We start from the raw sequence: 144,179 nt of genomic DNA, 5'->3' as shown, positions 1-144,179 counted from the left end.
ACTGAGGCAGTTGCACCCACGCCGCCTCAACCAGCACCACGGCCTTCCAAGGCCAATGCGGGCAGAAAACCCAAGCCTCAGCAGGCACCTAAGGCAGACAAGCCCAAAAAAAGGTCCTAAGGTGCCAGCATCGCCCAAGGCAACCAGAGCCAAGGGGGTGTCAGTGGGAAAGCCGCTCCATACTAAATGTGCCCACCTCTTACATCAGAGGTTAGGCCATGCGAGCTTCCCAGTGGTTAAAAAGATGGGGGAATTCGCTGAGGGGATTCATCTCCAGGATTGTGAGGTGTTTCTGGACTGTGCCATCTGTAAGAGGGCAAAGAGGAAGGCTGCCCCAATACCTAAGGTGTCACAGCGTAAAGCCCAATACCCATATCAATTAATACATGTTGATTTGGTTGGGCCATTTACACCATCCCTAGGAAAAAGGCAGTATTTCCTCACTGCCATTGATGATTTCTCGAGGTACGGCCATGTGTATACCCTCACAGAAAAGTCTGAAGCCTTTGATGCCATAAAATCATTGTACAACTACGTGGAAACTCAGTACAAGACAAAGATCGTGCAGCTGCAGAGCAACCGTGGGGCCGAGTTCATGTCCCGAAAATTCCAGGACTGGATAAGGCACAAGGGCATACACCATTTTCGTACAGCACCTTTTTCTCCTGCTCAGAACAGTGTTTCAAAAAAACAAAATGGCATTCTACAGACTATGGTGCGCAGCCTGATTGCGGATGCTGGGGTTGCAGAATCGTACTGGGCGGAGGCGGTACACTACGCCAACTATACCCTGAACCACACCTGGAGCAGCGTTGTGAACCAGACCCCATATTTTCTGGTCCACGGTAGGAAGCCAAGTTTGGGACACTTGCGTGTGTTTGGCTCCTACGCTTGGGTGCACATCCCCAAGCAGCTGCGGAAGAAGGGGAGATCTGTCTCCCAGAGACTGAGGTTCTTGGGCTATGCCCCTGGATCCAAGGCCTATCGATTTCTGGGAGAAGGGGGCAGGACTGTGACCTCCCGATCTGCCTCCTTCGAAGAGGACTCCAATTGGACCCAGATCCACTCAAATGATCTGGGCCCATACATCAACCGGCCCAGCAAAGCCGCACCAACCATGACACCGCCTGAGACAACCACAGACCCTGCCACCGACGAGAGCGAGGAACAGGACGAAGAGGTCAGCCTACCTGGTCCAGATGAGGAGGATGAGCCGTCCAGTCCTGAGGGGGAAGACATGCCATCTTCACCTGACTCTTCGCCTCCAGCGACGCTCCAGAGGCCCATGATGCCCAACGCCTGGGACCGAGGGCCTCCACATCCCGGTCGTGAACAGCCAGTCGGCGAAGAACCCTCAGAGGAAAAGGGTGGTGAGTGGCAGGAGGTCAGAAGGTCAAAGAGGTCCAACAAGGGGGTCACACCAAAGAGAATTGACATTGGGCACATCGCATCCGTCAACAGCATCGTGGTCACCCCAAAGACTTTCTCTGAAATCCAGGAGCTGCCCATTAAAGAACAGGAGAGGTGGCAGTACACCTGCTAGCCCTCTCACACACATTCACCGTCACCTGTCATTGGCTGGCAAGAAGGGGAATTGTTAGGTGTTTTGTGCCAGCCATGGCAGTTTCCTCAAAGGCCACCAGATGGGAGCAAAGAGGCACCTTTGATCCCACTGGTGGGTCAAGGGGCTCCGGCCCCTGCAGCCCCACTGGGAGAGTTAATGGCCCTCCGGCCCCCTCACACACATGGGTAAGGGAGGGGCCAAGGGCCCCTATAAGAACCCCTGCACAGGGGCTGCTCCCGGCTTCTTCTGCTTTTTCCCCCCGTTCTTTCACTGCTCTTGTTCTACTTTCCTATGGGACTGATCCATGGGCTCAATCCAGGCATGGAGGCCTCCATGCCTGGGAACTTATTTTACTCTACTTTTACTTCTAAATAAAGACTCAATTTGATTGCATCCTTGCGTGCTGACCTTTTCTTGGAAGCGCCCTCAACGAACCATCGTTCTTCGTGAGATCCCTCACACATGATATTATATGCGCCATTGACAAGCCTAGTATTAAATACAAATCTTACCATTCAGCTGATCTCATCATTGGTGGCATTATTTCTCTGATTTACATGATGTCTAACCTAATCACTTTCAAAAGAATTCCATCAGAAGAACTTCTTGATGATCCCATGTATGTAGTTGTCATTCTTAGCTGTCATATCTGGCTGGATAAATGTAACTTTCACCTCCTTTTATTTATCCTTCCTTTGCTCAGAGATTCTATTCTATTCTTTTTTTTTTTTTAATTTTTATTAATAATAAAAAGAAAAAACAAAACCAACATAAATACATAAAATGACATACAAAACTAACAAACATCAATTCAGTCCAATGACTGACTCTTAGAAGTTACTATAACGGTGGGGTATTTTCCATTTTTCTATTTGTATCAATGTCTATAATCATCTGTTTACATGGTTATATATATATATATATATATAATTGATTCCTTATTTACAACTATACATTTCTATTGATTAGTCATAAGTTATCTTTGTGTTCCTATTTTTGCCTCCAGCCAGCCGTACCATCTTTGCCATACTAAATAGTAATCAGTATCATCTTTCTCTTGTATTTCTTTTGTAAGCTTATCTAATTCTGCACATTCTGTAATTTTAGCTATTATTTTGTCTTCTGTAGGTAACTGTTCGGATTTCCAATGTTGGGCAAAGAGTATACGTGTTGCTGTGAGGATATGAATGATTAGATATTTTATTTCTTTGGTATAATTTACTGTAATGATTCCCAATAAAAAGATTTCCGGTCTCATTTCAAGTTTTTGTTTCGTAATTTCTTCAATCATTGTTTTGATTTGTTGCCAGTATTGTTTTGCCCTTCGGCATAGCCACCAGAGATGGTAATATGTCCCTTTCTGTGATTTACATTTCCAGCACATCGGAGATGTATTTGGGAACATCTTGGCTAGACGCGCCGGTGGGAGGTGCCATCGGTAGAACATTTTATAAAGGTTTTCTTTGTAGGGTATGGACAATGTCATCTTGTAATTTATCTTCCACAAATTCTCCCACTTATCCAATTCAATAGTACAGGTGAAACTCAAAAAATTAGAATATCGTGCAAAAGTTCACTTATTTCAGTAATGCAACTTAAAAGGTGAAACTAATATATGAGATAGACTCATTACATGCAAAGTGAGATAGTTCAAGCCTTGATTTGTCATACTTTTGATGATTATGGCTTACAGCTCATGAAAACCCCAAATTCACAATCTCAGAAAATTAGAATATTACATGAAATCAATAAAACAGGGATTGTACATAGAACAGTATCGGACCTCTGAAAAGTATAAGCATGCATATGTACTCAGTACTTGGTTTGGGCCCCTTTTGCATCAATTACTGCCTCAATGCGGCGTGGCATGGATGCTATCAGCCTGTGGCACTGCTGAGGTGTTATGGAAGACCAGGATGCTTCAATAGCGGCCTTCAGCTCTTCTGCATTGTTCGGTCTCATGTCTCTCATCTTTCTCTTGGCAATGCCCCATAGATTCTCTATGGGGTTCAGGTCAAGTGAGTTTGCTGGCCAATCAAGCACAGTAATCCCATGGTCATTGAACCAGGTTTAGGTAGTTTTGGCAGTGTGGGCAGGTGCCAAGTTCTGCTGGAAAATGAAGTCAGCATCCCCATAAAGCTTGTCTGCGGAAGGAAGCATAAAGTGCTCCAAAATCTCCTGGTAGACGGTTGCGTTGACCCTGGACTTAATGAAGCACAGTGGACCAACATCAGCAGATGACATGGCTCCCCAAATCAACACAGACTGTGGAAATTTCACACTGGACTTCAAGCATCTTGCAGTGTGTGCCTCTCCATTCTTCCTCCAGACTCTGGGTCCTTGGTTTCCAAATGAGATGCAAAAGTTGCTCTCATCAGAAAAGAGGACTTTGGACTACTAAGCAACAAACCAGTTCTTTTTTTCTTTAGCCCAGGTAAGATGCTTCTGACGTTGTTTGTTGTTCAGGAGTGGCTTGTCAAGAGGAATACAACATTTGAAGCCCATGTCCAGGATCCGTCTGTGTGTGGTGGCTCTTGATGCACTGACTCCAGCCTCTGTCCACTCCTTGTGAAAGTCCCCAACACTTTTAAATGGCCTTTTTCTGACAATCCTCTCTAGGCTGCGGTCATCCCTGCTGCTTGAGCACCTTTTTCTTCCACTTTTCCCTTCCACATAACTTTAATGTGCTTTGATACAGCACTTTGGGAACATCCAACTTCTTTTGCAATTACCTTTTGAGGTTTTCCCTCCTTATGGAGGGTGTCAATGATGGTTTTCTGCACAACTGTCAGCTCAGCAGTCTTTCCCATGATTGTGATTCCTACTGAACCAGACTGAGAGACCATTTAAAGGCTCAGGAACTTTTTGCAGGTGTTATGGTTTAATTAGCTGATTAGAGTGGGACACTTTGAGCCTAGAATATGGAACCTTTTGACAATATTCTAATTTTCTGAGATTGTGAATTTGGGGTTTTCATGAGCTGTAAGCCATAATCATCAAAAGTATGACAAATCAAGGCTTGAAATATCTCGCTTTGCATGTAATGAGTCTATCTCATATATTAGTTTCACCTTTTAAGTTGCATTACTGAAATAAGTGAACTTTTGCACGATATTCTAATTTTTCGAGTTTCACCTGTATATCCTATGTTTTTGGCCCATGTTATCATGCTTTCTTTGACAACCTCCTCTTCCAATTTGTATTGTAATAGGTACTTATAAATTTTGGTAATCATTTTCTCATCTGCACTTTGTAATATTTTATCCAATTCATTTGGTTCATTTTGGAATCCGAATTGTGCCCGATCAGTTTTGTATCTTGATTCTATTTGCATGTATGGCCACCAATCAATGTCTATACCCTGATTTTGTAATTCTTGTCTTGTTTGTAATTCTCCTTCACTGTTCAGTAGTTCTTTATAAGTCCTCATTTTCGCTATGTCCATAGCATTGGGGTATATTTGTGCTTCCATTGTCGATAACCATCGTGGGATCTTGGTGTAATGTTTCCTAACCTCTTGCCATGATTTGTACAATGCTTGTCTAATGATATGTTGCTGAAAATACCCATGGTGCTTATCCTTTCCCTCCCAGAGAAAGGCATGCCATCCGCGTTGTAAATCAAAGCCTTCTAGTGTTAACATTCTTTTATTCTTAAGATCTATCCAGTCCCTTATCCAGTTTAGCGACGCTGCTTTATAATATAGCTCCCAGTCCGGTAGGCCTAGGCCTCCTTTTTCCCGGGTATCTTGCATACATTTTATTTTAATTCTGGCCCTTTTCCCATTCCAAATAAATTTTGTTGTTATTTTAGTAAGGTCCTTAAAGAAATTCTTTCCTGGCCAGATTGGGGCTACTTGAAAAAGGTAGAGTAATCTAGGGAGTATATTCATTTTTATGGATGCAATTTTCCCTAGGAATGACAGTTGTAATTTATTCCACGTTTCCAGGTCTTTTCTAATTTGTTTCATTAATTTATTGTAATTATCTTCTCTGATTGTTATTGCTTTGGCAGTAAGCCAGATTCCTAAATACTTTATTCTCTTTACAATTTGTATTCCTAATTTGTCTTCTAGTTGTATCTCTTGTACCTTTGTCAAGTTCTTTGTTAACACTTTAGTTTTTTGTTTGTTAATTTTAAGCCCTGCGACTCTTCCATATTCCTCTATCCTCGCTAAAAGTTTGGCTCCTGTTGTTTCCGGTTGCTCCATTATAAACACCACGTCATCAGCAAAGGCTTGCAATTTGTACTCCTCTTTCCGTGCTCTCAAACCTTTTATTTCGGGGTCTTTCCTGACTTCATTTAATAATATTTCCAAAGAGATTATAAACAATAGTGGGGATAAGGGGCAGCCTTGTCTCACTCCTTTTTGTATATCTAAGTTTCCAGTCATATCTCCATTAATCATAATTTTGGCCGTTTGGAGGGAATATACTCTTCTAATCATTTGTAAAAATTTAGCACCAAAGTCCATAATTTCTAATTGCAATATGAGGAAGTTCCAGTTTAAATTATCAAAGGCCTTTTGTGCGTCTAAGAAGAGTAAGGCTGCTTGTTTATCGTTTCTTTTCTCGTAATATTCCAGGACATTAATAATTGTTCTTATGTTATTTTTGATCTGTCTTCTTGGAACAAAACCGTTCTGATCCGTATGTATGTATTTTTGAATAATTGTTTTCAGTCTTTGCGTTATGACCAGCATGAAGAGTTTATAATCTACATTAAGCAGTGAAATCGGCCTATAATTTTTAATTTGTGTGGGGTCTGTGTCTTCTTTAGGGATAAGTGTAATGATGGTTTCAGTCCAGGATTTAGGAATTTCTGCCTCTAATAATGCATCGTTAAGAACCAGGAGTAACAGTTCATCCATTGCATTTTGACAGTTCTTATAAAACTCCGTTGGTATACCATCCGGGCCTGGAACTTTATTGTTTTTTTGCTTTTTCCTTGCTTCCACCAGCTCAGACATCGTAATTGGTCTATTTAATGCTTCTCTGTGGGACTTCTCTAATTTTGTAATGTTTGTTTTACATAGGTATTCCTTAATGTCTTCCTCCCGAATCTCTTCTCCCTTGTAGAGACTTTGAAAGAAATCTTTAACTATACGTTTTTTGTCTAGGTTGGTATGGTATATTTGTCCTGTTTCGTCTTGCAATTGAAATATTGTTCTCCTTTCTTTTTCTTTTTTCAATTTATACGCTAACCAGCGCCCCGTTTTGTTTGCATGCTCAAAGTGTTTCTGCTTTGCTAATTTAATTTTCTGTGCGATTTCTGTCTGGGTAGTCAGATTGATTCTGTGTTTAGTAAGATTTAATTTTGCTTTTATTGTTTTGTTTTGGGGGGCCTTCTGCAATTCTAATTCATATATTCTGAGCTCTTCTAACAACTTATTCCTTGACTGTTGTTTCTCTTTATTTTTTCTTGCCATATACGCAATTGTAAGACCTCTTATATATGCTTTAATTGTGTCCCAAAGATTTTGAAGTGATGTCTGTTCTTTAGTGTTTATTTGTAGGAACATTTTAACCTCTTTCTCGATCATCTGTATATATTCCTTATCCTTTATTATTCCCGTATCCATCATCCACCTCCTTTGCTTTCGATGTCCCTTCCATATTATTCTAATGGGGTTATGATCTGCCCAGGTGTTCACTGCTATTTCGATATCTTTTACCTCCTCTCTGAGGTCTGAAGTCATCCAGGCCATGTCAATCCTTGACCATGACTGATGTGGATTTGAATAATATGTATATTGTTTCGTTTGCATGTTTGCCTCTCTCCATACGTCATGTAGATGTAGTTCATTGATCATATCCTTAAAGGGTTCCGGTAGAGTTTTCTTTCTGGTTTTACTTTGTTTGGTACTCCGGTAGTCTTTTTCTATGTCCGTGATTGCGTTAAAGTCTCCTACCATACAGATAGCTTCATACTCCAGGTCTTTAATTATATTGTGGAGCTTTTTGAAAAAATCATTTTGGTTTGCGTTGGGTGCATATATAGATATTAATAGTATTGTTTTAGATTCTGTTTGTATTTCTATTATTAAGAAACGTCCTTCTGTATCTGCATATATTTGTTTTGTTTTTAGGTATTTCTTCACATATATTACGACTCCTCTCTTTTTTTGGTCTCCAAGCGCTGCATATAGTCTTCCTAATCTTTGATTATCCAATAGTTTTTGATGCTGTCTTTTAATATGTACCTCTTGGAGTGTTATAATATCCATTTCTAGTTTTTGAAGTTTTGTAAATGTGTGTTTTCTTTTTGCTGGTGAATTAAGTCCGTTTATGTTGATTGAAATAAGTTTTAGCTCTTTTTCCATCTCTCTTTATTTATTTATCCGTTGATTGCAGTCTTTTGTTGTTTCTGAGTATCATTTGCGTCTTTTCCCTCGCTCCCTCTCTCTCCATTTTTTCTCTTTCCAATCTTCTCCCCTCTTCTTGGTCTCTTCCTTCTTTCTCTGTCCGCCGTTCCTCTTGCCTCTTAGGACCCTCTTCTTTTCTACTCTCTTGCTCCTCCTCCAACACGAAGTGTTGATCAAAGAAGTCCTGTGCTTTTCCTACGTTATCAATTCTGTATTTTTTGTCCTCCCATGAAATTAGTAGACCCTCCGGTATTAGCCAGCGGAACTTTATTTTAAATTTATTTAATTGTGCCGTTAGGAAGTTGTAGTTCCTTCTTTGGTCCCTCGTCCTTTTTGGTATCTGTTTAAGGGTTAAAATTTCTCTTCCCTTATACATAGCTGTATCCTCTCTCATCTTCCTATAGATCTCTTCTTTTAAGGATTTTTTTGTAAATCTGATATGTATTTCCTTTGGCAATTTATTTCTCCGGGCGTAGTTCGTGTGGACTCTATAGATTTCGTCTATTCCACTTCGAATCTCTTCCTTATTCCTCTGGGTCACTTCAGAGAGTATCTCAGTCATGATTTCTCCTAAGTCCTCCTCCTTTTGCTCTTCTACATTCTGGAACCTTAAGTAGAAGGATGCCTTCTCCATCTCAAGATATGATACCGTGTCCTCTAGATCCTTATTTGTAGCTGCTTGGTCATATTCCATCCTCTCCATTTTCTTATTTGTATATTCTATTCTCTCCTCCACCTTACAAATCCTCTGTTCATTTTCCTCCATTTTATGTTGTATCTTTCCTATCTTCTCATCCATGTTCCTAATATTATCCTTTATCTCTCCCACATCCATCCTTAGTTCCTCGTGGTTTTTCCTTGTCTCCTCATGGTTATAGGCCATAGTCTCTTGCATTTTATTCATTCCTTCCTGGATCGTCGTTAATATGGAATGAATGTTTTGCATACTAAGAGTGGGAACTGCTTTATCCTTTTCCGTGGTTTCGGTTGTTTTTTGTTGTACTGGGGAGGCCGTGAGTATCATCTGGCTTGATGGTATTTTCTTACTTAACTTAGAGATTGTTGTTGAGCTTGTAGTTGCCATTTGTATTTCTTTTAATATCTTCTCCCAGAATCTCATATACTGATTTCTATTTAGGTTATTCTATTTCTTTTGGGATTTTTGTATGGTTAGTGGCTTTCAATAGTCCCGGTAATCCCAAGAAAATAAGCAACTAGGATAGGTTCTCTTGTCACACTATCACTATCTATATGTAAATTTATCTATAAGTTCTATTTTCCCTTTTTTGATATTTTACAGAGATCCTCAATTCATAATAACTGTCTGGTCTGTATTACTCTCTAAACATAGGGGTAGAATATAAGGGGGGGGAAGCGAGGGAAAAGTCTAATACTTCAGCAATTCATCAGTTAACTATCCTTATATTTGGTTATTTACTATCTTATTTAAATTAATTGTTAAATACTATTAATTAGTATTTATCAAATCAATTACCTTAATTTCAATCCTAAAATCAATTAATCTGTCTAATATAGTTTTCAAAGCTAGACATGCAAAAAGATATAATATTTAACTACCAAGATAAAATATAGCACTAAGATAAATATAGTTATATATTTAGAGTAAATATGAAATTAAATTAACAGTTATATATATGGTATATATAGTATATAGTATATAGTATATAGGATTATATAGATTTCACAAACAATACATTTAATATTAATGCCTTCTATGATTCTTAATCACTAATTTGTTATCAGCTTTTAATACAATTAATTATACTTTACAGTTGATTTTTCTTCTTCTTCTTCTTCTGGATCACTCTCTTCTCTCTCTCTTTTTTTTCTTTTCCTTCTCTTCTTCCCAAATTTGTATCTTTCTTATTTATTGTTCAAAATCCAAAGTTCTAAGTCCAATGTCCAATGTCCAAATATTTGTCCAATGTCCAATGTCCAAATATTTTTAGGTTGAGTGTCCAATGTCCACCAAAGCTTCAAAACTCCCAAGTGTCCACCTTTCAACAGAGAGAGAAAAGGAGTAGGGGGTAGAATAATCCAAATCCCGAAATTTAGGTCGAGACCTCCAAATCTCCAAAGTCCAAAAGTCCAGGAGTCCCAAGAAAAATATTCCGCTTAAATTAATTTAATTTAGCTCCAAAAGTCACTGGTCTCCACTTTAAACGAAGTTTTCCTGGCGCTCTCTCTTCCGGTATCAAATGTTTGTTAAATGTCTCGTTATCGCCTCCACAAAGTTTGTCAAGTTAACCCCCTTTCTCTCCTTAAATTCCGTCTCTCCTCTGTGGCTGTATATTCAAAATCCAAGCTTGTCTGGGTTCGCTTTCTCCTCCTGGGTTTCCTCCGCTTCCGCCGGCTGCTAAATTGTGCGCTGTCACTGTCAAAATGGAAGCTGTCTCCGCTTATTTCTCAGTCGCCGCTATCTGGCTTCTTAGTTGGAGTTTTAACTTCTTCCGCCTTCGATTTTCACGTTATGGGTTGTTAATATACCTTTTGAGCTTTTTTCTTTTTCTTTCCCGATCTTTCCACCGAAGTCTTCTTTATTTGATTTTCGCTTCCCTCTTAGTCAGCTGTCAACGTTTCTGGCCAGCCGGGTGGCTGGTTTTTCCCCGATCAGGATTAAGGGGGGTTTCCTGAACCTTCGGGGGGATTGCTGTCCTCCCCGAGGTCCTCGGAGCTTCCCCTTTTTTCTATTGACCTATCCAGGGTCAATAGTGCCTAAATTGGCTCCTAAATCAGCGATATTAGGGACTTGGAGAACGGAGAACCGTTCCTTTCGTCCCTAACACGATGACGTCACCGCCGGAAGTCAGAGATTCTATTCTATTCTATTCTATTCTATTCTATTCTATTCTATTCTATTCTATTCCTTCAGTACTTTATAATAATTGGGTTAGCCACAAGACATGCTTTTGCTACACAAATTTATAGCAATGCACTTGGTCTTGTTCAACAGATATCTGAGTTTTGCCCTAGTCTCTGCTTTCTAGCTTTCAAATGTTTCTGTTCCAAACTTTTCTGGCACACCAATTCCAACATAGTACTGTATATATGTAATTGATCAGATCATATTTGGCATACAATATTTCAGGTCACATTTCTATGAGGTGAAACATCTCATTTTGCCAACTAAATACACATTTCACACAGAAGAATTTCTACTTATGTGGCTATAGTTAACAGATTTTGGTTCCATGTTACTTTTTTCTTAATTGATTGAGTCTGGCTAGAATTCAAAAGTAAAGAATAGAAATAGATACAATAGTTCAAGATTTCAGTTCAGAAGAACAGATTCTAGTGTATTTTATAAAGCCTTTTATAAATATAAAGTCTCAGCATACTTTTCTGCCATAAACATTTCTAGTCAGCATTCCATTTCTTACATATATGAAGTAAGATCCTGAGAGAGAATTTGGGGGGAGGCAGGACAAGAAGCAATGGATGGAAATTTATCAAGGAGAGAACCAACCTTGAACTAAGGAGAAATTTCCTGACAGTTAGAGCAATTAATTAATGGAACAATTTGCTTTCAGAAGTTGTGAATGCTCCAATACTAGAAGTTTTTAAGAATGGATTAGACAACCATTTACCTGAAATTTATTTATTTTGTTTATTTATTTTGTCAAGCATATATAAGATTACAGATAAGAGTATAAACATGATTGTGAATACATGAGATGGTTATGAATAAAAGGGGACATTAGGACAGGGAGGGTAGGCACGTTGGTGCGCTTATGCACGTCCCTTACAGTCCTCTTAGGAATGGGATGAGGTAAATCAGGCACAGGGCACCTTCTTCCACGTCTGGTGGCTCTGCCCAAAAATTAGGAAATATTGGGAAAAAATAAGAATTTGGTTAATAGAAATAACATCGGAAAAAATAGAACTCAAACCAGAGATTTTACTACTAGGGATGATTAAAGAAAACTATAGGAAAGAAATAAAGTACTTAATATTACACATAGTCACTGCAGCCAGATTGGCACTTGCCCAATATTGGAAAACTGATCAACTGCCAACAGACCAATTGATAATCCAAAAGATCTGTAATTGTGCGGAAATGGACAAACTAACATTTGAAATGAAGGATAAGGTAGACTCAAAAGGTTATATAGCATGGAATAGGTGGTATAATTGGGTAACTCGTAGAAATGAGAGTAAATGTAAAATTCTGTATGATAATAATTAACAAATATGCACCGTTAATAAGATAATGGACATGAGACGAAAGTCACTTTTTCTTTTTATGGATTGTTGTTTGTATTAGTATATGTATCTTGTATATATATGGTATAACATTTTACTTTTTATATGTTTAATAAAGTTTTGTTTTTAAAATAAAAGAAAGGAATGGGGTGAGGTCGACAGTAGACAGACTAAGGGTAAAGTTTTTGGGGTTTGGGGAAGAGACCACAGAGTCAGGTAGTGCACTTCAGGCGTTGACCACTCTATTGCTGAAGTTGTATTTTCTGCAATCTAGTTTGGAGTGGTTTACCTTAAGTTTGTATCTATTGTGTGCTCGTGTATTGTTGTGGTTGAAGCTGAAGTCATTGACAGGTAGGACATTGTAGCAGATAAAAAAAAGAGCTTTGGTGGCTCAGCAGACTAATTAACATCCACTTACATCTGCTGCCTGCAATTACTGCAAGTTCAAATCTCACCAGGCTCAAGGTTGACTCAGCCTTCCATCCTTTCTAAGGTAGGTAAAATGAGGACCCAGATTATGAGGGCAATAAGATGACTTTGTATAAATATACAAAAGTATGAAGGCTATTGCTTAACACATTGTAAGCTGCCCTGAGTCTCCGGAGAAGGGCGGTAAATCAAATTTAAAAAAAAATTATGTACTACGCTTAGATCAGACCGAAGGTGGCATAGTTCTAAGTGGCTAAGCCCAAAATTTCAAGTCTGGTGGCATAAGGTATTCTGTTGTGAGCACAGGAGAGGAGGACTCTTCTCGTGGAATATCTCTGGACTCTCTCAATTGTATTAATGTCCGATAAGCAGTGCGGGTTCCAGACAGATGAGCTGTATTTGGGAATTGGTCTAGCAAATGTTTTGTATGCTCTAGTTAGTAGTACATGGTATAGAGTTTCCTGTTTGAGCAGTGGGTCGGACAAGAAGACTTCCAAGGTCCCTTCCAACTCTGTTATTCTGAGTGTGAGATAGAACTAGAAAATGGTTAAGAAGAATTCTTTAAGGTGCAATCAGGAAAAAGAGGTGAGAGATCTGTAGGATTATTTTACATAATGACTGTAACCAAACTAGTAGTACAAATGGCCAACATTTTGTTTCCAGAGGAACACTTGAGCCAATCCTTTGTAACCAAAACTACAATCCTAGATAGCTCAAATACAAATTTATTATCTTGAAAGGGGGTTTAATTACAATGGTGTAGAGATATGAAGAAAGTGAAGAAATTATGAAAAGTTGAAGGGGAGAGGCAGAATTCTTTTGAATGTCAATACATAGACAATATAAACATGAAAGCACAACACTTTTACTTAATATTTTGAAAGAATGTTGCATTCTTCCATTGACTTTCATTTTGGCAGTTTTGCAGTCTAACCCATCTGTGTAATTCTTCCTCACTAGTCAAACATATTTGACATCTTAGAGAGGATTTCTTAGGAGCTGAAGAAGTTTTAGATATTACCATTACCATATTGCAATTTCTAATGTGGCTCAATATACGATATTTGTAACTTTCAAAATGAGATAGAAATATCCCAATGCTATGAAAACATTGCAAAAAAGATAATTTAGGCTATTAAAAGAAATGGAGAAGAAAAGAAAGTTTGTTTTCCAAACAGCTGTATTCAATTTTATGGATCAGTAAGGGCAAAGTATACAGTCTATTTTGGCAACTTCTCTGTTTGGAAACAAAAGGCATTACCCTCTCTTGAAGTATATTTCTACAGATCTACCAGCATACAGGTGAAACTCGAAAAATTAGAATATCGTGCAAAAGTTTATTTATTTCAGTAATGCAACTTAAAAGGTGAAACTAATATATGAGATAGACTCATTACATGCAAAGTGAGATAGTTCAAGCCTTGATTTGTCATAATTTTGATGATTATGGCTAACAGCTCATGAAAACCCCAAATTCACAATCTCAGAAAATTAGAATATTACATGAAATCAATAAAACAAGGATTGTACATAGAACAATATCGGACCTCTGAAAAGTATAAGCATGCATATGTACTCAGTACTTGGTTTGGGCCCCTTTTGCATCAATTACTGCCTCAATGCGGCGTGGCATGGATGCTATCAGACTGTGGCACTGCTGAGGTGTTATGGAAGACCAGGATGCTTCAATAGCGGCCTTCAGCTCTTCTGCATTGTTCGGTCTCATGTCTCTCATCTTTCTCCTGGCAATGCCCCATAGATTCTCTATGGGGTTCAGGTCAGGCGAGTTTGCTGGCCAATCAAGCACAGTAATCCCATGGTCATTGAACCAGGTTTTGGTACTTTTGGCAGTGTGGGCAGGTGCCAAGTCCTGCTGGAAAATGAAGTCAGCATCCCCATAAAGCTCGTCTGCGGAAGGAAGCATGAAGTGCTCCAAAATCTCCTGGTAGACAGCTGCGTTGACCCTGGACTTAATGAAGCACAGTGGACCAACACCAGCAGATGACATGGCTCCCCAAATCAACACAGACTGTGGAAACTTCACACTGGACTTCAAGCATCTTGCAGTGTGTGCCTCTCCATTCTTCCTCCAGACTCTGGGTCCTTGGTTTCCAAATGAGATGCAAAAGTTGCTCTCATCAGAAAAGATGACTTTTTTTCTTTAGCCCAGGTAAGACGCTTCTGACGTTGTTTGTTGTTCAGGAGCGGCTTGACAAGAGGAATACGACATTTGAAGCCCATGTCCAGGATCTGTCTCTGTGTGGTGGCTCTTGATGCACTGACTCCAGCCTCTGTCCACTCCTTGTGAAAGTCCCCAACACTTTTGAATGGCCTTTTCCTGGCAATCCTCTCCATCCCTGCTGCTTGTGCACCTTTTTCTCCCACACTTTTCCCTTCCACATAACTTTCTATTAATGTGCTTTGATACAGCACTTTGGGAACATCCAACTTCTTTTGCAATTACCTTTTGAGGCTTTCCCTCCTTATGGAGGGTGTCAATGATGGTTTTCTGCACAACTGTCAGATCAGCAGTCTTTCCCATGATTGTGATTCCAACTGAACCAGACTGAGAGACCATTTAAAGGCTCAGGAACCCTTTGCAGGTGTTATGGCTTAATTAGCTGATTAGAGTGGGACACTTTGAGCCTAGAATATGGAACCTTTTGACAATATTCTAATTTTCTGAGATTGTGAATTTGGGGTTTTCATGAGCTGTAAGCCATAATCATCAAAAGTATGACAAATCAAGGCTTGAACTATCTTGCTTTGCATGTAATGAGTCTATCTCATATATTAGTTTTACCTTTTAAGTTGCATTACTGAAATAAATGAACTTTTGCACGATATTCTAATTTTTCGAGTTTCACCTGTATCTTATCCTTGATCTTCGCTGTAAAGGAAATCAATGAAAATCCTCAGATCTTGCCAAACATCACTTTGGGCTTTGATATATATAACAGTTATTTCATGGCAACGTGGACCTACCTTGCTTCTATGGAGCTTCTTTCTTCACATGACAGATTTATTCCCAACTATAAATGCAGCATCGACCAAAATTTAGTTTGTGTTATTGCGGGACACAATTCTCATATCTCTCAAGTTATGGCAGACATTTTGAGCATTTACAAGATTCCGCAGGTAAGACTTGCAGAACAAAAAACAAAAAAAAATCTTATCAATAATATGACTTCCTCTTTAATGACATTTTCTTTTTTGGTTTTAATTAATGACAACCAATTTTTAAATAAAATCTGGCCACATAACACATTTTTTCAGGTGTGATTATCAGATAATCACAGTAAGAAGAGTTTCTTTTATGAAAAGATATGACTGCTTCAAGCAATGCATACATATGAAACATCTGCCCTAACATTTCTATATCCAAGAATATAGAAGGAAAGGGAAGGAAAGAGGGAAAAACAGAAGGAAGGAAGGAAGGAAGGAAGGAAGGAAGGAAGGAAGGAAGGAAGGAAGGAAGGAAGAAAGAAAGAAAGAAAGAAAGAAAGAAAGAAAGAAAGAAAGAAAGAAAGAAAGAAGTGAGTAGAATAGTGTTCATACCTACGGTTAGACAAATTTAAAGGAAAAAATAAAAGATTTAAAACCTTATGAAGTTATCTTCTTAATAAAATTAATTTCTGTGAATAAACAAAAGGTCTCCCTACCACATTCCCATATCTGCCATTGTCTGAAAGCATTCATAACAAGCTTTGAATATTCTAAGTACAGTATGTCCCTCAGCCTCAAAGAACAGGGAAACTCCTTCACTAGAACATTTCCTAGAGAGCAGCTAAACAGTGAAACAGTCTTGAGTCATGGATTTATGGGGTTTTGATCCCTGATGCTCTTCAAGAAAACCTTGTAAAACCATCCCTCAGGGATGGTATGAGGATTCTTGCTTTGTGTAATATTTCCAAGCTTTCTTCCAACACTATGCCTAAGGTTCCACAACCAAAATGTGATGTGTGTCTAGTGGCATTCATCTATCATAACAATAATACTTCGATTGTTCTGTACACACACTCACTCACACACACACACAAACATACACAGTAAAATTACAGTAACAGAACCTTGCAAGATTTAAAGTATTTATAAGGATCTCTTCTGAAAGTCTTCCTATGCCTCCACTATGTCTGTGGACCGAGATACCTTTTGCGTGAGAGTTGTCTAGTCTACATCTCCTCCTCCTGTCTCCCAAGTTTGTTCTCACATTTATTTACAAATACCTATTCAATTTATTTATTTATTTATTTATTTATTTATTTATTTATTTATTTATTTATTTATTTATTATTTTGTTTGTTTGTCATGTATAGGTATAAACATAAACAAAGGAAGTAAGTACAGATAAATGGGGACAATAAGACAGGGATGGTAGACACACTGGTCCTTCACCATGGGGTGAGGTCGACAGTAGACAGTTTAAGGTTGAAGCTATGAGGGTTTGAGGCTGTAACAATGGAGTTGGGTAGAGCATTCCAGGTGTTGACCACTCTGTTGCTGAAGTCGTATTTTCTGCAATCAGGTTTGGAGCGGTTTACCTTGAATTTGTATCAATTGTTTGCCCATGTATTATTGTGGTTGAAGCTGAAGAAGTCGTTGAATTTCAAGCCTGGTGGCATAAGGGATTCTATTGTGAATAGAGGAGTGGAGTACTCTTCTCATAAAATACCTCTGGACCCGCTCAATTGTGTTAATGTCTGATATACAGTGTGGATTCCAGGCGGATGAGCTGTATTCAAGAATTGGTCTGGCAAAGGTTTTGTATGCCCTAGTTAGCAATACAATGTTACCAGAGAAGAAGCTTCGCAAGATTAGGTTAACAATTCTTAATGTCTTTTTGGCAATGCTGTTACAGTGAACTCTATATTCTCCCCCCCCCCTTAGTTAACATATGGCTCTGCTCCAATGACGGATAACATGATCCATACAGATTTTTACCATCAGATGTTTCCAAATGAACATCTTCAAATTATGTGGATCCTCCAGTTTCTGCTGCATTTTAAGTGGACCTGGATTGGATTGATTTGTCAAGAAAATGAGATTGGTGAACGATTTCTGAGGGAAGTGCTTACCATGTTTTCAGAAAAAGGAATCTGTTTTGATTATTTTGCAGAACTTCCCCCAGAAGCTTTTTCAAATGAGCTGGGAGAAAAAGTAGATAATTTTCTTAAAGTATACAAAATCATTATGACAAGTACCTCCAGTGTTGCAATCATATATTCTGAAAACCAGGTCATGGCAATTTTCAGAATAATACTGTAAGGTCCCAAAATACACTTGAGTCACCAGAATGCCAAAGAGAGAGACTCAAGACGAGGCTTGCAAAAAAAACAGATTTTATTTATGGCCAAAAACAAAATACTGGGTGGAACTATATCCAGAACATACAAATACAATGCATGCGAGGAGATAGCCACACCTTGGGGAAGGTATGGCGTCCTTTTATACCCTCAGAGACGTCAGCTTAGTACCCAACTCTGGCCTTCCAATCCAGGCCCGTGCATTCCTTGTTGCCCTGCAAGGGGGAATAGAAACTTCCCAATTAGTCATCTTGAGCATTTCTTTGTTTACTCAATTGGCCACTTAGGCCCCCTGGCCCTGGAAAGTAGGAGTCTATCCAGATCAACATAAATTAAGACTGAGATAGTACCATGCTCTTAGATGGCACAAGAAAGAAACAGGGAGAAGATTAATATGGGTTCAGGTCAAATGGCAGGGACATATGTTTGACAAATACCAGATACATTACAGGCCTAATAACAGAATATGTTTGTTACAGGAGATACAAATATAAAGGCATAATATATGTGATACAAATACAAAGGCATATGTGTATTACAAGAACCTAATGGTTACAGAATCTAGTGTACCAGTATATCATATCCTAGCATTATTTATTATATCCTTATTATTGTTTCCCTTCATTCCACACTTTTTATTTAAATGATGGAATGCTTTCCATCGTGGGAATCATGTGACTATTCTTTGGATTAAAGGAATGAGACAAGGGAGAAGAAGGAAACCTCCAAGGGTTAACAATCATCAATTTTGCAAACAAAATTTGTGGAAATAATTTTTCCATACACACCTACTTTTGCTAAGAAATAGTGTACAGCAAGTCTATTCTGGGATATTGCTGTTTTCAACAGAGAGTGCTGTTTAACTAAGAAATTTAGAGCACTAACAGTTGTATTAGGTATCATTGCAATCATTGGCTGTAACCTTACAATTCTATTCAGCATATAAAGGGAGTTCTGTACCATCTTTTGCCCAGGTGGCTGGTCCGTATACCTGAACTATTATTTCTGGAGGCCACTCATCTTTCCGTGGCCTACTTCCACATAAATAGGTATACCCAGTTTTTCACCTTGTTGTATGGGCAGTAGAAAAAGGAAGAAAAATAGATTTCACAGTTCCTAATACACATGCTTCCTACCATTGGCTAGGCAATTGCACATAGGCAAATTTTCCATTTATCCAATATAAGCCATCTGGAGCATGCCAATTAAGAGTTACCACATCCGTCCATAACCCACTCAGTCTAGGTATATTTTCAAATGGGTTACTAGGTTGTGTCAGGTTAATTCCAGACTAAAAAGTAACAATAAGCAAAGAAAACACCCTTACGTGTAAAATGATTTTTCACACTGATCATTGCATTATATTCTCCTCATATTAGTCCTATGCATAAGAAAATTAGTCCCAAATATTGAACCATTGCATTAAATCAAATATAGAATTGATATCTATATCTTCAGGGATCATGATATCACTATCTCCTAGGACTACTGTGTTCAAGTCAGATTGACCTGATTCAATGTCTCAATTCTCCAGTGTAGGATAGATATATACATAGGAATAGAGTTTCTATGGGGAGCAATCCCTTGCACATTTACACAAGCACAGTGTCCCATTATTCCCCACAGGTGTGTATAAATTCACAATTACAACAAGAGTAACAATAACATTCAGTGATACAGTTACAATCACGGGACCAACACAATCTGGAGAGTGTGAAGTTGCACAGCTGCTGTTGGGATCTTCAGACGGAATAAGAGAGGCCACCACTCAGGCTGGAAAGTCCAAAAAGTTGCTACTCCTGCAACAAGAAAAATCACAAACAAAACCCATTCATACCACAATGACCACACCAGTTTTTGGAAAAGTTTATTCTCAGCAGGTCTTCTTCAGGAATCACTTGCCACTCTTTAAGTTCTTCCACTGGTCCTTTTACACGGTCCACCCTTTGTCTTTAGGTTGGACTGCTGTTTCAGTAGTCAGCAGGACTTGGTAGGACCTGTCCCAGGCTTGGCTAAGTTTGTCCTCACATCAGGTTTTATCAGGACCCAATCACCAGGCTGGAACTTATGAACAGCAAAATCAAGAGGTAGGGTTTGAGCTAGGAGTCCTTTGATTCTGAGGTAAGATAAAGAAGAATAGAGGCCAAGTATACAGTTCTTTACAAACATGTCTTTAGTTTCATATTGTGGAATTTCCCCCATTCTGTCCAAACGTGGTAATCCAAACATCATTTGGCAAGGCAAGGCAAGGGTAAAGATTTGGTTCACAGCAGAGATGATTTTGCATTCCATGGAACATGACATTCCCACTGCCTCCATTATTAATTGAAGCACTTTTGCAATAAAATGAGTCTCTTGGTTGCTGTCTATAGCTTCTACTTCTACTATATAGGGATATATAGGTATAGGTATAATATAGGTATTATCTGTTAATTTTGGTGACTACTGCTGAGTGGCTCTCATGGCTGGATAAGCCTCAACCCATCCAGTCAAGTGACCCACTATCACCAATAAATATCTAAGTCTCCCCACTTAAGTTAGTCTAATGAAATCAACTCAAATGCATTGAAATGGTCTCACACTAAAGTAGCCCTACCTTCTCTTTCTACTGCTCACATTTTCTTTAACTAGTACTTCTCACCTAACACTTAAACATTCTGTTGCAATATTTTCAGGATCAGACTCAATAAGATTAGTGAGAGTTAGAGGTTTGAATATATTTTCTTTTATTTACAGCAGGCATTCTATATTCACTGAATATTCACAGATAGAAGCAAGGAAAAAGATGCAGACAGCTCCTTATATATACAATGGGAGGAGCTAGATGTGGGAGTGGTGAATTATGAATACATTAAGGAGTGAAGAATAAATTAACCCCTGATACCCCGTTCATATACTATTTACACATTGGAGAATAAGGCATTTACATCTGACAAATCCCCCTCTAAATGCCGATTCGTTATGCAACACCAATGACATTCAGATTCAGGACAATACAAAACATACAATTTAGAAGTTAAATATTTGTGCTGCTTAGAAGGTAAAGGCTTTGTCAATATGTCAGCTAATTGTTCTGAAGTATCACAATGCACTGCTTTAATAAATCCATCCTGAGATAATTGTCTCACATGTTTAAATTTTATATCTATGTGTCTGGACCTTTGTCCAATGGCGTCAGATCTAGATATTTCAATGGCTGCTTTGTTGTCTTCATGCATAACAAAAGGCAAAGCAGGTTTTTTCCAAACATCTGAAATTAAATCATTAAACCATACAAGGTTATTTGCAGCTTTGGATAAACAAACATATTCTGCTTCTGTCGTTGAAGTGGCCACTAGTTCTTGTTTACCAGTGTACCAGTAAACTGGACAGTCATTTAAGAGGAATATATAGCCAGATGTGCTTTTTCTACATGAGGTGTCTCCAGCCCAGTCCGCATCTGCGTAACATGTAAGCTTTGGTTCTTTATTATCGTTAGGTTCTAACATTAAACAAAAGTCTAGTGTACTTTTCAGATATCTTAAAATTCTTTTAACAGCTTCCCAGTGATACATTGTTGGCTTGCTGACATGTCTGGATAATAAATTGAGTGGTAAAGCGATATCTGGTCTTGTCCAATTAGATATATAAAGAAGTGAACCTATGATTGATCTATAAAATGTGTTATCTTTGAATTCGGGAGAAGATTCATCAGTATTTCTTAGAAAGTCAGTTTGCATAGGAGTATCACAAGGTTTGGCATTATTTAGATTGCATTTATTTAAAAGTTCTATGATCTTATCTCTCTGAGTAAGTTTGAATCCTCTTTTAGTCTTATTAATTTGAACACCAAGATATTTGTTTACTTTGCCTAGAGATTTTAACGAGAAATGTTCATTTAGCTTAGTTACAAAAGTTTCTCTTCTCTCTTTATGTTTTCCTATGTATAAAATGTCATCCACATAAATCAATACAAATTCTATGTAATCATCACCCTTTTTGACAAAGAAACAGTTATCAGCAGTGGTAGCATTGAAGTCCATGGTTTTAAGTACTTTTACTAAACAATCATACCATTGTTTACCAGATTGTTTTAACCCGTATAAACTCTTGTTTAACAACCAAATCTCATTTTTGTTTGTGTATTGACTGTGAGGTGCTCTTACATATATTTCCTTATCTAGTTTTGCGTGTAGATACGCAGTCTGTATGTCATATTGGAATACATCAAGATTGAGTGCTGATGCTACCACTAGAGCTGTTTTGACACTCTCTGTTCTTACTGTGGGGGAATACGTGTCAGTATAGTCCTCCGGATATTTCTGTGCATAACCTTGTGCAACTAGTCTAGCTTTGTATAGGGTATTGCCTCCCTCTAAGTTCTTAATTTTATATATCCACCTGGTACCAATAATTGTTTTATCTTTAGGTGCAATTGCAGGTGTAAATACATTTAGTCCTTGTAAACTTTCCATCTCTTTTTTCATCGCTAATTCCCATTTTTCTTTTTCTTTACTAGGGAGTTTTAACACTTCCTCATATGTATTAGGTGTTGTTGGCTCACCATCCATATGCATTATATAATCCTTGTATTTATTTGGTATTTGATTTCTGGTGTTTCTAATAGTTTTTTTTAGGTTTACTATCGTTATCATGCAAATATCTTGCTTCCTTTTTTGTTAGTGTATCTGTTTTTATTTTGTGTTGGCTATTTGTCCATGTTTTGGTTTTGTTTTTATATTTGCTGATATCTTGCTTTTCTATAGTCTCTTCCTCATGAGATTTTGTATCTTTGTTGTTATTTGGAAATATTTCGTTAAGATGTATTTTAGACCAGTTGGCCTGTTCATGGAACACAGCTGTTCTGGAGACTATAAATTTGTTATTATTATCAATGAATCTGTATCCTTTAGTGCCTGTCTCGTAACCCATAAATCTGAGTCTTCTGGATACGTTTTCTCCCTTTCTCCTTAATTGCTTAGGTATGTGTACGTCTGCAGTGACTCCAAATATGTGCATGTGTGCTAATTTTGGTTTCCTATTATACATCACTTCATATGGTGTCTTATTTACAATGCTGGACCAGGTTCTATTCTGTGTGTAATTTGAATAATGTAAGGCTTCTGACCAGAATTGTTTGCTTAAGCCAGCATCTTCCAATGTGCATCTAATCATGGTTTGTAATGTTGAGTTCTTCCTCTCCGCAATCCCGTTCTGGAACGCAGAAAATGGGCTAGATGTGTAATGTAACATTCCTTTGTCTTTTAACCATTGGGAGAATTCTTTAGACATGAATTCACATCCCCTATCTGTCATAATTTGTTTTATTTTGATATTGTGTTGTGTTTCTATGCGTTTGTAAAATTCTTTAAATTTTTGAAAGGTTTCATCTTTGTGTTTTAATGTATAAACAAATCCATAGCGGCTATAATCGTCTACTATTGTCAAGAAGTAACGTTTTCTATAAGTGATTGATGGAGTTAATGGACCAACTAAGTCCATGTGTACTAAATCAAAAATTTTGTTGGTTGATCTAGTAGATTTTCTTGGTCTGGGACTAGTTTTTAGTTTTGTAGATTTACATACTGAGCATTCCAAATAGTTTTCACAATTTTTTATTTTAACACCTTCTGCGTGTTCAGTCATTTTTTGTACTACAGGAAAACTGGCATGTCCTAACTTTCTATGTAAGATGTGAGCACACTCATCATGAATTGGCTTACCTATTTTTGGTTTTTTTTTTATTGTGTGTATCTATGTGATCATGAGATATTTTACATTCATCATTGTCACTGTTGCTAATATTTTCATTATCTACTTCAATACAATCTTCCATATTTGAATCAATGTTATGCAACCATTTTTCCTTTGTTATCAGATAAGGTAGGCCTCCTTTAATCATCACAGTGCCTATATTTATTTTATTCTTCTCCAAAGTCGCTTTTCCTTTAGAAAAAACAATGTTAATGTCAGAATCTCTACTTAGTTTTATGGCACTTAGTATGTTATGAGGTATTTCAGGTATTAACAATACCCCCTCTATTTTTCCTAGACCAGGCAGGGTTACATTCCCTCTACCTAATACTTGGACCTTTTCTTGGTTAGCTACCTTTATTACAAATTTATCTTCTATAAATGAAGACAATATATTTTTGTTATTAGTGGTGTGATTAGTTGCTCCAGAATCAATAAGCCAATTATTGTTCTCATTTTGCTGTATGTTAGTGTTGTCTTGTTTATTTAATCCATTTAGTGAACCAGATTTTCTATCCTTTGAATTATCTCTGCCCCCTCTATTCTCTTTGTAATTTGGTGGGCTTCTATATCTATGTCTATCTATGGAAGACTGTCTATAATTGTATTTGTTTCTATATTCTGACCTATGTCTTTCTTTTGAAATCTTGGGGCAATCTCTCCTATTGTGTTCCCTGGATCCACAGTTATGACATTTAAATGTTTCATTATATTTTTCTTGGAAAGCTACTTTCCTATATGGTTTGTGTTCTATGTGATTGTTAGAACGATTCCTTCTTGAATTGTCTTCTGCTATTAATTTATTGGATAGACTTTCTATGGATAAGTATCCTAGATTGATTGTGTCTAAATGTGTTATATAATTGTCCCATGATGGATCAAGTGAGTTGATAATAACACTTTTCATTGTTTGGTCTGAAATCACCTCCCCCCTCAAATGCAGCTCAGCTCTTATTTTGTTTAAAGATATTAAGTGCTCACTTATGGAAACCCCTGGTTTAATCCTAGATGAAAAGAAATCTTTAGACATCCTTGTGGTGGTAGCTACACTGTCACTGTGAAACAAATTAAACATGCATTGAATAATTTCTGAAACAGTCAGATTTGGCTTAATGCTGTGATACATTGCAGGAGACACACTAGATATTAATAAGAAAAATGCTCTATGGTGTAAACAATCTATTTTTAGAGTCCAAGGTCTTTTTGGGGGACTAGTGATAAAAAACAGTAAGTTTTCCTTCATAAAGACAACCTGGAGCTGTTGATACCATTCTTGCAAATTAATGCCATCTACCCTTAGCTTTGGGAAGTCACTGGGTAAATTTCCGACATTATTAGGTCCATTACTTACAACCTGAGGTAGTCCGTGGTCTCGTAAATGCAGAAAGTTACAAAACGGCATGGGGATGCTCGCAACGAGCCTGCACGGTCTCCTCGCCAGTTCATGTCTTCCCGGGCCGTCTGCGTAGTCTTGCGCATGCGCGTTGTCCATTTCTTCCTTGGAGTCGTCGTGAAAGGTTCTCCTCACTGCGGCTCGCTCGTTCCACTCCTCCTCAGATGAATCGGTCTCTGGTTCGATTTTGGGAGTCCTGACGACGGCGGCTGTTCTTCCTTTTCTTCTGAGGGCGTTGGTGCTTGCTTCGGTCTGTGGCGTGAGGCGGTATCGGCAGGGCTCTCTGGGTTCGGGCGTCGGCGCTCTCGTAGTCAGGATGGGAGCGGGCAGGTCTTGAGGCATTGGCTTGCTCGCTCGCTTCTTCGTTAGCTTTTTAGTAATTTTTAGTTTTGGCCCAAATGCAGCAAAAAGCGTTTTCATTGCTGATTTTATTTGGTAGTTTGTTGAATCACCTTCACTTTCTGATTCTGATTCTTCTGAGGAGTTTGAATCTTCTTTTTCATTTTCGTTGTCTGATAACGTTTTTCGCGCCAGAAATTTTGAATTGAGCTTTTTGATTGGCTCTGCTTCGCTCACCTTGGAGGTCTGTTGAAACCAAGATGGCTGCCATTCAAAATTTCGCGCTGGATCACCGTTTTTCTTCTTCACAATATTTTTTTCTGCAGTCATATCACTCACTGTTTTTGGGTCTTTAGACTTTTCATTAGTGATGTTTTTCTCTCTCGCTGCTCCGCTGTTCTTCAGCATATCTTGGAGGTTCGCGATGAGGCTTTCATCGTTCTTCTGGCTCTTTAATAGTTTTAATATTTCTGACCTGAGTTCGTTATTCTCTATTTCGATTTCCTCCTGGTCATCATTTTCATCTATAATTTCTTCGTCTTCAGTGGTGTATTCTTCGGATTCTCTCGAAATTGCGTTTGTGGATTCGTTGATTATTTCTTGTTCTGTTTCCATTTCTTTGCTGTATGCCCTGGTGTTGGGCCTATCTTTCTTAGACATTTTTAAGTTTTTATTGAGTCAATTAACCATCCTCTGCTACCAGCTTGTTGCAATATTTTCAGGATCAGACTCAATAAGATTAGTGAGAGTTAGAGGTTTGAATATATTTTCTTTTATTTACAGCAGGCATTCTATATTCACTGAATATTCACAGATAGAAGCAAGGAAAAAGATGCAGACAGCTCCTTATATATACAATGGGAGGAGCTAGATGTGGGAGTGGTGAATTATGAATACATTAAGGAGTGAAGAATAAATTAACCCCTGATACCCCGTTCATATACTATTTACACATTGGAGAATAAGGCATTTACATCTGACACATTCAGTTCTTTCTGCCGCTGCCATCCTGGCTTCCAAGTAGCACCTCAAGCTTCAAAGAAATTCAAAGCTTGATTTCACAAGCCTGTGCAAACCAACTTACCTAAATGTCTTCTCTTACCTGCTACCACTTTCTCTTCCCATCTATAAACAAATTAACCCCTTCTCAGCACCAATATCTGATCGTCCTTCTAAATCTCCTTGTAAACTGAGCTGGATTCAAACAAAAACAAGCATACTCTCAATCAAGATCATCCTCACTTGAGGAGGGGCACTAGGGCTCCTCCAAAAGTCAACTTTCTGCTTTCCTTCATTAACACTGCCATAGCTGCCACTGCTTGAACACAAACTGGAAATCCTTAACAGGCAGGATCTAACATTTTAGACAAAAATGCCACTGACTCTCTCTTACTACATATTGTAATTTCTAACTCATCTCTGTAACAATTCCTAAAAAGGCAGCAACTTGTGCTGCTAACAAACAAACAAGCAAGCAAACAAACAAACAAACAAATAGGATAGAGCACCTTGTCAAAATTGCATTCCGAGCCAAAAACAGTGAAACTGCAAAGGCAGGTATCAGATATCACCCTTTATCCTGCCTTTTTCAGGCTGGTTCAGCAGAGAACCAGCCCGCAGCCCCCCTTTTTCCTGCTTCTCTCCTCCTTTCATCTCTCAGCATCCTTTCAACAAAACAACCCTCTGCATTTCTCTGTAACCTCAACACACAGGCATTCACAGGTCTCAGGATCACTTTACTTTATGAGCTTCGGGACATCTCTCTCACACACACACACACACACATTCACATTTGTACTGCAATCAGACTTTTTGTATACATCAATTTCACATACAAAAATTTCATTTAATGCTTCCTCCATGCAAACCAAATTATTTCAGGGAGCTTTTCACAAGCCAATGTGCTCCATTTTCTAAATAGCTTTTTGTGTACTGTTGTTAGAGGGTCTCCTGCAGGTTTGGAAATGATTACATACATACACATACATACCATCAAACATTTCCAGACCTGTGGAGGTTGTTTTTTGTTTTTTGTTTTAATTTTATTTCCTTGGGCAACCTATAGCTTATTCTTTTTTTTTTTTTTATTGAAAAAGTTTTAAAACAAACACATTTTCCCCACAACCCCCCCTCCCAACCCCCCCCTCCCCCTCCCCGACTTCCCAGAGCAGAACACAAGGTATTTCTATTAATCTTTAACAATAATCTAAATTGCATAACCAATCATTAAACTAACATCCCTATAAAAAAAATTCTTAACCCCCCATATATAAAATCCTATTTCTTAAACATAATACTTCTAATATCACTTATATAACGCTTATACAAATAAAAGAAATCATTCATAAGCTATTTGATATTTTTTGGTCTGATACTTATTTTGTATATAATCAATCCATCTTCTCCAGTCCTGTATGTACCTTTCTTGTGTGTGATCCTTCAGATATGCTGAAATTTTAGCCATTTCAGCTAAATTAGTTACTTTCAATATCCAGTCATCAATAGTAGGCAAAAAGTCCTTCTTCCAGTATTGTGCTACCAACAATCTTGCTGCTGTTATCAAGTTCAAAATCAATTTAGTCTCTGCAACTGTACAGTCCGTAGTTATACCCAGTAAGAACAACTGTGGAGTAAATTTCAGTCTCTTTTTAAGAATATTCTGCATCACCCACCAAATCTTTATCCAAAATGCTTTGATTTTTCTACAAGTCCACCATATATGATAATAAGTTGCATCATCACAGTCACATCTCCAACATTTAGCTTGCACATTAGAATACATACATGATAATTTTTTAGGATCTAAATGCCATCTATAAAACATTTTATAAAAATTTTCTCTTAAATTTTGTGCTTGTGTAAATTTCACATTTCTAATCCAAATCTTTTCCCAAGTTTCCATCATTACTGGCTCTTGAAAGTTTTGTGCCCATTTAATCATACAGTCTTTAACCAATTCCGTCTCAGAATCTATTTCCAATAAAGCATTATACAACCTTTTAATATGCATTTGTTTTTGATCTCTAATTTGTTTTACCAAATTCTCCTCATTTTGCACAAAGCCAGTTTTTTGATCTTCCTTCCATCTAGCTTGAAGTTGACCATACTGAAACCATGTATAAATTATACCTTCTTCTCTCAGTATATCTAAAGATTTCAAATACATTACCCCCCTTTCCATAATAAGAAGCTCTTTATAGGTAATCACCTCCTGTTTTTGTTCTATACTTATATTTTCTATTGCATGTCTAGGATTTGCCCATAAAGGTATCTTATAATTTAACTTATATTGATATTTTTTCCAAACCCTTAACAAAGCATTTCTTAATATATGAACCTTAAATACTTTATCCACTTTTTTGTCATATAACAAATAGGCATGCCATCCATATAACAAATCATAACCTTCTAAATTCAAAATTCTCCCCTCAGTTAAATTAAACCAATCACTGATTTGTGATAAAACTGCTGCTTCATAATATAATCTTAAATTAGGCATTTTAAGACCCCCTCTTTCACGTGTATCTTGTATAATTTTCATTTTTATTCTGGGTTTTTTCCCAGCCCAAATAAAAGTATTAACACCTTTCTGCCATTCTCTCAGATTTTCATCTTTCTGAAGCACAGGTATCATTTGGAACAGAAATAAAAATCTAGGTAAAACATTCATTTTAATTGCTGCAATTCTTCCCAATAAAGACAACTGTAATTTTTTCCAATTTTCCATATCCTTCTGTACCTTCTGCCAAAGTACCTCATAATTGTTTTTGTATAATTTTGTATTTGAAGCTGCTATGTATACCCCTAGATATTTAACCTTTTTAACTATTTCAAAATCTGTTAATCTTGCTAGTTTATCTCTTTCAAGTATAGTCATATTTTTAACTATCATCTTTGTCTTATGTGAATTAACTTTAAATCCTGATACTTTCCCATATTGATCAATTATATCCAATATGTATGGAGCCGATTCTATAGGTTGGGATAAAGTAATAACCAAGTCATCTGCAAATGCTCTTAATCTATAATCTTGTTGTCTAATTACAATACCCTTCAATTTTTCTGAATCACGTATCTTATTCAATAGTACCTCCAAAGTCAAAATAAATAATAATGGGGACAGAGGACACCCCTGCCTTGTTCCTTTCTCTATTTTAAAAGCCTCTGTTAAACCTCCATTAACTATAATTTGTGCTGTTTGCTGCTGGTATATCGCTGAAATTGATTGTGTAAAATATTCCCCAAAGTGCATTTTCTCCATTATTTTAAACAAAAATTGCCAGTTCAAACGATCAAATGCCTTCTCTGCATCCAAAAATATAAACGCTGCAGGGACTTGATTATTTTTTCCCAAATATTCCAGTAAGTTTACAATTTGTCTAACATTATATCTCATTTGTCTCCCTTTTATAAACCCTGCTTGATCACTGTGAATTATTTGTTGCATGACTGGCATTAATCTATTAGCTAATATTTTAGCAAAAATCTTATAATCAGTATTCAAAAGTGAAATTGGCCTGAAATTCTCAGGTTTAATGGAATTATGATCCTCCTTTGGAATTAGTGAAACAAAGGCTGTTTTCCAAGAGGGTGGTACCCCTCCTCCTACTTGTATTTTGTTAAATAAAATTTTGAGTGGTTCTAGCATTTCAGATTGTAAATGTTTATAATAAACAGCTGTTAGTCCATCTGTTCCCGGAGCCTTACCTATTTTTAATTGTTTAATTGCCCCAACTATTTCCTCGGAAGTTATTGGTTGATTCAATCTCTCTCTCTGTTCCAGCGTTAATTCAGGAATCTCCATCTTTAAATATCTATCAATATCAACATCTTGGATTGCATCTTTAGCATATAACTTTGTATAAAACTCCAAAAAAGCCTTTTTTATTAAGTTCTGCTGATAAATCTCTTTACCCCTAAATTCTATCTTGTCTATAGCACGTGATTTCTGTTTTTTCCTCATCATGTAAGCTAACCATCTCCCCGGTTTATTAGCATTACAAAATGTATTATGTCTGGCATATTGTATGCTGGTTGCTACTTGCCCAGCCATTAACATATTGAATTGCTCTCTTAAAATATTAATCATATCTTTTGCCTTTTTATCTCCCGGGTTAATTATAAGCAATTGTTCTTTCTTTTTAATTTCCTCCTCTATCTCTTTCCGTCTATTTTGTTGTTTTAATCTATATTTATTATTCAAAAAAATTAATGTTCCTCTCATATATGCCTTACACGCATCCCATACCATCTCCATCGAAGTTCCTTTATTCATATTGTTAATAAAAAATTCTTTCGTTTGTTTTTTAAGCTCACACAAGTTATCTTCATATCTAAATAAATTCTCATTTAACCTCCAAGACCTCCTTTCCCCTCTTTCCTGCTCTAGTTCCACCCAAACCGGGCTATGATCAGTTAAAGTTCTTGGACATATCTTCGTACTCTTCACCCTAGAAAAAAGATCATTTGTAGTTAATATAAAATCAATCCTAGAAAAAGATTGATGCCTATCCGAAAAAAAGGTAAAATCACTCTCCAATACATTCCTTTCTCTCCAGATGTCTCTGAGCTCCATATCCTCCAAGATATCAAAAAAAGATTTAGGCAACTTGGCACGCGTGGAAATCTTGGAAAGACTTTTTTTATCTTTCTGGGTATTTAATACCCCATTCCAATCACCCATTAGAAGTAAAGATCTATAATCCCATTGTAATATTTTAGTATGTAAAAGTTTGTAAAATTTATCTTGTTGTTGATTAGGTGCGTATACTCCAATTACAAGCAGCTTCCCATTCTGTGTTGTTAATTCAATTGCAATATATCTACCTTGAGTGTCAGCCTCAATTAAATTGGCCACTAAGCCTCTTTTAACATATATAACTAGGCCATTTTTCTTTTCTGGTGCTGATGCCACAAAATGTGTACCTAATTTCGAATTTATCAAGTACTTTTGATCTGAAGATTTAATATGCGTTTCTTGCAAACAAATAACATCGTTCTGAAATTGCTTCAAGTAGTGAAATATTTTCTTTCTTTTTTGTGGAGAATTTAAACCGTTAACATTCCAAGATAAAAATTTATTTGCCATCTCTAGGCGTTCCAAGCTTTGAGAGCATCAGCTGAACCTCCTCTGCCATTTTAGACTTCGGCCTAGCTCCTCCCACTGCTTGTGTTTTTTGGGCTTGTTGGGTTGAATCTTGAGGCTGTTGTGCCAGATGTTGTTTGTAAGTAGCTCTTGTCAATCGTTGATCTTTTGGCAGCTGTACCATCGTTAATGACTCAAGAGTTGGTGGTGGACCTCCACTCAATAGTGGATCTTCATCCAACTTGGCTCCTCCAGTTAGTGCTTGGGCATAAGTTTGTGGTTGGCCTCCATCTTTCTCTTGTTGTATAATTTCCAATTGCTTACTAGCACCCCCTGGTGAGGGTGGCCTTCCAGCCTTTAAAACATTAGCATAAAAATCTTTTGCCTTTCCAACTGTGTTTAGACGATATCTTTGCCCAGCGTATGTCACTATTATCCCAAATGGGACATCCCATCTGTACTGGAGCTGCTGGTTTCTTAATTCATTCACCAAAAAGCCAAACTGCTTTCTGTCTCTTAACATTTTAGAAGGAAGCTCTTTCAGAACCACCAGCTCTTGTCCCTCCACTTTAATCTTGTTTCTGTAAGAAGCTTGCAAAATATCATTTCTGATTCTCCTTGTTGTAAAGTAAATCACCACATCTCTTGGTAGCTGCTTTTGTTTTGCCAGCCAGGAATTAACCCTGTAAATTTTGTCCATTTGAATTGCCACATCTTCTGGCCTTTCTGAGATCAGCTCTGCTAAAGCATTGGAGCAAACATCTTTTAAATTTTCACCACTCTTTTCTTTCAAACCTCTCAGCCTCAGGGCAAATTCCATTGTTCTGTATTGTAACATAACCATTTCATCATCCACTTTCTCTGTTTGTATCATAACCTCTCCTAATTTAGTTGCAATCTCCAAGTTAGCATCATCAATTTCCCGTACTCTCTCCTCAATCTTTAACATATGAGTAGCCAGTCCTGAAACTGCAAAAACAATATCATCTCTTATTTCATTATGTTTTTCCTCCACCACACTTGTAAGTTTCTTTAACTCCTCTGAAAATTCTTTCATCATTTCTGTCTGATTATTCAGGGCACCCATTATAAATTCTTTAAGGTCTTGTGACTGTGTATCAGCCGGAAGTTGTTTTTGAGTCACTACAGGGGAACCTCCTCCCCCTTTAGAAGTTGGTGGCTTTAGTTGTTTAGCAGCCATTTTATTTTAAAAATAGTTTTTTCCCTTTTGCAGCCACAGAATCTTATAAACAGTCTTAGAAAGTATATTTCAAAGTTTTTCCAAAAAAAAACAATCCACTCTTCAAGCTATGCTCAATCCCCAGCAGTTTACTCTTCAGACAGAGGGCTCTTAACAAACAATTTCACTTTAACTTTCACTTTCCCTTCCGCCCATCACAAAGGCTTCCTCTCCAGCCTCCAGCTCAGGAGAGCTCCGTTTGCAACAATGTAATCACGGAGTTAAGTTCTGTTTCTTTTAAAAAGCTTGCACTCTTGCTTCCGCTCTGTCTGCCTTGATAGAAATCATTAGAACTCACTGTTTGCCGGCAGAATTGGACGCAGACGACTTGCTCTGATAAACAGAGGCACCAGCGATCCGGAGCACTGGGAGGGGTGAACTGGGGAGCTCTCACCCTCCGAGTCCCTGGAATTAATCCAGTGACTTACGGGGAGCTCTACCCACCCCCTCCGACTCTCCTCTCCTTCTTTGCCCGAAGGAGAGTTTTTTCAAACCGCCGGACAGCTGTTTAGCGCTGTCAGGGCGGTTTTAACAGATCGGGTGGCTGGCGGTCTATAAAGACCGTCCTCGTCGGTCCGCGGAGCCACCGGAAGTCTCTATAGCTTATTCTTAAAGCAGTGGGAAAACTCAGAGAGCAGTTTAAATCATAAATATGATTGTGGGCCCTAACTACTTTCCGTTTCCCACAGCTCCAAGCCGAGATGTTTACTTAATTTGCAGGCTGGCCAGACATATCACAATCAATTCTACATACTATTATTATAGATGCATATCCAAGAATTTTGTAACAGAAATCACACCAGATTGATCAAGTCAAATTATATGAGTCTCCCCATTTAGGCAGGTTTTACATTTTTATTACCTGCTAAAACCCAGGTGGGAAGAACAATAAACAATTTCTTCTTTATTCTTAGTACTTTCAGACTTCTCTGGCTCTTTTGAGAATGGTAAATTATCAAGATCTTTATAACATTGCAATATTTCTTTGCCACCCATAGATCTCTCTTTAGACACTAGATTGTTACTACGTGCCTCTGCCCTGGGGGTGTTCTATGTGTTCTCATTCTAACTTGGACCTCTCAGCAATCGCTGGCCCATTTTAAAGATCAAGATGTATAAGAGGTATACACATCGTTTGCATTTAGCCAGGGCTCTCATGAGCAAGTTTGAACTCCATTTTTCTTTTTTACAGACAACTTTTACTGCCACAACATTTTTCATTCATTTTTTTTTATACTCTTTTTTTTTGTTTTGTTTTTTCACAACTTGTTTGTAACGTGTTCCAGTGGGCTAACATAGCCAAATGGAGAACATGGCCCAATTCTTGTTACTAGTTATTTGTTCCAAACAGGCTACCAGCATGGTTGCCCATTTTTCCCAGGGGATTCCTTTCTGTCAGCTCGAAGCCTGACTAGACTCTCTTTCTTCCTGAGGAGATTTCCCACACCTTTCCGTCGGTGCGAAGCCTAACCAAACCCTCTCTTTTTCCCTAAGAGATTTCCCAGACCTCCCCTGCGGGTCCGAAGTTTGGTCAGAGCCCTCTCCTGCACTACAGATTCTTATTCCAACAGTCACACTCCTTTCAAAGCGATCGTCTCTGGCTGATCTCCTCTCGGATAATCAGAAACGCAGATTGGATCTCCGCACATCGCTTCGAGGGCAAACCTCTGAGGAATTTCCCTCGTCTCATTCACACACTCACAAAGCAACACTCCCCTTCCCAAGGAAAATATATATATATATATATATATACTCACCCAGAAGAGCTCAGTTCCATACCTCCCCACAGTGCAAGCCTCTTTGTTAGGCATTCAGGACAGGCAGGATCGGAGCCTGCCAGCAAATGACCAGATCAAAGTCACTGGATAAATTTTTCCAGGAGCGCTCTTGACTTCGGTACTGGTCCAAGCTGGTTTCTTCCATCTGCCTTTAATGAAGGCCACCAAGCCTCAAAGCGGCTCAGTTTGTGGGAAGCTGAATGCAGCCACCTTGAAGAAACTTTGCCTTCAAGTCCCACTTCGGGCGCCAGAAATGTAAGGTCCCAAAATACACTTGAGTCACCAGAATGCCAAAGAGAGAGACTCAAGACGAGGCTTGCAAAAAAAACAGATTTTATTTATGGCCAAAAACAAAATACTGGGTGGAACTATATCCAGAACATACAAATACAATGCATGCGAGGAGATAGCCACACCTTGGGGAAGGTATGGTGTCCTTTTATACCCTCAGAGATGTCAGCTTAGTACCCAACTCTGGCCTCCCAATCCAGGCCCGTGCATTCCTTGTTGCCCTGCAAGGGGGAATAGAAACTTCCCAATTAGTCATCTTGAGCATTTCTTTGTTTACTCAATTGGCCACTTAGGCCCCCTGGCCCTGGAAAGTAGGAGTCTATCCAGATCAACATAAATTAAGACTGAGATAGTACCATGCTCTTAAATGGCACAAGAAAGAAACAGGGAGAAGATTAATATGGGTTCAGGTCAAATGGCAGGGACATATGTTTGACAAATACCAGATACATTACAGGCCTAATAACAGAATATGTTTGTTACAGGAGATACAAATATAAAGGCATAATATATGTGATACAAATACAAAGGCATATGTGTATTACAAGAACCTAATGGTTACAGAATCTAGTGTACCAGTATATCATATCCTAGCATTATTTATTATATCCTTATTATTGTTTCCCTTCAATACCATCTGTTTCAGAATATTCGGACACAACAGTTGAGATGAAAGATAAAGTTTGGATTTTCCCAGCCCAGATGGAATTCACTTCAGTTTCATTTCAAAGAAACAGCAATATTGAGTTCATCTGTGGGGCTCTTTCTTTTGCAGTTTCATCAAAAGAATTATTAGGTTTTGATACATTTCTTCAGACTAGAAATATCTTCATTCTAGAAAATGAAAATAGTTTTTCAAAGGCCTTTTGGGAGCAAGCCTTTGAATGTTCTTTCTCAAATTTCACTTTAGACCCCAAGTCACAGAAAAGGTGCACTGGGGAAGAGAAGCTGGAGACACTTCCAAGCTCTGCTTTTGAATTGAGCATGACTGGGCAAAGCTATAGTATCTACAATGCAGTCTACACTGTGGACCATGCTCTCCAAGCCATGCTTACACCCCACTCCAAACATAGAGCAATGGCTGGTAGTGGGAAACAGAAGCTTCTCAATCATCAAGTATGGCAGGTAATCTCTTATATTTTCTAATCTAGCAGATAATAATTGTTTCCATAACTACAACAGTTCACATAATATGTAGAAACTAATTTAAATTTAAGCTGGAGAAATGATTTAGATGGATCAGAACGTCCACATCTCTCCATCCCATATCAAATTATTTTTTTATGACACAAAGTTCCAGATATTTTGATAGCTTATATTCATATTTGATATGGACCTTATATATCTATATATAAAAAATAGCGCTCTGTGTGTGTGTTTAGTTTAATTAGTTTAGTTTATTTGATTTGTATACCGCCCTACTCCTGAAGGACTCAGGGCGGTGAACAGCCAAACAATAAAATACATAGATACAAAAAAATTAAAAACCAGATAAAATCAAATTAAATCATTTTGGCCCAGACAGATTAAAACACCCCAATAATTTAAAAACAGATTAAAATTTACATATTTAAAAAAGGGAAGAGATTAGGCCAAGCCCGCCTGATGGAATAAAAAGGTCTTCACAGCGCAGCGGAAGGTGCGCAGATCCGGGATCCTCCGTATCTCCGGGGGGAGCTCATTCCAGATGGTAGGTGCCCCCACAGAGAAGGCTCTCCCCCTAGGGGCCGCCAGTCGACACTGTTTGGCTGACGGCACCCGGAGGAGTCCCTCTCTATGAGAGCGTACTGGCCGGTGGAAGGCTATTGGTGGTAGCAGGCGGTCCCGTAGATAACCAGGTCCTAAGCCATGGAGCGCTTTAAAGGTGGTAACCAAAACCTTGAAGCGCACCCGGAAGACCACCGGGAGCCAGTGCAGCTCGCGCAGGAGAGGTGTTACATGGGAGCGCCATGTCGCTCCCATTACCACCCGCACGGCCGCACTCTGCGCCAGTTGGAGCCTCCGGGTGCTCCTCAAGGGGAGCCCCATGTAGAGAGCATTGCAATAGTCCAGGTGGGAGGTGACGAGGGCATGAGTGACCGTGCGTAACGAGTCCCGATCCAGAAAGGGACGCAACTGGCGAATCAGGCGAACCTGATGAAAAATCCTCCCGGTCACGGCTGTCAAGTGCTCTTCTAAAGACAGCCGTGAATCCAGGAGGACGCCCAAGTTGCGAGCCCTCTCCGTGGGGGCCAATGATTCGCCCCCAATAGTCAGTGATGGCATCAACTGACTATATCGGGACGTCGGAAACCACAGCCACTCGGTCTTGGATGGGTTGAGCCTGAGCCTGTTCCTCCCCATCCAGATCCATACGGCCTCCAGGCACCGGGACATCACTTCAAGGGCATCGTTGGGGTGATCCGGGGTGGAGATGTACAGCTGGGTGTCGTCAGCGTACTGATGGTACTCCACCCCGAAACCACGGATGATCTCGCCCAGCGGCTTCACATAAATGTTGAACAGGAGAGGCGAGAGGACCGACCCTTGCGGCACCCCACATATGAGGGGCCTCAGGGTCGACCTCTGTCCCCCTGTCAACACAGACTGCGACCGGTCAGAGAGAAAGGAGGAGAACCACCGCAACACAGTGCCTCCCACCCCTAACTCTTCCAACCGGTGCAGCATGATACCATGGTCGATGGTATCAAAAGCCGCTGAGAGATCTAACAGGACCAGGACAGAGGAGCACCCCCTGTCCCGAGCCCTCCAGAGATCATCAACCAACGCGACCAATGCCGTTTCCGTGCTGTACCCAGGCCTGAAGCCCAACTGGAACGGATCCAGATACATCGTTTCATCCAGGTGCTGGGGGAGCTGTTGCGCAACCACATTCTCAACAACCTTCGCCACAAAACGAAGGTTGGAGACCGGACGATAATTTACCAACATTGCTGGGTCCAGGGAAGGCTTCTTGAGGAGAGGCCTCACCACCGCCTCTTTCAAGGCGGCAGGAAAGACACCCTCACCCAACGAAGCATTTATAATCCCCTGGAACCAGCCTCGTGTCACCTCCCGAGAAGCCAGCACTAACCAGGAGGGACACGGGTCCAATAAACAAGTGGTCGCGTTCAGTCTACCCAGAATCCTGTCCACGTCCTCAGGGGTCACAGGATCAAACTCATCCCAGATAACATTCTCAAGACCTGCCCCAGTCCCTCCCCCTGAGACTACCCAGTCGGAGTCCAGATCTTCCCGAATCTGAGTGATTTTGTCATACAGATATTGAACAAAATCCTCAGCTCTACCCTCCAAGGGGTCCTCCCGCGCTTCCTGGTGGAGCAGGGAGCGGGTCACCCTAAACAGGGCGGCCGGGCGATTATCTGATGACGCAATAAGAGCAGCAAAATAACTACATTTCGCTGCTTTTATCGCCACTAGGTAATTCCTAATATGAGATCTTACCAGTGTCCGGTCAGATTCAGAAAGACTGGCCCTCCAACTACTCTCTAGGCGTCTTTTCCGGTGCTTCAACTCCCTCAGCTCCTCAGTGAACCAAGGAGCTAAATGAGATCGGTGCTGGGTCAGAGGCCGCAAAGGCACGACCCGGTCCAGAGCTCCAGCGGCCGCCCTATCCCAGGCGGCCACTAGGTCTCCAGTCGAGGTGTGTGCCAGAGCCTCAGGGAATGGTCCAAACCATCTTACCGGCTCCGCCTCCCTGCGGCGGGGTGTAGCGGTTCGAAGGTCAAGATGAAGGAGAGAGTGACCAGACCATGACAAGGGCTCCGTGACTATATCCCCTATCTCAAGATCACTCAACCACTGTCCAGAGACAAAAACCAGATCCAGCGTGTTTCCCCCCGTGTGGGTAGGGCCATGAATTAACTGGGTCAGGTCCATGGCTGTCATGGAAGCCATGAACTCCTGAGCCACCTCCGACGCCTCACCCACGGACGGCAGGTTGAAATCCCCCATGACCATAAGCCTAGGGGTATCAACCGCCACCGTGGCGATGACGTTGAGTAGCTCAGGCAGGGCTGCTGCAACATGGCAGGGAGCCAGGTACGTGATCAGCAAACCCCTCTGAACCCCGTGACCCCATTTCACAAGGAGGGATTCACAGCCGGCCGTCTGAGGAACAGTGGCCTCCCTTGGTCTCAGACCATCTTTAATGATAACCGCTACCCCCCCCCGCCCCTCCCCTGTGACCTTGGCTGATGGAATGCATGGAAACCTGGTGGACACATTTCAATGAGGGGAACCCCCCCTCCTGGCCCAACCAGGTCTCCGTAATACCTGCCAGGTCCGCACCCCCCTCCTGAATAAGATCACAAATGAGGGGGGCTTTATTTACTATGGACCTGGCATTGCATAGCATCAGCCGAAGGCCTGGGCCCTGAGGGTCTATGCAACCTGGAGAACGGGTGGAGCCTTGGGGGCCGGAGCACGCCATCGCTCGTAAACAGCGGGTGCGCGCTCCCCTAACACGATATGGCCCCCTGCTCCCGCCATATCTACCCCTCCCACCCACAGTATTGATGTTTGAAACACTATCCGGATGAGCTCTGACACCCCCCTCGACCCCAGGTCCCCCACCCCCCTCGCCGCACTTCGAGGCCAGACCCAAACCTCCCCCTTGTGGGTTTTCCCCCAAACCCACAACCCGAGTTCTAATTCGACCCTCCCCCTCCCTGGGACCCCTTAAAAGTTTAATTAAAAAATTTGATAAAAAACCCCTCAACCCCCTGGTTTTCACATGCCACCTCTCTGGGTCCCAAAACCCGTCCTTGAGGTAGGCCCTCGATAATGTGGAGGGCCAGATCTGCGAGAGGGGGGAATCTCACAGCGCAAGAAGATCACAGGTAGTATACATCTTAGGTTACAATGAGGGAGGCGGAGATCGTAATCAGGGGACCATTTGGTAATCCCAAAATCAGATGTAACACACAGCCATGAGGCTCCACTGGTAAATACACTGTCCTCTCACGACAGTTTGAGGGGTCTTTCACAGTTTCAGCCAAACGGAGAATGACATCCAGCCCACCCTCTCACGGCGGGAGACCCTTAAATAGCCCTAAAGATAGAAATGCTCCATCCATCCGGTGGTGAATTCATGATGTAAGAGAAACGACCCCCTCAGTGGATGCCACAATGGTTGTCCCAAGGTTGGAGAGAGTGATTTATAGTTCAGTCAGTCAGTTCATCCGGGGGTTAAAGATGACAGTGTTGTGTGTGCGTGTTCCAGCATAACTCTGGAATGCCTCGAGCAATTTCAACCAAACTTGGTATACAGATGACTTACTCTCTGGAAACAAATACTGTGGGAGTAAGACACCCCTAACACCCCTCAGGGTATGTGTTCTATTAAGATCCAGCCTGTTGTGCCTTAAAATGGCTTCCACTGTACTGCCCTAAAATGGCTTCTACTGTGCAGCACAGTGGAGTTGCCATGATAACGGCTTCACAGTACTCCACAAGGGGGGTCCCTCTAGTAAGGGGGAAAATCCAACATTAGAAATTACATTTGGGCCGGACATTTTCAACAAGGCTTTGATTATTCTTGAGGACAAATGTCTGGCCATGATCAATAAAATATTACTGCAACTTGGCCTGCCTGCACCACTATGAGACCGACACGACATACTTCACACAGATTACATATGAGAAAAGAACTACAACATCAAACAGCTTAATGCATATATCATGGACAAGAAGCCACTTCTAAATCAAGATCAGAAAAAAGCATATCAAATGATTGTGGATCAGCTAGCAAAACAATAAGGTGGTATCATTTTACTTGACACTTCTGGGGGCACAGGGAAAACATTTTTAACTAATTTAATTCTCGCTGAAATCAGGGCTCAGGGTGAAGTTGCTCTTCTTGTCTAATACAAGATTGGGATAAATAAATACCCAGGTAATGCTGGGTTATCAGCTAGTTATTAATAAATGATACCAGTTCTTGTTTGCAACAATGCAACACTTTATGGTAATCAAAGTGGAACTGCAACTATTGTATCTCCTCATCCATATTTATAATTTAATTAAATTGTAGATGAAGACCCCAAATGAAGAACAACTCCTTATGGAGCTTTCTCATTAGTAGTATTCTAAGATGGAGTACTGATCTTTAAGGATGGTGAGAGTAACTTTTCTTCACATGGAGAAATTCATGAATTTTTGTCTCAGCGCATACAACAGTAAATTTTTAAAAGACATTTCTGCTTTAAAGATAGTTGTATAACTATGGGAGAGAAAAACAGGACAAAATCTGGTGTCTTCAGTCACTGAAAATGAAAATTACAAAAAAGAGAGGAGTGAGACCAGGGTGAGGAGAAAGATTGAAGTGGATGCCAAATGATAATAAGGAAAAAAACATGGTAGTGTCATGTACACGTGAATAATAGACATGAAAGGAGAGATGTTATACTCTTAATTAATAGAACGGAACGGAACGGAACGGAACGGAACGGAACGGAACGGAACGGAACGGAACGGAACGGAACGGAACGGAACAGAACAGAACAGAACAGAACAGAACAGAACAGAACAGAACAGAACAGAACAACAAAGTTGGAAAGGACCTTGGAGTCCCTTCCAACCCCCTGCCTAGGCAGGAAACCCTCTACCGTTTCAGACAAATGGTTATCCAACATCTTCTTAAAAACTTCCAATGTTGGAGCATTCACAACTTCTGGAGGCAAGTTGTTCCACTGATTAATTGTTCTAACTGTCAGGAAATTTCTCATTGGTTCTAAGTTGCTTCTCTCCTTATTAGTTTCCACCCATTGCTTCTTGTCCTACCCTCAGGTGAGAATAGCTTGACTCCCTCTTCTCTGTGGCAGCCCCTGAGATATTGGAACACTGCTATCATGTCTCCCCTAGTCCTTCTTTTCATTAAACTAGACATACCCAATTCCTGCAACCATTCTTCATGTTTTAGCCTCCAATCATTAATGCTTCTCTGTTTCTCTTGGTGATTCTTCTCCTATTCTGATGGAACTGATGAATTAGTGCTATTATGATCTTTCTTCAGAAACACATCAATATCTTTTGAAATAATATTATTGTATATTTTGTCATTCTTCATACCTTTTATTAATTACTGTCATGTTCTTCACTTAAGTTTCACCACCACCTAAGAAAAATCTCATTTAACAACAGTGCTGGAGAAAATATTTTCTTTGACCAGAATGGGAAGGTTATAACTGGTTTTGACATTATGAATTGGGTCACCTTCCCAAATCAAACCTTTCTTAAGGTCAAAGTTGGAAAAGTACATCCATCAGCTCAACTAGAAAGCCCTCTCTCTCTATCGGAGGATGACATTGTCTGGCCAAACACATTTAATCAGGTATATTTTATTTATTTTTCTTCAAGAGGTGTTACAGCACTCATGCTACAGTTGATCTCTGAGGTGCACCATTTAATGAATTAAGTACAAAAACTGAAGAAGCTTCTTGGATGAAAAGTGAGACATTTTCAAGGAAAAAAAATCCTGTTGCCTTTTGGAAGAATCACCTTTGGTACAAGAAAAAAAATATTCCTGATGCACAAGATTTTGAAGATGATTTTGCATAAGAAAAAGCAACTCAGTGTATTTGTGCCTCTGAGTTAATTAATCCTAACCTTTGGGGTCTATCAAGAGAGAATTCTCCATTACATGGTCCATACCAGAAGGGTATTTTAAAGGATAATACAAGCCTTGTACACTAGCTTAGAATTTTTCATAATTGTAATTAAAAAAAAGGAAGGATATGATTCCTCGAAAATAATGTTTTCTAGATTGCCAATCTTTAAATTCTAAATGTATTGCACTTTTATTTATTCAATTCATTCACAGTCACAACCTCTTTCTTTGTGCAATGAACCTTGCTCCTTGGGACACAGCAAGATCAAAATTGAAGGGAAGCCATTTTGCTGTTACAATTGCCTTCGTTGCCCAGAAGGCAAAATTGCCAACCAGACAGGTGAGAGATGTCTTGCAAGAAGTGTTGTAATAGGATATCAGTATGACTTTGGGGGAAGAGGGGCGGGGTGCTGCCTTTTGTATTTTTGGACCTGCAATGTTCTTTTAATATAGTCTTAAAACAATGTAGAATTACTTCATCTATTTGTGTTTCCTGTCCTGTTTTGCTGTGATGATTGACAAATGTTTATACTTATTAGCTCTGAAGGTTAGTAAGTTTGGAATGTGTCAGAGTTTCTTGCAAAAATCAAATCCAGAAGCACACACAGATAAACTGATTCAGCAGGATTCATTTAAATAAGAAACTTCTTTATATACAAGAATACATATATACAATACCAACAGTTGAGAACAGTTTCAGTTCAGCTCAGATCAGCAGACAAGTTCACACACAGAGCTTCACAGCTCAGAGCTTAACACACACTGGTTTCAGTTTCTCTTTCTCTGCATAGAATCAGAAGCTGCAGACTAAGACATGCCCTGGCTCCAGTCTGTCTCAGCTCCCAATTGGCTGACTTACTTCCTATGCTTATTCATTGGCAGACCTTGTTACCATGTTTTCCCAATCATGAATATTCTGACACTCCTCCCTTCATGACTGGAATAGACATAATCAAATTACCTTAATATTCTTCAGATACCTGTATTTGAATACCCACATTCACAGTTCCCTTCAAATACCTGAGAATCCTTTTACTGTGATACATCCTTTGCAATGAAACAAAGATCACCCACAAACGTTAATATTTGACAATCCCCTCCTAGTAACTTTCCAGTGTATATACAACCATCAGCCTTGCAACTCTTGAACCCAAGACTCTTCAATGCAGCATCTAAACATATATTCCAATTCCTGGCTGACTGCTTCAGCCCATAAATGGTCTTGTTCAATTTGTACACCGTGTTAGGCTTTTTTTTTACTTTCATATCCTGGTGCCTGAACCATGTAAATGTCTTCCTCTAATTCTGCATTGAGGAATGCAGTGGTTATGTCAAAATGCCAAATTTGATGACCATGTGCCACTGCCAACGCTAGTGCCAGTCTGATGCTTTCACTCTTTACAAAAGGAGACTTGGGAAGGTAAGTAGCACAGTGCAGGGGAGGGGGTAATAAGCTGTGGCGCGTGTGGGAACCTTTTAAAAAACTTTAAAAGCACTTTTTACTACCGGCTCGGGCGAATAGGTAGTAAAAAGGTTCCAACGATCGTGCGGCACAGCTGTGATCGTCAGTGCCTCTTTTTTTTTTACTTTTTTAAAGCATTTTTTTGCTACCTATTCGCCCGAGCTGGTAATAAAAAAATGCTTTTAAAAGGTTAAAAAAAAGGCTCTGACAGTCACAACTTTGCTGCACGATCATTGGAACTTTTCTTTTACTTTTTTAAAGCATTTTTTACTACCTATTTGCCGGAACCATTAATAAAAAAATGCTTTTAAAAGTTTAAAAAAAGGCTCTGAAGATCACAGTTGTGCCGTGCGATCATAGGAACCTTTCTTTTTATCTTTTAATAGCATTTTTTTACTACCTATTTGCCCGAACTGGTAGTAAAAATATGCTAAAAAAGTAAAAAAAAAAAAAAAAAGATAAGTTCCGATGATCGTGCATTGCTCAGCTGATCATCAGAATTTTTTTTTTAAACTTTTTTACATTTTACATTTTTTACTACTGGTTCGGTGAACCAGTAGCATTTTTTATTATCAGTTTGGGAGAACCAGCCCGAACTGGTAGCATTTCACCTCTGGTTATGTTGGTCAAAAATAACTATACAAGATTAGCACTGTCTAAGTAGTATACATGTTATTTGTCTTTCACTTTGGTTTTTTGGCGGATAAAATGCCAGGATGGCCACACTGGGTTCGATATACTTATATGTAAATAATAAAAATTGTGTGTGTGTGTGTGTGTGTGTTACGAAAACAAACAAACATATATATATATATATATATGTAGGTCTTTGGTTATTCGGGTTTTCTCCCGCGTAAAATTGGAAGTGTCTTGGCGACGTTTCGACGGAGTCTCATTTGTCATCTTCAGGCTGGTGTTTTTGGCTTCGTGCTTCTAGGAGCAATGTGTGATCACAGCTGTTTCTTCCTTTTAACTGCCAGTGGGGGTGTGAGCTGATTGGGTGGGAGCTTGGCTGTGTTCTTTTTTTTTTTTTAATTTTTTTTTTCTGTTTCTTTTTTTTTTTTATTGAAAAAGTTTTTCAAATACAAATTTTTCCCCCCTTTTTCCCCCCTCCTCCCTAACCCCCCCTCCCCCTCCCCTCCCCCTGTGGCTTCTTCAAAATAAAACCCAAATTCATAACAGATTATATAATACTTTACCATCCCCTTACTCCATCCCCCATATGGTGACCCTTTCTTTCTAATAATATTATTATATCCCCCTTATACTATACATTTCAAAATAACATTCTACTATAACATTATATAATAACTCCTAATTTAGCATAATAATATTATTATATCTCCCAGTTTAGCAATTTCTGCTCATAATCTACCCTTTTTCTGCCCCCCCATACATATATCTCTTAAATCAAATCTTTTATGTATATTAATATAACATTTCAAAGCAACCTTCCACTATAAGACTATATAATACATCCTAATTTAACATTTATTCAATTCATAGTCTACCCATTTCCTTCACCCCCATCGATATATCTCTTAACTCAAATCTTTTACATATATTCATATCTAAACATAATATCCCCTTTCTTAAACTAAACAATCAATAAGCTAACCTGTCTCCACCCACTTTCCTACAAGACTACCATACTTAATAATTCTTAATATCTTTATTCTTCTGCCCACACCACTAAAAAATGTTCCCTTATGTAAATAAAATCCTCTTAAAAAAAGACTTTAAGCTTGTAATCCATATGGTATCTTCTGTAATGTCTTTCAGCTGGATTGTTAACTCCATCACCCATGTTAGGGTAACATCACATCCTAATTCCAACAGTATGTTCGGTATCTTCAATTACCATCTGCCCCCATCAATAACAAATATCTTCTAAAAAAAAAAAAAAAAAAAACACCACCCGAGTGACCTTATATTTGTATTCCATATAGTGTCTATAGTGGTGTCTTTCATCCAAATTATTAATTCCAACCACCGTAATAGGGTAACAGCCAGATCATCTGCGTGCCCCAATTCCATAGCTCTCTCACCTTGTAGCTCAGCATAAACGTAGTACATTTATCAAAGAATCCAAAAAAAAAGATAGTTCCAATCCAATCAGTTTAAGGCCCTTTTCACCTCCCAAAAGTACAGCACTGCAGAGGTCTGTCACTCTCCTCAGGATAATATAAACCAATACTTTGCCTCAACTATCTTTTCATATATTCAATCATCTCTTAAATAACTGGCATTACGCTGTTGTTTAGTTTAAAAGTTTTTGTTTTTGTGAGACCTGCTTCTTCTTTTCTTGACTTTTTGTGGGTTAGATCTCCATCCTGATTTCCTTTCTATAAATTGTATATCAACTGTTTGGTTTTCATGCTGATCTATAACTTGATCTTGTTGGTTTTGCTTTTGTGGCTTAAATCTCCATTCTGGTTCTATGAGTTTTATATCAACTGATTGATTTCCATGCTGGTCTGTAACTTGATAAGTCATCACATTAGAATCCAGAGCCGCCTCTCTTGTATTTATAAATAGTCCAGCTGAGACCTCTGAAGGAGAATCCAGAAGCGGCTCATCTACAAAGACCTCTGTAACTTGTTGTTTTTCCATTACTTCCACCTCCTTCTGCTTATCTTGAATTTCTATCTCTTGTTGATTTTGCTTTTTGAGAACCTTGTAGTAAAATTCTTCCGCTTTTTCAACAGTATTTAGCTGATATCTTTCTCCTTGATATCTCAATATTATACCAACTGGAACGTCCCACCTGAATGAGATATTTTGTTTCTTTAGCTCAGTCACCAAAAATCCAAATTTCTTTCTATCTTTTAGCATCTTAGGCGGCAACTCTTTATATATCCAGATCTTTCTTCCATACAATTGTAGAGTAGAATTAAAGGATTTTTGCACAATATCATTTCTTATTTCTTTATCTGTGAAGTAAATCACCACATCTCTAGGCAATTGCCTTTGCTTTGCAATCCAAGAATTTACTCTATAGGCCTTGTCAATCTTACAAGATACCTCCTCAGGATGAACCTTTAAAATCCCGGCCAGAACTTGAGCAGATATTTTTCTTAAATCATCTCTATTATTTTCCTGTAACCCTCTCATTCTAATCGCAAATTCCGTGAGCCTGTATTGCATCATTGTAACTTCTTTTTCAATCCCTTGCTTTATATCTTCTGCATTGTAAGTCTCGTGACCAGCTTCCTTTTTAGACTTTACTTCTAAACTATTGTCTTGAATATTTATCAAATCATTTTCAATTCTTTGTATTTTATTGTCCAAATTATAAATCTTATCATCAACTTCCTCCATTTTAGACTCTAATAACTTGATATTTGTATCCATCTTTATAACAATTTCTGAAAAAGCATTAGTCACTGTTACAATCTTTCGTTGCAGATTATCATACTTTAGTTGTATCATTTCTTTAATTTCCTGCCTAAATTTTTCAAGTTTCTGGTTCACAGTCTCGTGATATCTTGCCATTTCCTCCAGGACAAATTCTTTTAAATTAAAGCCATTCTGCTGAGTCTGTAAGCTCAGAATTTGTTCACATAATTGTAAATGGGGGAACACCCCCCCCCCGCTGCTTGTTTGTCAGGCTTTATTAGTTTTAACGCCATCCTGCCACACAAACAAACTCTTTTTAAAGAGTTTCCCAAGCAAGATCAAGTACAAATCTCCAAGAAAAAAGAAACTTAAAATAGATATTTTTCTTCTAGATTCTAGCCAGCACTGTTTATTCCGCTACTTTGTAGCTTGTTACGGAAGGACTTTCGCTTTCGGCTTTCTTCTTCTTCTCAAGCCTCAGCAGTCGCCATTTTAAACTTTTTTTCCTTCACTTAAAAACGCTTGTAAAATCATTAAAAATACTTGTGATTTAGGGTCCCAAGTCCAAATCTCGTCCTCTTTAATTAAACCATCTGTTATTTTCGTTGATTGGTCCGGTCCCAGTGCCTGGCTCTGCAAAAAGGCAGAGTTCTCCCAAAGCCCGGAGCAGCGGTGAGCGGAAATAGGGAGCCACAACCTGCTCGTCCCCAAGAGTAAAAAAAGAACTCTGGGGACTTCGCAGAGGGCTCTACCTGTCCTCACCTGCTCTGTCTCACATTTCCTTCAGGAAATGGAGTTTTTCGAGCCGCCTTTCAGATGTAAAGGCGGCTCTTTACAGGCAACGGGGCTGGTGGTCTCAGAGGACCGTCAGGCGGCGACGGAAGCCAGCGGAGCTTGGCTGTGTTCTGATTGGGTGGAGGTGTGTTCTGACCTCTACCCAATCAGAACACACCTCCACCCAATCAGAACACAGCCAAGCTCCCACCCAATCAGCTCACACCCCACTGGCAGTTAAAAAGAAGAAACAGCTGCGATCACACATTGCTCCTAGAAGCACGAAGCCAAAAACACCAGCCTGAAGATGACGAATAAGACTTCGTCGAAACGTCGCCAAGACACTTCCAATTTTACACAGGAGAAAACTGAATAACCAAAGACCTACATACAAACACCCGCGAAAACCTCAGAAATCATATATATATATATCGTATATGTATGTGTGTGTGTGTGTGTGTGTGTGTGTGTATGCAAAAAATTAAAATCTCCGGTGTTTTCCCGTGTCATTGTAAATAAGTTGGTTAAAATATTTAAAATTCTGGTTAAAATCCCAGCTTAAAATCTTCTAAAAATCCTTACAGACAACTCTGCAAGGTCTTTAAAACATCAGCTAAAATCCTACCAGTGACTTTAAAAGTTTTTCTTATAGCAACGTTTCGACAGGCTCACAACCCTGTCATCTTCAGGCTCTTGTTTCATTTAGAAGCGATGGGTTCTCTGTTGTGAGGTCAGAGCTGTCGCTTATCTATATTTGCTGCTGCTGGTAAGCCTGTAACTCTGTGTTGTGATTGGAGGACAGCAGTTTTTCTTCTTGCTTCCTCATCCTGGCTGTTTGGCTATGTGTTACAGGCCCACGTAGCCAAAGTGTTACAGAGTTACAGGCTAACCAGCATACGTCAGCAGCAGCAAATATAGATAAGCGACAGCTCCGACCTCGCAACAGAGAACCCATCACTTCTAAATGAAACAAGAGCCTGAAGATGACAGGGTTGTGAGCCTGTCGAAATGTTGCTATAAGAAAAACTTTTAAAGTCACTGGTAGGATTTTAGCTGAGGTTTTAAAGACCTTGCAGAGTGCTCTGTAAGGATTTTTAGAAGATTTTAAGCTGGGATTTTAACCAGAATTTTAAATATTTTAACCAACTTATTTACAATGACGCGGGAAAACACCCGAGATTTTAATTTTTTGCATATGCACACCTGCAAAAACTTAAGAAGACATATATATATATATATATATATATATATATATATATATATATATATATATATATATATATATGTCAAGTATTTGCAAGCCATTGGCACATATATCATACAGACACTAGTGGAGGCAGGAAGTGCCCCCACCCCTATGTGGAGAGGAGGGGCTTACACTGAGTATAAAACCCCCTCTAACCTTTCCACCAAGCTCTCTTTTACGTTTGTTCTCCATGAGACATGATCTTTGATAGGGGTAGTCACACACGCTGTGTGCCCCCTATCCTAATGGATATTAAGACAGCCTTTGTATATAGTTAATATGTTTTGTTATATGAATAAATACATTTATCACATTTATTCATGCATATGCCTTTGGACTCTTCTATGCTCCTGGGTGTTTCTACGATCCCAATTTCCACAATATATACATACATATATATATATATATATATATATATATATATATATATATATATATATATATATATATATATATATATATATATATATATATATATATATCAATTAGCTTTCATCAGTAGGCCACACCCATCTCCTCCCTGTAAAGGCATAGTATCAATTTTCTTACTTCTTCGTAGGGTCTATGTGTGTTTTTCTTCTAGCCAGGTTTTCCCTACGTAGCCAAGGTTTTTTTGTAGCTCCAGCTCAGTAGAATCTCATCTACTCGGTTCTGGGCTTTTTTCTTTTCTAACACCTAGCAAGCTCTCACTGCTAGGTGGGAGACCTAAATAGATCCATTTCTAGCTCGTTAGCTTTCATCAGTAGGCCACACCCATCTCCTCCCTGTAAAGGCATAGTATCAATTTTCTTACTTCTTCGTAGGGTCTATGTGTGTTTTTCTTCTAATATATATTCATATATATATATATATATATATATATATATATATATATATATATATATATATATATATATATGGAATGATATCTGACTAAGTAATCTCAAAGTAATTTCAAAGGATTGTGTTCTACAGACAGTTTTAAATATTTCTAGCCTTCCAAATAAGTTGGATTTCAAATACTTGCATTCCCAGATTCTATGAGGAATGTCTGGATATTCCAGGCACTGAAATATTATACTCTTAAAAGTTTGGGAATTCCTATCTGCTTAATGACTCTGTTTCCTCTTCCAGGGTTAGATGACTGTTTTCCATGCCCTGAAGAAACCTATCCTAATAAGGACCACACTCTTTGCATTAAAAAACACACAAACTTCTTGTCTTACAAAGAACCCTTGGGAATCACTTTGACCATTCTTGCTTTCCTCTTTTCTTTCATCTCGGCTGTGGTGCTGGGGATCTTCATTAAACACCAGAACATTCCCATTGTCAAAGCCAACAACAGGGGGCTCACCTATACTCTGCTCATTGCTCTCCTTTTATCCTTCCTTTGCACTTTGCTTTTTATTGGACAACCAGACCAAGTAAAATGTCTTATGCAACCACCGGCTTTTAGCATCATCTTTACTGTAGCCCTTTCTTGTATATTGGCGAAAACAACCATAGTGATTCTTGCTTTCATGGCCACCAAGCCAGGCTCTAAAATCAGGAAATGGGTGGGGAAAAAACTAGCCAACACTGTTGTCCTGTCTTGCTCACTGGTACAAGTCACTATTTGTAGTGTATGGCTGGAAACCTCTCCCCCATTCCCAGATTCAGACATGCATTCCATGGTTGAAGAAATTGTCCTGAGATGTAATGAAGGTTCAGCCATTATGTTTTACATTGTCCTTGGCTTTATGGGGTTTTTGGCTGCTATCAGCTCCACAGTGGCCTTCCTAGCCAGGAAGCTACCTGACAGCTTTAATGAAGCCAGATTTATTACCTTCAGCATGTTGGTTTTTTGTAGTGTCTGGGTGTTGTTTGTTCCTACCTATCTGAGCAGCAAGGGAAAGTACATGGTAGCTGTGGAGATTTTCTCCATTTTGGCTTCTACAGCCGGATTACTGAGCTGCATCTTTTTCCCCAAATGCTACATTATTGTGCTGAGACCTAACCTGAACAGAAAGAAACAGTTGATAAAGAAACAAAATTGAATTCCAGATTTATTTATTTACATAATTATTTAAGTGTTTCTATCAAGATTCTTTCTCTAGCTCAAGTTTCACTCTGCTGAACAGCTTTCAATTTGGCAAGATAGTTCAAAATAATCCAAAATAATCAAGAGCAATCTATACACTGCATGAGAAAGGCAACCCCATTCTTTGTTTAAGGATCAGTTATATTTTCTTTTAATAGCAATCTTTTAAAAATGCAGGGTTAGTTATATACTTTTCTTAAACTATTTCTATCTGATATCAAAAATTCAATACAGGAAAACAATTGAAACCCATCTATTAAGTTTTATAAGAACTGTATAAATCCAATAAAAATAAAAGTGAAGTAGCATACTCTTGCTGGTGGATCTGTTCTTTTTATTTTCAAATAAATAACAATAGGGATATATTTTCCCAAAGGCATTCAGTAGACTGGTAGCCTCCAATCTTTTGGGCACCAGGGACCAGTTCCATGTAAAGATGTCAGAGTACGCACAGTGTTTATTTTATTACCTTCAGCATGTTTGTCTTTTGTAGTGTCTGGGTGTTGTTTGTTCCTACCTATCTGAGCACCAAGGGGAAATACGTGGTGGCTGTGGAGATCTTCTCTATTTTGGCTTCTGCAGCTGGATTACTAGGCTGCATCTTTTTGCTCAAATGCTATATCATTATTCTGAGGCCACAGCTGAACAGAAAAGAACAGTTGATAAAGAAGTAAACATAAACATCCATTTTTGTTGTTATTTATTTAGTAAGCATATTATTCTGTTTCCAGTTACATTCTAATGAGCTGCTTTTAATCTACTAAATTTGTTCAGAAACAATTCTTCCCTCCCCCCCAAGATAATGAAGTGCAACATATGCACTGTATAGGATAAACAACCCCAATTTTTATCTGAGCAGTGACTACCTTTTTTAAAACATAAGAACAGCCATATATTTGTATTTGAACTAATATTTGATCTCAAATAATCAATCCAGAAAAATAGCATATTTTCCAGAAAATATTTTGTAGAAAAAATTGATTTCTAGTCTGAATTGCTCAGATTTTTTTTTTCAGAGGAAAATGCATGGGAAATTGGGTTCCCAAATTGTTTTCTACTTTGCAAAAAAAAATTGTCCCTAGTTTTTATATTCTTAGTGGCATACTTATTAAAATATTCAGTGAATCCAATACTTGACAAAATATGTAAAACTGGGAACAGTAAAAAAAAATGCACTACAATGTCCTAGCATGATTCATCTGGATTGCTGCAAAGATATTGTTCTCGTCTGTTTTTGTTTTTGTTTTTTTGCGGGTGAGGGGGAACAACACACTTGTATTACAATTGTTTTTTTAAAAAACAAATATTCCACCACAAAATTCATTTTCATGTTTTTGCATTTACATCAGTGGTGAAATCTAAAATTTGTTACTACCGGTTCTGTGGGCGTGGCTTGGTGGGGGCAGGTAATGTGACTGGGTGGGCATGGCCAATTTTTTTTTTAACTTTTAAAACCATTTTTTCTACAACCTCTTCGGCGAAGATGTTGTAAAAAAAATGCTTTCAAAAGGCTCTGACAATCCAAGCTGAGTTGCCTGATCTGCAGAGGCTTTTTTAAAAAAGCCTCTGCCGATCAGGCAACTCAGCTTGGATCGTCAGAGGCATTTAAAAGAAAAAAAGGTTTTTTTTCTTTTAAAAGCCTTTGACGATCCCAGCTGAGCTGCACAATCATCAGAGGCTTTTTTTTTTTTTTACTTTTAAAAGCATTTTTTGGCCGAAGAGGTTGTAGAAAAAATGCTTTTAAAAGTAAAAAATAGAGCCTCTGATGATTATGCAGCTCAGCTGGGCATGGGGGGGCCAGGGATTTTTGTTACCAGTTCTCTGAACCACCTGCCTCCATCGCTACCGGATCGGGCGATCCGGTCTGAACCGGGAGCATTTAACCCCTGATTTACATGTTTATTATACAATACAACATATAATAATGACAAATCTTAATTGTTTACTATTTCAGAACAATTAAGTTAAGACATGGAATGAAATTAATAATGACATGTTTAGATAAGAGAAACTACAATTGTCATTATAGGAAAGAATTTCTTTGAGAAAAATGAATGCCTAGAATGATGTGTTTGTTTCAAATAATAGCAATAGCAATAGACGTATATACCGCTTCATAGTGCTTTTACAGCCCTCTCTAAATGGTTTACAGAGTCAGCATATTTCCCCCAACAATCTGGGTCCTCCTTTTACCGACCTTGGAAGGATGGAAGGCTGAGTCAAGCTTGAGCCAGTGAGATTTGAACTGCTGAACTGCAGCTAGCAGTCAGCTGAAGTAGCCTGAAGTGCTGCACTGTAACCACTGTGCCACCTTGGCTAATACCTATTTGACAACCACTGCACCTTTTAATCAGTAGCAGAAAGCTATAAATAGGTTCATATGGCAAGGGCAAAATCCAAGAACAAATATAAACTCCAAGATGCAAAGGAATGAAGAGGATTGGGACTGACTCATTTGAAGTTGTATGTTGCATCCTGCTGTTTTGTTGGGATGAAAGAGTGAGTTCTGCTCAGAAATAAAGGAAACTTAAAACTGGAATTGCACAATGTCTGAGGTTTGGGTGGTACTGTACCATGGTTTTCTATGGTACAGTAAAATTTAGCTTAATCTAGGTTTTAAAATTCACAACATTAGATGTATGTTAAAAATATGGAATAGCTTGTCCACTCCAAGGATAAAGCATTCAGACACAAACTGAGCAATGTGATATATGCAGTAAAATGCAGTGAGACATGTACAGATCTATACATTGGAGAAACAAAACAACCACTGTATAAATGCATGGCACAACATAGGATAACAAACCCATCAGAACAAGATTCAGCAGAGTTGGGCTCCGAAATGGGCCCAGCCTGAAACAGCGCAGGTGGGGGCTTATGTCCTCCATCCGTGTCGGTCTCCTCTGTTCACAGGGTTATACCCGGTGGGTCACCAGAGGGGACCCAGTACCCAGCATAGACCACTATTAATTAAAATTTCTTTTTTTAAAAAGAAAAGAACAAGATTAGGCAGTTCATCTGCAGTTGAAAGATCACTCTTTTGAATACAGCGAAGTCCACATTCTACAGAGAGAGGACCGCTGGTTTGAAAAAGGGATCAAAGAAGCCATCTATATTAAGATTGAACAGCCCTTTCTCAACAGAGGGGGAAGGATATGATACCACCTATCTCCTGTTTACAACACAGTCATTTCAGCAGTTCCAAGAAGTTCCACACCCATTTGCACTATTCAGGTGATTCTGAAGACACAGATAAACCTCCAAGTGACCTCAATGACTCTCAGAAAGAGTGCTAATGACCACATGACTGCATATATATGACTTATATAAGGCATATAAATCCTTCCATCCTCCACCATTCAGTCAGAACTGAAGAATAGATGAGAAGTGAAATGTCTTCAAGGAAAAACAAAGTCCAGTTGCCTTTTGAAAAAAGCACCTTTGGGACAATCATGACCTGGATTACTGAGAATCTCCACAGATGTATAAATGCAGACTGTGCCTGAAAATGCACATTATAAACATTAGCACAAGAAGCATTTTACAGGAAAGAAAAATCAGGTAAAGAGACATGGCTAATCTACTGAGTGCATTTGGATCAATAGTATGGAGAATATGGCAGCATAAGGATTTAAAATTTTTAGGTAGATATTTTAGGTAGATAGTAGAACATTTGGAAATTAACAGCAGAAGACATAGTTTGAAATTGATAGAACAAGGGGAAAACATCAGGGGTGAAATCCAGCAGGTTCTGACAGGTTCTGGAGAACCGGTAGCGGAAATTTTGAGTAGTTCAGAGAATTGGCAAATACCACCTCTGGCTGGCCCCAGAGTGGGGTGGGAATGAAGATTTTGCAATATCCTTCCTCCAGGAGTGGGGAGGGAATGGGGATTTTGCAGTATTCTTCTCCTGCCCACCAAGCCACACCCACCAAGCCACACCATGCCCACCAAGCCACACCCACAGAACCGGTAGTAAAAAAAAAATGAATTTCACCACTGGGCCATAGGTAACAGAAATATTTTTAGGTAGATAGTAAAACATTTGGAAATTAACAGCAGAAGACATTGATAGAAAAGTGGGAAAACATGTTTAAAAGGATTGAAAATCACACTATGATATTTAAAAGAGAATGTTTATAAAATGATGTACTACTGATACATAACATCAGAAAAAGTATCTAGAATATATAAAGATACTTTCAATTTATGATGGAAATGTGGACAATATGAGGGGTCATGCTAATATGCCTACAAAACATGCAAAAAATCCAGAAAATTTTGGGTTCAAATAGATGCATATGTACATGTCTGAACAGAGAAGGAACACTAATTAAATTTATGAGTGACTCAAAAAGCTGACATTTTATGGAAAAAAAATGCGATTTGTGGATTTGATTAATCCAAAAACCATATTATGGTAAGAAAGAAGTTGTGATGTAACTTGCTGCAATTTCAGAAAGCATTGATCAAGAGACGTTGTGCTCCATAATTGACCATGTTTAATTCTACTCCTATGGACTCCAGGGAGTTCCAAAGAGCAGAGCAAAACGGGGACCTAACCCAGACTGACTGATGTTATTAATATTCCTTCTTCCTAAACATGTTCAAATATGAGGCTAGAAGACCAAGCTGCATGAGTCTGACTGCTTTTTTCCTTATACTTTTCGGCATTCAGATCAACAAAGAGAAAAAGCCAAAATGTTAGGTTGTCCTACAAACATATTAAGGATCATTTTAACAAATCACTGATGTGATTTGCTATGTTACTCTTCAGGCTGTGGGTGATAATATTACTCCCTCAGATCATATGCCATGATGCCAAATGCACCATCAACAATCCTAGTATTAAATACAAATCTTACCATTCAGGTGATCTCATCATTGGTGGCATTATTTCTCTGATCTACATGATGTCTAACCTGGTTACCTTCAAAAGAATTCCATCGGAAGAACTTCTTGATGATCCTATGTATGTAGCTATTTATCTTAACCATATTAGCTTTGAAATCATGGTGGTCGGCATATTATTGAAATATAACTTTCATCTATTATCATTTAACTGTTCTGTGCTCAGAGATTCTACTCTATCGCTTACATCAGTGGTTCTCAACCTTTCTAATGCCGCGACCCTTTAATACAGTTCCTCATGTTGTGGTGACCCCAAACCAGGGGTGGGTTCTAATTTTTTTTACTACCAGTTCTGTGGGCGTGGCTTAGTTTGTGGGCGTGGCTTGGAGGTCATGTGACTGGGTGGGCGTGGCTAGCTGGTCATGTGACCAGATGGCCATGGCTATGTGTATAGGGACTACTCAGAGGGCTGAAAAAAGTCATTTCTGACAGGTCCTCGCACTTTTGACTGGTCCTCACACTTATGACCATCCTCACATTTATGCCTGTGCAGCATTCTTAACAACCATGTCACTCATTTCACAACTGCTTCTCTTCAACATGGTATAAGATAGGGCAAAAAACGTAAAATGTGAGGACAGTCGTAAATTTGAGGACTGGTCAAAAGTGCGAGGACCAGTCAAAAATAACTTTTTCAGCCCTCTGAGTAGTCCCTGTGCACAAAAGGACTACCCAGAGGGCTGAAAAAAGTGATTTCTGACAGGTCCTCGCACTTTTGACCGGTCTTCGCAGTTATGACTGGTCATCATTTATGCCCATTGTATCATTCTTAACAACTGTGTCACTCATTTCACAACTGCTTCTCTTCACCATGGTGACAAGATAGGGCAAAAACATAAATTGTGAGGACAGTCGTAAGTTCGAGGACTGGTCAAAAGTGCGAGGACCAGTCAAAAATAACTTTTTCAGCCCTCTGAGTAGTCCATATGCATAAAAGGATACAGCAATAGAGAGGGATGAAGGAAGGGAAGGGAAATTAGAGGAGGAGTGAAGGTAAGAGAGGGAGGAAGAGAGGAGGAGAAGGAGAAAGAAAGAGGAAGTAGGGAGAAGAAGAAGAGGGGGGGAAGAGAAAGTAAGAAAGAAAGAAAAAACAGAGGTGGTAGGTTTGAGGAGAAAGATTGCTGTACAATAAAAAAGATGAAAGGGAAGAAAGCCAACCCCAAACAAATATTAAGATATTAAGATAAAGAATGAATTGTTAAACTTTAAAGAATAAAAGAGAACAAATATGAATAAATAGCAATAATTAGAAACACACATACAGGTGAAACCCGAAAAATTAGAATATCGTGCAAAAGTTCATTTATTTCAGTAATGCAACTTAAAAGGTGAAACTAATATATGAGATAGACTCATTACATGCAAAGCGAGATAGTTCAAGCCTTGATTTGTCATACTTTTGATGATTATGGCTTACAGCTCATGAAAACCCCAAATTCACAATCTCAGAAAATTAGAATATTACATGAAATCAATAAAACAAGGATTGTACATAGAACAATATCGGACCTCTGAAAAGTATAAGCATGCATATGTACTCAGTACTTGGTTTGGGCCCCTTTTGCATCAATTACTGCCTCAATGCGGCGTGGCATGGATGCTATCAGCCTGTGGCACTGCTGAGGTGTTATGGAAGACCAGGATGCTTCAATAGCAGCCTTCAGCTCTTCTGCATTGTTCGGTCTCATGTCTCTCATCTTTCTCTTGGCAATGCCCCATAGATTCTCTATGGGGTTCAGGTCAGGCGAGTTTGCTGGCCAATCAAGCACAGTAATCCCATGGTCATTGAACCAGATTTTGGTACTTTTGGCAGTGTGGGCAGGTGCCAAGTCCTGCTGGAAAATGAAGTCAGCATCCCCATTAAGCTCGTCTGCAGAAAGAAGCATGGAGTGCTCCAAAATCTCCTGGTAGACGGCTGCGTTGACCCTGGACTTAATGAAGCACAATGGACCAACACCAGCAGATGACATGGCTCCCCAAATCAACACAGACTGTGGAAACTTCACACTGGACTTCAAGCATCTTGCAGTGTGTGCCTCTCCATTCTTCCTCCAGACTCTGGGTCCTTGGTTTCCAAATGAGATGCAAAAGTTGCTCTCATCAGAAAAGAGGACTTTGGACCACTGAGCAACAGACCAGTTCTTTTTTTCTTTAGCCCAGGTAAGACGCTTCTGACGTTGTTTGTTGTTCAGGAGTGGCTTGATGAAGAATACGACATTTGAAGCCCATGTCCAGGATCCGTCTGTGTGTGGTGGCTCTTGATGCACTGACTCCAGTCTCTGTCCACTTTTTGTGAAAGCCCCCAACACTTTTGAATGGCCTTTTCCTGACAATCCTCTCCAGGCTGCGGTCATCCCTGCTGCTTGTGCACCTTTTTCTTCCACACTTTTCCCTTCCACATAACTTTCTATTAATGTGCTTTGATACAGCACTTTGGGAACATCCAACTTCTTTTGCAATTACCTTTTGAGGCTTTCCCTCCTTATGGAGGGTGTCAATGATGGTTTTCTGCACAACTGTCAGGTCAGCAGTCTTTCCCATGATTGTGATTCCTACTGAACCAGACTGAGAGACCATTTAAAGGCTCAGGAACCCTTTGCAGGTGTTATGGCTTAATTAGCTGATTAGAGTGGGACACTTTGAGCCTAGAATATTGAACCTTTTCACAATATTCTAATTTTCTGAGATTGTGAATTTGGGGTTTTCATGAGCTGTAAGCCATAATCATCAAAAGTATGACAAATCAAGGCTTGAACTATCTCGCTTTGCATGTAATGAGTCTATCTCATATATTAGTTTCACCTTTTAAGTTGCATTACTGAAATAAATGAACTTTTGCACGATATTCTAATTTTTCGGGTTTCACCTGTACAACGTATTTTCTTTGAACAGAGTATTTGGCCGGTTCACAAATTTAAACAAGTTGTAGGAGGTTAGCACCCACCCCTTTCCTAGAAGAATGAAATATTTTGGGAAATATTAAAAAGGCAGAATATTATATTTCCCTGGATGAGAAATGGAGAAGCATATTTTACAGACAAAGCAGCTCCCACCTTCCTGCCCCCCCACCCTTTGTTAATGGGCCAGAGGCAGAAAGTCAATCCTTTGTCAAAGGACATTTGCAACACAATAGCAACAGAAACTAACACAATGGGCCCCATCAAGCCATGTGATCCTGTCCAGCATTAAACCATCTTTCCAAGCAGTCTCCATGTTTCCAGTGTCTTTTTCCCCACTTGGAGCAGAACCCAGAAGGATATTTCTTCCAACACAGTATTTAGTCATTTCAATTAAATTTACAATTTCTATATTTCCTTTTTACCATATTTATTCCTCATCTATTTTTTTAAAAAACCAATATTACCCTTCATCCTCATCTCTAATCTTAATCAAATTCAATTTTTCCCTTCTATTCTATATTATACCCCTTCCCATTGTCATCTATTTTTATATCCATCCTCACATTGGTTAATTATGTAATACAGTTGTTTAATACAAATTCAACATTTTAATATAAATCAATTAGTTATATAACTATCTTTTTTGTATATTAATCAATATGAACATGAATATTCCAATTATTTCCATGCAATCCAATTTCTTACAAATCAATTAATTATATTTACCAATACTAATAAACCAAATAATTTCCCCCATATATTCCTCCAAACCACAACCATTTCTGCTTTCAACACAATATACAATTAATAGTATCTCAATTATTACAATTCCCTAAATAGAGCTTTTTTTCTTTTGTGTTTTAAAATCTTGCCCTAAAATCTTGCCCTAAATTTCCCATTGTTTGCAGTTTTGTACCTACCTTTTTTGGTGAGGAAAAAGAAAAAGAAATCTCTCTGCCTCATTTTGTCACGTTGCAGAAAAGACCCTTCTTTAGTTTCAATTTTGCTTTTCAGCATAGGTAGGGGGAAAAAAATTTGCTCCAGGAATTTACCTCTTTGCAGCTAGCTCTTTGAAGCCCCGCGGCAAGAATTTAAAGTTTTTTTTCCCTCTAGCCACCAGCTTGGACTCCGGAGGCAGCAATAGATTGGGAGTGGGCGGGGTAAGCGACCGGGCGATCCAACAGAGGCAGAGGGTGAGGGTGAGTGAAGGCGTGGGGGGGGCGAGAGAGGGCTTTGGCGACCCCTGTGAAATGGCCGTTTGACCCCCAAAGGGGTCACGACCCCCAGGTTGAGAACCGCTGGCTTACATAGAATAGAATAACTTTATTGTTACTTTGAAAGTACATTAATTAGGTAAAGGTAAAGGTTCCCCTCGCACATATGTGCTAATTGTTCCCAACTCTAGGGGGCGGTGCTCATCTCTGTTTTAAAGCCGAAGAGCCAGCGCTGTCTGAAGACATCTCCGTGCTCATGTGGCTGGCATGACTAAATGCCAAAGGCGCACGGAACGCTGTTACCTTCCCACCAAAGGTGGTCCCTATTTTTCTACTTGCATTTTTTACGTGCTTTCAAACTGCTAGGTTGTCAGAAGCCAGGACAAGTAATGTGAGCCTGTTACGCAGCACTAGGGATTCAAACCGCTGAACTGCCGACCATTCAATCGACAAGCTCAGTGTCTTAGCCACTGAGCCACCGCATCCCGTACACTATTTGGCATACATTAAAAATGAAATTTCATTGCATACACCTCTTAAAGGGTCAACACCTCCAATTTTACACTATATAAACATGACAAGATAAATAGATAAATAAATAAATAAATAAATACAAAATTATGTATATACCAAAGCTATTATATGACACAGAGAAATAAGATTACAAGAAACAACACAGTCTAGTTATACATGTTTATAGTGAGAAAAACAAATCTTGTGAGTTTACCAGACGGATGGCATAGGGAAGAAAGCTGTTACAGAATCTGGTAGTCCTGCTAGAAATACTTTGAAATCTGTTCCCAGAGGAACAGATCCTTAGAAAGGATGGAAGGCTGAGTCAACCTTGAGCCTGGTGAGATTCGAACTTACAATAATTGCAGACAGCTGGTGTTAATCACAATGCTTTTTAGTCTGCTGAGCCACCAGTGGTTCAGCAGTGGCTCTGCGGTGATCTTGGAACCCAGGAAAATAAAATCTGTCACTACCTTCATTTCTTCCCCATCTATTTGCCAGGAATTGAGAGAGCCAGATGCCATGATCTTAGTTTTCTTAATGTTCAGTTTCAAGCCAACTTTTACACTCTCCTCCTTCACCCACATCAAGAGAATCATTAGTTCCTCTTCACTTTTTGCCATAACAAAGAAGTTATCTGCCAAATATCTGTATTTTACTCATGGAACTTATTTTCTACACACTGTTTTTCTTTGGGCCCATAGACTTTAGTTTTGGATTATTAAAATGAAATGCAATAGGTTCTCTGGATGGAAGTGTGAGTGTTGTGACAGAGGCATTACTCTCCCTTGAAGTTTGTTTCTACAGAACTACTTGCATATCTTGACCTTGATCTGTGCTGTAAAGGAGATCAATGAAAATCCACAGATTTTGCCAAACATCACTTTGGGCTTCGGTATATCTAACAGCTATTTCATGGAAACGTGGACCTACCTTGCTTCTATGGAGCTTATTTCTTCACATGATAGTTGGGTTCCCAACTACAAATGTAGTATCCACCAAAACTCAGTATGTGTTATTGGAGGACCTAATTCTCATATCTCTCGAGTGTTGGCAGACATTCTTAGCATTTACAAGATTCCACTGGTAAGACCTATTTTTTAAAAAAATCCCACATTTGTGTATTATCTGATATCTGTGTTCCTGTTTAATGAAATTTTCTCTGTAGGTTGTAATTAATGGCAAACAGAACATCAGTAAAATCTGGCTGCACAATGCTTTCAAATTTCAAGTCCTAATTTACTGTATATTTGTTAATGAGTTTCAGGAAAAGAGACCTAACTTTCTCTTTACAATAAAGACAAGAGATAAATCCTCCTGATCTCTTGACATAATTTTAAGATTTAATTTATTAAGATCAAATATTTTTCTGTTGCTTTCAATGAAAGTTCCCTGTGAATAGAAGCAGCCTATCTCTTGGAGTTATAAAGTAGTGGCCAAAATTGTGGAAACCTTTTGGGGAAAGTGTATTTTTGATGTTTGATGGCTAATAACACCACTTTTTTTTTTTTTTTGGGAGTTTCAAGATAATCATATTCCACTGCTGGAATGACCTGGGAATATTTATTTTTATTTTTATTTTATTTTAAATTTATATACCGCCCTTCTCCCTGAGGACTCAGGGCGGTGTACAGCCAGAATTAAAAAAAACATGGAATACAAATATTAAAAACAATTAAAATATATATAAATTTGGCCCAAAATTAAAAATACAAACCAATTAAAACATTTAAAATTTCTTCTTAAGCCAGCCCGGCTTGCTGGAAAAAGTGGGTTTTAAGGGCACGGCGGAAGGCGCTAAGGTCTTGGATTCTCCTTATCTCTGGGGGCAACTGATTCCAGAGGGTAGGTGCCCCCACAGAGAAGGCCCTCCCCCTGGGGGTCACCAGCCTGCATTGATTGGCTGATGGCACCCTGAGGAGGCCCTCTCTGTGGGAGTGCACGGGACGATGGGAGGTCGTTGGTAGCCCAGACCTTAACCCAATTGAAAATCTATGGAGCCGACTAAAAAAACTTCTTAGTCAGAAGCGACCCAGCAATAAAACCCAGTTAATAGAAGCAATCCTTCAATCTTGGTTTCACATTAGAACAGCTGCACAACTAAAAGACTTGGTTCAATCCATGGGAAGACTAAGGCTAATTAGTTGTAAGGCAATTAGTTTGTCAGCAGGCCTAGAAATTCAAGAGAGATGCAGAGTTCATTAAGTGGGTTGTCCAGATATAGAGTCCTACTTTTATAACTTACCCAGCAACACTGTGAATTGGACAGCCATATAATTTTTCTAGTAAATAAACAAGTGAATAAGTAAAGTAAAGTAATAGTAATTTTAAGAGTCTATTCTCAAGCAGTTTAGTTTTAGAGCTTTCCTGACCTACAGCCTTTAATATAAATTAGATTTTAAATTTCCAAATATCCAATCTTGAAATCCCAGTCGTGGAAATATGTTATTTCTGAAAGTTGGGAAAGGCTGAACTAACCCATCTGCTTAACAACTTTCTTTCCTCTTCCAGATTTAGATGACTGTTCATCCTGTCCTGAAGAAGACTATCCTAACAAGGACCAGGTGCTTTGCATTAAAAAAACCACAAACTTCTTGTCTTACAAAGAACCCTTGGGAATCATCTTGACCAGTGTTGCTTTCCTCTTTTCTTTCGTCTCAGTTGTGCTGCTGGGGATCTTCATTAAATACCAGGATACTCCCATAGTCAAAGCTAACAACAGGAGTCTCAGTTATACTCTTCTCCTTGCTCTCCTGCTTTCCTTCCTTTGCACTTTGCTTTTCATTGGGCAACCTGACCAGATAAAATGTCTCATGCGACAAACTACCTTTAGCATCATCTTCTCTGTAGCTCTTTCTTGTATATTGGGTAAAACAACCATAGTGGTCCTTGCTTTCATGGCCACCAAGCCAGGTTCCAAAATCAGGAAATGGGTGGGGAAAAAGGTGACCAACACTATTGTCCTGTCTTGCTCCCTGGTTCAAGCCACCATCTGTAGTGTGTGGCTAGCAATTTCTCCCCCATTTCCAGAATCAGACATGCATTCCATTGTTGAAGCAATTGTCCTGGAATGTAATGAAGGTTCACCCATCATGTTTTACACTGTACTTGGCTTTATGGGCTTCTTGGCTGCTGTCAGCTTCACAGTGGCCTTCCTAGCCAGGAAATTACCTGATAGCTTTAATGAAGCCAAATTTATCACCTTCAGCATGTTTGTCTTTTGTAGTGTCTGGGTGTTGTTTATTCCCACCTATAGGAGCACCAAAGGAAAATACATGGTGGCTGTGGAGATCTTCTCCATTTTGGCTTCTGCAGCAGGATTACTGAGCTGCATCTTTTCCCCCAAATGCTACATTATTGTGCTGAGACCTGACCTGAACAGAAAGAAACAGTTGATAAAGAAACAAAATTGAATTCCAGATTTATTTATTTACATATTTATTTAAGTGTTTCTATCAAGATTCTTTCTCTAGCTCAAGTTTTACTCTGCTGAACAGCTTTCAATTTGGCAAGATAGTTCAAAATAATCCAAAATAATCAAGAGCAATCTATGCACTGCATGAGAAAGGCAACCCCATTCTTTGTTTAAGGATCAGTTATATTTTCTTTTAATAGCAATCTTTTAAAAATGCAGGATTAGTTATATACTTTTCTTAAACTATTTCTATCTGATATCAAAAATTCAATACAGGAAAACAATTGAAACCCATCTATTAAGTTTTATAAGAACTGTATAAATCCAATAAAAATAAAAGTGAAGTAGCGTACTCTTGCTGGTGGATCTGTTTTTTTTATTTTCAAATAAATAACAATAGGGATATATTTTCCCAAAGGCATTCAGTAGACTGGTGGCCTCCAACCTTTTGGGCACCAGGGACCAGTTCCATGTAGAGATGTCAGAGTGCGCACAGTGATTATGAGACAACCCAGGACCTATAACATCAAACAGAGGTTTGTAATAATAAATAGTGGTTTATCTCTACAAAAGAAGATGCATACATGTACTAGGCAAAAGTCAAACAATCAATCAGCAGCTACATCAGGGAAGAACACATGGAGAGAGAGAGATATGCCCCAACTGGGCCTCTCTTACAATACAGACTCTTAAAGTGGTAACAGTCAAATAACCCTGCTGACTCAGTCCTACCATTGCATCATCATTACAGCATTACAGTGTTACAGCATTACAGCAGCTGGTCAGCTATTAAATCATCATTACCCTGACAAAAGAGTTTTTTCTGTGGACCAGAGGGGGTGTGGTTTCACGTGCTGCCTGCATCCTATGGATGGGGCTTTGCTTGTTGGCATGGCTTGGTTTCTGGCACGCCACGGCCTGATGCAGGTTCACGGACCAGGGGTTGGGGCCCCTGCAGTAGACAATATGATAATAGGTTCCTGTCAACCCAGATTAAAAATAAAAAGAACAAAAAAAAAAAACCCACACATCATTGGTCCCCTACTACAAGAGATAAGGACAAGAAAAAGTCTGTTTCAATTCTGTACCCTTCTGCTTGTATCTTTTCGGCAATTTGTTTAAAACCATCTTTTTCTCAATCCCATCCCACAAATATTTTTTCCTACATCCTACTTGCTGTCTTTTGTTGTATGTCAACAAACTTTAACCTGGTTTGCATTTCCAACATTTCTACCTACAATTCCTGTTCTCATTCCAAAGTTAAAAACTTCCAGCTTCTAACCAATCAAGCCCTCCTAATTTTTCTTCCGATTACTCAGTGGCATTCCATCCATAATTCTCTCTTGATCCTAAGAAGAAGAAGAAAAGTGGCAAACCACTTTTGAAAGTGTTAAGAAAAATCCATGGCCTTGTCGTTGTAAGGACCACAAGTCAACATAACAATACTGGCATACATTTTGTAAAATTAACCCATTTTATTATATTCCAAGCACTACTGGCCAGAGAAGAGTAATGAACTCTATGTCAACTCTGAAGCTGGCCTGACTGAGGCCATTTTGAGACTTCGGTGCTGACACACTAGTGAAGAGGGACAGGGAGGGGGGAATAGAGATAGTTGGGATGTTGTAACCAAAAAAAAAACTTTCTCTTGGGAACCAAGGACATTCCTGCAGGTGTTTGGAAGGAGGGGGCTGGAGTCATCTAGCAACTGGACAGCATCCTGATTGGACTATGTGACTGATTGTTTTGAGAAAGTCGAAAACTTTTACTTTTAATTAGATGAAAACTGTGAGAATATTCAGAGTCGGTTTTTACCAGCCTGTGCCAATATGACATATACAATTAACTTATTCTTTGAGGAAATTGCCTGCCTTAGAGTTTTGTTTGCTCTGGGATGTTACTTGGAACCCTGACACTCTAGGTCAGTGATGGCTAACCTTTTCCGGACTGAGTGCCCAAAGCAAACCCCCCAAATGCAATGTGCGTGCTCCCCCCGCATGTGCCCCACCCCACACATATGTGTGCCCCCCACCCCGCCCCCAGTGCATGCGTGGCAGAGCTGAACTGGGACAATGGCTCGCATGCCCACAGAGAGGGTGCTGTGTGCACCCTGTGGCATGCGTGCCATAGGTTCACCATCACAACTATAGGTGAACTAAAGGCATTAATGTTTGCTGACAAATAATGACTTCTTAATTTAATAATGTACATCACTTCAGAGAAATGGTTATCCAATATCTTCTTAAAAACGTCCAGTGTTGGAGCATTTGCAACTTCTGGAGGCAAGTTGTTCCACTGGTTAATTGTTCTAACTGTCAGGAAATTTCTCATTAGTTCTAAGCTGCTTCTCTCTTTGATTAGTTTCCACCCTTTGCTTCTTGTCCTGCCCACAGGTGCTTTGGAGAATAGCTTGACTCCCTCTTCTTTGTGGCAGCCCCTGAGATATTGGAAGACTGCTATCATGTCTCCCCTTAGCCCTTCTTTTCATCAAATTAGGCATACCCAATTCCAGCAACCGTTCTTTATATGTTTTGGCCTCCAGTCCCCTACTCATCTTCGTTGCTCTTCTCTGCACTCTTTCTAATTCTTTTTCTCTAATTCAACTTCTTTGACATCACAGAAAGGATTTCTTAGGAAATGTTGCTTTCCAGATTTTAAGATATTGCAATTTCTAATGTGTCACAATATACATCACTTCATCTTTCAAAATGAGATAGAAACATCACAATGCTATAAAAACATTTTAAAAGAGATATGTAATTTAGATAACTGAAAGATATGGATACCAAAGAGTCTATCTGCGAAATAGTTGATTTTATACTATTTTTATGGTAAAGAGAGGACAAGTATTTTCTACATGCAGTCTGGTCTTTTTTTTTTTTTTTTTTGGAATTGTTAACAAAGATTAAAAAATTGAAATGCAACAAATTATTTGTGTGGTAATTCCATTGTTGTGACCTAGGCACTGCCCTCCCTTAAAGTTTGTTTTTACAGACATACCAGCATATCTTGTCCTTGATCTTTGCTGTAAAGGAAATCAATGAAAATCCCCAGATCTTGCCAAACATCACTTTGGGCTTTGGTATATATAACAGTTATTTCATGGCAACGTGGACCTACCTTGCTTCTATGGAGCTTCTTTCTTCACATGACAGATTTGTTCCCAACTATAAATGCAGCATCGACCAAAACTCAGTTTGTGTTATTGTGGGACCCAATTCTCATATCTCTCAGGTTATGGCCGACATTCTGAGCATTTACAAGATTCCTCAGGTATTTATTTATTTATTTATTTATTATTTGTTTGTTTGTTTGTTTTTTATTTGTCAAACATGTACAAGATAGCAGGTATAAGTATAAACATAAACAAAGGAAGTAAGTACAGATAAATGGGGACAGTAAAACAGGGACGGCAGGCATGTTGGTGCGCTTATGCATGCCCCCTTTACAGACCTTTTAGGAATGGGGTGATTCCACGGTAGACAGTTTGAGGTTGAAGCTGTGAGGGTTTGAGGCTGTAACAATGGAGTCAGGTAGAGCATTCCAGGCATTGACCACTTTGTTGCTGAAGTTGTATTTTCTGCAATCAAGTTTGGAGTGGTTTACCTTGAGTTTGTATCAATTGTTTGCCCGCGTATTATTGTGGTTGAAGCTGAAGAAGTCGTTGACAGGTAAGACATTGTAGCAGACAATTTTGTATACTATGCTTACATTGGACCACAGGCAGTGCAGTTCCCGATTGTCCAAGGCCAGAATTTCAAGTCTGGTGGTATAAGGGATTCTAAAGTAAGACCTACTCAAATAAAAATCAATAGAACTATTGATATGTGAGTTCTTCTTTCATAAAATTCTCTCTCTTTTTTGGTTGTAATAAATCACAACCAACAAATAAATAAAGTCTGGCTAGACATTACTTTCATATTTTCCAATTCTGATTTACTGAAAATTGTGCTAAATTAGAGGATCTTGTCTCCAATTCGAAATAAAAAGAAAGGAGATGCTCTCTCTTGCTCTTAAAAGATTTTTTTTTTTCATTTTGAAATATTTTCTGCTACTTTCCATTGAAGTTCCATAGCCATTAAAGTGATAACAAGAAAATAATAAGAAAAGTAAAACATATTATATGTCTGGACAATCAAAGTAGTGAATTTATAACAAAGAAACAAGATATGATTGAACAATGATTTATCCTACAAATACTTCAAAATAGTCTTTTGGTTCGTATGCAGACAAGTATGGAAGCAGCTCTTCTATTCAGGCTAGAAAGCTTTCCCTTGTTCATTGGTCTTCCTTACTTTCAGCAGCATCTGGAGCAGGAGCTTAATTGAGAAGGTGGTTCGAAATTTCACTTAGAAGGCAATTATAATTATTCCAAAAATACAAAAGTTACATAAACCAGTTATAATAATGGAGTATATTAATGGATGGAAGCTTAACAAAGAGAGATTCAACCTTGAACTAAGGAGAAATTTCCTGACAGTGAGAACAATTAATTCAGTGGAATGGCTTGCCTTCAGTGGAATGACTTGCCTTCCAAACTGCAGTTGAGCAGTTCAAATCTCACCAGGTTCAAGGTTGACTCAGCCTTCCATCCTTCCAAGGTGGGTAAAATGAGGACCCAAATTGTTGGGGGCAATATGATGACTCTGTAAACTGCTTAGAGGGGGTGATAAAGCACTGTAAAGCAGTATAGTAGTCTAAGTGCTATTGCTATTGCCTTCAGAAGTTGTGAGTACTCTATCACTGGAGGTTTTTGAAAAGAGATTGGACAACCATAAGGTCTACTACTTGAGCAGGGAGATGGACTAGAAGACCTCTAGTATTCCTTCTAACTCTATTATTCTGTATTCAGTATTACTGCCATGCCAAATCTCTTTGGCAGATAACTAGTAATAATCTAATACATATAATTGTAGCTCACATAATCTCAGTCACAATAGTTTCTTCATATACACACACACACACACACACACACATTAACAGACATTCTGCAAACTCCAGAACTAAAATAATTAAAATTTTATTCTACTAAGCTTTTGTCAGCCACCTGCTGACATCGTCAGAGTATTAAACTACCATTACAGAGATCTCTGCCTTTATATGCCATTAATCAATTTGGCCATTATGCATGTAATAGGCCCTTCCAGTCATCTCCCACTTGTAATTAGCTGTGTTGTTTTTGCTGTCATCATGCTGTTTGATGGAGGCTTAATTCTTACTGTTTCTTCCCTCCTAGCCTGCTTATTTGTAAGGGATGATGTTAGTTTGTCAACCCCAAATGACCTCCTCCACCTGTTGAATTTCTGTCTTAGGACCTAGAACAGGGGTGAAATCTAAATATTTTCACTACCAGTTCTGTGGGCATGGCTTAATTAGTGGATGGGGCTTGGTGGTCAGGTGACTGGGTGGGCATGGCTTGTTGGTCAGGTGGGCGTGGCCAAGTCGACATCACTTCGTTGCCCTTTTTTAACCTACAAAACACAACACAATACAACTGGCTCACCCACAATGTAAAAACAGCTGTGCTAGACCCAAAATGGCCCCTGCAACAAGCAGGAACCTCATACAGCCACAAAAAGCCCCCAAAACCAACATTTTACACACACACAACACAACACAACACAACACAACACAACACAACACAACACAACACAACACAACACAACTGGCTCACCCACAATGTAAAAGCAGCTGTGCTAGACCCAAAATGGCCCCTGCAACAAGCCGGAACCTCACACAGCCACAAAAAGCCCAAAAAACCAACTTTCACACTTTACACACACAAAATTCCACATACAGCTTTGTATGTGGATTTGTGAGATTTTGTGTGTTTGTGTAGTTAGAGTGAAACATTACAGAAACACACAAAATCTCAGAAAGCTGCACAAATATTATTTTATTTTATTTTATTTTCATTTTTATATAAAAGCAGCTAAATTTAAAACTTCCTAAACTTTAAATGGCTAGGTCTAAAAAAAGAACAACTAAAAAACCCCCAATTAACTATTTTTTTAAAGCTCCCAAAGGGGGAAAAAACTTACAGGCAGGCAGGCAGGCAGATAGAGCTGCTCACTGATGAGCTTGATTGCAGACAGGGAGATTCAGTTGCTTGCTGATGCAATGGATTGCAGGGATTACAGCAAGTGAAGCAAGACTGGTGTTGCGACCAGCAGCTAAAGTAAGCAAGCTGGAGGCTTGGGGGGGGGGAGGGATTTTTGCTACGGGTTCTCTGAACTGCCCACTGCACTCGCTACCTACTCACCCGAGCCGGTCTGAACCGGAAGCATTTCACCCCTGACCTACAACAATCTGGGTCCTCAATTTACTCACTTTGGAAGGATGGAAGGCTGAGTCAACCTTGAGCCAGTGAGATTTGAACTGCCAAACGGCAGCTAGCAGTCAGCAGAAGTATCCTGCAGTGCTGCACTCTAACCACTGCACCACCTTGGCTCTCTAATGCTTTTCCCCACCTATACTCTAGACTTAGCTACGTTTTGTCATACCACTTTCTAAACTGTGGGGTTTCCTCGTGTCTTCTCATATACCATACCAAGTCCTCGATTTAGAATTATTCTGTAATCTGCCTCTAGAGGAAAAAATGTCAGAGCTAAAAAAGTATGTATCTTCAAAGTTGTTAAGGAGTTGAAAGAGCCTGCCTCTTGGACTTGGACACTCCATAATTGGAGGTTTTCAAGGAAAGGTTGGAAAACTATCTGTCAGGGAAGGTATGACATTTCCTATCTTGGGCTATGATCCATAATTTTATAAGGAAAATAAATCTAAGCAGGTTGGCACCAGTCACTATAATAATGTTTATTTGATCTTTTTTTTTTTTTTGTTCTTCAACTTGAACATTTAGTTCAAAGTTATCTTATAAATATGTTTGTGTTCTTTAGGAATCTTTAAAAAATTGTGTTAGTGAAATCTTACAATTTTTTTTTTCAAATCATAAGAGAATAATAAAACAGTGCACTAAGATATTGTTACATTCTTAAATAATGGAAATTCTATCACAAAAACCTCAATAAGAAGTTACATAGATCATCAAATTCTACCAATGGAATAGTTTGCTATCCATTTATATTTCAATTTCTTCTGGATAAATATGTACCCATATGTACCCATTGTTATACCCATCAGAACCAGCTACGCTGTGGGAAACTTCACAGAAAACTAGTTACTAATTGGTTCAATTAATATTTTTTCTCTATACCCAAATTAGATGGAAACTAGTTTTTTAATGGTCCCAAGTACATTGATGGTAGAAAAGTAGTAAAAACATTACATCAATCCTGAAAGTCAATGGTCTCACTAGATTAAACTTCTCTGATGCACCATATAAAGAGGTTTTCTATATTTTTACTCTTTTCCCAAACCTCATGCATTCCATCTGCACTGAAGGTGATCAAATCGTATCATATCATTTTTAGAAACAATAGATTTCCAATCAGTTTAGTGCCATTAACTTCATAGAAATTAAAGTAAGATCTTCAAGGAGTTAGGAATAAGCCTTGAAAATCAAACCAACAATATGGATCAGTGATATTAACCATTTTTCAATTATGCAGAAAAATGCAGAAAAAACAATTACTACCAACCTGCCTTCCATTGAGGACCTATATACTGCACAATTTAAAAAGAGGGCTGTGTAAATATTTACAGACCCCTCACACCCTGGACATAAATTGTTTCAACTCCTACCCTCAAAATGATGCTATAGAGCAGTGGTCACCAACCGGTGGCCCGTGGACCACTGGTGGTCTGCAAGAAAAGTTTGGTGGTCCGCAGAGAAATTTTCGTATTTTTGCATTTTTGCAGGTGGTGCAATACGGAAAAAGGAGTGCAGCCCTCACTGTCTGGAATGAATGGTGCTGTTGTGGCAGTGGGGGAGGGGGGCGGCACAAGTGGGAAGAAGATGCATTTGTGATGGCTGGAAGCTGTGAGAGCGAAGCACTACTTTCATTTGCACAGCAACAGCATTCAGCCTTGGTATATTTGCGCCAGCCAGTGGTGCAAAGCAGCCCTCGTCTCCTGCTGCTTGGGTCTCAGAGTGGTAAATGGCATCTGGTCTGTAGAGCAGCCGGATTTTGCTCTCCATTGCGGATGCCAGATCGGCCCCTGCAAGCTCTCATCTCGAGGAGCACTCCCTGAAGCGGAGCTGGAAACTTTGATAAGGCTCCTTGAGAGACAAGAGCTTGCAGGGGCTGATCTGGCATCCGCAATGAAGAGCAAAATCCGGTTGCTCCCCGAACCAGGTGCTGTTTATCACTCCGAGTCCCAAGCGGCAGGAAACGAGGGCTGCCTTGTGCCACAAATATACCAAGGTGAATGCTCATGCCGTGTAAATTCAACTAATGCTTTGCTCCCACACTTCTTCCGGCCCTTGTTGGTGTTCCGCGCACCTCGGTCTCTCAGGGAGATGCTTGACTTCCTCTCAGCCCCAAGACACTGGCCCATGAGGTGAGAGAGAGAGAGAGAGAGAGAGAGAATCAGAATGAGACAGAGAGAGAAAGAGACAAAGAATGAAAGATAGAATGAGAGAGAGAGAAAGAGAGGTAATCAGAATGAGACAGAGAGAGAAAGAGACAAAGAATGAAAGAGAGGGAAAGACAGAATGAAAGAGAGAGAATGAGAGGGAAAATGAGAGAGAGAGAGAAAGAGACAGAGAGAATCAGAGAGAGAGTGAGAGAGAGAGAATCAGAGACAGAGAGAGAATGAAAGAGAGAGAATCAGAGAATCAGAGAGAGAATCAGAGAGAGAGAGACAAAATGAAAGAGAATCAGAGAGAGAAAGAATCAGAATGAGAGAATCAGAATGAGAGAGAGTGGGGGAGAGAGAGGGGGGAGAGAGAAAGAGAGAGTGGGGGAGAGAGAGAAAGAGGGGGGAGAATGAGAGAGAGAGTGGGGGAGAGAGAGGAAAAGAGGGGGGAGAGAATGAGAGAGAGAATGGGGGAGAGAGAGAGAAAGGGGAGAGAGAAAGAAAGAATGAGAGAGAAAGAGTGGGGGAGAGAGAAAGAGAGAGGGGGATGAGAGAGAAAGAGGGAATGAGACAGAAAGAGTGGGAGAGAGAGAAAGAGAGAGGAGAGAGAGAGAGAAAGGGAGAATGAGAGAGAGAGAGGGAGGGAGAGAGAAAGAGAGAAAGAGAGAGAGAGAGAGAGAGAGAGAGAGAGAGAGAGAGAGAGAGAGGAGGGAGAGTGCCTGAAGGACCCCATCCCGTCACTGGGAGTCCAGGTGCTTCAGCAAGCGGTGCGCTGGATTCATATTAGTGGTCCGCAAAATTTAAAATTATGAACTTGGTGGTCCCTGAGGTCCAAAAGATTGGGGACCCATGCTATAGAGTACTGCACACCAGAACAACTAGACACAAGAACAGTTTTTTCCTGAATTCCATCACTCTGCTAAACAAATAATTCCCTCAACGCTGTCAAACTCTTCACTAAAGCTGCATTACTATTACTATTAGTCTTCTCATCGTTCCTATCAACCATCTCCTCCCACTTATGACCATAACTTTGTTGCTTGTATCCTTACAATTTATATGTAGTATGATTTGATTGCTTATTTGTACCCTATGACTATCATTAAGTGTTGTATCTTATGATTCTTGACAAATATATCTTGTCTTTTTATGTACACTGAGAGCATATGCACCAAAGACAAATTCCTTGTGTGTCCAATCACACTTGGCCAATAAAGAATTCTATTCTGTTCTGTTCTGTTCTGTTCTGTTCTGTTCTGTTCTGTTCTGTTCTGTTCTGTTCTGTTCTGTTCTGTTCCGTCCGTTCCGTTCCGTTCCATTCTATTCTGTTCTATTCTATAATTCTATTCTAATTATATCAAATATATACACATACCTCTTATACTTTGATTTTTCCCCCTCCTAAACTCACATATGGCTCTGCTCCAGTGATGGATAACATGATTCATACAGCTTTCTTCTATCAGATGTATCTGTCACAAGTAAATGCCTTATTCTCCAATATGGAACAGTATCCCGATGAACATCTTCACATTATGGGGATTCTCCAGTTGCTGCTTCATTTTAATTGGACATGGATTGGGATAATATTTCAAGAAAATGAGATTGGTGAACAATTTCTGAGGGAAGCGCTTCTCATCTTATCTCAAAATGGAATCTGCTTTGATTACATTGAAGAGCTGCCAACAGTTGCTTTTTCAAACGAGATGGGAGAACAAGTCCTTGCTTTTGTCAAAGTGTGCAAAGTCATTATGAGAAGTACCTCCAGTGTTGCGATTGTCTATTCTGAAAACCAGGCCATGGCAGCTTTCAGGACGATCTCCTATGTATCAGATTATTGGGACACAACAGTGGAGATAAACGATAAAGTTTGGATTTTCCCAGCCCAGATGCAATACACTTTGGTTCCATTTCAAAGAGACTGGAGTATGGATTTTTTCCATGGTGCTCTTTCTTATGCAGTGTCGTCAAAAGAATTAATGGGATTCAAAAGATTTCTTCAGATGAGAAACAGTGCTCCAGAAAACATAGACAGTTTTTCAAGGGTCTTTTGGGAACAAGCCTTTGAATGTTCTTTCTCAAATTCCACTTTAAACCCAGAGGCAGAGAAAAGCTGCACTGGGGAAGAGAAGCTGGAGGCTCTTCCAGACTCTGTTTTTGAATTGAGCATGACTGGGCAAAGCTACAGTATCTACAATGCAGTCTATGCTGTGGCGCATGCTCTCCAAGCCATGCTTACATCCTACTCCAAACAAAGAGTAATGGCCGGTAGTGGGAAACAGAAGCTTCTCAATCATCCAGTGTGGCAGGTAAGATCCTACTCTATATTTACTGATCTAGTAGATAATATTGCTTCCATATCTACAGCTGTTCACAAATTATATAGAAACCATTTTAATGCTGGAGGAATGTTTTGGGTAGATCTATCCCAGCTTTTTTTTTAATTTGAAAAAGGGTAAGTTTTATGAATACTTAATAATGAATATTGGTTCATTATTTGATCACCAGGTACAGCAGCATAGTTAAAGGATTTTTCTCCTCTCCCTCCCTCTTTCAGATTCACTATATTACATTCACTATACTATATTCAGATTCACTATATAAAGAGCTGTGGTGGCGCAGTGGTTAGAGTGCAGTACTGCAGGCTACTTCTACTGACTGCCAGCTGCCTGCAATTTGGCAGTTCAAATCTCACCAGGCTCAAGGTTGACTCAGCCTTCCATCCTTCCGAGGTCGGTAAAATGAGGACCCCGATTGTTGGGGGCAATAGGCTGACTCTGTAAACCGCTTAAAGAGGGCTGTAAAACACTATGAAGCAGTATATAAGTCTAAGTGCTATTGCTGTTGTCTACTTTAAAGAAGCCATTCTTGGACCTAGTTGAGTTAGATAAATTGTCTCCAATCTCCAATCTTTTCCCTTTGAAATGAAAATTATATTAGGGGAAAGAGAGAGTCAATGGTGAGGAGGAAGATAAAAGAGATTGTGTGGTTGCCAAATAACAGAAAGGAGGAGAACATGCAGCTGGTGATTGTGACATACAGTATAGTTCTAGATTATGGCCATGAAAACAGAGTTGTTACTCTGCTTAGCAGTTCTCTGCCTCTCCTGGTAATTATTCCTGGGCCTGCTGATGGAACTGATGAATTAATGCTACTATTATATTAGGGGGCATAACAGTATCTTCTGAAATAATATTGCTATATATTTTGCCATCAATGTAGATCTTTATTAATTATTGCCATATTCTTCCCTTGAGCTTCATCCCTACTTAAGAAAAGTCACATTTAACAACAGTGCTGGAGAAAATATTTTCTTTGATCAAAATGGGAAGGTCTCGTCTGGCTTTGATATTATCAATTGGGTCACCTTCCCAAATCAATCCTTTCTTAGGGTCAAAATTGGAAAAGTAAATCCATCTGCTCAACTAGAAAACCTTTTCTCTCTATCGACAAATAACATGGTCTGGCCCATCTTTTTTAACCAGGTAACTTTTATTCATTTTTTAAAGTGGTGGTTAACAACTCATATTGCAGCTGATGTCCAAATAGCTTGCTTGAACAGGTGCACAAATTAATGAAACAAGCACAGGAAAAGCAATATTTTTGATAAAGGATTTTGAAGATTTTGTATAAGAAACTCAATGTATTCTTACTTCTAAGTTAATTAGCCCTAATCCTTGACATCTATCAGAGGAATAAAGAGTTTTCCATTGATATCACTCATTATTCTAGAAGGATAAGGTATAAGACATGTCTTGTAACTGGCCTCAGTGGTGGGATTCAAATAATTTAACAACCGGTTCTCGGCCCTATTGACCATCTGGGTGGGTGGGTGACACCCCCCTGGGAGCAAAACCGGACCACAGGGGGATGTGCCACCCCCCGCACCCCATTTTGGGCCTAGTAGGCCTCCTTGCAGCCTCCTGGGAGTGAAAATGGGCCACGGGGGGGGGGGGTTGTGCTGCATCCCCCCACGCCTCATTTTGGGCCTAGGAGGCTTCCCTGTGCTTACCTGGGTGCGTGGGGACTCCTGGAAGGGGTGGGGCCAGTCAGCAATTTAACTACCGGTTTGCCCGAACTGGCCCAAACTGGCTGAATCCCACCACTGGCATGGAATGTTTCATAATTCTTAAAAAAAAGAAAGGAAAGATTCCTCAGAGATGGTGATTTCTAGATTATTAATGTTTAAATTCTAAATATGTTGCCCTTTCATTTATTAACAGACACAACCTCTTTCTTTGTGCAATGATTATTGCTCCTTGGGTTACAGCAAGATCAAACTAGAAGGGAAGCCATTTTGCTGTTACAAATGCCTTCGTTGCCCAAAAGGGAAAATTGCCAACCAGACTGGTAGGAGATGACATTCAAGAAGAATTGGTGTCTATTAGCTCTGAAGATCAATAGGTTCAAAGTACTACCCAGGCTTCTGAGATTTGTGTGTATATATTTATTTATTCACTTTTTGTAGCTGTCCATCTTAGTCAATAACTCTGGGCCTCTTACAATTCAAAAAAGTATTACAATCAAAATACTAAAAATATTTTAAAACAACTATATAAATATATCTATATTTTATATAGAGAGAGATTGGGTCATTTATCCCTACAGATTCTGAGAATAGAGATTGTTACCATAATAACCATAGAATTTTCCCAAGCAAACATTACTCCGCCTCACAAAAGGACAAAGGACACCTGAATTAGTTTTTACCTCAGAACCACTAGAATGTATTCTGAACTTTTCCAGGATTACGGTTAGGATGGTTGAAGTGTAGATCATGGGAGTGTGACATGTGGTTTTTGACCTACTCGCCTTCCCTTATTTTTTCTTATATATATTCCCATTTTATTGTTTCATATTAATTCTGTTTGCATGCTATACACCTAGGGTCATTTAGAATCAGACAATGATGAAATAAAACAAAATATATAAATGGTAAACAATAAATAAAAGACATCAAATATCATTGACATTGTCAGATTCCTGTCCAGTCACCATGAGTTGCCTTACCAGTCCCATCAAGAAGGAGGATGGACCTAAAAATGTGTCCACCCCAGACATTTATGAATACATATGACTACCAACATGGAAATTTACTTTGTGCTTAGTCCCTCCATCTAAAGAAGTGCAGGCCAGCTCTGAATTGGTTACTGTATCCCTGAAAGTCAGGTGATTTAGCCCTTGTTAAATAATGGTTAGCCTACTATGATTTCTTTCAATAGAAGAAATATATGCAGGTGAGGATTGAACTGTGGAGTCAGTGGTGCTCTCTGAGCTTGGTCAGTGTAGTTTATCTCTATTGTCCCAACAGGTAGAACTCCACAGTGTAAAGCAACAATCTACTCAATATAAATTGAGAGATTTTTGCAATAATAATCTCTATTAATATCTTCCTGCACAGTGATAGAATACAGCATAGAATACAGATTAATGTTTCCAATTCAGGAGAACCTTAACAAGAATGGTCTTCTTCTTCTTCTTCTTCTTCTTCTTCTTCTTCTTCTTCTTCTTCTTCTTCTTCTTCTTCTTCTTCTTCTTCTTCTTCTTCTTCTTCTTCTTCTTCTCCTCCTCCTCCTCCTCCTCCTCCTCCTCCTCCTCCTCCTCCTCCTCCTCCTCCTCCTCCTCCTCCTCCTCTTCTCTCACTTTAAAGGAAGGAAGAGTTGGAGGTATCCTTTTGATAGTGCTCTTTTCAGAGAGCATATGCATTGGATTCAGAATTGAGCTAATTGCCTTTATTCATATCTCTCTCTCTTTTTTTACACCAAAATATACTTTTAACAGAGGGAAGGCAATTATTATAAACACTGTTCACAGAGTGTATGACTTGTTTCCTATAGGCAATAATGTGAGTGGGGATGTTATCCAATTTCAAATATAATTGAATAGTATGAACTAAATCAAATAATTCTCAAGGATCTCTCCTCAAAAAATCCTGCCCTAGAGCCTTTCTGATAAATTGGATTTCAAATTCCCTAAATTTCTCAGATTTTATGATGAATTACTGGAAATTTGAGGCACTGAAATATTGTATTTCTGAAAATTAGGAAAGGCAGAGCTAACCCTGAAGTTTTATCTCTTAACAAGTCTATTCCCTTTTTCAGGTTTAGAGGACTGTTTCCCATGCCCTGAAGCATACTATCCTAACAAGAACCAGGATCAGTGCATTAAAAAACTCAGAACTTTCTTGTCTTACAAAGAACCCTTGGGAATCACCTTGACCAGTGTTGCTTTCCTCTTTTCTTTCATCTCAGTTGTGGTGTTGGGAATCTTTGTTAAACACCAGGATACTCCCATAGTCAAAGCCAACAACAGGAACCTCACCTACATTCTTCTCATTGCCCTCCTGCTCTCATTCCTTTGCAGTTTGCTCTTCATTGGGCAACCTGATCAAGCAAAATGTCTCATGCGACAAACTGCTTTTGGCATCATCTTCTCTGTAGCCCTTTATTGTATTTTGGGGAAAACAACCATAGTGGTTCTTGCTTTCATGGCCACCAAGCCTGGTTCCAAAATCAGGAAATGGGTTGGGAAAAGGCTGGCTTATACTATTGTCTTGTCCTGCTCCCTGGTTCAAGTCACAATTTGTAGTGTGTGGCTGGCAATTTCTCCTCCATTCCCAGATTCTGACATCCACTCAATGACTGAAGAAATTGTCCTGGAATGTAATGAAGGTTCCGCCATCATGTTTTATACTGCCCTTGGTTTTCTGGGGTTCTTGACTGCTATCAGTTTCATGGTGGCTTTCCTTGCTAGGAAACTACCTGACAGTTTTAATGAAGCCAAATTTATCACTTTCAGCATGTTGGTCTTTTGTAGTGTCTGGATGTCATTTGTTCCAACCTATCTGAGCACCAAGGGGAAATACATGGTGGCTGTAGAAATCTTCTCCATTTTGGCTTCTGCAGCAGGATTACTGGGCTGCATCTTTTCCCCCAAATGCTACATTATTGTTCTGAGGCCCGAATTAAACAAAAAGGAGCAACTAACCAAGAAACAAATATAAAACTATTTTTCTCTGCCATTTATGAAGTGCTGCATCTGCTTCTTCATAGTGCCTATGAGGCTAAAGATAAGCAGAATACATGCAAATTTAGAAATTTGTTGTTCTTAGTTGCGAAGTCATGTCTGACCCATCACGACCCCATGGACAACATTCTTCCAAGCTTTCCTGCATAGTTATGCATAGTTAAAAGCTTTGCAAAAATAGAAATATGGCTTTTGCAGAAATAGAAGCTCTCTTGAAAAATACAATTTGTATATTATCTATTAAGAACTCATTCAGATAATCGATAGAGGGAGAAAAGACCTGGAAAAAAATCCCCACAAACCATTTACACCTGGGTGAGATCAATTATTTTCTTCTGCAATATCAGAAGAGCAAGATATAATTGACCTTGTTTTAATTTTACTCCTCTGGACTCTAGGGAGTTTCATAGAGCAGAGCAAAACAGACACCCAACCAAGACTGAGTAATATTATTAATATTTCTTGTTCCTAAACACATTCAAATATAAGGCTTAAAGAGCAAGGCTCTGTGATTCTGATTGTTTTTGCTATGCATTTCTGCATTCAGAAATGCAGAAAAAAGAGGTAAAATGTTAGATTGTCCTATATTCAGAAGCCATATCAATGATCACTTGGGCAACACACATCTTTAATTTGCTATGTTACTCTTCAGACTGTGCATGCTAATATGGCTTTCTCAGGCAATGTGCTATGATGCTAAATGCACCATCGACAACCCTAGTATTAAATACAAGTCTTACCATTCAGGTGATCTCATCATTGGTGGCATTATTTCTCTGATCTACATGATGTCTAATCTAGTCACCTTCAAAACAATTCCATCTGAAGAACTTCTTGATGATCCCATGTATGTAGTTGTCCTTCTTAATTCTGTTAGCTACCAAATTTTCTGGATAATTAGTCAATATATTTTGAGGAAGGAGTAAATGATTGAAACTTAACTTTTATCCCCTTTCAGCTATCCTTCCTCTGCTCCAAGATTCTACTATGTTTCTTACATACTTTATAATAAGGGGGTTAACAGTTTTTTTTCCTACTTTATGTTTTATCTTCATAAAGTATATACATGGTCTTGCTTAACAGATATCTGTGTTTTACTCAAGTCTCAAGATAGTACTATATGTATAATACTATCTTGTACATATACACCACACACACACACACACACACACACACACACACACACAATCAGTTATATATGTGTGTAACTGATCAGATCACATTCTGCAAAGAAGAGACATTTCTATGAGGTCAAAGTAAAGTTAAACATTTCATTTTGGAGGCTAAATTCTCATTCTATGCAGAAGACTTTTTACTGTTTTCATTATGTGGATGTGGTTATACTTTCTGGTTCCATGCCACCTACATCTTGATTGATTGAAGCTGGATATAATTCATTAGTGAAGAATAGGAATGGATATTATACTTGACCAACCAACTTGTTTTCAATAGGAGAAAGTTTCTATTGTGGTTTATGGCAACCTAACATCTAACTATACTTTTACCTCATAAACGTTTCCAGTCTTCATCCCTTTTCTTCAGATATATGGAGTACAGTCCTAAGAGAGATTTGGGGTGTAGGGGTGGAAATAGAGGATGATGCAGAAGAATGATCTAGAAGAGGTCTTAAATGATGTCTATGGAGATTCTCAGTCATCCAGGACATGGTGATCCCAAAGGTGCTTTTTCAAAAGGCAACTGGTCTTTCTTTGTTTTTCCTTGAAGAGGAACTAAAGAAGTTTCTTGGAGGAGCAGTGAAACATCTTCAAGGAAAAACAATGAAAGTCCAGTTGCCTTAAAAAAAAAAAAACACATTTGGGAAAATTCCTGAAGAAGGTTTTCAGAAAGGAGAGATCATTGATTCAGAGGTGAGAGACAAGCAGGATTATTTTACATAATGATTGTAAGAAAAGTAGTAGCCCAAATTGCAAATGAGTTGAGTCAATCTTTTATAAATATAACTTGGACCTACCTTCTATCATCCATCCATCCATCCATCCATCCATCCATCCATCCATCCATCCATCCATCCCTTAAAGTTTGTTTCTACAGACATACCAGCATATCTTGTCCTTGATCTTTGCTGTAAAGGAAATCAATGAAAATCTGCAGATCTTGCCAAACATCACTCTGGGCTTTGGGATATCTAACAGTTATTTCATGGCAATGTGGACCTACCTTGCTTCTATGGAGCTTCTTTCTTCACATGACAGATTTGTTCCCAACTATAAATGTAGCATCCATCAAAATTCAGTTTGTGTTATTGCTGGACCCAACTCTCATAATTCTCAGGTTATGGCTGACATTTTGAGCATTTACAAGATTCCTCAGGTAAGACCTTCTCAAGTAAAAAAACAACAGAACTATTGATATGTGACTTTCTCTTTGATGACATTTTCTGGATTTGTGATAAACTAATGTCAATCAAAATGTAACTGACATATGAATAGACAATGTTTTCATATTTTCCAGTCCTGATTTACTGAAAATTGTGCTGATTTGGGGTCTCCAATTTTTTAAAAAATGAAAATAAGATTATTTCTCTTGCTCTTAAGAGAGATTTTCATTGAAGTTCCATAGCAGTAAAATAACAAGCAAATAATAAGAATATGAAAGCATATTATATGGTATATCTGGAAGATCAAAGTGATGCATTCATAATAAAGAAAGATAGAACATATGACTGATAAGTGATTTATTTATTCCTAAAATAATTCAAAATAGCATTTTTTTGTTTATTTGCGGACAAGTATTGTAGTAGTTGTTCTATTGAAGCTAGGAGGTTTTTTCCTGATTTGTTGTCTTCCCTTTCCTTCAATGGAATCTTGAACAGGAGTTCATCTGAGAAGATGATACCTTCTGTTGATAAAAAGTAATAATCTAATATAGATAATTATACCTCAGATAACCTCAATTAATAGTTTCTTCCATGAAAAAAATGTGATCAATTTAAGCAGTGCATTCATTCCATAGTATATGCCCCAGTATTTCTATATTCAAGAATACAGCTGCATTGATATTCGAAGGAAGAAAGGAAGGAAGGAAGGAAGGCTCAGCCTCGTTAGTCATTTGAGAAGCACAGACATGGTTACATTAAACAGAACCTTGGATAACTAAAAGTATTTCTCCCCACATCGCTTTTTAGTCTCTGGAAAAGTAGGAAGGCTCCTGTCTGGGAGACAGGATGCTAATGCAGGTCCAAATAGTCAAGGGATTGATAAGAAAACACCTATATATGATATATATATATATATATATATATATATATATATATATATATATATATATATATATATATATATATATATATATATGATAGCAGTAGCACTTAGACTTATATACCACTTCATAGTGTTTTTAGAGCCCTCTCTAAGCAGTTTACAGAGTCAGCATATTGCCCCCAACAATCTGGGTCCTCATTTTACCGACTTTGGAAGGATGGAAGGCTGAGTCAACCTTGAGCTGGTGAAATTTGAACTGCCAAACTGCAGCTAGCAGTTAGCTGAAGTAGCCTGCAGTGCTGCACTCTAACCACTGTGCCACCTCGACTCTATATGCTTTGAATGAGTTCAAATCTCCAGAACAAGATGGTTTTCATCCCAGATTATTGAAGGAGCTGGCAGATGTGATCTTGGAACCACTGAATGAAATCTTTCAGAACTCCTGGAGTATGGGTGAATTACCAGAGGACTGGAAAAAGGCTGATGTAGTTCCAATACTAAAGAAGGCCAAAAAAAAAAAAAAAAGTGGATCCAGGAAATGACAGACCAGTTAGCTTGACATCAGTATCTGGGAAAATCCTGGAAAAGATAATCAAGCAACAAGTTTGTGAGCATCTAGAAATGAGCAAGGTGATTACTGGAAGCCAACATGGGTTCATTAAAAGCAAACCATGCAAGACAAACATAATTGCCTTCTTTGATAAAGTGATTAAATTAGTGGAGATGCTGTAGGAAATGCTTTGGTTGCAATAAGGTATTTGATAAAGTAGACCACAGCTTATTTCTTGATAAGATAGAACAAGGTGGAATAGACAGTACCATCACCAAATGTATTCGCAATTAGCTGACCAACCACACTCAGCATATAGTCCTCAATGGAGTTACGTCTACCTAGAGGAAAGCATACAGTATAATAGGGTACCTCAATGTTATGTCTTGGGCCCAATTCTCTTCAACTTCTTGAGGGGATAGAAGGGCAACTCATCAAATTTGCAGATGACACTAAGCTGGGGGGATTTGGCAAAACTTTGGAAGATAAAAGGCTCTTGACAGATATGAGCATTGGGCTCTTTTCAACAAGGTGCAGTTCAGTGGTGAGAAAAGTACGGTCCTACACTTAGGAAGGAAAAACCAGATGGATAGGTATAGCACAGGAAGTACCTGGTTCAGCAGTAGTAACTTGAGAGGGATCTAGCTGTCCTGGTGGATCACTGCTTAAGTATGAATCAGCAGTATGCTGCAGCTGCCAAAAAAAGGCCAATGCAGTTCTACAGAAGGATAACATCAAAATCTCAGGCAGTAATAGTATTGGTTTTTCCTGCAATGGTGAAACCACACTTGGAATACTGCATCCAGTTCTGGTCACCATGATACAAAAAAGATGCTGAGGCCCTAGAAAGAGTGCAAAGAAGAGCAACAAAGATAATAATGGACTTGGAGGCTAAATCATATGATAAATGGCTACTGGAACTAAGTATTCTGCAAATTGAATCTTATACTAATAATTTAAAACTCCACTTTATTCTGTATAAATATGCAGCAAAGTTGCACCCATTAGATTCAACTATGGGAGGATAATTGACAGAGAACTAGGTACTAAATGGTTCAATTAGGCTTTTGTTACTATATCCAAAATAGATAAAAATCATTTTTTCAAAGGTCCCAAGTACTCCATTGGTGGTAGTAAAAATATCCTGAACATCTAATGTATCAATAGTTTAGACTTCTCTGATGTGCTGTAGAGGTTATCTACATAATATTTTACTATTTCCCAAACCTTATATATTATAGCCAGATTGAATATGGTCAAGTTGCATCATAACATTTCCAAAAATGGTGACAGTTTACTTCCATTAACTTCATAGAAATTAAAGGAAGATCTTCAATGAGTTATGAATAAGCCCTGAAAAATCAAAGCAACAAAATAAAGCAGTCAAATTTAACCGGGGCATATGCGGAGGGGCATGCGTGCATGCTCAGGGGGGCGGATCATGTGTGGGTGATGGTGGTGCAGGCATTGCATTTTGAGGGCTTGGGCACTTTGGGCAGTCAGTCTGGAAAAGGATAGCCATCACTGACTTATATCAAACATATATACATACATTTTGCATTTTCTTTTTTCCTAAGCTCACGTACGGCTCTGCTCCAGCGATGGATAACATGATTCATACAGCTTTCTTCTATCAAATGTACCCAAATGAACATCTTCATGTTATGGGGATTCTCCAGTTGCTGCTTCATTTTAAGTGGACCTGGATTGGGATAATTTTTCAAGAAAACGAGATCGGTGAACGATTTCTGAGGGAAGTGCTTCTCGTCTTATCTCAAAATGGCATTTGCTTTGATTACATTGCAGTGCTTCCAACCATAGCTTTTTCAGATGGGATAGGAGAACAAATCAATACTTTCATTAAACTATGCAAAGTCATTTTGAAAAGTACCTCCAGTGTTGTGATTGTCTACTCTGAAAACCAGGCCATGGCAGGTTTCAGGACAATCTCCTATGTTTCGGAATATTTGGACACAACAGTGGAGAGAAAAGACAAAGTTTGGATTTTCCCAGCCCAGATGGAATACACTTCAGTTCCTTTTCAAAGAGACTGGAGTATGGATTTTATCCATGGCGCTCTTTCTTTCACCATGTCATCAAAAGAATTATTAGGATTCAATAGATTTCTTCAGATGAGAAACAGTGCTCCAGAAAACATAGACAGTTTTTCAAGGGTCTTTTGGGAACAAGCCTTTGAATGTTCTTTCTCAAAATCCACTTTAAACCCAGAGGCAGAGAAAAGCTGCACTGGGGAAGAGAAGCTGGAGGCTCTTCCAGACTCTGTTTTTGAATTGAGCATGACTGGGCAAAGCTATAGTATCTACAATGCAGTCTATGCCGTGGCACATGCTCTCCAAGCCATGCTTACATCCCACTACAAACAAAGAGTAATGGCCGGTAGTGGGAAACAGAAGCTTCTCAATCATCAAGTGTGGCAGGTAATCTTCTATTTTTATTAAAGTAGCAGGACTTATTTTTAGATTTAGTTTTAGTTTTATTTGATTTATATACCGCCCTACTCCCGAAGGACTCAGGGAGGTGAACAGCCACAAGATAAAACACATAAATACAAAATGTAAAAGCAGAATAAAACCGAATTAAATAATTTGGCCGAAGACAGATTTAAAACACCCCAATAATTAAGAACAGATTAAAATTTGCATTTTAAAAAGGGAAAAAAGGGAAAAAATTAGACCAGGCCAGCCTGATGGAATAAAAAGGTCTTGAGAGCGTGGCGGAAGGTGCGTAGATCCGGGATCTTCCATATCTTCGGGGGAGCTCATTCCAGATAGTAGGTGCCCCCACAGAGAAGGCTCTCCCCCTGGGAGCCACCAGTTGACATTGTTTGGCCGACAGCACCCGGAGGAGCCCCTCTCTATGAGAGCGTACCGGCCAGTGGGAGGCTACTGGTGGCAGCAGGTGGTCCTAAGCCATGGAGCGCTCTAAAGGTGGTAACCAAAACCTTGAAGTGCACACGGAAGACCACCGGGAGCCAGTGCAGCTCGCGCAGGAGAGGTGTTACATGGGAACGCCATGTCGCTCCCATAACCACCCGCGCGGCCGCACTCTGCGCCAGTTGGAGCCTCCGGGTGCTCCTCAAGGGGAGCCCCATGTAGAGAGCGTTGCAGTAGTCCAGGCAGGAAGTGATGAGGGCATGAGTGACCATGTGTAAGGAATCCCAATCCAGAAAGGGACACAACTGTCGAATCAGGCGAACCTGATGAAAAATCCTCCCGGTCACGGGCATCAAGTGCTCTTCTAAAGACAGCCGTGAATCCAGGAGGACGCCCAAGTTGCGAGCCCTCTCCGTGGGGGCCAGTGATTCACCCCCAATAGTCAGTGATGGCACCAACTGACTATATTGGGACATCGGAAACCACAGCCACTCGGTCTTGGATAGGTTGAGCCTGAGCCTGTTTCTCTCCATCCAGATCCGCATGGCCTCCAGGCACTGGGACATCATTTCAAGGGCATCGTTGGGGTGGTCCGGGGTGGAGATGTACAGCTGAGTATCGTCAGCGTACTGATGGTACTTCATCCCGAAACCACGGATGATCTCGCCCAGCGGCTTTACATAAATGTTGAACAGAAGGGGCGAGAGGACCGACCCTTGTGGCACCCCACATACAAGGGGCCTCGGGGTCGACCTCTGCCCCCTGTCAACAAAGACTGCGACCGATCAGAGAGAAAGGAGGAGAACCACTGCAACACAGTGCCCCCCACCCCTAACTCTTCCAACCGGTGCAGCATGATACCATGGTCGATGGTATCAAAAGCTGCTGAGAGATCTAATAGGACCAGGACAGAGGAGCAACCTCTGTCCCGAGCCCTCCAGAGATCATCAACCAATGCAACCAATGCCGTTTCCATGCTGTACCCAGGCCTGAAGCCCGACTGGAACGGATCCAGATACACCGTTTCATCCAGGTGCTGGGGGAGCTGTCGCGCAACCACACTCTCAACAACCTTCACCACAAAGCGAACGTTGGAGACCGGACGATAATTAGACAACACTGCCAGGTCCAGGGAAGGCTTCTTGAGGAGAGGCCTCACCATCGCCTTTCAAGGCGGCGGGGAAGTCACCCTCACTCAATGAAGCATTTATAATCCCCTGGAGCCAGCCTCGCGTCATCTCCCGAGAAGCCACCACTAACCAGGAGGGACACGGGTCCAACAAACATGTGGTCATGTTCAGTCTACCCAGAATCCTGTCCACGTTATCAGGAGTCACAGGATCAAACTCATCCCAGATAACGTTCTCAAGACCTGCCTCAGTCATCCCCACTGAAACTACCCAGTCGGAGTCCCGACCTTCCCGAATCTGAGTGATTTTGTCATGCAGATACTGTACAAAGTCCTTGGCTCTACCCTCCAATGGGTATTGCTTCTGTATCTACAATTCAGTGGTGGGTTCCTCCCGGTTCGGCCGAGCTGCTAGCGGTGACGATATGACATCACCGAACCAGTTCTCTTTGTTCGGGAGCTGGGTCCTTCCCCCCCCCCCCCCCGCATTATTCTTACCTTTTATTTGGCCCTGCCCCCAATCTATTCGCTGCCTCCTGAGTCCCAGCTGATCGGCTAGAAGGAAAAAAAAACTGTTTAAACTCTTGCCACGGGACTTCAAAGGGCTGCCCTATAGCTGATCAGTGTTAAAAGGCAGTGTGGTGGTAGACCAGTGCGCTCGGAAAACAAATGGGTAGACCAGTGCCTCCAAAAACAAATGAGTAGACCAGTGCCTCCAAAAACAAATGAGTAAACCAGTGCCTCCAAGAACAAATGGGTAGACCGGTACAGCTCTGCAAGCAGTTAAAAGCCTGGTAGACCAGTACCTCTGCTAAATCCTAAAGAATTGTCACATGACCATCAAACCACGTCCACAAAATAAGCCACACCCACAGAACCGGTAGTAAAAAAAATTAGAACCCACCCCTGCTACAATTGTCCACAAGTTATATAGAAACCAATTTAAACATAATGCTGGAGAAATTACTTAGGTGAATGAGAATGTCTGCACATTTCTATTCCAGCTTTTTTAATTGCAAAAAGGTTACTTTCTATCAATATTTAATGTTGAATATTGGAATAATTGGGCCATTATCTACAGCATCTTAGTGAAAGTTTCTTTCATCTCTCCCTCACTCCTTCTTCAGATTCACTGTATTGGGAGAGTTCTTCTTAACAAGAAAGGAGAATTCAGTGTCTCCTAGGTTGATGAGAGAGCAATTGATGCTCCAGGTTGGACGTACATTATTTTCATAGGAAAACTTTAAAAACATTCCTATGGTCCATTGGATTCTAGTATTGACATCTTTCCAAATAAAGTACAATTGAGATAGGCTATATCTCCTAATGAAATAAAATACAAGAATGATAGTCTACATCATAGTCACCAGAGATGGTATTCAGCCGGTTCAGACCAGTTCACCCAAACCGGTAGCGGCAACTGCGGGTGGGCTGCCCACCTGCCCATACGTTATGCTGTCCTATTTAGCCATGTTTTCAAGGCTGGGTGCATGTGCGGAAGCTTGCGTGTGAGCAAAGCGCATGCACGGAACACCGGATGTATGCATGGAAGGCTCACGAGAGAGAGCAAAGCAAGCTTGCATGCAAACTGATGGTAAGAATTTGTGAAACCCACCGCTGATAGTCACCAGTGAAATAAACCCTGAAACTCCACGTACAAATTGCTGACAATAAAGACTCTTTCTATTGCTGCTCACTTGCCTTCCTCCCTGTAGTGTAGTTGCATCCCTGACTTTACTGTTGGACTCTGTCTGAGCTGCAGGTGGGTAGAGATCCCCAGGCTGGGAAATTTATACCTGTTCTCTCTACCCTGAGGTTTCAGGGAACATGCGAGTTCATAGTTACCATGGCAGCAATATACCTAATTCAAAGTATTCATGGCCCAACTCACACATACAGGTCTCACTCTTTGGATCTGTTATTTGCCTGGCATGATTGCCAAATGACAGGAAGGAAGATAACATGCTGATGATGATGGTAGCAGTACTTCTGGGTGATAGGCATGAAAACAGGACTGTTAGCAATAGCACTTAAGACTTATATATCACTTTACAGTGCTTTACACCCCTCTCTAAGCAGTTTATAGAGTCAGCCTATTGCCCCCAACAATTTGGGTCCCCATTTTACCCACCTCGGAAGGATGGAAGGCTGAGTCAACCTTGAGCCTGGTGAGATTCAAACTGCTAAATTGTAGGCAGCCAGCAGTCAGCAGAAGTAGCCTGCAATACTGCACTCTTACCACTGCGCCACTGTGGTTCATAGGTTAGCCTATCATTAGCTGTTTTTTGTCCCTCATGGAGAGTCTTCTGCTGCTTGCTGATAGAAGTGACAAATTAAGGTTATTATCACGATACTGTATATTGGAACTGCAACAATATCTTCTGAAATAATTTGCCATTATTGTACACCTTTATTAATTACTCTCATGTTCTTCTCTTGAGCTTCATCACTACCTGAGAAAAGTCTCATTTAACAACAGTGCTGGGGAAAACATTTTCTTTGACCAGAATGGGAAGATTGCATCTGGCTTTGATATCATCAACTGGATCACCTTCCCAAATCAATCCTTTCTTAGGATTAAAGTTGGAAAAGTAAATCCATCAGCTTTATTTGAAAACCTTCTCTCTCTATCGACAGATAACATTGTCTGGCCTAACATTTTTAACCAGGTAACTTTTAGTCATTTTTAAGGGATGGTTCAGTGATCATGCTGCAGTTGATGTCCGTATAACATCTTTGAACAGTTGCACAAATTAATGAACCAAGTACACGAAAAGCAATATTCTTGATGCACAGGATTTTGAAGAGGGTTTTGGACAAGGAAAGTTACCTCAATGTACTTTAACAGATTAACAGAGTTGGAAGGGACCTTGTAGGTCGTCTTGTCCAACCCATCCCACCCAAGCAGGAGACCCTACACCATTTCTGACAAATGGCAGTCCAATCTCTTCTTGAAAGCCTCCAGTGATGAAACTCCCACAACCTCTGAAGGCAAGCTGTTCCATGGGTTGATTGTTCTCACTGTCAGAAAAATTCTCCTTATTTCCAGGTTGAATTTCTCCTTGATCATTTTCCATCCATTATTCCTTGTCTGGCCTTTGGGTGCCTTGGAAAATAGGTTGACCCCTTCCTCTCTGTGGCAGTCACTCAAATATGGGAACACTGCTATCATGTTTCTCCTGGTCCTTCTCTTCACTAGATTATCCATGCCCAGTTCCTGCAACTGTTCATCATATATTTTAGCCTCCAGCCCTCTAATCATCTTGGTTGCTCTTCTCTACACCCTTTCTAGAGTCTCAACATCTTTTTATAGTGTGGTGACAAAAACTGGATGCAGTATTCTAGATGTGATCTTACTAAGGCTTTATATAGTGGTATTAATACCTCATTTGATCTTGATCAGGGATGTCAAACTTAAGGTCCGGGGGCTGGATCTGGCCCACAGGGGTGGATAGATCTGGCCTGCAGGCCTGCCCTGGAAATAGCAAAGGACTGGCCTGTGGTGCCTCTACCAGAAAAAGTGGAGTTTTCACTGTCAGAGGGTTGCAGGAGGCAGTTGCAGCCAAAAATGGAACTCAGGAGCCCATTTTCTCTGGCAGAGCATTCAGGCCACCACATGCATCCCCGACATGAGTGACGTCGAGCTGGACATGCCCACCTTAGCTACACCCACTCCTGCCCCCAAGGTCAAACACAACCCTGATGCGGCCCTCAATGAAATCAACTTTAACACCCCTGATCTTGATTGTATCCCTTTGTTAATGCAATTTAGGATTGCATGGCTTGTTCGGCTGCCGCCGCACACTTCTGAACTTCTGAATTAAGTGGTCCTAATTTTTGATGTCTAGCAGATGAATAGGAGATTTTTTCCATTAACATGGTTTATGGTATCAGAAGGATATTTTAAGGAATAAGCCAGGTCTTGTACTCTAGCACAGAATGTTTGATACTTCTAATCAAAAACTGCTCAGAAAGTTAAAAACCGGTTCACCCGAAGTGGTGCAAACTGTCTGAATCCCACCACTGCAAATACCCACTAACATGTTAATTTCTTAGATTCTTAATGTTTAAATTCTAAATATGTTGCCCTTTCACTTATTGACAGACACAACCTCTTTCTTTGTGCAATGCTCATTGCTCCTTGGGGCACAGCAAGATCAAAATAGAAGGGAAGCAATTTTGCTGTTACCAATGCCTCCGTTGCCCAGAAGGGAAAATTGCCAACCAGACAGGTAAGAGATGTCATTCAAAAAGAATTGGTTTCTGTTAGCTCTGGAGGTCAATAAATTCAAAGCATTACCCAGGATTTTGATGTTGGGGCTTTTATCCCTGCAAATGCTGAGAAGAATGATTGTAACCACAACAACCATGGTATTGTTCTAAATCTAGTCCCAACTTACACATGGTCAATGGCACCTGAACTAGTTTTTATAAATAAGTCTATATATAAGTCTAAATGCTATTGCTATTTTAGAACCACTAGAATGTCATCTAAATTTTTCCAGGATTAGGGTTAGGATGATTGGAGTGTAAGGCGTGGAAGTATGTCATTGTTTTTGTTGAACAGATTTCACCATCCTTCTCTTATTTTCTCTTCTATACTTCCTTTTTTCATTTCATATTTATTCTGTTTTCATGCTCTAAGCCCGTGATTGTCACATGTAAATGCCTTATTCTACAATATGGAAACTGTATATACTCGGGGTATTAGGGGTTAATTTATTCTTCCTCCCTTAATATATTCATATGTAACCACTCCCATACTTAACTCCGCCTTGTGAATATAAAAGGAGCTGTATGCACCTCCTCATTGCTTCTATCTGCGATTACTCAGAGAATATAGAATGCCTACTGTAAATAAACAGTGTTATGTTTGAAGACATTATTCTTAAATCAATTATTGAGTCTGATCCTTAGAATTACGCAACAATCTGGTAGCAGAGGATGGTTAAATTGACTCAATAAAACTTTAGATATGCCTAAGAGAGAAAACTCCAGAAACAAAAGAGAAAGACCCAACACCAGGGCACACAGTAAAGAAATGGAAGCGGATCAAGAAATGATCGATGAATCCACAACTGCAATATCGAGAGAATCTGAAGACTGCACTACAGACAACGAGGAGATAATGGATGAAACTGATGACCAAGAAGAGAACGAAATAGAAAACAACGAACTCAGGTCAGAGATACTGAAACTCTTGAAAAGTCAAAAGGATGACGAAAATCTCATCGCGAACCTCCAAGACATAATAAAAAACAACGGAGCAGCGAGAGAGAAACACATCGCAACAGTTGAACCTAAAGAATCAAAAATGGTGAGCGAATTACCTGTAGATAAGAATATAACAAAAAATGGCATGTCACGAAGAGGGGGTTGAGGGGTTTTTTAGATAAAGTTTTAGCAAATGTCTTAAGGGGTTCCGGGGGGGGAGGGTTGGATCAGAAGTAAGGCCGTGGGTATGGGGGATAACCCACTAAGGGGAGGGCCAGGTAAGGCTGTGGAGCATGGCATGGGGGGTGGGGGGCCCGGGGTCAAGAGGGGGGATAAAGTTCATCCAGATAAGGTTTTTACCATCAGTACTGTGAGTGGGAGGGGTAGATATGGCGGGAGCAGGGGGCCATATCGTGTTAGGGGAGCGCGCGCCCACTGTCTTCGAGCAGTGGCGCGCTCCGGCCCCCAAAGCTCCACTCATTTTCCAGGTGGCGCAGATCCTCAGGGCCCTGGCCTCCGTCTGATGTTATGCAATGCCAGGTCTGTAGTAAATAAAGCCCCCCTCATTTGTGATCTTGTTCAGGAGGGGGGAGCGGACCTGGCAGGTATTACGGAAACCTGGTTGGGCCAAGAGGGGGGGGGTCCCTCTTGTTGAAATGTGCCCACCAGGTTTCCGCGCATTCCATCAGCCGAGGTTGCAGGGTAGGGGCGGGGGGGGTAGCGGTTATTATTAACGAAGGTCTGAGACCGAGGGAGGCCACTGTTCCTCAGACGGCCGGCTGTGAATCCCTCCTTGTGAAATGGGGCCATGGGGTTCAGATGGGTTTGCTGATCACATACCTGGCTCCCTGCCATGTGGCAGCAGCCCTGCCCGAGCTACTCAGTGTCATCGCCACGGTGGCAGTTGAGACCCCTAGGCTTATGGTCATGGGGGATTTCAACTTGCCGTCCATTGGTGAGGCATCTGAGGTGGCTCGGGAGTTCATGGCTTCCATGACAGCCATGGACCTGACCCAGTTAATTCATGTCCCTACCCACACGGGGGGAAACACGTTGGATCTGGTTTTTGTCTCTGGACAGTGGTTGAGTGATCTCGAGATAGGGGATATAGTCACCGAGCCCTTGTCATGGTCTGATCGCTCTCTCCTTCGTCTCGACCTTCGAACCGCTACACCCCGCCGCAGGGAGGCGGAGCCGGTAAGATGGTTCCGCCCCAGGCGCCTGATGGAACTGGATAGGTTCCAGATGGAGCTTGGGCCATTCCCTGAGGCTCTGGCACACGCCTCGACTGGAGACCTAGTGGCCGCCTGGGATAGGGCGGCCGCTGGAGCTCTGGATCGGGTCGTGCCTTTGCGGCCTCTGACCCGGCGCCGATCTCATTTAGCTCCTTGGTTCACTGAGGAGCTGAGGGAGTTGAAGCGCTGGAAAAGACGCCTAGAGAGTAGTTGGAGGGCCAGTCTTTCTGAATCTGACCGGACACTGGTAAGAGCTCATATTAGGAATTACCTAGTGGCGATAAAAGCAGCGAAATGTAGCTATTTTGCTGCTCTTATTGCATCATCAGATAATCGCCCGGCCGCCCTGTTTAGGGTGACCCGCTCCCTGCTCCATCAGGAAGCGCGGGAGGACCCCTTGGAGGGTAGAGCCGAGGATTTTGTCCAATATCTGTATGACAAAATCGCTCAGATTCGGGAAGATCTGGACTCCGACTGGATAGTCTCAGGGGGAGGGACTGGGGCAGGTCTTGAGAATGTTATCTGGGATGAGTTTGATCCTGTGACCCCTGAGGACGTGGACAGGATTCTGGGTAGACTGAACACGACCACTTGTTTATTGGACCCGTGTCCCTCCTGGTTAGTGCTGGCTTCTCGGGAGGTGACACGAGGCTGGTTCCAGGGGATTATAAATGCTTCGCTGGGTGAGGGTGTCTTTCCTGCCGCCTTGAAAGAGGCGGTGGTGAGGCCTCTCCTCAAGAAGCCTTCCCTGGACCCGGCAATGTTGGTAAATTATCGTCCGGTCTCCAACCTTCGTTTTGTGGCGAAGGTTGTTGAGAGTGTGGTTGCGCGACAGCTTCCCCAGCACCTGGATGAAACGACGTATCTGGATCCGTTCCAGTCGGGCTTCAGGCCTGGGTACAGCACAGAAACGGCATTGGTCGCGTTGGTTGATGATCTCTGGAGGGCTCGGGACAGGGGGTGCTCCTCTGTCCTGGTCCTGTTAGATCTCTCAGCGGCTTTTGATACCATCGACCATGGTATCATGCTGCACCGGTTGGAAGAGTTAGGGGTGGGAGGCACTGTGTTGCGGTGGTTCTCCTCCTTTCTCTCTGACCGGTCGCAGTCTGTGTTGACAGGGGGCCAGAGGTCGACCCCGAGGCCCCTCATATGTGGGGTGCCGCAAGGGTCGGTCCTCTCACCTCTCCTGTTCAACATTTATGTGAAGCTGCTGGGCGAGATCATCCGTGGTTTCGGGGTGGAGTACCATCAGTACGCTGATGACACCCAGCTGTACATCTCCACCCCGGATCACCCCAACGATGCCCTTGAAGTGATGTCCCGGTGCCTGGAGGCCGTACGGATCTGGATGGGGAGGAACAGGCTCAGGCTCAACCCATCCAAGACCGAGTGGCTGTGGTTTCCGACGTCCCGATATAGCCAGTTGACGCCATCACTGACTATTGGGGGCGAATCATTGGCCCCCACGGAGAGGGCTCGCAACTTGGGCGTCCTCCTGGATTCACGGCTGTCTTTAGAAGAGCACTTGACGGCCGTGACCGGGAGGATTTTTTATCAGGTCCGCCTGATTCGCCAGTTGCGTCCCTTTCTGGATCGGGACTCGTTACGCACGGTCACTCATGCCCTCGTCACCTCCCGCCTGGACTATTGTAATGCTCTCTACATGGGGCTCCCCTTGAGGAGCACCCGGAGGCTCCAACTGGCGCAGAGTGCGGCCGCGCGGGTGGTAATGGGAGCGACATGGCGCTCCCATGTAACACCTCTCCTGCGCGAGCTGCACTGGCTCCCGGTGGTCTTCCGGGTGCGCTTCAAGGTTTTGGTTACCACCTTTAAAGCGCTCCATGGCTTAGGGCCTGGTTATTTACGGGACCGCCTACTACCACCAATAGCCTCCCACCGGCCAGTACGCTCTCATAGAGAGGGACTCCTCCGGGTGCCGTCAGCCAAACAGTGTCGACTGGCGGCCCCTAGGGGGAGAGCCTTCTCTGTGGGGGCACCTACCATCTGGAATGAGCTCCCCCCGGAGATACGGAGGATCCCGGATCTGCGCTCCTTCCGCCGTGCTGTGAAGACCTTTTTATTCCATCAAGCGGGCTTGGCCTGATCTCTTCCCTTTTTAAATATGTAAATTTTAATCTGTTTTTAAATTATTGGGGTATTTTAATTTGTCTGGGCCAAAAAGTTTAATTTGATTTTATCGGGTTTTTAAATTTTGTGTATTTATGTATTTTATTGTTGGCTGTTCACCGCCCTGAGTCCTTCGGGAGTAGGGCGGTATACAAATCAAATAAATAAAATAAAATAAAAATAAATAAAATAAAAAAAGAAGACTAACAGTCCCACACAAAATTTTGAATGGCAGCCATCTTGGTTCCAACAGACCACTAAGATGAGCGAAGCAGAGCCAATCAGAAAGCAGAATTCAAAATATCTGGCGCGAAAAGCCTTACACGATGCAAAAAACAAAAAAGAGAAAATTTACTCTTCAGAAGAATCAGACACAGACATCGAAGAAACCTCAATAGAAATGCAAATAGAATCAGCAATGAAAACGCTTTTTGCAACATTCGGTCCAAAATTAAGAATTACAAAAGAATCAACAAAAGCTAGCAATCAAGAAATAAAGAAAAGACAAGCAAGCAAGCAAACGTCTCAGAATCTACCCGCTTCTATCCAAACGACGAGAGCACCGACGCCTGAACCCAGAGAGCCCTGCAAATACCACCCCACGCCACAGACGATCCCAGGAACCAGCGATCTCAACAAGAATCATCTCAACAAAAAGAAACGAGCACCTGCTGTCACCTGGACACCCAAGATCGAACCGGAGACCGATTCATCGGAAGAGGAACGCTACGAGGGAGCTGCAGCAGCGAGAACCTCTCCCGACAGCTCCAGAAGCGAAATGAGCAACGCGCATGTGCAGACCTACGCAGACAACTACGGAGGACATGAAGAGCAGAGAGAGCCGTTCAGACTCGTTGCAAGCATACCCACACCATTCTGCAACTATCAACACTTGCAAGATCACGGACTACCTCCAGTTGTAAGTAATGGATCTAACAGTATTGGGAATTTGCCCAATGATTTCCCAAAACTGAGAATAGATGGTATTAATTTGCAGGAATGGTGTCAACAACTTCAGGTTGTTTTTCTAAAAGAAAACTTATTATTCTTTATTACTAACCCCCCCAAAAGACCTTGGACTCTAAAATTGGACTGCCTACACCACAGAGCATTTTACTTATTAATATCCAGTATATCTCCTGCTATGTACCATAGTATTAAGCACAATTTGACTGTCTCAGAAATTATTCAATGCATGTTTAAATTGTTTCATAGTGAAAGTGTAGCGACTACTACAAGGATGTCTAAAGATTTCTTCTCAGCTAGGATAAAGCCAGGGGTTACTATAAGTGAACATTTAATATCTTTAAACAAAATCAGAGCAGAGCTGCATTTAAGGGGAGAGGTAATTTCAGATCAAACAATGAAGAGTGTTATCATTAACTCATTAGACCCATCATGGGATAACTATATATCACATTTAGACACAATTAATTTAGGATACTTATCCATAGAGAATTTATCAAATAAGCTAATAGCTGAAGATAATTCAAGAAGGAGTCGCTGTAATAACCACATAGAACAGAGACAATATAAGAGAGTAGCATTCCAAGAAAAATATCGTGAATCAATTCAATGCCACAACTGTGGGTCTAAAGAACATTGTAGAAGAGATTGTCCTAAATTCCTTAGAGAAAGGCAAAAAACTGATTATAGAAGTAGATACCATAACAGACAATCATCCATTGACAGACATAGATATAGAAGCTCACCCAACTATAGAGAACATAGAGGGGGCAGGGATAATTCAAAAGACAGAAGGACTGGTTCACTAAATGGATTAAACAAACATAATACATCTAACATACAACAGTCAGAGGACAATGATTGGCTCATTGATTCTGGGGCAACTAATCACACTACACATAACAAAAGTATATTATCTTCATTTATAGAAGATAAATTTGTAATCAAAGTAGCTAATCAAAAAAAGGTCCAAGTTATTGGTAGAGGAAATGTAAACTTACCCGGTCTAGGAAAAATAGAGGGGGTATTACTAATACCAGAAATACCTCATAACATACTTAGTGCAATAAAACTAAGTAGAGATTCTGACATAAATATAGTATTCTCAAAAGGAAAAGCAACACTTGAGAAAAACAAAACAAGCTTAGGTAGTGTGATTATCAAAGGAGGCCTACCATATTTAATCATAAAAGAAAGATGGTTACACAACATTGATTCCAACATGGATGATAACAATGACATAGATAATGGAGACAATAGCAATAGTGATAATGAGGAACATGAAACAATTCATAGTCACAAAGACACATCTATTAATGACACATCCAATAACAAAAAACCTACAATTGGAAAACCAATTCACGATGAATGTGCGCATATTTTACATAGGAAATTAGGGCATGCTAGTTTTCCTGTAGTACAAAAGATGATTGAACATGCTGAAGGTGTCAAAATAAAAAATTGTAAAAACTATTTGGAATGCTCAGTATGTAAGTCCACAAAACTCAGAACTAGCCCCAAACCAAGAAAGGCAACAAGATCAACTAATCAAATTTTTGATTTGGTACATATGGATTTGGTTGGTCCATTAACACCATCAATCACGTATAGAAAACGATACTTTCTGACTATTGTAGATGACTATAGTCGTTACAGATTTGTCTACACTTTAAAACACAAGGATGAAACCTTTCAGAAATTTAAAGAGTTTTACAAACGTGTAGAAACACAACATAACATTAAAATAAAACAAATCATGACAGATAGGGGATCTGAATTCATGTCAAAAGAATTCTCCCAATGGCTAAAAAACAAAGGGATGCTACATTTCACGTCTAGCCCTTTCTCTGCATTTCAAAATGGAGTAGTAGAGAGAAAGAACTCGACATTACAAACCATGATTAGATGCACATTAGAAGATGCTGGCTTAGGAAAACAATTCTGGTCAGAAGCATTACAATATTCCAATTATACACAAAATAGAACTTGGTCCAGCATTATAAACAAGACACCATATGAATTAATGTACAGTAGAAAACCCAAAATAGCACACATGCACATATTTGGAGTCACAGCGGATGTACACATACCAAAACAATTGAGGCGTAAAGGAGAGAACGTGTCCAGAAGACTCAGATTCATGGGATACGAAACAGGCACAAAAGGGTACAGATTTATTGATAACAATAACAAATTTATAATTTCCAGAACAGCTGTATTTCATGAACAGGCCAACTGGTCTAAAATACATCTTAATGAAATATTCCCAATCACAAATTCAAACACTGAACATCAAGATAAAATAGATAGAGAAGAATGCAATCACAACACACATAGAAACAAAAATAAAACATGGACAAACAGTAAACACAGAATAAGAACAGATTCGTTAACAAAAAAGGAGGCAAGATACTTACATGATAACGATAGCAAACCAGAAAAAACAACCAGATGTAACAGAAATCAAGTGCCAAGCAAATACAAAGATTACGTAATGTGTATGGATAGTGAAACATCAACGCCAAACACATACGAGGAAGTATTAAAGCTTCCCACTGAAGAAAGAAGAAAATGGGAATTAGCCATGACCAAGGAGATGGACAGTTTACGAGAGTTAAATGTATTCACACCTACACCTGCACCTAAGGATAAAACTATTATAGGCACCAGGTGGATATACAAAATTAAAAATCTAGAAGAAGGCAACACATTATACAAAGCTAGATTAGTTGCACAAGGTTATGCTCAAAAATATCCTGAGGATTACACAGACACATACTCTCCCACAGTAAGAACTGAGAGTGTCAAAACAGCTTTAGTTATAGCATCAGCACTTAACCTTGATGTATTCCAATATGACATACAGACTGCGTATCTACACGCAAAACTTGATAAAGAAATATATGTAAGAGCACCTCATAGTCAATACACAAACAAAAATGAAACATGGTTATTAAATAAAAGTTTGTATGGATTAAAACAATCTGGCAAACGCTGGTATGAATGTTTAGTCAAAGTACTCAGAACTATGAATTTCAATGCTACTACTGCTGATAACTGTTTCTTTGTCAAAAAGGAAGGTGACTCATTAGAATTTGTGTTAATTTATGTGGATGATATTTTGTATATAGGTAAACATAAAGAAAAAAGAGACACATTTGTGACAAAACTAAATGAACATTTTTCTTTAAAATCATTAGGGAAGGTAAATAAATATCTTGGAGTTCAAATCAGTAAAACCAAAAAAGGATTCAAACTTTCTCAGAAAGATAAGATTATAGAACTCCTAAACAAATGTAATTTAAATAATGCTAAGCCTTGTGACACTCCTATGCAAACTGATTTCTTAAGGAACATAGATGAATCATCCTCTGAATTTAAGGATAATACACTCTACAGATCAGTTATTGGTTCCCTTTTATATATTTCGAATTGGACCAGACCTGATATTGCTTTGCCCCTCAATTTGTTATCCAGGTACGTCAGCAAACCCTTAATGTATCATTGGGAAGCTGTTAAAAGAATATTAAGGTACTTAAAGCACAGCTTAGACTTCTGTTTATTGTTGGAACCCAATAATGTCAAAGAGCCCATCCTCACTTGTTACGCCGATGCGGATTGGGCAGGTGATACCATATGTAGAAAAAGCACATCAGGTTATATATTTTTCCTTAACGATTGTCCAGTTTACTGGTACACTGGAAAACAGGATTTAGTAGCCACTTCAACAACTGAGGCAGAATATGTTTGTTTGTCTAAAGCCTCCAACAATCTTGTATGGTTTAATGATTTATTGTCAAACACTTGGAAGAAACCTTCATTACCATTTATCATACACGAAGATAACAAAGCTGCTATTGAGATATCTAGGTCTGATGCTATTGGTCAAAGATCCAGACATATAGATATAAAATTCAAACACGTGAGACAATTATCTCAAGATGGATTTATCAAAGCAGTTCACTGCGAAACATCAGAGCAAATAGCTGACATATTGACAAAGCCTTTGCCTTCTAAACAACACAAATATTTAACTTCCAAATTGCAAGTTTTGTATTGTTCTGAATCTGAATGTAATTATTGTTGTATATCGAACCGGCATTTAGAGGGGGATTTGTCACATGTAAATGCCTTATTCTACAATATGGAAACTGTATATACTCGGGGTATTAGGGGTTAATTTATTCTTCCTCCCTTAATATATTCATATGTAACCACTCCCATACTTAACTCCGCCTTGTGAATATAAAAGGAGCTGTATGCACCTCCTCATTGCTTCTATCTGCGATTACTCAGAGAATATAGAATGCCTACTGTAAATAAACAGTGTTATGTTTGAATACATTATTCTTAAATCAATTATTGAGTCTGATCCTTAGAATTACGCAACAGTGATGGTGAACCTATGGCATGAGTGCCACAGGTGGCACGCAGCAACCTCCCTGTGGACACGCGAGCTGTCACCCCAGTTCAGCTCCATCCCACATGCACATGTGCCTCCCACTGGCCAGCTGGTCATCGGGTCTCTGCCACACATGCATGGGGAGCGGGTGAAGATTGGGAGTGGTGGGATTCAATTTTTTTTACTACCGGTTCTGTGGGTGTGGCTTGGTGGATGTGGCACAGATTGGTGGGCATGGCTTGGTGGGCATGGCAGGGGAAAGATACTATAAAATCTCCATTCCTATCCTACTCCTGGGAGAAGATTACTCCAAAATCCCTATTCTCTCTCCACCCCACTAACTTGCTTTCCAGCTCTGTTCTCCCGTGCAGGACAACAAAAGAAGACCCAGCAGATCAGCTGTGACTCAGGAGGCAGCAAATAGATGGGGGCGGGGCCAGTCAGAGGTGGTATTGGCCAGTTCTCTGAACTACTCAAAATTTCCGCTACCGGTTCTCCAGAACTGGTCAGAACCTGCTGAATACTACCTCTGCTCATTGGTGAAATTCAGGCACTAAAATACATTGCTTCTGAAAGTTGCAGATGACAGAATTAACTTAACAGCATTGTTTCCTCTTCCAGGTTTAGATGACTGCTTCCCATGTCCCAAAGAAAACTACCCTAACAAGAACCAGACTCTGTACATTAAGAAACATACAATGTTCTTATCTTACAAAGAACCCTTGGGGACCACTTTAACCAGTATCGCTTTCTTCTTTTCTTTCATCTCAGTTGTGGTGCTGGGGATCTTCATTAAAAACCAGGACACTCCCATTGTCAAAGCCAACAATAGGAACCTCACCTACATTCTTCTCATTGCCCTCCTGTTCTCTTTCCTTTGCAGTTTGCTCTTCATTGGGCAACCTGACCAAGTAAAATGCCTCATGAGACAAACTGCTTTTGGCATCATCTTTTCTGTAGCCCTTTCTTGTATCCTGAGGAAAACAACCATAGTGGTTCTTGCTTTCATGGCCACCAAGCCAGGTTCCAAAACCAGGAAATGGGTTGGGAAAAGGCTGGCTTATACTATTGTCTTGTCTTGCTCCCTGATTCAAGTCACAATTTGTAGTGTGTGGCTGGCAATTTCTCCTCCATTTCCAGATTCTGACATCCACTCAATGACTGAAGAAATTTTCCTAGAATGTAATGAAGGTTCCGCCATCATGTTTTATACCGCCCTTGGTTTTCTGGGGTTCTTGACTGCTATCAGTTTCATGGTGGCTTTCCTTGCTAGGAAACTACCTGACAGTTTTAATGAAGCCAAATTTATCACTTTCAGCATGTTGGTCTTTTGTAGTGTCTGGATGTCATTTGTTCCAACCTATCTGAGCACCAAGGGGAAGTACATGGTGGCTGTGGAGATCTTCTCCATTTTGACTTCTGCAGCAGGATTACTGGGCTGCATCTTTACCCCCAAATGCTACATTATTGTTCTGAGGCCCAAATTAAACAAAAAGGAGCAATTAACCAAGAAACAAAAGTAAAACTATTTTTCTCTGAGTTTTTTAAAATGCTGTACTTGCCTCTACGAGACTAAAGATAGGCAGTTATCTGTTTTTTTAACTTTTATTTATTTATTTATTTATTTATTTATTTATTTCTTTATTTATTAAATTTATATACCGCCCTATTCCTGAGGGACTCAGGGCGGTGAACAGCGAACAATAAAAATACATGTAATACAAACGTTAAAAAACCAATTAAAATATACTAAACACTCTGGTCCTAGATAATTCAAGACATCCCAGTTTAAAACAAAATCAAAAGAAATATAAAGGGAAAGTTAGGCCAGGCCGGCCTGCTGAAACAGGAATGTTTTGAGGGCACGGAGGAAAGTGCGCAGATCCGGAATCCTCTGTATCTCTGGGGGGAGCTCGTTCCAGATGCTGGGTGCCCTCACAGAAAAGGCTCTCCCCCTGGGGGCCGCCAGTCGACACTGTTTGGCTGACGGCACCCTGAGAAGCCCCTCTCTATGGGAGCATACTGGGCGGTGAGAGGCTATTGGTGGCAGAAGGCGGTCTCGTAAGTACCCCGGTCCTAAGCCATGGAGCGCTCTAAAGGTGGTAACTAAGACCTTGAAGCACACCCGGAAGACCACAGGGAGCCAGTGCAACTCACGCAGGAGGGGAGCCACATGGGAGCACCATGCTGCTCCCATAACTACCCGCGCGGCTGCATTCTGGACCAGCTGGAGCCTCCGGGTGCTCCTCAAGGGGAGCCCCATGTAGAGAGCATTACAGTAGTCCAGGCGTGAAGTGACGAGGGCATGAGTGACCGTATTTAACGAGTCCCAATCCAGAAAGGGACGCAACTGGCGAATCAGGCGAACCTGATAAAAAGACCTCCCGGCCACAGCCGTCAAGTGTTCTTCTAAAGACAGCCGTAAGTCCAAGAGGACGCCTAAGTTGTGAACCCCCTCCGTGGGGGGCAATGATTCATCCCCAATAGTCAGTGATGGCACCAACTGACTATATCGGGACGTCGGAAACCACAGCCACTTGGTCTTGGATGGGTTGAGCCTGAGTCTGTTCTTCCCCATCCAGATCCGTACAGCCTCCAGGCACCGGAACATCACTTTAAGGGCATCATTGGGGTGGTCCGGGGTGGAGATGTATAGCTGAGTATCATCAGCATACTGATGATACTTCACCCCAAAACCACGGATGATCTCACCCAGCGGCTTCACATAAATGTTGAACAGAAGGGGTGAGACAACCGACCCCTGTGGCACCCCACATACAAGGGGCCTCGGGGTCGACCTCTGCCCCCTGTCAACAAAGACTGCGACCGATCAGAGAGAAAGGAGGAGAACCACTGCAACACGGTGCCCCCCACCCCTAACTCTTCCAATCGGTGCAGCATGATACCATGGTCGATGGTATCAAAAGCTGCTGAGAGGTCTAATAGGACCAGGACAGAGGAGCAACCCCTGTCCCGGGCCCTCCAGAGATCATCTACCAATGCGACCAATGCCGTTTCTGTGCTGTATCCAGGCCTGAAGCCCGACTGGAACGGATCTAGATAAGCCGATTCATCCAAGTACTGAGGAAGCTGTCGCGCTACCACACTCTCAACAACCTTCGCAACGAAGCAAAGGTTGGAGACTGGACGGTAATTAGCCAACACTGCTGGGTCCAGGGAAGGCTTCTTGAGGAGAGGCTTCACCACCGCCTCTTTCAAGGCGGCGGGGAAGGCACCCTCTCTCAAGGAAGCATTTATAATCCCCTGGAGCCAGCCTCGTGTAACCTCCCGAGAGGCCAGCACCAGCCAGGAGGGACACGGGTCCAATAAACATGTGGCCGCGCTCAGTCTGCCCAGTATCTTGTCCACGTTTTCCGGAGTCACAGAATCAAACTCTTCCCAGGTAATATTCTCAAGACTTGCCTCCATCATCCCTCCCGAATCTACCCAGTCAGAGTCCAAATTTTCCCGAATCTGAGCGATTTTGTCATACAGATATTGTACAAAGTCCTCGGCTCTACCCTCCAAGGGGTCCTCCCGCGCTTCCTGGTGGAGCAGGGAGCGGGTCACCCTAAACAGGGCGGCCGGGCGATTATCTGATGATGCAATAAGAGTGGAAAAATAGTTACACTTTGCCGCTTTTATTGCCACCAGGTAGGTCTTAATATGAGACCTTACCAGTGTTCGGTCAGATTCAGAACGGCTGGCCCTCCAACTGCTCTCCAGGCGTCTTTTCCGGCGTTTCATCTCCCTCAGCTCCTCGGTGAACCAGGGAGCCAGGTGAGATCGACGCCGGGTTAGAGGCCGCAAAGGCACGAACCGGTCCAAAGCTCCAGCGGCCGCCCTATCCCAGGCAGCCACTAGGTCTTCAGTCGAGCCGTGTGCCAGAGCCTCAGGAAGTGGCCCAAGCTCCGTCTGGAACCTATCCGGGTCCATCAGGCGCCTGGGGCGGAACCACCTCATCGGTTCCGCCTCCCTGCAGCGGGGTGTGGCGGTTCGAAGGTCAAAGCGAAGGAGGGAGTGATCTGATCATGACAAGGGCTCGATCGCTATATCCCCTATCTCGAGACCACTCAGCCACTGACCAGAGACAAAAACCAGGTCCAGCGTGTTTCCCCCCGTGTGAGTAGGGCCATGAACTAATTGGGTCAGGTCCATGGCCGTCATGGAAGCCATGAACTCCTGAGCCACCTCAGACGCCTCACCGACGGATGGCAGGTTGAAGTCCCCCATGACCATAAGCCTAGGGGTATCAATCACCACCACGGCTATAACGTTGAGTAGTTCAGGCAAGGCTGCTGCCACGTGGCAGGGAGCCAGGTACGTAACCAGCAGGCCCATCTGCACCCCATGACCCCACTTCACAAGGAGGGACTCACATCCGGCCGTCTGAGCCTCCCTCGAGGGATGTGGCCTCCCTCGGACCAAGACCCTCTTTAATGATAACTGCCACCCCCCCCGCCCCTTCCCTGTGACCTTGGCTGATGAAATGCCCGGAAACCAGGTGGGCACATCTCTACAAGAGGGACTCCCCCCTCCTGGCCCAACCAGGTCTCCGTAATACCCACCAGGTCCGCTCCCCCCTCCTGAACAAGATCACAAATGAGGGGGGCTTTATTTACCACGGACCTGGCATTGCATAGCATCAGCCGAAGGCCCAGGGCCTGAGGGTCTGTGCCACCTGGGGAACGAGAAGAGCATTGGGGGCCGGAGCATGCCACCGCTTGAAGACAGCGAGCGCACACTCCTGCAACTTGATGTGGCCCCCTACTCCCGCCATATCTGCCCTTCCCACCTACAGTACTGATGTAATGGCTATCAACAGCACAAGCTCTAACCCTCTCCTTGGCCCCTGATTCTGCATCTCCTCCGCCGCGCTCTTCAGATGGACTAGATCCGGTCCCTCGCGGGTTAATCCCTGAACCCATACAACCCACCCCCCTCCCGGGAGGCCCCCCAGCCTCATTATTTACATTGGAAACTACCCTCCTCCCAGATCCCCTTAAAATAGAGTTTGAAAAACTATCTAAAAAACCCCAAAGCTTCCGGTTCTTAGCATACCACCTCTCGGGGTTCCAAAACCCGTCCTCGAGGGCGGCCCTAGATAACTGGGAGGGCCAAACTTGCGAGAGGGGGGAATCTCACAGTGCTAGGAGCTCTGTTATTGAATACATCAGAGGTGAGATAGAATTGGAGGCGATGAAAGGCCATTTTCTTCTTAAGGTGTTAAAGATGGTTTAAAACAGAAGGTTAAGACAAAAAGGGTAAAGTAGATAATTGTACAAAGAAGCTAATATAATAGAACATCAGAATACCAACTCCCTCTTACAGTGATGGGAAAGTCTTGTGATTAAAATAAGTTAGTCAAAAAGGGGGATTAGAGTCTCAATGACCGCCCTCTCACGGCGTCCAGAGTTAGAGACAAAGGAGAAGATGGTCCGTCCCATCCACTTGAATAAATATTACAAATAAATTGTTCAAGACTCTCGATGTCTATGCTTCCTCCCTTTCTGATACCAGCAAAAATCCGAAGATAAGGTCGAAAAAAGCAAGGTGGAGTATCCAGGCGGAAGAGATGAAATCAGATAATCAGGATAACTAGGATAGTCAAGGAGGAAAAGATATTTAAAATAAAGGCTATAAGTTGATCGAACAGCTGCAAGTATTTTCGCTGAATGGCCAAACTAGGCCTAGGTTTAGTAAGGGGGGGGGGGGAACAGTCAGGGGAAGATCAAAAAATCATGTCTTCAGTTCTCAGCCCCCACTACTATCATGCTCTTTCAGATAGGGCCATTCAGGTGATTAAGTTGGGCCAGGAGGGGGGAGTCCCTCTCGTAGAGATGTGCCCACCCGGTTTCCAGGCATTTCATCAGCCAAGGTCACAGGGAAGGGGCGGGGGGGTGGCAGTTATCATTAAAGAGTGTCTTGGTCCGAGGGAGGCCACTGTTCCTCAGATGGCCGGATGTGAGTCCCTCCTTGTGAAGTGGGGTCATGGGGTGCAGATGGGCCTGCTGGTTACGTACCTGGCTCCCTGCCACGTGGCAGCGGCCTTGCCTGAATTACTCAACGTTATAGCCGCGGTGGCGATTGATAGCCCTAGGCTTATGGTCATGGGGGACTTCAACCTGCCATCCATCGGTGAGGCGTCTGAGGTGGCTCAGGAGTTCATGGCTTCCATGACGGCCATGGACCTGACCCAATTAGTTCATGGCCCTACTCACACGGGGGGAAACACGCTGGACCTGGTTTTTGTCTCTGGTCAGTGGCTGAGTGGTCTCGAGATAGGGGATATAGCGATCGAGCCCTTGTCATGGTCAGATCACTCCCTCCTTCGCTTTGACCTTCGAACCGCCACACCCCGCTGCAGGGAGGCGGAACCGATGAGGTGGTTCCGCCCCAGGCGCCTGATGGACCCGGATAGGTTCCAGACGGAGCTTGGGCCACTTCCTGAGGCTCTGGCACACGGCTCGACTGAAGACCTAGTGGCTGCCTGGGATAGGGCGGCCGCTGGAGCTTTGGACCGGTTCGTGCCTTTGCGGCCTCTAACCCGGCGTCGATCTCACCTGGCTCCCTGGTTCACCGAGGAGCTGAGGGAGATGAAACGCCGGAAAAGACGCCTGGAGAGCAGTTGGAGGGCCAGCCGTTCTGAATCTGACCGAACACTGGTAAGGTCTCATATTAAGACCTACCTGGTGGCAATAAAAGCGGCAAAGTGTAACTATTTTTCCACTCTTATTGCATCATCAGATAATCGCCCGGCCGCCCTGTTTAGGGTGACCCGCTCCCTGCTCCACCAGGAAGCGCGGGAGGACCCCTTGGAGGGTAGAGCCGAGGACTTTGTACAATATCTGTATGACAAAATCGCTCAGATTCGGGAAAATTTGGACTCTGACTGGGTAGATTCGGGAGGGATGATGGAGGCAAGTCTTGAGAATATTACCTGGGAAGAGTTTGATTCTGTGACTCCGGAAAACGTGGACAAGATACTGGGCAGACTGAGCGCGGCCACATGTTTATTGGACCCGTGTCCCTCCTGGCTGGTGCTGGCCTCTCGGGAGGTTACACGAGGCTGGCTCCAGGGGATTATAAATGCTTCCTTGAGAGAGGGTGCCTTCCCCGCCGCCTTGAAAGAGGCGGTGGTGAAGCCTCTCCTCAAGAAGCCTTCCCTGGACCCAGCAGTGTTGGCTAATTACCGTCCAGTCTCCAACCTTTGCTTCGTTGCGAAGGTTGTTGAGAGTGTGGTAGCGCGACAGCTTCCTCAGTACTTGGATGAATCGGCTTATCTAGATCCGTTCCAGTCGGGCTTCAGGCCTGGATACAGCACAGAAACGGCATTGGTCGCATTGGTAGATGATCTCTGGAGGGCCCGGGACAGGGGTTGCTCCTCTGTCCTGGTCCTATTAGACCTCTCAGCAGCTTTTGATACCATCGACCATGGTATCATGCTGCACCGGTTGGAAGAGTTAGGGGTGGGGGGCACCGTGTTGCAGTGGTTCTCCTCCTTTCTCTCTGATCGGTCGCAGTCTTTGTTGACAGGGGGCAGAGGTCGACCCCGAGGCCCCTTGTATGTGGGGTGCCACAGGGGTCGGTTGTCTCACCCCTTCTGTTCAACATTTATGTGAAGCCGCTGGGTGAGATCATCCGTGGTTTTGGGGTGAAGTATCATCAGTATGCTGATGATACTCAGCTATACATCTCCACCCCGGACCACCCCAATGATGCCGTTAAAGTGATGTCCCGGTGCCTGGAGGCTGTACGGATCTCGATGGGGAGGAACAGACTCAGGCTCAACCCATCCAAGACCGAGTGGCTGTGGTTTCCGACGTCCCGATATAGTCAGTTGGTGCCATCACTGACTATTGGGGATGAGTCATTGCCCCCCACGGAGAGGGTTCGCAACTTAAGCGTCCTCTTGGACTCACGGCTGTCTTTAGAACACTTGACGGCTGTGGCCGGGAGGTCTTTTTATCAGGTTCGCCTGATTCGCCAGTTGCGTCCCTTTCTGGATCGGGACTCGTTAAATACGGTCACTCATGCCCTCGTCACTTCACGCCTGGACTACTGTAATGCTCTCTACATGGGGCTCCCCTTGAGGAGCACCCGGAGGCTCCAGCTGGTCCAGAATGCAGCCACGCGGGTAGTTATGGGAGCAGCATGGCGCTCCCATGTGGCTCCCCTCCTGCGCGAGCTGCACTGGCTCCCTGTGGTCTTCCAGGTGCGCTTCAAGGTCTTAGTTACCACCTTTAGAGCGCTCCATGGCTTAGGACCGGGGTACTTACGAGACCGCCTTCTGCCACCAATAGCCTCTCACCGCCCAGTACGCTCCCATAGAGAGGGGCTTCTCAGGGTGCCATCAGCCAAACAGTGTCGACTGGCGGCCTCCAGGGGGAGAGCCTTTTCTTTGAGGGCACCCACCATCTGGAACGAGCTCCCCCCAGAGATACAGAAGATTCTGGATCTGCGCACTTTCCGCCGTGCCCTCAAAACATTCCTGTTTCAGCAGGCCGGCCTGGCCTAACTTTCCCTTTATATTGCTTTTGATTTTATTTTAAACTGGGATGTCTTGAATTATCTAGGACCAGAGTGTTTAGTATATTTTAATTGGTTTTTTATTAACGTTTGTATTACATGTATTTTTATTGTTCGCTGTTCACCACCCTGAGTCCCTCAGGAATAGGGCGGTATATAAATTTAATAAATAAATAAATAAATAAATAAATAAATAAATAAATAAATAAATAAATAAATAAATTGAAAATATCTCCCCTAGTATTTCAAAAATGGGGAGAATGTCCAGGCCCCCTCCCCATTACATCGAGGGGGGGTAACTGCTTGCAGTAAAGCCCTCTCCATCGTCTAGAGAGGGCATCCTCATAGCCTAGCCTCCCGGTGTTGCTGCTGCCGTTGCTGTCATCATCGCCGTTGCGAGTGTCATTTTAGTCAGCTCCGCCTCCGTAGCCATGGCCGCCGCCCCCACGTCGCCGCCCGTAGTGCCCAGTACGCAGCAAATCAAGTTTTCGGCAGCCCAGGCACCGCCGCCGGTGCTGCCTGCGCCGCCACCGCCACAGCAACATCGCCGACCGTTGCCTCAACCGCTCCAGCCCCGCAGCCGTTTGCTTCATGACAGTCAGCTGGGCCTCGGTTTCAACGTTCGCCGCCATTTACCGCCCACCGCGCCATCCCTAACTATCTCCACGGCGGCCGGGTGTTCTTCCGGCTCCATCTACGGCTCAATCGAGCCGGCTATGCTTCAGCTTGCTGGGCGGGGGTTGTAAGATGGTCAGCTGGCCCCCCAACACCCTCGAAAATGCCGGACATCACCCCTTCGTCCTTGGCATTCAATATAGAGTCGCCATATTGGTCTGCTACCCGGAAGAGTAAAGAAATTTTGAAATTTCTTCTTTCTATTTCTGTTGTGTCCAACTCTTTTCTTTTTTCTTTTTTTCTTTTTAATTTTTTTATTGAAATTTATTATAATACAATACAATACAATCAGTCAGACAGTGTTACTTTTCTACACAGGTTAGATTGATTCTTCTTTTACATTTCATCATAGTGTAACGTAATTTACATATGCATCTTAAAATTTATATTAACTTTTATCTATTCTTTATTCGATTGTCAATCCACCTGTACCAATCATACCACACCATATAATATTCTGAGTCTTCTTTCTCATTTAATTCTAAAGTTAATTTGTTCATTTCAGCACATTCTAGAACCTTCTGAATTATATGTTCCTGTGGTGATGTATACTTTCCTTTCCAATATTGGGCATAGGCTATTCTTGCTGCAGTGAGTATATGTATGATTAAATATCTATTTTTTTCCCGATATTTCATCTTCAGTATTCCCAGGAGAAATGTTTCAGATATCAATTCATTTTTTTCATTAGTTGATTCTTGTAGCCAATTTTGAATTTTTCTCCAATACCTCATCGCTTTGGGACAGGACCACCACATATGAAAGAAGGTACCTTGGTGACATCCACACTTCCAAAATTTGGGACTTACATTTGGATATATTTTTGCTAATCTTGCGGGCGCTAGGTGCCATCTGTATAGCATTTTATATTGGTTTTCTTTGTATGTTGCCACTTTTGTTAATTTGTACTTTCTATTTGAAATCATCTCCCATTCATCCAAATTTATATTATGTCCAATATTTTTGGCCCACGCTATCATTGGCTCTTTTACTACCTCTTCCGCCCTATCAAATGGTAATAAATAGTTATATAATCTAGATAGTACTTTTTTTTCTGGGCCTATCAGTAATTTGTCTAATCTGTTTGTTTCCACCTCAATGCCAAATTCTTCCTTATCTTTTTTGTACCTAGATTGAATTTGCAAGTATGGCCACCAGTCTATGTGTATTCCCTGCTCGCCTAGGGATTGATTACTTATGAGGTTTCCTTGGCTATCTAGAAGCTCTTTATAACTAATCATTTTTTTAATCTCTAATGTATTTGGGTATATCATGGCTTCCATTGTTGATAGCCAGTTCGGGATTTTCATGTATTGTTTTCTTCTAATTTCCTCCCATACTTGTATTAATACTTCTCTTATTCTGTGTCTATGGAAATACGTTTTGGTCTTTTTCTTTTTGTCCCACAAGAAGGTGTGCCACCCTTTTTGTAGGTCATGCCCTTCCAAATTTAGGATTCTTTTGTTTCTTAAATTAACCCATTCTCTTATCCATACTAGGATGGCTGCTTTATAATATACTTCCCACGCTGGGAGTCTGAAACTTCCCCTACTTCTGTTGTCTTGTAACGATAGCAAATTAATTCTTGGTTTTTTCCTGGCCCAAATGAATTTCCTAATAATTTTGTTAATTTCTGTGAAAAAAAATTTGTCTAAGATGACGGGTATCGTTTGGAATAGATATAATAATTTGGGCAGGATATTCATCTTTATCGAAGCTGTCCTGCTCAAAAGTGATAGTTGCAATTTCTCCCATTTTTCCATATCTAGTTTTATTCTTTTAACCAGAGGTGTATAGTTATCTTCTTTCAGAGCTGAGCATCTAGCTGATATTCATATTCATATATATATATATATATATATATATATATATATATATATATATATATATATATATATATATATATATATATTTACTATTTATAGGTCTAATTCCTTTTCTAATTCTTTCTTTTGCATTTCTGTTAAGTTTTTGACCAACAATTTAGTTTCCCCTTTATTCAATTTAAGTCTGGCTACCTCCCCATACCTTCCTATTTCCTCCAAAATTCTCAGGCCCGTTTCTAACAGTTTCTCTAAGATGAATACTACGTCATCCGCAAAGGCCTGAGTCTTTCTACTCCTCTCTCCTAATCTTTAATCCTTTTATTCTGCTGTTTTTCCTAATTCTATTTAATAGGGTTTCTAGTGTCAAGATGAATAGCAAAGGTGATAACGGGCACCCTTGTCTTACACCTTTCTTAATTTGAAATGAATTTGTCATATTGTCAGCCTCAGCTTGCCTGCTTCAGCTGCCATAAGAAACGGGGAGGGATTAGTTATGGAGCAAAGGGGGGGAAGAGAGCAGGAGGTGGTTTTGTCTTTATAGGAGGGGACTTCGTGAGAAATGAAACTGAATCTTCAAAAGGGGACGGCTGACCAACTGTCCGACATTCCTGATGAATGACGCTGCCAGACGTGTTGCCACCTGACCTTTGGAAGACCTTTGGATTGGCTGATGATTTATAAACACGAGGGGGGGAAGAAGCTTAGTAGATGCATTTCGCGCGTTTTGCTCACTTCCAGCTTTAACTGGGTTGTTAATCATTTCATATTCAGTAAAAGTACCAAATTCTTCAAAATGCTTGAGTTTGGGGTTTTCTTTCCTGGATATTGAAGGAAGCATACCTGACATTAAGCTGGAAGACACAACCAGTCATCCCGGACAAAAACCGAGGGGACTGTAAATCCAAAATATGTCAGATCGGGGGAGTGATGGAGAAGAGAAAATGGGGGCAGCCAGTTCAACTGCCCTCCAGTCAGAAAAGGAGACTGCAGAATGGTTGGGAAAACTCCGTTTGGAGACAGAAGAGGCTAGATGGTCAAAGGGAGTGGGGAGACTGCCGGACTGGGGAGAGGAACCCCAGGGAGTGACAATTTCCAGACCCCGGAAAAAGGAGGCAGTGTGGATGCAACAGCAGAAGGAACGCCTCATGATAGACCAAGCCTTGCAGCTTATCCGTGATGTGGAAGAAAGCAGGAAAAACCGTGAGTCTTTTGAAATTCCTGTGGAGAAGGGGGAAGCAGACCCCAGGGGGGAGCCCGAAGAGACAGCCTGCGGGGGAGAGGAAGATTTTGAGGAGGGAACATCCCAGGCTTCGGCAGCTCGAGGGAGAGATGCAGCCGGCCAGAGAACCCCAGCCTTGCGGGGCCCCCCCCCCGCAGACGTAAAAAACCAAAAATCCCCCCCCTTCCTGGGAAGTTTGATGGGAATCCTAAAGCCTTGGGATTTTTCCTGACCCAAGTGTGGAACCACATGCAGGACTGGGGGGAGGACTACAAAACAGAGGCGGCAAAAGTCAGAAGCGTCGCGAATGCCCTAGAGGGAGTAGCTGCTGAGTGGATGGTGGTTCTCCACAATAACAACTCCCCCTTGCTGAGAAATTACAACCAGTTCATGAGGGCCCTTAGAAGGCGTTTTGAAGACCATTTAGCTGAACGAAAGGCGAGACTCAGAATGAAGAGCATTCAGCAGGGCTGGAGGCCGGTGGCAGAGTATATCCAAGAGTTTCGTGAACTGGCACCCTATATGACAGGCTGGTCAGAAATGGCTCTTTTGGAGAGTTTCAAAGATGGATTGAATGAAGAGATATATCGAGACTGCAGGAGCATGGGGGTCCCCAATGATTTGGATAGATGGTACATAGTAGCTGAGGATGTGGAAATCAAGCTGAAACGGAGCGAACTCCGAGGAAGGCGGATGGGGGACCAGTCATCCTCTTTCTACCGTAAGGGGGCACCCAAGATGACTGGCGGGAAGACCGAATCCAAACCCAAGTCAAAGCCCTTCACCTGTTTCAAATGTGGGAAGGAGGGTCACCGGGCGGCCGAATGTTTCTCCAAACCACCGCCAAAAGCCACCGGGGCCAGCCAAAAGAAAGGCGATAAAATACCCGCCAAAACCCGCGGCACCGCCCTGAAAGGAGAAGTCGTTGAGTTCACTCCCCGGAACCAGGGTGAGTTGGGAACTCCGACCAACGATGACGACAGCGAGACGGACTCCGACTCTGACACCGACGAACGGGTGAGCCACACGGAAGAACCCTTACTCATCCCCGTAGAAGTAAGGGTGCCCTCCACAGGAACTCACACGCAATTGTTAGCCCTGTTGGACTCGGGGTGCACTAGGTGCATAATTAGCCCCAAAGTAGTGGAGGAAATGGGACTGAGACTGAAAACTTTAAAAAGACCCATTGCATTTTGTCAATTAGACGGGTCGATTGCAGGAGGGGGCCCAGCTAGTTTTATGACCGAACCCCTTGAACTGCAGTTGGGGAATCATGTAGAGAAGCTCAGCTTTATTGTAGCACCTGGCATGGAAAGGCCCCTCATTCTAGGACTGCCCTGGCTTCGTAAATGGAACCCACGAGTAAATTGGAAAACGGGGGTCCTGCGCATCCGTACGGCAGAACCAACTCCGGAAAAGGAAGGCCCCTCCCTAAGGGACAACATAAGACCAGAAAGGGCGGCAGTAGCCATTAACTATATTGAGGGAGAAGAGAAAATTCCAAAGGAATATTGGGACCTCAAGGAAGTGTTTAGTGAAAAAGCATAGGATGCTCTGCCTCCCCACAGGGCCACTGACTGCACCATTGAAATACTCCCAGGGGTGAAGCTTCCCAAACCAAAAATATACCCCATGACACCTCGAGAATTGGGGGAATTGCAAAAGTTTATTGACAAAAACTTAGAACGGGGATTCATCGAACGAGCCAAACCCAAGGTGGCAGCGCCAGTAATGTTCCGCAAAAAGAAAGATGGATCCTTCAGATTAGTAGTTGATTATAGAAACATGAACGCCATTTGTGTGGAAAATGTCTATCCCCTCCCACTTATGAAGGACATGTTGGCCCATTTAGGGAAGGGAAATTTTTTTACCAAACTTGATTTAAGAGAGGCATACTACCGAGTGAGAATAAAAGAGGGAGATGAATGGAAGACAGCATTTAATTGCCCATTGGGATGTTTCCAGTTTAGAGTACTCCCTTTTGGACTACAGGGGGCCCCGGCTGTATTCATGCAGTTGATCAACGAAGTGTTGCATGAGCACCTATATAAGGGGGTGTTGGTCTATTTGGACGATATTCTAATTTATTCTGACAACATGGCCGACCATGTAAGATTGGTTCGAGCGGTCTTGAATAAACTCAGAGCAGCTGAACTCTATGCCAAACTTTCTAAATGTGAATTCCATCAAGACAAAATCGACTATCTTGGATATCGTATATCGCATGAGGGAATAGAGATGGACCCGGAAAAGGTCCGGGCAGTGATGGAATGGGCCGCACCACGCACCCATAAACAGTTACAGAGTTTCTTAGGGTTTGCTAATTTTTATAGACAATTTATCCCCTCTTTCGCGAAAATCGCACTGCCAATTACAAACTTGCTAAAAACCAAAGGGGAAGTAAAACCCAAACCCTCAAAACCACTAGAATGGACTATGGACTGTCAGGCCGCTTTCGAAAAACTGAAACGATTGTTTGCAGCTGAACCTGTGCTCAAACACCCCGACATAGAACAACCTTTTGTAGTACAAGCTGATGCTAGCGACGTCGCTGTAGGAGCAATACTCTTGCAAAAGAATGAGAATGGAAAATTACAACCCTGTGCTTACACATCCCGTAAACTATCCGAGACAGAAAGGAGATGGGCCATATGGGAGAAAGAAGCGTTTGCAGTTAGATGGGCGCTGTTAACATGGAGACAATTTTTAGAAGGGGCGAAACACCCTTTCGAGGTGTGGACTGACCATAAGAATCTAGAAGCATTAAAAACACCACGCAAACTATCACCCAAACAGGCACGCTGGGCCCAACATTTCAAGCGATTCAATTTCACTTTACGTTACCTTCCTGGGGGAAAAAATTTCATGGCGGACGCACTTTCCAGATTGCCACAGTACAACAGCATAAAAAAGGAAGTGGTTCAACCAATGATCCCCTTAACGCAATTGGCAACACCTGTCACTACCAGAGCGCAGAGAAAAACCGATCCAGAACTCTCGGGAGATTTACTCGAAAAGTTACGAGAAGCGCTAAAAGCTGACGAGTGGTTTAAAATCCACTCAAATGAATGCACACTTCGCGACAGACTAGCTTGGGTTGGATCGAAATTGTATGTTCCGACCACATTAAGGCCAACCGTATTGAAATATGCTCATGATGCCAAGGCCGCAGGACACTTTGCGTTTGTCAAGACTTTACATCTTGTTAAGAGACAGTTTTGGTGGCCTGCACTTAAAAAGGACATAGAGGCATATGTGGCTAGCTGTCCAGTATGTGCCTCGGCTAAAAGACCTCCAGGAAAATCCCCTGGATTACTGCAAAGTGTGGCTAGACCGAACACCCCATGGAAGGAAATATCTATGGATTTTATTGTGGACTTACCAGACAGTGAGGGCTGCACTGTCATTTGGGTAGTAACTGATTTGTTTTCCAAACAAGTACATTTCATACCTTGCTCAAAGATCCCTTCAGCAAAAACCCTCGCAAAATTGTTTATTCGGCAGATTTACCGACTACATGGATCTCCGAAAAGAATAATTTCTGACAGGGGTGTGCAATTTACTTCCAGTTTCTGGAGAGAGTTTTTGAAATTGATAGGCTCCGCACAGGGGTTGAGTTCAGGTCACCACCCTCAGACAAATGGGGCTTGTGAAAGAACCAATGGGGTGCTCGAACAATACCTTAGGTGTTACGTAAATTACCAACAAGACAATTGGGTAGACTTGTTGCCATTTGCAGAAGTGGCATATAATAATTCTGTACACAGTAGCACCGGATTCACCCCTTTTAAGGTCGCATCGGGCCAGGATTTTGTACCCATTCCCGAGTTACCTCAAGATGATCCCCAAAATCCCTCCTTGATGGATTGGATTGAACAACTAAAGAGCACCTGGGCAGTGACTCGGAAGGCATTAGATGAGGCACACCGAGCTCATAAGGCGCAAGCCGATAAGAAAAAGTCCCCAGCTCACATTTATAAAGTGGGGGACAAGGTCTATTTGTCTACCAAATACTTACAAACCACCCAGAAGTCCAAAAAGCTGGGACCTAAGTATGTAGGTCCATTCCGTGTGATTAGACTGATTAATCCAGTGACAGTTGAATTGGAATTGCCAAAAACCTTGAGACGAATACATCCTGTATTTCATGTTAGTTTATTGAAACCTGAACACTCATCCCCTCTAAGGGCTGATCAAAGCACCCCTCCAATTCCCATTCTCATAGAGGGGGAGCAACATTTTGAGGTTAAGGAAATCTTGGATTCTAGAAAACACCATGGTAAAGTCCAATATCTGATTGCCTGGAAACATTTTCCTCTATCTCAGGCTGAATGGGTAAATAAACGGGATGTCCGAGCTCCCAAGAAAGTACAACAATTCTATGCCAAATACCCAGATAAACCATAATTATTGTATATATTCTGTTTCTCTCTCTTTTTTTTCCCCTTTTATTTAGGACTAACGTCTCTTCTGCAAGGGGGGCCGAATGTCAGCCTCAGCTTGCCTGCTTCAGCTGCCATAAGAAACGGGGAGGGATTAGTTATGGAGCAAAGGGGGGGAAGAGAGCAGGAGGTGGTTTTGTCTTTATAGGAGGGGACTTCGTGAGAAATGAAACTGAATCTTCAAAAGGGGACGGCTGACCAACTGTCCGACATTCCTGATGAATGACGCTGCCAGACGTGTTGCCACCTGACCTTTGGAAGACCTTTGGATTGGCTGATGATTTATAAACACGAGGGGGGAAAGAAGCTTAGTAGATGCATTTCGCGCGTTTTGCTCACTTCCAGCTTTAACTGGGTTGTTAATCATTTCATATTCAGTAAAAGTACCAAATTCTTCAAAATGCTTGAGTTTGGGGTTTTCTTTCCTGGATATTGAAGGAAGCATACCTGACACATATCCCCATTTATTATTATTCTTGCCCTTTGTAATTTATAAATTGTTTCTATCATTTTCTCAAAATTGGTTCCAAATTTCATAATTTTAATTTGTTCAATCAAGATTAAGATTATCAAAAGCTTTTTGGGCATCTAAAAATACAAGAGCCATTTGCTTCTCCGGGTGGGCTTCATAATATTCGAGGGCATCCACAACTATTCTTATGTTATTCCTTATTTGTCTATCTGGTAAGAAGACATTCTGATCCGGGTGTATAATAGAATTTAATATTCTTTTCAGTCTTTCCGCAATTATGTTCATGAAAATTTTATAGTCTGTGTTTAAAAGGGAGATCGGTCTGTGATTTTTAATTTGTTTTTGGTCTGTACCTTCTTTCGGAAGTAGTGTGATATATGCTTCCCTCCACGATTCTGGTATTTTTGCTTCCAATAAAGCCTCATTGCATATCTCCAATAGTTTTGGTGTTATTATTTCATCAAATTTTTTGTAGATTTCTCCTGGGAGACCATCCGGGCATGGTGTTTTGTTATTTTTAAGTTTTGAAATTGCCACTCTTAGTTCTTCGATTGTAATTTCTTTGTTTAGCCTTTTTCTCTCCTCCTCTCTGGTGGGGACTCTTCCTCCTGTAATTATTCTTCAATCTTTTCTATTAATACATCCTCCTTATTATAAAGCTCTGTGTAGTATTCTTGAGCAATTTTGATTTTGTCCTCTTCTTTATTTTGTAAGTTTCCTTTCTTGTCTTCCAGTTGTTGGATGATCTGCCTTTCATATTCTTTCTTTAATTTATGTTTCCAATTTCTTCTTGGAGAGTGTTCTTGGAGAGTGTATCTTCCGTTTTTCTGTTTTTATGTGCATTATAAGTTATTGTTACCCCCCTTAGGTAAGCTTTCATCGTATCCCATAGGTTAGTTAGGGAGGTTTGTTGCTTTTTATTTTCTTTGAAAAATAATCTCAGTTCTCCCATTATCTTTTCAATATATTCCTTCTTCTTCCTTTACGATACTTGTAAATTTAGTCTCCATCTCTTAATCTTCTTTCTTTTTGGGGCCCTCCATTTTGCTTCCAAGGGATTATGATCTGTCCATAAATTGGGATTAATTTCTACTGTTTCCAGTTCCAATCCTAGTTCTTTATTTGCCCATAACATGTCTATTCTGGACCATGATATTTGGGGGTTGGAGTAAAAAGTGTACTTTCTCTCATTTGGCTGTAGGGTCCACCAAATATCTATCAAATTTAATTCTTCTATCATGTTGAAGAAGGTTTTAGGTAATTTGTCCCTTTTTTTAATTGTCTTTGCCACATTTATAATCTTTTTCTGTATCTATTATCCCGTTAAAGTCCTCCACTATACAAATATTCCTGTATTCCATTTTAATTATCCATTCGTGTAATTTTTTGTAATATTCTCCCTGATATTTGTTGGGGGCATAAATAGCTACTAGTAATATTGGTAAATTTCCTCTCTTTATTTCTATCATTAATGCTCTTCCTTTGGGATCTTCATATTTTTTTCCCTTGCTAGTGCTATATATACTTTCTCTAATTTGCTGTATTCTAGGTATCTTTCATCTTGTTTCTGTATGTGAACCTCCTGAAGGCATATTATGTCAGAGTTTTGTTTGGCTAATTTTGTGAATATCTGTCTCCTCTTTTTAGTCTCATTCAATCCATTTACATTAATCGATAATAGTTTCCAATCATCCATTTTTTGGGCTTCCTAAAAGGAGTTAGTATTTATTTGCCCTTGTTAGTATTTATTTGCCCTTATTTGCCCTTTGTGTTATTAGTTCCTTTCCTTTTGTGTCTCTGTTCTCTTTTTCTTCTGTGTCTTTCTTCTCCAAAGGTCCTTCTTTAGTGTCTCGTTGATCGGGAGTTTCTTCTTCCTGAGTTATCATCTCTACTTCTTCCTTGCTACTCTATTCTTCTTTCATTCCTATCAGTTGGTCTAGGAAGTCTTGCACTGTCACTAGATTATCTATCTTTATTTTTTTTCCCTTGACACGTGATTAACATTCCTTCCGGCAGTGTCCATCCAAATTGTATATTTCTTTTGCTTAAATGTATGGCAAGGAATCAGTCTCTTTGTAGCTCCCTTACTCTCCTGGGGACTTGTTTTAACGTTATAACCTCCTTCCCCTTATATATCATTGGTTCTTCTCTGGTTATATTATACAGGATGTCACAGACTTTTTTCCTTGAAAATCTAATGTGGACCTCTCTTGGGAGCTTATGTCTTCTAGCATAATTTGTCTGAACCCGGTATACCTTATCCAATTCCGTAATTATTTCTTGCTTGTCCCTCTGTAGGGCCTCTACAATCATTTCTGCCATTAGCTGTCTCAGATCTTCCTCTTTCCCTTCAGTTACATTCTGAAATCTTAGAGAACGTCGCCCGGTCCATTTCCAGTTGTATAATAGAGTCTTCAAGTTTTCTATTCTGAGCCATCAGTTTTTGGTCTACCAGTTCCAATTTCCTTTTATTTTGTTCCACTTTGATTTCTACATTCTTTATTTTTTGTTCATTTTTATGGATTGAATCTTGAATGTCATTCACTTTGCGGTCCAAGGACTGGATGTCTGTTTTCAATTCATTATGGTTACTGGAGATTTTCTCCTGCAACTTCATCATTGTCTCCTGTATTAGGGTTAAGGTGGATTGCATGGCCTGCATCGTTGGAATTACTTTGGATTTTTCTGTCTTCGACAGTTCTTCCGTTGACTGTTGAGTTGAGGGGGATGCCATGGTGACCATTGGGTTTGATGTAATTTTCTTTCTGATTTTTAATGCTGTTGTAGAAAGGCTTGTCATTTCTTTCAATATCCTTCTCTGATCTCTCACAATCCTGTCTATACTTTTCCAAACTGTCATCCACTATTGTTATCTATTTGTCTTATTCTTGTTTTTCTTATTTTTGTTCATGTTGGTCTATACTATCCCACTTTTCTTTTTTCTTTGTATCTTTTCTGTTGGTGTCTTCCTTGGCTTCTAGGTTTTCTTCCTTTTCTGAATGATGGAAATGGCTTAAAAAACTTTCCCCTCAGGCCAGTCTGAGGAGAGTAAATAAATGCCTGTCCCTCCCCAGTTTTCTCTGTTGCTGCCTCCTTTCTAATTTTCTCCCCTCAACAGGACAGTCTGTCTTTCAGTTTGCCTTTTTAGTTTGCCTTTTGGGTTTTGGCTTTGTTTATTCAGACTCTTTTTTATAAGGAATGAGAGCTGTCAAACTGCCATCTTGACTTTTAACCTCCTTCTCATCTTCTGCCTGATGCTGTCATTTGATGGGCAACTACTGCAGGCCAAGAAGAGAAGAAGAATGAAGGAGCACAAGTGCTTTTCATCTGTCAGATCATCTATCTTTTCACACTGTTGTTTTAGTGTTTAGTCTAATATTCATATATCTTATTTGGTTAGTTGATTTACAGGAACCAGCAAGAACTTTGAATATCTGTTTTTGATATTTGATAATATCGGTTTTTGATAACAGCCTACTACTTGATAAGATAGAAAAATGTGGGTTAGACAGCATCATCGCCACATGGATTTATAACTGGATGACCAAGATAATAGATAATAAAGATAATTAAAAAACAGATCTGCAAACAACTAAAAGCAAATAAATTATAACTAGTAGCCAGCATGGGTTTGTTAAAAATAGATCATGCCAAACCAATCTTATTTCATTTTTTGTAAGTATGCAGTGTGGTATCAAAAGGCTCTGTCTTAGGCCCAGTACTCTTAAATATCTTCATCAATGATTTAGAATAGAATTCTTTATTGGTCAAATGTGATTGGACACACAAGGAATTTGTCTTTGATGCATATATTCTCAGTGTACATAAAGAAAATATAAAATATATTCGTCAAGAATCATAAGATAGTGATAGTCATAAGATACTAATAAGCAATCAAATCATACTAGGAAATAATAAAAACAATATAAGTTGTAAGGATACAAGAAACATGGATATAGCCTAAGTGGGAAGAGATAGGTACTAGTAAGGATGAGAAGAAGAATAGTAATACAGTCTTAGTAAACAAGGGGATAGAAGGGGAACTCATCAAATTTGCAGATGACACCAAGTTGGCAGAAATAGTCACTACTCCAGAAGATAGGCTTAAGTTACAGAAGGATCTTGAAAGACTTGAAGACAGACTGGGCCCTATCTAACAAAATAAAATTCAATGGAGAAAAAAAGTTCTACATTTCGGCAAGAAAAAACAGATGCATAAGTATGTAATAAGTGGTACCTGCATAAGAATAGAATAGGTGGTACCTGGTTCAACAGTAGTAACTGCAAGAGCCCTATTGTACAATCACTTAAATATGAACCAGCGATGTGCTGCAGATGCCAATAAAGCCAACACAGTCATAGGCTGCATTAACAGAGGGATAGAATCAATATCATGTGAAGTTTTAATATCACTTTATAATGCCTTGTATAAAATATTGACTATGTTAATAAATAGGATGTAAGTATATATAACAATTTAACAATTTAACAATTTTGTTTATAAGAATGCTCAATATGGTTACACAAGAATAAGAGAATGATTAGGAAGATTGAATTTAAAAGTAAAGATAATTGTCGATGCAGAAAGTTGTATAATATTATATAATGTTGTTATTTATGTTTTCTATTTTACCGTTTGGTGTATGTGTATGTTCTTTTTTTCCTTTTTTGATTTTTTTGTCTTTTTCTATTATGTTATTGGTTTTAAAAATGTAAAATATTCAATAAAATTATTTATAATATATATACATATATATAATGCCTTGCTAAAGACACACTAGGAATATTGTATTCAATTTTTGTTGCCACAATATAAAAAAAAATGTTGAGACTCTAGAAAAAGTGCAGAAAAAAAACACGGATAATTAGGGGACTTGAGGATAATAAATGGCTGCAGGATTTGGATATGTCTAGTTTAATGAAAAGATAGACTAGGGATGACATCACTACGTAGTGTTCCAATATCTAAGGAGCTGCCATAAAGAAGAGGAGGTCAACCTATTGTCCAAAGCACCTGAAGGCAGGACAAGAAGCAATGGATGGAAACTAATCAAGGAGAGAACCAACCTTAAACTAAGGAGAAATTTCCTGACAGTTCAAACAAGTAATCAGTGGAATAACTTGCCTACAGAAGTTGTGAGTGGAGGTCTTTAAGAAGAGAATGGACAACATTTGTCTGGAATGCTATATGCTTTCCTGCTTGAGCAGATGGCTGGACTAGAAGGCCTCCAAGATCTCTTCCAACTCTGTTATTCGGTTATTCTGAACATTTCTTATCAAAATTTAGGAGGGCAATCTTGGGGTATGAGAGAGCTTTTGAGGGAAGGGTGATTCATTTAATCAATCTGCAGATTTTGCATTATCTACCACTGGCTTACTCATCCAAGACACTTTAACATGAGTTCTAGCTTTTTCACAATAATATATGTTACACAGTACTTGAGGAAAACAAACATTTATTATTGTTTCAATTTTCATCATGAAAATCACCAGGAATGGGATGGGAAATTGTTTTCTATTGTTACATATGTATATAACAAATATGTTGCAAATATCCCAAGTAAATATCCCATAAGTAAATCTTTGGGTTTAATCCAAGTATGGCTACTCAGGTCTTAATTCATGAACATGTTAAACCAGCTGACTATTATTATTTGTTTCTTAAAACCAGAAAAATATAAATGTTGTGACTGTTTGCATCAGATAGAATGGAATGTTGTTCTTGAAATATATGACTTTTCCATTGGACATTTCAACTACTTTCTTAAAAGGCTGGACAAATGGAATATATCTAGATTGTTATCAATTCCACAATTGATTCCACAATTATTGTTTAGGGTAGGGGATTTAATCTATTTTCTTTTTCCTTCTAGAAGGTATTATCTAACTGAAAATGACATCCTTTGGATCTTTAATAAAAATAAATAAAGGCTTGAAAGGAAGTCTCATAACATTTTTGGTTCAAAGCAACTGTGGTGATAATGGAAGAGTAAAGTAGTGGCAGATATAAACAGAAAATGTGAGAGTAGGATTGAAAAACTCTTGGGGGGGGTGTCTGTCCTGGATTTAATTTAATTTAATTTAATTTAATTTCCAATTTATATACCGCCCTTCTCCCTGAGGACTCAGGGCGGTGTACAGCCAAGATAAAAAACATAGAATACAAATATTAAAACATTTAAAATATATATAAATTTTTGGCCCGAAGTTAAGAATCACAAACTAATTAAAATAATTTAAAAATTTGTTCTAAGCCAACCCGGCTTGCTGAAAAAGATAGGTTTTCAGGGAACGACGGAAGGCATTGAGGTCATGGATTCTTCTTATCTCCGGGGGCAACTGATTCCAGAGGGTGGGAGCCCCCACAGAGAAGGCCCTCCCCCTGGGGGCCACCAGCCTACATTGTTTGGCTGATGGCACCCTGAGGAGGCCCTCTCTGTGGGAGCGCACGGGTCGATGGGAGGTCGTCGGTAGCAGCAGGCGGTCTCGGAGATAGCTAGGCCCTATGCCATGGAGCGCTTTAAAGGTGATAACCAACACCTTGAAGCGCACCCGGAAGACCACTGGGAGCCAGTGCAGCTCGCGCAGGAGCGGTGTTACATGGGAGCGCCATGTTGCTCCCGTCACTACCCGCGCTGCTGCATTCTGGACCAGCTGGAGCCTCCGGGTGCTCTTCAAGGGGAGCCCCATGTAGAGAGCGTTGCAGTAGTCAAGGTGAGAGGTGACGAGGGCATGAGTGACTGTGCACATTTGACGTTTCTATCCCCTTCCAGGACACTAGTTGGAGTCCTAGTGGACAACCATTTATATATGAGCCAGCAGTGTGCAGCAGCTGCCAAAAAAGCCAACACAGTTCTAGGTTGCATAAACAGAGGGATAGAATCAAGATCACGTGATGTGTTAATACCTCTTTATAATGCCTTGGTAAGGCCACACTTGAAATACTGCATTCAGTTTTGATCGCCACGATGTAAAAAATATGTTGAGACTCTGGAAAGAGTGCAGAGAAGAGCAACAAAGATAATTAGGGGACTGGAGGCTGAAACATATGAAGAACGGTTGCAGGAACTGGGTATGTCTAGTTTAATGAAAAGAAGGACTAGGGGAGACAGGATAGCAGTTTTCTAATATCTCAGGGGTTGCCACAAAGAAGAGGGAGTCAGACTATTCTCCAAAGCACCTGACGGTAGAACAAGAAGCAATGGGTGGAAACTAATCAAGGAGAAAAACAACTTAGAACTAAGGAGAAACTTCCTGACAGTTAGAACAATTAATCAGTGGAACAACTTGCCTCCAGTAGTTGTGAATGCTCCAACACTGGAAGTTTTTAAGAAGATGTTGGATAACCTTTTGTTTGAAGTGGAGCCGGGTTTCCTGCCTAAGCAGGGGGTTGGACTACAAGACCTCCAAGGTCCTTTCTAACTCTGTTATTCTATTCTATTCTATTCTATTCTATTCTATTCTATTCTATTCTATTCTATTCTATTCTATTCTATTCTATTCTATTCTATTCTATTCTATTCTATTCTATTCTACTCTACTCTACTCTACTCTACTCTACTCTACTCTACTCTACTCTACTCTATTCTAGTTGAAATAAATCCTGAAGTACCTTCCTCTGTATTATTTCTTTGTTTTCACTTTGCACATTTTACTGCTTTCAACGATGGCAGATGTTCTGATAATCTACAGTAGTTCTTTTGGGGCCAGATTAAATACAGCTGGGAATAAGAAATTATTTGCCATATCCTATTTTCCTATCCTGCCACATCCTAGCCTGTTATTCTCCTATCATTATCCAATTCTTCTCTGAATTCTCAGGGGAAATTCTAGTTGCTACTGGAAAAACTGAAAAGACTAAATGACACAAAGAATCTTCCCTATATCTTGGAGAGCTGTTACAACAGAAAATCAGAAAGCTCAGTTTTCATCAGATCTTTCCTTGATACTTTATGTTCAGAGGGAAGCTGCTTGGGGACATTTAAATCACAGATAAGAAGAGATGAGGAGACCGTTTCCTGGCATGATGGTTAAGATTCTAGTGTTGGTACTGTTGCACTCTCAGATAATGTGCAGCTTTGCTCTTCTTCGGTGTCTGGTCAGTGAACCTCTTCCAATTCCCAGATATTTAAAGACAAGACAGCTGAACCTGGGTGTCATAACCTTTCAAATCTATATGCTTTATGAACCTCTTTCATTTGAAATTCCACCTTCACATGAAAATCCTGGATTCCCTTTGTAAGACATTTTAATTTGTTACATTTGTTAAATGAACTGCTCTTGCTGTGAATATTCTGACTTTGTAGATTGTCTGGTTGTTGAACTTTAGTCAATGCATTTCTTGGGCCACATTTATTACTAGGGGGCTGCCACAAAGTAACTGAAGGCAGGACAAGAAGGGATAGATAGAAACTAATCAAGGAGAGAGCAAACCTAGAACTAAGAAGAAATTTCCTGATAGTTAGAAGAGTTAATCAGTGGAATGACTTGCCTCCAGAAGTTGTGGGTGCTCCAACACTGGAAGTTTTTAAGAAGAGATTGGACAACCATTTGTATGAAATGATACAGGTTTTCTCCTTGAGCAGGGGATTGAATGAGAAGACTTCCAAAGTCCCATCCAACTGTTATTCTATTGTTTTCTTATTAATGTGATATTGTTGTGCTGGAAATGTAGGTTCCAAAATTTCTATTTGCATTATCTGTAAAATTGATGTCATCGAAATACTATTTGACTTGGCATGATTTGACTCGACTACTTTTCATTTGTCAAGGTTGCTAATCTTATACTTTAATTTTTCCCTTAACTTTCTGATATTCTTTTACCATCAATCAATCAATTAACCAATCCTTACAGAGAGTCTTCTGGCAAGTTAAATGTGAAGAAATTTAATATGGTCTAAAGTTTCCAAAATCACAGTCTATTTTCTCAGATGCTTCTGAGAAAAAGAGCTTTACTTTCTAAATGAAATCATATCTAAGGAGCATGAACTATATGCTTCATATGATATGTAAGATCTGGACTTCATTTTGAGATGAAAAGGAAATAGGCCTGTCCTGTCAGGCTAAAAACAGTGTCACAATAATTCTCTTCCAGCTTTAAAATGTCATTGGAATGCAATGCATGATTCATTCTGACAGAGAATAGTGAGTTAATTTATGCATCATACAGGTTCTTGATACAAAACTATCAGCATATTCTGGCCTTGGAATTTGCTTTGAAGGAAATCAATGAAAACCCTCACCTCCTACCCAACATCACCTTGGGCTTCCACATTTACAACAGCAACTTCATTGGAAGCTGGACCTATCGTGGTGCACTGGAGCTTCTTTCAACAAAGGACAAGTTCATCCCCAATTACAAGTGTGATGGCCAGAACAATGAAGTCGCTGTCATTGGAGGACCCTATACAAAAATCTTCCTGGATATGGCAAATATCCTGTGCAACTACAAGGTACAACAGGTGAGATATCCCTTCCCCTTCTCCTTCCTTCCTTCCTTCCTTCCTTTCCAAACAGCAGGTTAGGAAGGTTACGGTTATAATCTCAAACAATTAATAATTTATGGAGTACTTAAGGTATTTGTTTCAATGAGAAAAACATGAAGGTCAGGTTTTCCCAAGGATTCTCATCAAACAAAACAATTAAGAACATTAAATAAGTCAACACAATCTAACAGAGAAGTCTGTTTTGGCTAGCTTGTACATTTTTATTTTAGCCAGCTTCTATTTATATTTTTCATACAAAGTACAAAAACATATACAATATGTCAGTATGTTCCATGAATTCAATAACTAGGAAAAGCATACAAACTAGAAAAAACATTTGGGATCAATAGCTGATGCATATTACTTTTTTTAATTAATTAAAACCATAATTAATCTAGCTTCTCTGTCCATTATGATAACTCTTCATTTTGTGTTTTTCCCTCTGTGCTTTGAACATGAGCTTCTGTTTGTTTGAATTTATTGAGAAGTGACAAAAGTGAAAGTTTATTTGGGGATATGATATCAAGAATTTTAAGGAGAACTATTTCCAGAGAATTTGCAATGTGTTTTAGAATAGAATAGAATTTTTTATTGCCCAAGTGTGATTGGACACACAAGGAATTTGTCTTGGTGCATATGCTGTCAGTGTACATAAAAGAAAAGATATGTTCATCAAGAATCATAAGGTACAACACTTAATGATAGTCATAGGATACAAATAAGCAATCAGGAAACAATATCAATATACAGTCAGGTCCAGAAATATTGGGACATTGACACAATTTTAACATCTTTGGCTCTATACACTACCACAATGGAGTTGGAATGAAACAAACACAATGCACGTTAACTGCAGACTGTCAGCTTTAATTTGAGAGAATGTACATCCAACTCAGGTGAACGGTGTAGGATTTACAGCAGTTTGTATATGTGCCTCCCACTTGTTAAGGGACGAAAAGTAATGGGACAATTGGCTTCTCAGCTGTTCCATGGCCATGTGTGTGATATTCCCTCATTACCCCAATTACAATGTGCAGATAAAAGGCCCAGAGTTCATTTCAAGTGTGCTATTTGCATTTGGAATCTGTTGCTGTCAACTCTCAAGATGAGATCCAAAGAGCTGTCACTATCAGTGAAGCAAGCCATCATTAGGCTGAAGAAACAAAACAAATCCATCAGAGAGATAGCAAGAACATTAGGCGTGGCCAAAACAACTGTTTGAAACATTCTCAAAAAGAAGGAATGCACCGGTGAGCTCAGCAACACCAAAAGACCTGGGAGACCACGGAAAACAAGTGTGGTGGATGACTGAAGAATTCTTTCCCTGGTGAAGAAAACACCCTTCACAACAGTTGGCCAGATCAAGAACACTCTCCAGGAGGTGGGTGTATGTGTGTCGAAGTCAACAATCAAGAGAAGACTTCACCAGAGTGAATACAGAGGGTTCACCACAAGATGTAAACCATTGGTGAGCCTCAAAAACAGAAAGGCCAGATTAGAGTTTGCCAAACAACATCTAACAAAGCCTTCACAGTTCTGGAACAAGATCCTATGGACAGATGAGACCAAGATCAACTTGTACCAGAGTGATGGGAAGAGAAGAGTATGGAGAAGGAAAGGAATTGCTCATGATCCTAAGCATACCACCTCATCAGTGAAGCATGGTGGTGGTAGTGTCATGGCGTGGGCATGTATGGCTGCCAATGGAACTGGTTCTCTTGTATTTATTGATGATGTGACTGCTGACAAAATCAGCAGGATGAATTCTGAAGTGTTTCGGGCAATATTATCTGCTCACATTCAGCCAAATGCTGCAGAACTCATTGGACGGTGCTTCACAGTGCAGATGGACAATGACCCAAAGCATACTGCAAAAGCAACCAAAGAGTTTTTGAAGGGACAGAAGTGGAATGTTATGCAATGGCCAAGTCAATCACCTGACCTGAATCCCATTGAGCATGCATTTCACTTGCTGAAGACAAAACTGAAGGGAAAATGCCCCAAGAACAAGCAGGAACTGAAGACAGTTGCAGTAGAGGCCTGGCAGAGCATCACCAGGGATGAAACCCAGCGTCTGGTGATGTCTATGCGTTCCAGACTTCAGGCTGTGATTGACTGCAAAGGATTTGCAACCAAGTATTAAGAAGGGAAAGTTTGATTTATGATTATTATTCTGTCCCATTACTTTTGGTCCCTTAACAAGTGGGAGGCACATATGCAAACTGCTGTAAGTCCTACACCATTCACCTGAGTTGGATGTACATACCCTCAAATTAAAGCTGACAGTCTGCAGTTAACGTACATTGTGTTTGTTTCATTCCAACTCCATTGTGGTGGTGTATAGAGCCAAAGATGTTAGAATTGTGTCGATGTCCCAATATTTCTGGACCTGACTGTAAATCATAATGCATAAAAGCAACAAAGTTACAGTCATACAGTCATAAGTGGAAGGAGATGGGTGGTGGGAATGATGAGAAGATTAATACAGTAGTAGTGCAGACTTAGTAAATAGTTTGACAGTGTTGAGGGAATTATTTGTTTAGAAGAGTGATGGCGTTCGGGAAAAAACTTGTGTCTAGTTGTTCTGGTGTGCAGTGCTCTATAGCGTCGTTTTGAGGGTAGGAGTTGAAACAGTTTATGTTCAGGATGCGAGGGGTCTGTAAATATTTTCACAGCCCTCTTTTTGACTCGTGCAGTATACAGGTCCTAAATGGAAGACAGGTTGGTAGTAATTGTTTTTTTCTGCAGTTCTAATTGTCCTCTGAAGTCTGTGTCTGTCTTGTTGGCTTGCAAACCAAACCAGACAGCTATAGAGGTGCAGATGACAGACTTAATAATTTCTCTGTAGATGTGTTTTACTGTCTCTAACTATGGATCACAAACTGTCTTTACGCAATTCAGCAATCCCATTACCAAATTTTGCATGCCTATTACAGTAACACCTTTCAATTGCTTTTCAGCTTATCTATGGTTCTGCACCTACAATTAATGAAGGAGATGCTGTCCACTGGATGTTCCCAAATGATGTGCTTCAATACAGGGGAATTCTCCAGTTATTGCTACATTTTGGGTGGACGTGGATTGGAATGATATCTCTGAGATATGAAGATGGAGACTCTTTTATAGCTACTGTGGTTTCAATGTTTGCCCAAAGAGGAATTTGCTTTGACTTTATTAAACGTTACCCCAAAAAGACATACAGACCCTCAAGGATTTTTGGGAAGGTGCGTTTCAATGTGCATTTCCCAACTCCAGCGGAGAGAAGAATTTTGATGGTCTATGCACTGGGGAGGAGAAGATAGAGACTCTCCCTTCTTCGATTTTTGACATGAACATGAATAGCCACAGTTACACCATCTACAATGCCGTCTATGCTGTGGTACATGCCTTGCGTGCTCTATATTCATTCAAAAGGAAACACAAAGTTCTGCCAGATAAAAGTCAACTGAATCTTCTCCAGCAAGGATCATGGAAGGTATCATTTTGAGCATGTGTGTATGTGTATGTATGTATGTATGTACATATGTGTATGTATGTATGTATACATGTAGTTAGGTAGATAGATAAGTACACAGATAGGTACCGTATTTTTCTGAGTATAAGACACACTTTCCCCCCCTCAAAGAGGGTGAAAATTTGGGTGCGTCTTATACACCGAATGTAATCCCACCCATGTGCCGCCCCGATCCTTTTGGAGCTTTTGGAGGCTGCAAATGCAGCCTCCCAAACAGAGAGCCTCTCAAACAGCCTCCAGAAGATCCATTTGAGAGGATGCCTTTGCAAAGAGAAGCTCCTTTGCAAACGGAAGAAAAATAGTAATACAGTCTTAGTAAATTATTTGGCATTGTTGTGGGAATTAGTTGTTAAGCAGAGTGATGGCATATGGGAAAAAAAACTGTGTCTAGTTGTTCTGGTGTGCAGTGCCCTATAGTGTTGTTTTGATGGTAGAAGTTGAAACAATTTATGTCCAGGATGTGAGGGGTCTGTAGATATTTTCACAGCCTTCTTTCTGATTCGTGCAGTATATAGATCCTCAATGGAAGGCAGGTTAGTAGCAATTGTTTTTTCTGCAGTTCTAATTATCAGTTGAAGTCTGTGTTTGTCTTGTTACGTTGCAGATCCAAACCAGACAGTTATGGAGAAGCAGATGAAAGATTCAATAATTCTCTATAGAACTCAATCAGTAGCTCTTATATACTAGAATCCTAGTATTCTTAAAGGATACTTAAAGGATATTATGGATACTATGACAAAAATCAATAATTAATCAAGAAAATATTAGATCTCTTCCAAAAGTCCTCTTAGCTCTTGGTCTAATAAATTTTATAGCAACTTTATTTCTTTTTCTCTTTGAGTTGCATCATTTTCTGAGGACTGTCTCATTTAACAATAATGCTGGGGAGCCTGTTTCCTTTGATGAAAGTGGACAATTGGTGTCAGGATTTGACATAATCAACTGGATCACCTTGCCAAACCAATCCCTCCTTAGAGTCAAAGTTGGAAGTTTAGATGTACATACTTCTGAAGCTATGAAGTTCACCATTCAGGAGAAGGCCATTGTTTGGCCCACCAGTTTTAATCAGGTAGGCTGGTTGATCCTGGCTGTGTGACCATCCTTTCAAAGATGTCAATGAAAGCAAAGATTCAAAGACAATATTGTATGGCAGGGGTACCCAAACAAAGGTTTCCCTTTGTGAAGTGTTAGATTGTTCATCAAACATTTATTATATGAAATTAGTTTAATAAATAGTACTTTACTATTAATATTGGACTAATAATGGCAACACTAAGTATGGAAAAGCCCTTAAATCCTGGCGGTCTTTAATGATCTCTTTGGAGGATATTGTTCAATTGTTTGCCAATGTTGAGTGTCAAATACTCCTCGACACCACATCACCTTGATGGTATGGAAGATCATGAAAGGGGGGGGGGGATATCGCCTTAGGATCCGGAACATACAGACGGATTCCAGCAACGGAACACGGTGGAGGGGGAGGTTGCGTTAGGACACCATGCACACCAATAGTGGGTGATGGATGGGATATAAGAAGAGGGGGCGGTTTACAGGAACGGGAATGGGAAAGTACATCAGCAGCTGAAGAGATGATAGCGAGGCGGAGAATGACATCACATGCCTGCGACCGACGGCAAACGGAACGGAATAAGCGGCGGATTTGACTGTAACAGCTGTGAGGGATTGCCTGATGATAGTTAACTGTGTCCATGCCCTATAAAACCGTACGGGTGGGAAGCTAAGGCGTCTCCGACTTTGTTTCTGCTTAGCAGCTCAGTGCCTACTGTACCCCGCTGTGTTGGTCTCATTAAACTGGGTTTTGGATCGAATCCCTCCTTTCATTTGTGCGTGTGTTCATTTGCACCCGGCAAAGCACTGGCGGATCCAGAGGGGCCGAGAGCCAAAATGTTTGCCAATTCTTTATTTTGTTTTTTAGAAATTGAATGCTTCCTCCTATCACCATTTATTTATACCTATTGTTCCACAGATAACCAGACTCAAATTATCATTTTTTGATAAATTTACAATTTTAGGATAGGTGGAAGGAAAGGTAAAAAGAGGACTACTAGCAGCAAGATTGTTGGGCTTCATTATAATAGTGATGAGTGCCCTGTTGGAACATCTGAATAACCATAGTGGTGAAGGATCATCCATTGAGAAGACTTTATCTATGTGGTGTATAAGATTCAAAACTTCTTCTAGCAGCTAATCAATCAATCACTCAGATTTTTGATTTTGGAGGTTATATTTTGTGTGCTCTCCCCAAACATTGGCTACAAAAAAATAAATTACACGTTTCTAAAAAGATTCTCATTAAGCAAAATAAATAAATTAGAGAACTGAACACTATCTTCTGTATTAGTTCCCATCTGTACATCTTCCAGAGGTTCTTTAAGATGATTTTATTTATTCATGATAGGTATATTACTATTTTCATGTGTGATTCATCACTTGACTTAAAATCTCTTTAATTGAACAGATGCTGTTGAAGAAAGTTCTTGTTGGACTCTAAGCAGGATATCCAAAAATAAATGAATGTCTTCTATAACCCCCATATTGGCACTACCTAATTCAACATTTTCCTTTTCTTCCTTTGCCTTTCAGGTTCAGCCCCTTTCAGTGTGCAATGATCATTGTCTTTCAGGTCATAGAAAAACCATGAAAGAAGAGAAACTGTTCTGTTGCTATGACTGCCTTCCATGTGCAGAAGAAAAGATTTCAGCCCAAGAGGGTAAGATATGCATCAATAGAATTTGTTGATCGAATAAGACATCATGTGTTGGTTGGTTGATTTCTGTCTCTATTATTCAAGCTTCTTGGCCTCCCATTTCACTTGAAAATTAAAATTTTCACACCTTAGAATATGATGGACCTGTTTCCACTACATTCTAATACACAAAGTTTCAGATGTGTACCGTATTTTTCGGAGTATAAGTCACACTTTTTTTCCCTCCTAAAAGAGGCTGAAAATTTGGGTGCATCTTATTCTCCGAATGTAACCGTGCGCAGAGCCCAAAATGGCTACCCAGAACAGCTGCTACCTTCTCTTACCACTTCCGCACTTTGCTGCTTTGGTCACTGGAGTTCCCTTTGAGGATCAGCTGTGCTTTTGAAGCTGTTTTTCAGCCCCAAAATGAGCAAAGCGATCTTCTGTGCTTTGCCTGCTTTTCTAATTGCTGCTTCCTCTGACAATCAGCTGTGCTTTAGAAGCACAGCCTCAACCAGCCCCAACCTCAAAACCACCGAGCAAACTAATGTGCTGAAGCTGATGCCCCAACCAGTCCCAACCTCAAAACCAGTGAGCAAACTAATGTGCTGGGACTAGCCAGATGAATATCTGGTAGGCAGAATTTATTTCCCCCTATTTTCCTCCCTAAAAAGTAAGGTGCATCTTATACTCTGAAAAATACGATAATTTTGCATTCAGTTGTAGTAATATAAACAATGTATTATGTTCTTTTTCAGATGCAGATGACTGTGTCCCATGTCCAGGGGATCAGTATGCAAATTTCTATCAAAATGCATGCATTGTTAAAGAGATCTCCTTCTTATCTTACCAAGACATTTTAGGAATTACGTCTTTGGTGTTTGCATTCTCCTTGGCTTTCATGACAGTACTTGTGCTTGCTATCTTCATTAAACACAATGACACACCAATTGTCAAAGCCAACAACCAGAGCCTTTCCTACCTTCTCCTCACCTCTCTTCTCTTCTCCTTCCTTTCTGCTTTCCTTTTCATTGGTCGGCCAACAGTACTGGCATGTCTCCTTCAACAAGTTGCTTTTAGCTTCATATTTTCAGTAGCCATTTCTTTCTTTTTTTAAAATATTTTTATTAATAATAAAAAAAACAAACCAACATACAGTCAGGTCCAGAAATATTGGGACATTGACACAATTCTAACATCTTTGGCTCTATACACTACCACAATGGAGTTGGAATGAAACAAACACAATGCACGTTAACTGCAGACTGTCAGCTTTAATTTGAGAGAATGTACATCCAACTCAGGTGAACGGTGTAGGATTTACAGCAGTTTGTATATGTGCCTCCCACTTGTTAAGGGACGAAAAGTAATGGGACAATTGGCTTCTCAGCTGTTCCATGGCCATGTGTGTGATATTCCCTCATTACCCCAATTACAATGTGCAGATAAAAGGCCCAGAGTTCATTTCAAGTGTGCTATTTGCATTTGGAATCTGTTGCTGTCAACTCTCAAGATGAGATCCAAAGAGCTGTCACTATCAGTGAAGCAAGCCATCATTAGGCTGAAGAAACAAAACAAATCCATCAGAGAGATAGCAAGAACATTAGGCGTGGCCAAAACAACTGTTTGAAACATTCTCAAAAAGAAGGAATGCACCGGTGAGCTCAGCAACACCAAAAGACCTGGGAGACCACGGAAAACAAGTGTGGTGGATGACTGAAGAATTCTTTCCCTGGTGAAGAAAACACCCTTCACAACAGTTGGCCAGATCAAGAACACTCTCCAGGAGGTGGGTGTATGTGTGTCGAAGTCAACAATCAAGAGAAGACTTCACCAGAGTGAATACAGAGGGTTCACCACAAGATGTAAACCATTGGTGAGCCTCAAAAACAGAAAGGCCAGATTAGAGTTTGCCAAACAACATCTAACAAAGCCTTCACAGTTCTGGAACAAGATCCTATGGACAGATGAGACCAAGATCAACTTGTACCAGAGTGATGGGAAGAGAAGAGTATGGAGAAGGAAAGGAATTGCTCATGATCCTAAGCATACCACCTCATCAGTGAAGCATGGTGGTGGTAGTGTCATGGTGTGGGCATGTATGGCTGCCAATGGAACTGGTTCTCTTGTATTTATTGATGATGTGACTGCTGACAAAATCAGCAGGATGAATTCTGAAGTGTTTCGGGCAATATTATCTGCTCACATTCAGCCAAATGCTGCAGAACTCATTGGACGGTGCTTCACAGTGCAGATGGACAATGACCCAAAGCATACTGCAAAAGCAACCAAAGAGTTTTTGAAGGGACAGAAGTGGAATGTTATGCAATGGCCAAGTCAATCACCTGACCTGAATCCCATTGAGCATGCATTTCACTTGCTGAAGACAAAACTGAAGGGAAAATGCCCCAAGAACAAGCAGGAACTGAAGACAGTTGCAGTAGAGGCCTGGCAGAGCATCACCAGGGATGAAACCCAGCGTCTGGTGATGTCTATGCGTTCCAGACTTCAGGCTGTGATTGACTGCAAAGGATTTGCAACCAAGTATTAAGAAGGGAAAGTTTGATTTATGATTATTATTCTGTCCCATTACTTTTGGTCCCTTAACAAGTGGGAGGCACATATGCAAACTGCTGTAAGTCCTACACCATTCACCTGAGTTGGATGTACATACCCTCAAATTAAAGCTGACAGTCTGCAGTTAACGTACATTGTGTTTGTTTCATTCCAACTCCATTGTGGTGGTGTATAGAGCCAAAGATGTTAGAATTGTGTCGATGTCCCAATATTTCTGGACCTGACTGTACATTCACATATTTACATGGTTATATATGTATATATATAATTGACTCCTTGTTTACTTCTATGCATTTCTATTGAATAGTCAAAAATTATCTTTATATTCCTATTTTTGCCTCCAGCCAGCTGTACCATCTTTGCCATACTAAATAGTAATCAGTATCATCTTTCTCTTGTATTTCTTTTGTGAGCTTATCCAATTCTGCACATTCTGTAATTTTAGCTATTATTTTGACCTCTGTGGGTAACTGTTCAGATTTCCAATGTTGGGCAAAGAGTATACATGCTGCTGTGAGGATATGGATGATCAGATATTTTATTTCTTTGGTGTATTGTGCTGTGATTATTCCCAATAAAAAGATTTCCGGCCTCATTTCCAGTTTTTGTTTTGTGATTTCTTCAATCATTATTTTAATTTGTTGCCAGTATTGTTTTGCCCTTCGGCATGACCACCAGAGATGATAATATGTCCCTTTCTGTGATTTACATTTCCAGCACATTGGAGACGTATTTGGGAACATCTTGGCCAGGCGCGCCGGTGGGAGGTGCCATCAGTAGAACATTTTGTAAAGGTTTTCCTTATAGGGTATAGACAATGTCATCTTATAATTTATCTTCCACAAATTTTCCCACTTATCCAGTTCAATAGTATATCCTATATTTTTGGCCCATGTTATCATATTCTCTTTGACGACCTCCTCTTCTAATTTGTATTTTAGTAGGTACTTATAAATTTTGGTAATCATTTTCTCATCTGTACTTTGTAATATTTTATCCAGTTCATTTGGTTCATTTTGGAATCCGAATTGTGCCCGATCAATTTTGTATCTTGATTCTATTTGCATATATGGCCACCAATCAATGTCTATACCCTGATTTTGTAATTCTTGTCTTGTTTGTAATTCTCCTTCACTGTTCAGTAATTCTTTATAACTCCTCACTTTCTCTATATCCATGGCGTTGGGATATATTAGTGCTTCCATTGTCGATAACCATCGTGGAATTTTGGTATAGTGCTTTCTAATCTCTTGCCATGTTTTGTACAGTGATTCTCTGATAATATGTTGCTGGAAATATCCATGGTGCTTGTCCTTTCCCTCCCACAAAAAGGCATGCCATCCGCGTTGTAATTCAAAGCCCTCTAGTAGTAGCATTCTTTTATTCTTGAGATCTATCCAATCCCTTATCCAGTTTAGCGATGCTGCTTTGTAATATAACTCCCAGTCCGGTAGGCCTAAACCTCCTTTTTCCCGAATATCTTGCATACACTTTATTTTGATTCTGGCCCTTTTCCCACTCCATTCCTATTTCCCATTCTTGTGTGCTGGCCAAGACTATCATCGTAGTTCTTGCTTTCATGGCCACCAAACCAGGATCTGAAATAAGGAAATGGGCAGGAAACAGATTGGCTACTTCGATTGTCTTTTCTTGCTCCTTTATTCAAGCTTCTCTTTGTGTCATTTGGCTGGCAACCTCTGCCCCATTTCCAAATTTTGACATGTATTCCCTGCATAAAGAAATTATACTAGAATGTAATGAAGGGTCAACTTACATGTTTTACTGTGTTTTGGGCTTCATGAACATTCTTGCCCTAGTCAGTTTCATGGTTGCTTACCTAGCCAGGAACTTGCCTGACACCTTTAATGAAGCCAAGTTCATCACCTTCAGCATGCTGATCGTCTGTAGTGTGTGGTTGTCTTTTTTCCCAGCCTATCTGAGCACCAAGGGCAAACACATGGTGGCTGTGGAAATCTTCTCCATCTTTGGCTCCAGCGCAGGGTTACTGGCTTGCATTTTTTTACCCAAATGTTATATTATTCTTTTCCAGCCTGAATTAAATAAAAGAGAACAGCTAGTGAGGAGGTAATAATATTTCCATGTTTTTATTTATCATTGCTGACAATGCAATGTGATAAACAAGATGTTCAATTTGAAAATAAAGTTTATGAAAATATCTCAGTCTTATGGAAGTTCTTGCAATTTAGATATCCTTGGGTTAAGTGAAAGCATGTTATAGTTTAAGATCTTTGTGCTCTTTGTAAAAAAGAAATATTTTTCTAATGTTCTTTATATTGAGAGTACAGCATACTTGTTCAAGAATGTTTTGTGTCTGAAAGACGGAAAATGATCCTAAAGATTAATTTTAAATTTAGTCTGCCATTATGTCTGTGATATAATGTGTTCTTTTGGTCACATTATATCACAGACATATATGATGAAGATTTTGCTCTCTCTATACCACTATGTATATATCACCAATGTAAGATTATTCTTGTCCTTTAATGTTTGTTATCTAGCCAGCAACTATCCAGGGAATGCAGAGAAGGTAGACAGATACTCTCCTACTTAATGTATTCATCAAGATAATATGACTATTGCATGTCAATAGAAGGATGTCTAGTCCACTATACATTACAGAACTCTATACTTCATCAATTCATTTGAATTCTCCAGGGACTGGTAAAAGTAACATGAATGAATCCTATTCTTCAAAAGGGAAAGATTTTCTACTGTTGCAATGAATTCAGTTTGGCTGCATGATATGCCAAAATGCTGTTGCCAAAATGATATTTGGCTCTGATAACTACCAGAGAGGGTGTCAATGTCCAAGACAGCATGCTGTTCAACATTGCCACAACATGCCATTTCAGAGTTGCCCCACATGTGCAGGGAGAGCGGGGTGCATGGGGGCACAGATGGGTATCAGGTGATGGGACTCATGCTGGGAGAGGTGCCAGGAAGGCAAGCCAGATGCAGTCTGTTAAGAAGCCATCTAGACCTGAAGAGTGCTTGCTGGAGCCAGCCAGGGAGCAATCGGGCTCAAACAGTACTTGCTGGAGCTGGGCCAAAAAAGTCCAAAACAGATTCTTCATAAACAGTCCTTTGGCCTTATGACCAACCTTTGTCTCCTTTGGCACTCTGCCAAAGGCTTTTCTTGGCAAAACTCCATGAAGTTCAGAAGCAAGAGATGCCGACAAGAAACAAATATAGCAATGTTGCTTTCCTACAAAGATCCCAAGAGCCATTGCTGCTCTTTTAAGCCTTCTGGGAGGGGCCAATTATCTCCTGGCCTTACTCCTGAGTCGTCCATTTTGCTTTAGTTGCTCTGGCAGCTCTTCGCATGTGTGCACTAGTAACAGGCTCCTCCTGTTCCTCTGCCTCTCTGCTATCCACCTCTGGAGGCTCCGGAGTCCACGCATCACTCCCAATGGCCCTGGTCCCATCTCTGCCCCCGACGCAGAGCCCTCGTCCAGGCTTTCCCCTGTCTCCAGGACTAGCTCATTGTCCTCCCCAGCCTCCTCACTGTCCAACTCCTCTGGCAGCGCCACAGGCTGCCGATGGACCACAACACTAATCAAGGAGAGATCTAACCTAGAACTAAGGTGGAATTTCCTGACAATATAAGTGGAATGACTTGCCTCCAGAAGTTGTTAATACTAGAACACCGGAAGTTTTTAAGAAGAGATTGGACAACCATAATGTCTGCCAGTTCTTTTAGAACCATGAGATGTATTTTCTCCCATTAAACTGAGATGCCTACAGGAATTTCCAGAAATTAGGCTAGGTAGGAAAATGAAATAAGGTTCTGGAGGAAGAGAATAGTAAATCACTCCTGTCTCTTGCCAAGAAAAAGAAGACTCCTAAAGTAGGAGTTGAGGAGTTTTCTTTTTCAACCATGGTTAACTGACAAAGTGCTATGAATCTGCTAAGAAGGTTTTTGTAGTGTATTGAGCCTGCTCTATGGGCTGGCCCCCTGTTGGAATGTTTAGTAATGTTCTGTTCTCCAATTGGTTAGCTGCCTGACAGCCGATATAAAAGAGCTGTCAGGCTGAGTTCATGCGTTCTTCGTCTGAGGCAGATCTTAAGTGCCTGGTTGATAATTGCTCATTAAAGCGTTGTTACCTCAGATTCAACACAGCCTCTGCCCGTCATTAATCTCTGCTGATATTTACCACTGGCGACGAAGGATAGGATCACCTAATGAGAGTCACAGAAGGGTGAAGGAGGCAAGTAATAAACTGTGAAAATGGTGACCTCACAAAATTTTCCTCCTTTTAACCCAAGTAATGAAACATGGGACGCCTATGTGGCCCGTTTTGACTGCTTTTTGATTGCTAATGATTACACGAACTTGACTCCTGAGTGCAAACGCACTTATTTTCTTAGTTTCTGAGGGCCGGAAATGTTTGATACTGCCATGACTTTAATGGCTCCCCAATCCATCCACTCCGGGACGTGGGAGGATTTCATGAAAAAGCTTAAACGACATTACGCACCAGCCTCGTCCAGAATTGCCCGCCGGCAGCATTTTTACCATCGGGATCAGGGGAGTCTATTAACCAATATGTCGCAGCTTTGCGTAGAGCGGCATGTCATTGCGAATTCATTAACCTTGACGACTACCTTCTGGACAGGCTTGTGAGTGGGGTGCGCGATCAAAGCCTAAAGAGGCGACTAATTGTGAATCACGATATTCCAAATGGCATTGAATGAGGCGTGTGCAGCGGAGTTGGCAAGCTGTCATTAGCTGAGTTGCCTCAGGGCCAAAGTTCTATGCTGGCAGGGGGAGGAGCAACAGCTGTGAACGAGACGACGGAATGGGACCTGTCTGACTCTGATGAGGAAGCTGGGGTCTGCCGCATACAAGATGCGAGGAATAAGGCTACAGTGCCCGGCCATGTGAGAGGGATGGCAACCAGAACAGAATGTTTCAGTTGTGGGGAAAAGCATCAACGTTCCACATGCAGATTCAAGGACATAATTTGCCGCCGTTGCAGCCACCGTGGCCACATCGCGAAGGTGTGTCGGTCGGTGCTGTTGCAGCTGAGAGCACATTCCCCTCAAGACATGAAGGGACATTGTTTCCAGCCATCAAATGAGCAGGTCCAGAGCAGGTGGGGGTCCTCCGCTGTCAACTTGGTTGTTCCTCCAAGCAAAGTCAGCCAGCAAAAGATTCATCTCACTGTGCTGATTGAAGGCAAACCATGCCTTATGGAAGTTGACACAGGCTCAACCACTTCCATCGTGTCCTGGGGCACAATTAAACGTCTTGTCCCAAAATTGGCAAAACGACAGTTAGACCCTTGTACCCTCCTGTTAAAAGATTACCATGGCGCTCAAATTCCTGTCATAGGAAGTGGAACTTTCCGAGTCAAATTTAAAAAATTCTACGGCCAGTTGTCTTTAGTAATAGTGGACGGGCCACTGCCAAGCCTTTTGGGCCTTAATTGGTTCGATGCCCTCGGCTTCACCATACAAGGGGTCCATCCAATAGGGTCATCCGAACTCGAAACACTCTGTCAGGAATTTCCCTCCGTTTTCGATGACAAGCTAGGCATGTACACAGGAACCCCAGTTTCATTTATTTTGGACCCCCGCGTACAGCCTTGATGACTTAAACCATGCTGGGTGCCTTTTGCCCTTCATTCGAAGATGGATGCTGAACTGGACAAGTTAATTGCACAAGGCATCCTGGAACCTGTGGATCACGCTTGCTGGGAAACTCCGACTGTCATTGCGATGAAGGTGAATGGTTCTATCCACATCTGCCCGGACTACTGGGCAACCATTAATCAGGCTTTACAATCCCACGCATACGCCATTCCTGTGGTGCAGCACCTGTTGCATTCTCTTGGGGACGGGTCAATTTTTGCCAAGCTTGACTTAGCACAGGCTTACCAACAGTTGCCTGTGAATGATCTGACAGTTGACGCGCATACTATTGTTACCCATAGAGGGGCATTTTGGTGCCGCCACCTCCAATTTGGTGTCAGCGTAGCCCCAGGGATTTTCCAGAGCCTGATGGAGAGGTTGCTCCATGGGATCCCTGGGGTTGTTCCATATTTTGATGATGTGCTGGTTTCAGCAACCAGCACCACCGCGTTAATGGACAGGCTCCGTTCAGTCCTCTCTAAGTTTCAATGGGTTGGTCTCAAAGTGAAGAAATCTAAATGCCTTGTCGCTGTTCCCTAGGTTGAGTTCTTGGGTTTCTTGATTGACAGCACGGGGATACATCAAACGCCAACGAAAACCAGGGCAATCCTTGACGCACCCCCCCCCCCCCGAGGCAAAGTTGAGCTTCAGGCTTTCCTAGGGTTGCTCAATTTTTATGCTATGTTCCTGCTGCACAAGGCGTCTGTTGCAGAACCTTTGCATTGATTGTTGGATCGAGGAGCATGTTGGGTTTGGGATTCTAAGGCTGACTCCACGTTTCAAGCTGTCAAGAAGTTGCTTGTCTCAAACTCCATCCTCACGCAATATTGTGAGAACCTTCCTCTAGTTCTGGCGTGTGACGTGTCTCCATACAGGGTGGTGCTGTCCTGAGTCACCGTTTCCCAAATGGCCGCGAAGCCCCCGTGGCATTTTTTTCTCAGACCTTAGCCCCCGCTGATCATAATTATTCACAACTTGATAAGGAGGCATTGGCCTTGGTTGCGGGGGTAAAATGTTTTCATGATTTCCTTTACGGTCTGCCATTCTCTCTGGTGACTAACCATAAGCCTTTGCTAGGTCTCCTGGCCGGGAACCGACGAAGCCCTCAAGTTCTCTCCCCTAGGTTCACCAGATGGTTGGTTTTTCTATCTGCCTACAACTACACCTTAACCTACGTCCTGGGGAAGAATCTGGCCCACGCTGACACCCTCAGCCGCTGCCCGGTTCCCTTGCTCCTCTGTGACCCTGCACCTGCCTCTACTGTCCTCTTGATTGACAGCTCGCAGTTTGCACTGACCGCTGCCGACATTGCTCGAGTATTGGCTCAGGACCTGGAAATCTCCCAAGTCATGGACTGGGTACTCAGGGGTTGGCCCTCTGGCACCTTGGGGACTAAGTGGAAACCTTTTGTTGTTCATAAATCAGAATCGTCAACTCAAGGGGGGGTGCTTGCTGTGGGGACACCGGGTGGTGATTCCACATTCTCTGCACAGGTCCATTCTCACCTCCTTGCATTTGGGGCACCCTGGGGTGGTCCGCATGAAGGCTCTGGGCCGCGCATATCTGTGGTGGCCCGGCCTGGACCAGGGCATCACGGAATGGGTGGCATCTTGCCGGCCGTGCCAGGAATCAAGACCGATGCCACCAAAGG

General features: G+C 40.8%; 3 protein-coding genes across 3 annotated transcripts; all 3 read left to right on the top strand.

Annotated features, from left to right (window-relative positions):
* The first annotated feature begins 74,369 nt into the window (after positions 1-74,369).
* Positions 74,370-79,666, top strand: LOC139317609 (vomeronasal type-2 receptor 26-like). Its single transcript, XM_070944696.1, has 4 exons — positions 74,370-74,972; positions 75,921-76,148; positions 76,887-77,013; positions 78,765-79,666. The coding sequence occupies exons 1-4, from the start codon at positions 74,370-74,372 to the stop codon at positions 79,664-79,666; spliced, it is 1,860 nt and encodes a 619-aa protein (XP_070800797.1).
* A 706-nt stretch (positions 79,667-80,372) lies between these two features.
* On the top strand, positions 80,373-102,950 carry LOC139317608 (vomeronasal type-2 receptor 26-like). The gene is made up of 4 exons (XM_070944695.1): positions 80,373-80,536; positions 81,903-82,020; positions 91,589-91,715; positions 102,049-102,950. Exons 1-4 carry the CDS (start codon positions 80,373-80,375, stop codon positions 102,948-102,950), a joined length of 1,311 nt encoding a protein of 436 aa, XP_070800796.1.
* Positions 102,951-110,734: 7,784 nt separating this feature from the next.
* On the top strand, positions 110,735-138,962 carry LOC139317607 (vomeronasal type-2 receptor 26-like). Its single transcript, XM_070944694.1, has 9 exons — positions 110,735-110,804; positions 113,915-113,967; positions 114,625-114,767; positions 127,760-128,051; positions 131,278-131,550; positions 132,431-132,658; positions 134,194-134,320; positions 135,055-135,397; positions 138,410-138,962. The coding sequence occupies exons 1-9, from the start codon at positions 110,735-110,737 to the stop codon at positions 138,960-138,962; spliced, it is 2,082 nt and encodes a 693-aa protein (XP_070800795.1).
* Positions 138,963-144,179: the final 5,217 nt, after the last annotated feature.

This window comes from Pituophis catenifer, unplaced genomic scaffold (assembly GCF_029215685.1).
Source record: "Pituophis catenifer annectens isolate HBS135680 unplaced genomic scaffold, rPitCat1.0.hap2 SCAF_5, whole genome shotgun sequence".
Classification (NCBI taxonomy): Eukaryota; Metazoa; Chordata; class Lepidosauria; order Squamata; family Colubridae; genus Pituophis; species Pituophis catenifer.
Note: the sequence above shows the minus strand (reverse complement) of the source record. Positions and strands in the feature narration are given on the sequence as shown.

Excerpts from the sequence above, each read along its gene's own strand:
- LOC139317609 (XM_070944696.1), top strand. The coding sequence starts at position 74,370 with ATGGGAGAACAAGTCCTTGCTTTTGTCAAAGTGTGCAAAGTCATTATG. Across the intron at positions 74,973-75,920 it reads TCAATCATCCAGTGTGGCAG|CTTCATCCCTACTTAAGAAA; the intron begins GTAAGATCCTAC and ends TCTTCCCTTGAG. Across the intron at positions 77,014-78,764 it reads GAAAATTGCCAACCAGACTG|GTTTAGAGGACTGTTTCCCA; the intron begins GTAGGAGATGAC and ends TCCCTTTTTCAG.
- LOC139317608 (XM_070944695.1), top strand. The coding sequence starts at position 80,373 with ATGTGCTATGATGCTAAATGCACCATCGACAACCCTAGTATTAAATAC. Across the intron at positions 80,537-81,902 it reads GAACTTCTTGATGATCCCAT|ATTTGTTCCCAACTATAAAT; the intron begins GTATGTAGTTGT and ends TTCACATGACAG. Across the intron at positions 82,021-91,588 it reads GCATTTACAAGATTCCTCAG|ACACAACCTCTTTCTTTGTG; the intron begins GTAAGACCTTCT and ends ACTTATTGACAG.
- LOC139317607 (XM_070944694.1), top strand. The coding sequence starts at position 110,735 with ATGCCGGACATCACCCCTTCGTCCTTGGCATTCAATATAGAGTCGCCA. Across the intron at positions 113,968-114,624 it reads ACAAAACAGAGGCGGCAAAA|GGTGAGTTGGGAACTCCGAC; the intron begins GTCAGAAGCGTC and ends CCCCGGAACCAG. Across the intron at positions 128,052-131,277 it reads GCAACTACAAGGTACAACAG|ACCCTCAAGGATTTTTGGGA; the intron begins GTGAGATATCCC and ends AAAGACATACAG.